The 144,179-nt window shown below is 38.4% G+C and overlaps 4 protein-coding genes, 4 long non-coding RNA genes and 1 other non-coding gene across 13 annotated transcripts; 4 read left to right on the top strand and 5 right to left on the bottom strand.

The window, feature by feature from the left end:
- Positions 1 to 7,474: 7,474 nt before the first annotated feature.
- On the top strand, positions 7,475 to 14,844 carry LOC139188974 (uncharacterized). 2 transcript variants are annotated; one of them, XR_011572425.1, is made up of 4 exons: positions 7,475 to 7,655; positions 7,918 to 8,206; positions 9,047 to 9,124; positions 12,626 to 14,844. It is a non-coding gene; the product is annotated as an uncharacterized lncRNA (long non-coding RNA). The 2 variants fall into 2 exon arrangements; XR_011572424.1 differs by lacking the exon at positions 12,626 to 14,844 and having other exon boundaries at positions 9,047 to 9,443.
- Positions 14,845 to 16,030: 1,186 nt separating this feature from the next.
- Positions 16,031 to 17,069, bottom strand: LOC139189023 (uncharacterized). Its single transcript, XR_011572488.1, has 2 exons — positions 16,671 to 17,069; positions 16,031 to 16,476 (listed from the first exon to the last, which is right to left on the bottom strand). It is a non-coding gene; the product is annotated as an uncharacterized lncRNA (long non-coding RNA).
- Positions 17,070 to 20,164: 3,095 nt separating this feature from the next.
- Positions 20,165 to 26,363, top strand: LOC103440389 (uncharacterized). Its single transcript, XM_008379067.4, has 11 exons — positions 20,165 to 20,725; positions 21,109 to 21,156; positions 21,291 to 21,446; positions 21,563 to 21,609; positions 22,008 to 22,164; positions 22,318 to 22,379; positions 22,984 to 23,173; positions 23,735 to 23,824; positions 24,394 to 24,536; positions 24,626 to 24,752; positions 24,979 to 26,363. Exons 1-11 carry the CDS (start codon positions 20,252 to 20,254, stop codon positions 26,068 to 26,070), a joined length of 2,586 nt encoding a protein of 861 aa, XP_008377289.1. The 5' UTR covers positions 20,165 to 20,251; the 3' UTR covers positions 26,071 to 26,363.
- A 1,992-nt stretch (positions 26,364 to 28,355) lies between these two features.
- LOC114819378 (small nucleolar RNA U3) lies at positions 28,356 to 28,568 on the top strand. Its single transcript, XR_003766434.1, has one exon. It is a non-coding gene; the product is annotated as a small nucleolar RNA U3 (small nucleolar RNA).
- A 4,783-nt stretch (positions 28,569 to 33,351) lies between these two features.
- On the top strand, positions 33,352 to 36,060 carry LOC103440390 (phenylcoumaran benzylic ether reductase Pyrc5). The gene is made up of 5 exons (XM_008379068.4): positions 33,352 to 33,976; positions 34,069 to 34,203; positions 34,322 to 34,559; positions 35,371 to 35,574; positions 35,689 to 36,060. The coding sequence occupies exons 1-5, from the start codon at positions 33,689 to 33,691 to the stop codon at positions 35,853 to 35,855; spliced, it is 1,032 nt and encodes a 343-aa protein (XP_008377290.1). The 5' UTR covers positions 33,352 to 33,688; the 3' UTR covers positions 35,856 to 36,060.
- Positions 36,061 to 59,643: 23,583 nt separating this feature from the next.
- On the bottom strand, positions 59,644 to 60,961 carry LOC139189051 (uncharacterized). 2 transcript variants are annotated; one of them, XR_011572532.1, is made up of 4 exons: positions 60,586 to 60,961; positions 60,405 to 60,502; positions 60,224 to 60,297; positions 59,644 to 60,048 (listed from the first exon to the last, which is right to left on the bottom strand). It is a non-coding gene; the product is annotated as an uncharacterized lncRNA (long non-coding RNA). The 2 variants fall into 2 exon arrangements; XR_011572531.1 differs by lacking the exon at positions 60,224 to 60,297.
- Positions 60,962 to 71,829: 10,868 nt separating this feature from the next.
- LOC103440392 (phenylcoumaran benzylic ether reductase Pyrc5-like) lies at positions 71,830 to 75,421 on the bottom strand. The gene is made up of 6 exons (XM_070806145.1): positions 75,204 to 75,421; positions 74,946 to 75,080; positions 73,652 to 73,888; positions 73,247 to 73,277; positions 73,073 to 73,189; positions 71,830 to 71,996 (listed from the first exon to the last, which is right to left on the bottom strand). Exons 1-6 carry the CDS (start codon positions 75,384 to 75,386, stop codon positions 71,830 to 71,832), a joined length of 870 nt encoding a protein of 289 aa, XP_070662246.1. The 5' UTR covers positions 75,387 to 75,421.
- An 11,374-nt stretch (positions 75,422 to 86,795) lies between these two features.
- Positions 86,796 to 93,272, bottom strand: LOC103440393 (uncharacterized). 3 transcript variants are annotated; one of them, XR_011572013.1, is made up of 11 exons: positions 92,930 to 93,265; positions 92,451 to 92,633; positions 91,882 to 91,960; positions 90,726 to 90,811; positions 89,991 to 90,111; positions 88,075 to 88,203; positions 87,775 to 87,838; positions 87,563 to 87,615; positions 87,438 to 87,488; positions 87,266 to 87,342; positions 86,796 to 87,058 (listed from the first exon to the last, which is right to left on the bottom strand). It is a non-coding gene; the product is annotated as an uncharacterized lncRNA (long non-coding RNA). The 3 variants fall into 3 exon arrangements; XR_003776648.2 differs by lacking the exon at positions 90,726 to 90,811 and having other exon boundaries at positions 87,266 to 87,332; positions 92,930 to 93,272; XR_011572012.1 differs by lacking the exon at positions 90,726 to 90,811 and having other exon boundaries at positions 92,930 to 93,272.
- Positions 93,273 to 119,296: 26,024 nt separating this feature from the next.
- Positions 119,297 to 121,528, bottom strand: LOC103440394 (phenylcoumaran benzylic ether reductase Pyrc5). Its single transcript, XM_008379070.4, has 5 exons — positions 121,149 to 121,528; positions 120,920 to 121,054; positions 120,431 to 120,668; positions 119,793 to 119,996; positions 119,297 to 119,678 (listed from the first exon to the last, which is right to left on the bottom strand). The coding sequence occupies exons 1-5, from the start codon at positions 121,434 to 121,436 to the stop codon at positions 119,512 to 119,514; spliced, it is 1,032 nt and encodes a 343-aa protein (XP_008377292.1). The 5' UTR covers positions 121,437 to 121,528; the 3' UTR covers positions 119,297 to 119,511.
- Between the last annotated feature and the right edge of the window lie 22,651 nt (positions 121,529 to 144,179).

Here is a 144,179-nt window from a genome sequence, read left to right on the forward strand (position 1 = left end):
GCCAATGCCGATGCCAATACTATTGCCGATGCCGATGCCAATACAGATGATGATGCCAATACCAATGCCGATGCCAACTTCCGAACAAACAAACAAAAAATCCAACAAAATTTTTTTTTCTTTTGCCCGTATGGGCTTCAAACAAGCAACCAATTTTTTCTTGTTTCTTCCTTTTTTTTTTTGCTCCCCTTTTTTTCCTTTGTAGCAATACAGACTTGTGGATACTCCTGCAGGCTGCAGCGTTCAAAGGTGCAGAAGCAGAGTCACGGGACAAAAAACGAACAAACAATTTTTTTCTTCTTGCAAACAATCAATACCAACTAACAATCTGAACATGAACGATAACGTAAACGAGCAAACATATACCAACCCGAAGCAGATTAAATCCTGAAGCATCAAACCTGCTCTGATACCAAGTTGAATATCAGAGCACGCAACGAATAAGACTAACAAAATAAGAATATTATTAAACAAACCGAGAATGCCAAAACGACTACAAAACCCTAAGAGACTACATTATGGCTAACTTATTTATAATGAATAACAAAACACCCTATTTATAATAAACTAACCCTAATCTCTAACAAAACCTAATTCTAACGCGCTAAGCCCATAAAACCAAACATTCAAATAAACCAAAATACTAATATTTTCCAACATAACTTGCCCTTGAATTTGACGGAATTGATTCCACAATCTTGCGGCAAAGGGTAAATTGACTGATTTTAAATAGTTATGGGTTAATTTACCAAAAAAAATAGTTTAGGGGTCAATTTCAACTGGGATGGTAGTTTAGATGGTCAAACTGCAATTTACCCTATAAATAACACATCATCTCTCGATCTCTTTATTGTTTGCTTTTGGGACTAAATTAGACCTAGCAATTTCTTACACGATCCGTTAATATAACACGTAAACGACACAAAAATAACGAGTTTCGGGTCAATACAAAAGCTAATCTGGTCGTTATCAGGTCACACGATAACAACCGTTAATAACGGGTCCTTAAAAGTAGGGATGGGTTTAGTTCAAAATGGTTTGGTTTTTTGCCAAAACCGAAACCGAACCGAAATTTTGGTTTGGTTCATTTTTTTTCGATTCGATTTTTTTTCAGTTTGGTTTTTTCCGGTTCGATTTCGATTTGGTTTCGGTTTTTTTTTTTTTCAAAAAATTTAAAAAATTTGAAATCTGAAATTTTAACATCTCCAACATAATCATAACATAAGCATTCCAACTGGAACCAAAGACAATGAAAATAAACTTTTAAAGTTCAACTAGAATCATCAATCAAGTATTCCAAAGTCCAAACTTAATATAAACATCAAAGTTTAAGTATTCAAAAAATCCAAATTTAAAATAAACATCGCAATTCAAGTCTTCCACACCTAAAATAAACATAACAAAGTCCAAACTTTAAAGAAATATTCCACTTAGCTAAAATCATAAAGTCAAATAAACCTTCAAGGTTTCATGTCTTGCACACACTTCTTCTCTTCAAGTCCTCAAGCTCAACCCTGAGGGTGCCTAAGAGGCAACACAACACCTTTCCTTAAACTTCCACTTGCCATTTCTACATACATATAATAATAAAAAAAAAGAACATGATGCAATGCAAGTATGCAACATAGCACCTAATTAAAATAGTCTAACAAAACCAAATGCAATAAGTAAGATTACCTTTCTCAAAGCCGATTACAACATTAACAATGTGGAATTCCACTTAGTGGGGACATCCAAAATCACAAGTCTTTTGCTATCTATTCTCACTTTCTCAGAACATCTTTTAAAGCTTTCCAACCTTTGAGGGGAAGATCTTACATACCTAACTGCATTACGAATGCTTTGTATAGCGTATTTAACATCTTTATTCCATCATTCACAACCAAATTAAGGATATGAGCTAAACACCTCATGTGCAAATATTTTCCATCACGCAAAAGTGCATTAGGAATCTCCCACCCACTTATTCGGTGCACCAAATCCCTTAAGTCGGAATCATTTGCGGAAGCATTGTCAACCGTAATAGTTAACACATTCTCTATGCCCCACTCCACCAAACACTCCTCCAAAAGTTGAGCAATGGATTCTCCTTTATGATTTGGAATGACACAAAAATTCAAAATCTTTTTATGTAACATCCAATCATCATCAATAAAATGAGCGGTGAAAACCATATAATTTGTTTGTTTAATAGAAGTCCTTGTATCCGTTGTTAGACACACCCTAAATGTCTTCAATTGACTTTTCAATTTCTCATTTTCAGAGTAAAATAAGCTAAGTATATCTTTAACTATTGTCTTACAACTAGGTACTTTCCACAAAGGACATGCATGCATGCATGCAAAAATGATGAAAACCATCTCCCTCGACGAAAGAAAAAGGTAACTCGTCTATAATTATCATCTCAGCACAAGCCTTAGTAACTTCCACTTGAGAAAAACCTTTAGCTTCCAACTTATCTTTCGTGCCGGCAAAGGTTAAGATCTTTTGCCTATTTGCTGCAAATATTTCCTTATTAGGACCATAGCTTCTACATCTTGCTAAGTGATTTCTTATACTAGTTGTACCATTTTTATTTGTGTCGGCCATATACGGTTTGTTGCAATACTTGCACACACCCTTAACTCGACCTCCCTCAATTATCCTATCAAAGTGCTCCCAAATTGTAGACCTTTCATGATTTTGTTGGAAAATTTAATATTAAATTTATTATATTAAATTTATTATATTAAATTTTTTTAATTGAATAGAAATTAGAAGTGGAGCATTTTGGTAGAAAGATGTGTCTACTCAAATGAAGAGTTGCAAGCTTTTGACTCTTCACGAATAGTCACATGTTTTCCAAAGAGGTATCTCACATTTTATAAATCGGGAAGCCTCCTATAATCACAAAATAACTTTTCATCATACATACATATAGTGCATTAAATATTAGAGTCTCATTGAGATCATATGAGAGAGTTTTCAACACAATTGTGGTTCATGGAGCCTTGTGATTTGGAGTGCTACTATTACAATGACGTAGTCATTGTATCTTGAGAGAAATGCGCCGATCAACCATGAGCACCGTAGTGGGGTGTAAATTGCTAATACATCCTAGAACCATCGTGACACTTAACTTCAGAACCAAATATGCCTACACTCCCTAAGATATTCCAACTCTTTCGATAGCCAAGAATCACTCATTTTCCAACCATAACTACCCACAGTAAGCTCTCACCGACCAAAGGGCAAATGCAAACAATTCCAAATAATAATAGGGAACTATCCGCTTTATTAGGTAGAATGCCCTCCGTTGTGGGTTATCAACCCACTCTTTATACAAGTAGACCATAAGACCATCATTTAGAATTTTAGACCTAATCAAAGAAAATAGATCACGAAAAATAACAAAAGGGAAAAAGTAGTCATACACCCCAAAAGCAACTAAAGAGTAAGATGATCAAACTGAAAGTTGAATCTCACAAATTAATCAAACATCAACTAATAGTGTTCAGAAATGAAGCTACCCAATCAAATCCAGCATACCCACAAATTATCACCTCCTAACAAGCATCAACCTTTTCATTAACTGCTCTTCTGCTACTGAAGTTAGGGAAATCAACTTCTCTTTCAACTAGTCAAATTAGGGAAAAATACTACAAATGACCCTACCCACTCAAAGTTCAATTTGAAAAACTCTACAGTTTCTCCTGAAAGCATACAACTGTACAATTTCTATGCTATATTTTTACTCTTCCAAATCCCCTTCCCATCTCTATATTCTACCATTCAACTTCACATTATGAAAAATATCTGTTCTTACCATTGCAATTAGATTCTTCTAATTGACAATAATAGTAAGCACTACTATCATAGGAACAACAAAAACCAATAAAATAAAAGAAAATAGCAAAACCCTTGAAATTGAAAAACTGCAGAACCCATGAAATTGAAAAGAAAATATGTAGAACATGAGAGAAATTACCATGAGACTAACCTTGCAAAGGAAGTTGTGGGTCGAGACTCCAAACGGCGAGAAGAAGTCACGGGTCGTAGGTTATGGGGGTGAGAGACTGAGAATGAGACGGTGACACTTGCAAATCGGCGAGATCTAAGAGACTGACTGACTGAGAGTGAGACGGGTCGCAGTCGCTGGGAAGAAATAAGACAAAGACTTATTGTGTTGAGAGAGGGTGCGCGGAGCGGCAGAGCCGGAGGTTGGGAACTAGGAAGGAGGGTCCAGAGTACAGAGGGATAAGGGATTGATGTTTAAGGTTTTTCGAACCCACCCCTACTTAAAAGGTTTACACAATGGTGACATGCGGGTAACCCGTTTTAACGCGTTAAAGAAAAAAAGTTATTTTGATGATTTTAATTTTTTAAACTAGTAAAAAAACTTATCATAAAATACAATAGCCATAGCGTATATGTATATATTGTATATTAAATATGTATTTTGTATTATTATTCTATATAATTTAAAATATATAAGTTTTATTTATTTTTATAGTATAGGCAAAGAGTGAGATTAAAAAATTATAAAACACATTGAAGTCCCGCTTGTTATTGATGAAATCAATAGTACTGTCTTCGAAGCCTAAAAATGCAGTAACTTATCATCTTCTAAGAATTTAATTGCCTTGAAAACAAAACAAAAGTACTACTTTGGATACGTTATGATTCGCATCTCTCATTAAACTTTTATAATACAATCTAGCGGAGTTCGTGCTTTATCTTTTGTAGGATCTTAGTAGGAAGAACCATGGTATGAGATGCACCATCTAAGTGAATGAAAAAAGAACCAATCTACTTTGATCACCTGGAAGTTCTGTTATTTAATATTTGCCTTCGAGTTGACTTCCATTTGTTCAAAGGTGTTGGTTTCACCTCCCTCTTCTACTTCGCTTCAAAACTCTATTCTCAAGACTTTGTCTTTAGCACAGCTTCTTTTTTCCATAGTCAATAGTAGTCTTTCTGTTGCTATACTATTCCAATTTGCCTATTTTCTCTAGTGATTTAAGTTATAGTACTTCTTAAAAAAATATCAAGTAATTTAAAAATACCATGTCACATCTCGACCCGGGGTCCACCACATCTCGAGCCCGCTCCACCGCAGCAGCACGATATTGTCTGCTTTGGGCCCCGACCACGCCCTCACGGTTTTGTTTCTGGGAACTCACGCGAGCAGAACTTCCCAATGGGTCACCTAACCTCGGAATGCTCTAGCCCCTTTCTTGCTTAACTTTAGAGTTCTTACGGAACCTGAAGCTAGTGAGCTCTCAAAAGGCCTCGTGAAAGGTAGAGATGAGAATATACATATAAGGCTTACATGATTCACTTCACTGGGTGATTTGGAATAGGTGTAACATCCCACAAACAAAACCGTGAAGTTCCCAAGATAGGTGACCTACTAGGAAGTTCTGCTCCCGTGAGTTCCCAGAAACAAAACTGTGAGGGCGTGATCAGGGCCCAAAGCAGACAATATTGTGCTACGGTGGAGTCAAGTCTGGGATATGGTGGAGCCCAGGCCGGGATGTGACATACCAAAACAATAAAAAATTATAATAATTAATTTACAAGTGCAAAAAAATGTGAAAAAATTATGCAAACGCTTGTGATGGTATCCCTCTACGCTTTGAGGATGGATACATCATCGTTTAAATTTTTAAAACCACACAAACCCTCAAGAATAGTATTTTTAAGGGAGTTCAAAATAAATAAGATTCATAATCATTAATGTACAAGTTTGAAAAATGTGCAAGCACATATAAACGCTCATGATTGCATCATCTACGCTTAGACGTTGCTTACATGGTCGTTTAGATTTTAAAACCCTCCAAATGTCATGAATAGTGTTTTTTTAGTACAAAATTAATAATAATTATTGTAGGAGAGTGAAAAATGTAAAAATAATATACAATCACTCGTAATGATAAGCTTTACAATTTTCGTGAAGAAGTCAACTCTGAAATCCAACACGATAATCCATAAATCTTAAATTTAAATTTAATCGTTGATTATCGTTTATGCTTTATTTTAGTCACCGAATTTCATTTTTTAGATTTTCATTATTTATTGATTTAAAATATATTTTCTTTAATGGGTAACAGGTCGGGTCATATTACTTGATAATATTGAAGGGTCAATTTCGCGTCAGGTCATATTACTCGTTGACTTTAACGGGTGTTACACGACATGACCCGTTAAGACATCGGGTATGTCACGAAAACAACACGAACACGGAAAGCACGACACGAATGCCAAGTCTAGACTAAATCAAGTTACAAAGAAATGGCTCAACTTCACGTGATGTTCTAATTTACTAAAAGGAATTGTTGTTGACAATTCAAAATTTTCATTTTGTATAGTGCATTTTTTTTAAAATATAAAAAATTTGAAATGCAAAATAAGAATTTTGGAATACCAATAAAAAATTTGAAATGTAAAATAAAAATTTTAGAGTGCCAGTAAAAAATTTCAATTTAAATTTGAAAGTCTATGTGGCACCATTCTTTTTCGAAAAGTTGTTCTCCACCCATAAGTCAAACTAAACTATTATAAATTACATTATTTACTTTTCATACTTGTAACAAATACTTTTAGAACAAAAAACAGTAATAAAGTGATAAAAGCATTTGTTAATCAATTAAAAATGGATTTGAAGTTGCTATCAAATTTGATAGCGACCATATTTGTTATTAATTCACGTGATGCCACTAAGAATTGGCAGTTTGGTTGAAAACACTAATATTGTCCTTTTTTTTTTTTTTTACTATTATTGCTGATATGAACTTTTTAACATCTCTTTTGGAGATGCTCTTAGCATCTAATGACAATTCAAATAAAAATATTTTTTTGGTGGTATTTGAATTTACAAAGATTTTAAAGTGATTCAATAAAGGCTTCTAGGTGCTATGTTGACTAATGGTCCATTTGGAGGTGCTTCTTTATAAAGTATTTCTAGTAACAAACACTGCTATTAGAAGCAGTACAAATGTTTAATAAAAATACTAGTGCTTCTTGAAAAATCATTGAAGTATTTTCTAAAGAGAAATGCTACCTACCTGATGGGTGCATATTTTCATATATTATTATCATATATTTCCTTTGAATTTTATCTATATGAATGGGTTAAATGCACTAATTATATTGTTTTAATTTATAGGCATTCAATACTGGAGTTATGCAAAAAAGGAGTGGAAAACAAGCTTTTCGGGTGTTGAGTAATTTCAATGGAGTAAGATGTCACAGCCCGTCCCAAATATTTAATTTTCGATGATGTGAAATGACAATTTTACCCTCGAACATTTCATGGTGTTGTGTGTTTTGGTTCCAATTTGAATGCTAGGGTTATAGTAAGAACTAGCCTTAGCTTAAATTTGGAAATTGGATTAAAGGTTAGTGTATAAGTGGTTTGGTTGACTTTGTAAGAACCACACACACATACCCTTTTCTCTCTCTTCTCTCCCATGCCCTCTCCCACTCTCTCTCTCTCTCTCTTTCTCTTTCTTCTTGTACGGACAAACATCAAGGGCCTCTCAAACCTCACAGATCGAGGAAGAAAATAGTACCCAGACATGATTTCGGGATCGCGAGAAACGACGAGTTGCAGGTTTGGTCGGAATTTTGAAGCTTCCCCGACATGATTTCATGAGATATAAAGCTTCAAATAGGTATAACGCCATTCTTCTCACTCTAAGCTTTCATTTGGTTCAAATTTCGAAGAAAATGGTTGAAAATTGAGTGAGAATAGATGGTTAAAAGTTTTACACAGAAACTGGCGAATTCGCCGGCGATCGATGACTCACCGGAGAAGAAAAGGGAATATTCCGTCAGTTTGACGGAATATGTAACGCCGTCAGTTAGTTTGGACGGTTACCTTTGGGTTTTAACAGAATATTCCTAACGTCGTTGCTGTTCTGTTACATGTGCCAGGCATATGGTTGCGCGTGGTCGGCGCGTTTTACCGTGCACTCGCCGATGCGTGGCGAAGCGTGGGGCACTGAAAAATTAATCTAGAAATTTGGGAATGATCCTGAGGTTGTGTAGGTCACTGTGGTATATTCATATACCCAATTTGAGCTATGAATGAGAAGTTATTAGCTAGTTTTGTCTATGTGCTTTAAAATAACATCTTTATAGTTAATTCGCATATAGGTGAGACTTATCCCGAGGACGAGCGTATCCAAGGGTGACTCGGAGGCTACGACCCTTCGACTTACCAGTGAGTGGGCTTTTGGCTTTCAATATATATTATATACTTGATATTTTCCCAGAAATATGTGTTTAAATAATAGTATGCCATAAATGCCATGCATATAAATTTATAATTCATACATGATTTAGTATGTGATGCTTTATATATATAAATGTGGTACTGTGGACGCTCAGGTAAGCTCAGGTAAGTTGTGTTTGGTTATGTGAATCATCGATGATGCGATATGTGATTGAATAATGTGAGCTCATAAAACTGCACTTAGGGTGATTGTGATTTAGCCATAGATATGGCATGTCACCTCCCGCATCATATGCTCATATTGGATCCAATTTAGGTGCATAGTCTTGTCGTACAGACCTTATTTATGGTTCCGAATCGTAGGTGACTAGCGATTTATCGCCTAGCTATTATGTGAGAGTAGTATTGAGCATGATTGTATTACACCCATTATTGTCGTATAGACCTTTTTGTTTGGTTCCGACTCTTGTGCAGTATGTTGCCGTATAGGTCATTGTAGTGACTCCGGCTAGAGTGATTTTTGAGCTATAAATTCAGCCGTACAGACTACCATAGGGGTTCCAGCTCACATGTTATATTTCTATGAAATTATTCTTACCTGAATTGCTTACTCTATCTTGGCATGGCATACATATGATTATGATTATGTGAAGCATGATTTGAATTGATATATTTACATATCTATATAATTATGTATATGCTTATATCTTGATTATGGGAAAAATTATACATGTTTTACAGCGAGGGGTTAGATATGTTGATAAATGAAATGGTTTTGTAAAATATTTGTTTTTGCCCACTCACGTTTTCTGTTTTGCGCCCCTCCAGGTTTTAAGTAAGTTTGTTGGTGGTGGCTTGAGGACGTTGGCAGTTCTGACCTATCTAAATAATAGTAGGACATTCCTGGTACTGTATAACTAGTACTTGTCCTACTGGACTGCATCTAGACTTATTATGCTCTGATTAGGAATGTTTACTTTTGTAATTAACTCCTATCACTTCCTGTTTAGTAGTGCACTCTAGTAATTCGGTTTTTAATTATTCGTATATTTATTATCTGTATTGCTTCCGCACTGTGCACATGGCTACGTCACTCACGTGACGGTCAGCATGCCTTGATCTCGGTCGGGGTGTGTCAAAGAGGCTAATTTATTGTATCAAGACAAATGCATGAAACTGAAACAGTTTTTGAGATCAAATGGACATGGAAATGCTATTCAATGAACTTTAGGAGATAACTTAATTATTAGTTTTTATTATTTCCGTTATTTTTCATTTTCTTTAATAAAGACTTGAAAGTTCATTAGAACTAGGATTAGTGGTCATTTGTTTGGCAGTTTCTATTAACCTTTCCAATTCTTGTCGTGAGGTTATATTAAGGAGATCAATTCTCCTTGTGGAGAGTTAGAAAGCCACCAAACACAATTCATATCAAACCATAGAAGGGATGTGGCATAGAAGGGAAGAGGAAGAGAAGTTTATAGTTTTCTTTTCTTTGCTAGGGTTATGATGCAGCCTGATCATGAATACTTAATTTCCTTGTTATCATGTTTTTCATCTTTCTTGAGTATCATTTGCTAATCGTAATGCGCTTAATTTTTATTTAGATGCTTGATCACCATCTAAGTTTTAGTTAAGTTGATTTGATGCAAGTTTGAGTAGATGCCATACTTAACTTGGGTTTAGCTTCTTGCAACTGATACATAAACACCTATTTGTAGATGCCATGCAATTAGTGTGATTTTCCAACGATTTCTATGAAGCTTAATGGGTTCTTAATTGTTTAAATTCGTCTAGATGCCATCGAGGGTTGACATGTAAGGATACTTTTGATGCAACCAGATGCCATGACCGTTGAATAATTTAGGGAATTAAGTAGGATTGATTACGGTGAAAACGGATGCCCTAGGTCTACTTTTCTTATGTTTTCAATTTATAATTTACATGCATTTTATTTCCAAGCTTTATTTTATTTCAGTTTAATTCAAAATATCAAATCTTTTCCATTAAAACTTCTCAATTATAATTTGTTTCAATTTAGAAGATAGACTTTAGAATAAATTCGATCTATGTAAGACGATGTCCGTGCTTATATGCTATATTGTCATTTGATTCGTATACTTGCTAGCACAAAAATTCGAGACTTAATGAGCCTAATTTCGGTTATCTAATTTTCGCAACAAGTTTCTGGCGCCATTGTCGGGGATCGAATTTGATTCTATTACTTACTTAATTGGATTGTTACATCTTTTAATTGATTTAGCTTTAATTTTACTTGTTAGTTTTTTTTTTTCAATAATAAATTATTTCCTAAGTCTCTTGTTAGCTTACCCATTGTTTTCTATTTTTGCCGAAAAATGGAGCCACTTTACCTTGTTGCCAATACAAAATTCAAATTTGGGGGTAGATTGCCATCTACATCTTCGTTTGCCTGTCTCCTTTAAACCCGAAAGTTTCTCTGTCCAAGAGCTTTGTTTATTTATTTATATTTTTTTGTACCTTTGTTGTCTATTTTCATTATTCTTATCTTCATTATTTTTAGTCTTGTCACATCCCGGCCCGGGCCAGGATGTGATAATTTGGTATCAGAGCCAATCCCTAGCCGGAAGTATGCCGACAAGGACGTTGGGCCCCTAAAGGGGGTGGATTGTAACATCCCACATCGCCCAGAGGAATGGATCCTCTAAGCTTTATATGTATATTCCCATCTCTACCTAGCACGAGGCCTTTTAGGAGCTCACTTGTTTCGGGTTCCGTCGGAACTCCGAAGTTAAGCGAGTTCGCGCGAGAGCAATCTCATGATGGGTGACCCACTGGGAAGTTCTCGTGTGAATTCCCAAAAACAAAGCCATGAGGGTGTGGTCGGGACCCAAAGCGGACAATATCGTGCTACGGTGGAGTCGAACCCGGGATGTGGTGGGGTTCCTGGGGAGGGATGTGACAAGTCTTCTTCGTTTTAGTTCTTAAAAAAAATACATAAAAAATATAAAATTTTGAAAAAATCAAAAATATTTTATTTTTCTTTGAGCCTTGTTTTTATTGGCTACTTTCCAATTCACTTATGAGATTCGGTCTTAATTTTTTCAAAACTTTCAAGAAATTTAAGCTTGACATTAGTTCTTTACATTATTATTGTTTTAACCATATTTTTTTATGATCATGACTTGGAAAAACAAATGCACATAGCCTTGTTGATGTGAAACTAGAGCATGATTTAATGCTTCAGATGTGAATCTAGTGAGCTCATGTAATCCTTGTGAGCTTTTGAGCCAAAAATAGATTGAACCACTATGCATCAATCTCATTTATTCTTGTGCATATGATTTCAATTTTACATGTATCTCTAGAACTTGCTTTATACCATTCATTGCATTCATCAATTCATGTAAAATATTGGAAACGACATAGGCATTTTTTTCTTCTTTCTTTTGAGCCTTTCTAGCCAACCACTTATGATTATTTTCCCTAGTTAGCCCCGTTGAGCCTTATATAAGCCTTTTTGTTCTTAAACCTAAATATTCCCTACCCAGCCTCATGTAAATTTTCATACCCTTTTCTAAGGATTTTGTAGAGCAATTTTATAAAGAAAGAGAGTTCAACATTGTTCATTGTTATTGGTTAATGAAGCAAAAATAGTGAAGTGAAAAGTTAAAAATTGAAAAAGAAAGTAGTGCCGTAAAAATAACAATAAAATGTTTGAGAAAAAAAAAAGTTATATGCGGCAAGAAGAAAAGAAGAAAAAAAAAGTGTAAAGTTGTGCTTAAGTAATTGCTTTCAAGTTATTTGAATTTCTCTCTAAAAGGAAAATTTGGAGTGCTCTACAAGTTTCTTAGACCCTTGTTTTTCTATTCCATTTCTTGTTTAGGCCACTTAACCCTTAGCCTCATTACAACCTTGTGAAAGACCTTTTGATCCAAGAAATTACTTGATATTGATAGTGAGCTAGGAGGACAAGCAAGCATATGGTGAGATGTACAATGAGATCATTTGAGTGACACATTAACCTACAAATATGAGTGAGTGTGTGTATGCCTTGTGAGAAGTTCACTTGTTTGCATATGATGATTTGAAGAAGCTTGAAATTGTATTGACATGGCTATTACACACACTATACTCCAAGTTGGTTCGATTCAAATTTGGTTAACTCTTGGATAATGTCTTGAACTACTGTTGCTTATTTCTTGAAAGTTATCTCATGGTTGGTGTTTTCTCTAAGATTAAAATTTGAGAATTTAGCTAAAAAATTGTTGTGTTTTATTTTCTTTTGTTTTGCTCGAGGACAAGCAAAATCTAAGCTTGGGAGTATTTGATGGGTGCATATTTTCATATATTATTATCATAGATTTCCTTTGGATTTTGTCTATATGAATGGGTTAAATGCACTAATTATATTGTTTTAATTTATAGGCATTCAATACCGGAGTTATGCAAAAAAAAGAGTGGAAAACAAGCTTTTCGGGTTTCTAGAGTAATTTCAGTGTAGCAAGAGGCTAATTAATTGCACCAAGAAGTTTTGGAGATCAAATGGACGTGGAAATGCTATTCAATGGACTTTAGGAGAGAACTTAATTATTAGTTTTTATTATTTCCATTATTTTTCATTTTCTTTAATAATGACGTGAAAGTCCATTAGAACTAGGATTAGTGGTCATTTATTTGGTATTTTCTATTAACCTTTCCAATTCTTGTTGTGAGGTTATATGAAGGAGATCAATATGTTGTGAGGTTATATTAAGGAGATCAAATCTCCTTGTGGAGAGTTAGAAAGCCACCAAACACAATTCGTATCAAACCATAGAAGGGTTGTGGCAAAGAAGAGAAGAGGAAGAGAAGTTTATAGTTTTCTTTTCTTTGCTAGGGCTACGATGTAGCTTGATCATGAATACTTAATTTCCTTGTGGCATTGTTGTTATCATGTTTTTCATCTTTCTTGAGTATCATTTGCTAATCGTAGTGCGCTTAATTTTTATTTAGATGCTTAATCACCATCTAAGTTTTAGTTAAGTTGATTTGATGCAAGTTAGAGTAGATGCCATACTTAACTTGGGTTTAGCTTCTTGCAACTGATACCATAAACACCTATTTGTAGATGCCATGCAATTAGGGTTTGTATGATTTTTCAACGATTTTCATGAAGCTTAATGGGTTCTCAATTGTTTAAATTCGTCTAGATGCCATAGAAGGTTGACATGTAAGGATACTTTTGATGCAACCAGATGCCATGGCCGTTGAATAATTTAGGGAAAATCGATCATCAATATTGGGGAACTACTTGAGCATAACATATTAAGGAAATTAAGTAGGATTGGTTACGGTGAATTCGGATGCCCTAGGTCTACCTTTCTTATGTTTTCAATTTATGATTTACATGCATTTTATTTCCAAGCTTTATTTTATTTCAGTTTAATTCAAAATATCAAATATTTTCCATTAAAGCTTCTCAATTATAATTTGTTTCAATTTAGTAAGATAGACTTTAGAATCAATTCGATCTCTATGGGACGATATTCGTGCTTATATGCTATACTGTCATTTGATTCATATACTTGCGAGCACAAAAATTTGAGACTTAATTAGCCTAATTCGGTTATCTAATTTTTGCAATACTACCTTCCCCTGTTGAAAGCATTTTTGCTCACTAGGATTAGCTCTAGGTATGCAAAGTATGCTTACCACCCATCTTATATCTTGTTATGTGTCTTTTAAAACCAATCACCTCACCTTACTTACCTCAGTGGGTTGGCGACAGTAACCAAGGGCGAAGTCATAAAAGGACCAGAATGGCCCTAGGCTTGCCTTGGCATTTTCTTCACCTAGAATAAAAATTAGAGTTAACCTTCTTATTTCCAAAGATTTTCAGGGATTAGGCCCTCAACCAAAGAGAGAGGAAGTAGGCGAGAGAGTTGGTTTTCTTAGCGTTTTAATCTTTTCTATTTGGTGCTGGTTGTTGTTGACAAACTTGAATTATGCTCCCATCCACGTTGGATTTTCATGTTCTCTGATTAGTAGATTTTATATTATATATTTTACCCTAATCTTAGTATATTTTGGTTAATATATTAGAAGAATTTTGATACTTTGAATTGTATTTTCAATATAGGACTTTCGACTTCCTCTGGAGCAAAACAGGACCAAATGGACGAATTTTGGAGTAATTCCAGTTGGAGGATGTTCGCTAGTCACTTAGCGTGATCGTAACAAAATTTGGGATTTTTCCACCAAGCGGTTATTTTCTGGCGATAAAATAAAGAAGCAGTGTGCAGTGCTGGAAAATGACGTTTTTGGGCTTAAATTGCGTTTTTGGAGCCCAAGATAACCTCGGATGAGTTCGTGGCCTTCTGGAAAAGTTTTCAGAATATCCCAAACATTAAATCCAGCTATATTGGGCCAGTTTTGGAGCAGTTTATGGGTCAAAACGTGGTTGTTCAGATTTTAGACGAATTTTATCATTTAATTTAGGGTTATGTTTCCTAAGTTTTTGGGGGGATTTGGATTAATTTTAGTTTCCTAGGGTTTGTGTGGGAGGCTTGGCAGATAGATTGCTTGGCCGTCTACCATATTTCTTTACGCTTTCTTTTATGCAATTTTGGAGACAGAGAATTGTTAGGGTTTTGAAGACTTTTTACTTGAAGGTGCTTTCAATCATTTTCTTGAATATATTTTCTATGATTTCAATTATGAATATGCGGAACTAATTTCTCTTGCTAGGGCGAAACCTTGAGCCTTAGCATGAATATGTGATTTTTATTTAATTGCTTATGATTGATTGCATGCATACTTTGAATTGTTAATCACCGGGATAAAAACTATCTAATTGTCTTAATGCCTGATCACCATTAGGATCTTTAGAAAAGTAATTTGATGCAATTTTGGTCGGAAAGTTCCCTGAAATTGACGCTGGCTTCTTGTGATTAATAATTGTAATTTAACTTAGGATGAATATCACGTCTTAAGGATTGTACGGTTTTTCAAAGGATTTTCATAAAGCATAATGAGTCTTTCATGTTCAGATTTGATCCGAACGTCCGGACGGGTTGCATGTTAGATATACGTTTTATATTGGAGGTTCCAAGTAGAATATGAATTAGGAAAATTTAACCTTCAAAGTGGCATATATAGATCATAAGTAATGGGTAAAAATTCATAGGATTGCTAGGTGATGGTGGAACCCTAGTGCTTTCTTAATTTTATTCTCCCAAAACTGTTTTCTTTTCTATCTAGCTCTAATATTGCAGATTGTTTATTTTAATTCATTAATTTTGTTTTTATTTTAATTAGGTTATAAAATCAATCACCTCAATTTCTACTTTACAATAATTAAATGGAATCTGATTAGTTTCGAATTATTTAATAGTCTCTATGGAGACGACCTTGCGAGATCCGTTTATACTACAATAACCTTGTGATTCTTGCAAGTTAAATAGGAGATTTAAGCCCGTTCACATGAGTAGTAAAAATCCTATCATTCTCTTCAGCCCGTTTCTATTAGGCTGTTTTCTTCGCCAATCAACACGGCCCTCGATTGGTCGAGACGAAATGATGAAATGGAGTGGAATTGAAAAATCAACACCACCGTCATCGAGCAAACAAACATTAGAATCAGACCAAAAATCTAGAGTAGCAAAGTAGTGGCAAAAATAGATAGTGTTGGAACCAAATCTGCACGCTATCGTGGATGGTGGAAGGACAAATTCAAGCAATATGTAAAATAGAGAACAACCGTGAGCAAGCCTAAGACTGGGGGACGTGCCGGCCAAAGACTCTTTGACATTCAAGTTAGTAACCAATTTTAGACTCAAGTAGTCGGCAAGAGAATTAAAGTATTAAGATTGCATTACTAAAGACAAACCCTAGATGGGGGGTTTATACTGTATAGAGATAGACCATTTTAGGATAGATTATTTACAAGTAGATATTGCACCTTCTTAGGAGTTGTGATTACTTGCGGCGCATGCAAATTCTTAGATTGTAGGAACTCCAAGACTTATGAGGAATCTAATTATATCCTTATCTGGATTAGATCTCATGCCTTGCAGAACAAGCATGGCCATACCAGCGGAGTCGCTCAGACTTCGCCTAGTACCGCAGAACAGGATGATGGTGGCACCGCTGCTTTGTTTAACCCAACTCCGCCTGGAGCTGTTGAGTCCATACCGGACTTTTGAGGCAACAGTATTCGGATCAACTTTACTCCGACCTTGAAAAATCATGGTTCCATAAATAGCTCTTAACCCTAATGTCTAGAACAATCCTCCAATCTGAAACATGCAATCAAGGCCATTATGTTAGAAAACTAAGGCAATTTAGAACTTTGGTTCCAATTGCGTGAATTTAATTTAAATTTGCAAGAAAATTTGAGAGGGAAATAACGATAAAGAGGGAGGGCACAGATGAGAAAGAGACAAAAAGAGAAAAGAAGAAGGATCACAAAGAGAATGAGCGCATAGTAAACCTCCAACAACTTTCCGTTAGGTATGCTTGGGAAATGTCAATGCTTCAGGTTGAGCACAAGTAGTCGTTTAACGAGGTGAATGAGGAAGCATATGATTTTGGATACCTCATTGGTTATGCCCGGATAAATCATGCTAAAGGTTGGGACGTTTACAAGATTTCGAAGAGATCGCCACACGAACTTTTCTCCTCCGCAACACATACTGGACGAGATCTCACATTTAGAGGCAAAGTGGGAAGAGCTTATCTCCAAAAAAGATTTGGACCCCGATGTACCCAAATAATCCTCTGCTACGTCCAAGGGGAAAGGAATTGTGAAGGATTCTTGAGATTTTCCTAGCTAATAGGGGGTATGTCCCGTCTGCGCCTTCAAATCATTTTCTTTTGCAATGTGGACTATTTTTTCCCATTTCCTTATTTCATGAGTGAATCTAAACCAGATAAATTTATTTAAAGAAGACGAACTTTATATGGGAAATAAGTGGTAGACCGGAATGCAGATAAGTTTGTGGGTCCGAGACAAAGCTAGAAAGGCCTCCCTATGGCAACATTGATTTGGGGAACCTTGCTTCCCAAAGTTAGTATTCATAAAGTATTCTCATTGCGATATCCAGAATACCACCTTACTTTGGTACTAGGAATTAAACATTAAACTCATGAGAAAACTTTTGCTTCTACACTAAATGAGATGCATTTATCAGAGTAAAGACCTTTAAATTGTACCTAAAGATAATTTGCAAATAAATGTTGAGTGTTTTGTGCCTTGCTCGAGTTATTGGGCCAAGGGTCTTAATATTTCGCAACATGATGCTAGGGGAAAGTGATTAACCTGAATTTTGTATCCGTTTACGAAAGTTCGTTGGAAACATGATCGTCAACATGTGGGTTGGAAACACATTTCAAATCATTTTGTTAGACCCTAGCTTTGGACCTGAGCATATCCGATCAGACTACCTCAGTTAGTTTGACCAACGCATTTCCGCGTATCAAAGCTTCGTTGGTCAAACAAACCAAGGTAACACACGGTGTTGCAGAACATACTTGGCTTAGTATGCTGGTTCTAGATAGAAGTAGTCGTACTTGGTGTCAGAGTTCAGAGCCATCTTCAGATGATTTCCAAATTGCCATTTAGACTATTCCCTCGAATGACGTGGAGCCCGGTTTGAATGTTATAACCCACAACTTTGCTGGTTGTATAAACTTTTCAGGGACTGGATGGTGCATTGGACTTCTAGGTCAATGTGCCATGTGCCAGTGCCCGTAGCTTGTCAATCATTACCGCTCTTATAACGGTTCGAGTCTCCCAAGCTGCTAACTGTTCAAGACAGATTGGGCTAAATAAGGCTTCGTTAGCAGTGTAACTTTGAACTTTTTTAGACTTGCGTTCATGCAAAGTTTTCAAAGTTTGGAACGAGTAGGGTACTCCCTGCATCATAAAAAAAAAACAAAAACAAAAACATTCAAAGTAGATAAACTTTCTTTTATTCATAACCAAGAGTAAAGTTGGTTGACAAAGGGGTGTGATTGAATCTGAAAAAGATTGCCTACATATTTCCGAGATGAAGAATCAAATCATTGGTGCATTTCTAAACAAATATATGATATAATGTAAAAAATTACCCCAGGGATCACTTTTGACGATTAGCTTATGGTAGGGCGTGAAGAAATGAGTTCTCCATGGACTTGTCTTTGCTTAGATGGTGACATTGCGATTTGTTCTAGAGATGACTGCCTACATATCATGTGGAGGGAATCAAACCGCTTGTAGTCCGTAATGTGATGTGATTGTTTAAGTTACCTGGAATAGTTAGCAAAAGGTTCGATTTTTCCCAGCTGGGGCCCTGTCTCTCAGCGCCGGTTCTTTTACTTCTTTGGTTCAATCTTCTATTCATTATTATTCCTGGATAGCGAGGCAGGGTACTACCTATTGGGGGAATAGTGCCCATTGTGTGCAACCATTCTCGACCGAGGATAACTTTGTAGGGAGATAGGTAGCCAAATCACATGGAAAACCTTCAGGTATTCAGACGATTTTGCTTACACCTTGTGTCGTATCATTCCCACAGTATTGTGTGGAATTCCATCAAGAGCTTAGATGGTGGATCTTCTGAAGTTGACTTTATCGAGGACACCCATCATTCTAGCTACACCCATGAAAAGGAAATTGTCTTTCGACCCATTATCTATCAGAACCCTGTCTACCATGGCATCAGAGATTTGTAACTTGACTATATGGGTGCCATTGGGAAGAACATATGTTTACTGGTTTGGTGATGAGGTTTCTTAGGTGATGTGTTCCTTGCATCATCTTTTTTCCTTTCTGTGCCCTTTTGAAGTAATCTCGTTTTCCTCATGCGCAATTGATGGTCGGGAATGATTTATTCCTCGAATGGCGAGGCAATAATAAACCAGGGATTTTTGAAAAACTTTCGGTGCATGCCTTTGGGACAAGCTTCGAGGTCAGGTGGCATTGATTTAGATTTGCTGTCTCTAGAAATGCCTGAGTGGTAGAGATTTCGAGGCGTGCAACGGTGTTTTCGATAACGTTCATCATTTCGTCTAATCTGAAGAGTTTGGTTCGTTCCTTGGTTTGCAGGTTCTTCTTAAGATCTTTCACTGATGTATGTATCTATAGGGTGTCTTCCCAGACCTGATCCATAAAGGAGGCATCTTTGCTCCTTGGGTCTGTGTCTTGCCATGGGATGATATTCTAGACGTAGCTTCCATAAGGTGGAGTGATATGGTCGAGAAGAATATGAGTTCACTCTCAATGAAAACACCAATTGTTGGAACCAAATTTGTGCACCTCCGTGTAAGCACAAATTTGAATAACCTACAATACAATGAAACAACCGTGAGCAAGCCCAAGGCCGATGGGGTGTGTCGGCCAAAGGCTTTCGATGGTCAAGTTAATGAATGATTTTAGACTCAAGCAATGGGCAAGAGAATTCAAGTGTTTAGATTGAGTTATCATATATGAACCCTAGATGGGTGTAGTTATACCATGGGAGAGATATCTTTTTAAGATAAAATCCTCGTTCAAATCTAGGAGAATCCTAGAGGATATCTAGAAGTATATATTGCATCCTTTTAGGAGTTCTGAGTAATTGTGACGGACACCAACTCTAGATTGTAGGAACTCTAAGACTTATAGTATTTGATTGTGTCCATATCTAGATCAGATCGCGTGTATTGCAGAACAAGCATGGTCATCCCGTGGACTCGTGATAGTGGCACTGCTACTCCGTCTGATACAGTTTCACTTGAAGCTGGCGAGTCCAAGACCGGACTTCTGAGGTAACTGTATTCGGATCAGACTTACTCTAACTCTGAAATTATGATCTCATATTAATCTATCCGACTGAAATAATTAGTATAATTCAACGTGCCAAACGAGTTCTAATAAACTCAAAGTCATACAGACCCTGGCTTAAAAAAAAAAAAAAAAAAGTAAAAAAGGCTTAAGACCCCGACGCTGCGTTTTGCTTTTAATTTGGAGGGGTCCAATGTATAAAAGCCCTACCAAAACCCTAATCCAATTTCCACCACCTCTATCTCTGTGTATTGGACTCTTGAGCAGCCATGGGAAAGGTGAAGGGCAAGCACCGTTTGGACAAGTACTACAAACTAGCCAAAGAGCATGGCTACCGCTCCCGAGCTTCATGGAAGCTTGCCCAGCTCGACACCAAGCACCAATTCCTTCACTCTTCTCACGCCGTCCTCGACCTCTGCGCCGCGCCCGGCGGTTGGATGCAAGTCGCCGTGCAGCGCGTTCCCGTCGGCAGCCTCGTGGTCGGCGTCGACTTGGTCCCTATCGCCCCTGTCCGCGGCGCCTTCTCGATCCAACAGGACATCACCAAGCCAGAGTGCACGGCCAGGCTCAGAAAGCTGATGAAGGAGAATGGCTGTTCGGCTTTTGATTTGGTGCTTCATGATGGGTCGCCCAATGTCGGCGGCGCGTGGTCTTCGGAGGCCACTGCTCAGAATGCTTTGGTCGTTGATGCGGTGAAGTTGGCTACTCAGCTTTTGGCTCCCAAAGGAACATTTATTACTAAAGTATGTGTTGAATTTCATATTGGCAATTGGGTTTTTGTTGGTTTGTGTTGGATTTTTGGTATTCTGTGAGAAATGGGTTAATTCAAGTGAAAAGTTTAAACTTTGAGTTGTTAAGTTTCAAGTATTTTTCTACATTTAATATTTTGGTTTCATAATTGAAGTTCGTTTTTCGGTTCAGTTTATATTCTGAATGGGGCCGCAGTTGGAATTAATTTTACTTCAGTGTGAATGAAATTCCTGTTTTCAATTTGTTTTTGGAACTCAAGCATGTTAATATATCAAGAATTGAATTGTGGACGTCCTTAACCATATAAGTATTTTGTTTATGTGTTTCGATTAGTTTTGTTTAAGAAAGATGGGCGCTTATTATTGTTTTGTCGCAGATCTTCAGGTCGCAAGATTATAATGCTGTCTACTATTGTATGAAGGAGGTGATTTTCTAGTTCTTATTTATTGTAATCTTTAGATTGACGGACTAGTTGATCCTAGTATATAGATCACAAAACATATTTATTCCAAACCTCTGGATTGATTAACACGTCTGATCCTGGTATATAACCTGCAGTTATTTGAGAAGGTTGAACAGGATAAACCAGCAGCTAGTCGTAGCTCATCTGCGGAGACATATCTTTTGGGTTTTAAGTACAAGGCTCCTGCAAAGATTGATCCGCGTCTACTTGATGTGAAACATCTATTTAAGTCTGTAGAACCTCAGAAGAAGGTAACTCATATTAGATGAAACAGAATACCAGCTTTACATAAGTACAAAATTCTTTCCTTTCTTAAAAAAATTATTGTTTTAATGTATTTGTTTCTCCTTGTGACTCCTTGATATAGGTGGTAGATGTACTAAGAGGGACAAAGCAAAAAAGACACCGTGATGGGTAAACGTTCTTTCTAATTTTTTTTTTCTTTTATATCTTTACCTTGATTACCATAGTATGAGCTTCAGCATTGTAATTATCAAAAACTGGGTGATTGCATGTGTTTTTTTGCAGGATTTTATAGTCTTTTAAGTGGTAATTGTTTTTCCATATAAATTTCCAACAAGGGTAGGCAGTTTTTAACTGCAGAGTAACACAGATGGGTTAATGATTTTGTTCTATCCATCATTGACCTTGTTTGTTCAAACTTTTTTGAGTTCTTATGATTGCTATCTCGACCCGGTTCTCTTTATATTTTTGAGTTCCTGTGATTGCTATCTCAACCTGGTTCTCTTTATATTTTTGAGTTCCTGTGATTGCTATCTCATAAGTGTTGCCTGATTGTGTTCTAAATACAGGTATGAAGATGGAGACACAATTTTGAGAAAAGTGTCTTCTGCTGCTGCTTTCATTTGGTCTGATGTTCCTCTCGATATCCTTGGTTCTACTACTTCCATAAGCTTTGACGATGAGGCATCTTTGCCCATCAAGGGTCATGCTTTAACAACAGAAGAGGTAGTCATTTCTTGGTTTTTTTTTTTGTGTGCATGTTCTCTTCATATAGATTTTACTTTCCTCTACTAACTGAAAAAATGAGTTTTATCTGCCCCTTAAATACTTTGGAACCCTTGTAGTGTTCCAACCACTTTAACTATTATGGTTTGACAGGTTAAAACTCTGTGTGATGATCTGCGTGTTTTGGGGAAGCAAGATTTCAAGTACCTTTTGAAGTAAGAAATGCTGTTTCTTTTTTCTATAAAATGCTCTTTTAGATTTAAAGATTGTATTTTGTAGCTAGACCGTTAGATTCTTTCTGCCCTTTTTAATCTGTAAATCACGTCTCTCTGCTGTAACAGAATTTTTTTAGGAAAACTAACGAAAAGTCCTCAAAATTTTTATTTTTAATGAAAAATGACAAATAAAGGTGCAAGTGAATAGTACCTGGAAAGGTAAAAATGTCCTTTTTCGTTAAAAGTGAACAGTACCGGGAGTATTTCATTAAAACTCCCAATTTTTTTTCTCACGTTAGCTTTACAATTATTGAGGGAAGGTGGCTCTGCATTCTCTCTGCATTTTTTTTCTCTCGTTATCATTACAGTTATTGAGGGAAGTGTCACCAATTAATTGTTAACTGTAAGAGTTGGAATCACTGTGTCTGTTCTTTTATGGTCTATGATTCCTGATTAAAGTTTGGGTATCTTCATACTGTTTGAAGCAATTAATACCAATACCTTTATGAATTTGGAATGCATCTACTAGACATGCAGTACATTTCAGTCTAGGTTACTTGTTTCTTAATGCATACTAAGTTGTTATGACTGTATTGTCATTTAGGTGGCGGATGCAGATAAAAAAGGCCTTATCTCCGTCCCAGAAGGCTGATGCTTCTACTACAGATGTTGAAAAGGAGGAAAATGAGGAGGATGATGAAGACAAAATACTCAATGAAATGGAGGAGCTGACGTATGCTATGGAGCGCAAGAAGAAACGAACAAAGAAGCTTCTAGCAAAGAGACGAGCTCAAGTTTGTAGCTTATTGCTTTCTTTTTGCGATTATTTATGCATGATTACCTACTGTTATTGTTGAGTCATGAAACTGGTAGATGGTTAATGTACTGGGGGAATATACACCATATTTTGGAGATACGATGATAATTAATTAAATGAAGCCTGAGATTGTAAAGTTAAGACTTTCTAATAGGTTTTAAATCCATTAAGCAGTGCGATGGACTTGGAATCGCCACCTCTATTGTATGTTTGTATTCGCATTTTAGTTGGATTTGGTGCCTAAATAGGATTGCAAGGCTTGCCCCAGTTTGACCATACAGTGTTTACAAAGTTACTTATTGGAGAAGATAGTCTAACCTTTTCTATCAAATAAAAAGCTGAAAGTTTGACAGCTTCTCTTTTTATGTTCACAAATAGTTCGCCTTCTCTTTACCCTTTTTTGTAGTTCAACAAACTTATCCATGTAGAGTTAGATGTAAAGTTGTGATCTTTCCGGATAAGAACTATTGGTTATTTCTTTATTATGAATATCAATGTATGGCACATTGATCCTTTTCATTAAATCTGTATATTGCAGGACAAGGTACGGAAGGCAACAGGGATGCAAATAGATGCGCTACAAGATGGTTATACTGACAATGAGTTGTTTTCTCTCACTTCCATCAAGGTTTGCTTTCATTTCACAATCTACCTTGGCATGTTGATTTTTTTTTGTCTCGGGAATCAGATTTCTGATTGAGGAGCTTTTTTTCGAGCCTTGAAAGTTCATTTTGATGGGCCTGTGGGGAAGTTAGATTATATTTTTCAAGTCCTTGGTACAATATAAAGGCTTCTATTTCATAATTTTTCTTCTTTTCATGAGCCATTGGGACTTTAATATACTTGATTTATTTATTTGTTCTGAAACAGAAGAGCATGAAGCTATTATTTAAATATTTAAAAATGGTATTACTGTTCTCTATAATTTGGAAATACCCATATTTTTTATGTTTATAATTTTGCAATAGATGTTTCAAGCAGAACTAGTATGCTACTAGCTTACTATTAGTTGGCTTTTCTTTCTCCCATTGTCTGTTGACATTTGAAAGGATTTCATTTTTTTCTCATCAAAGATCAAAATCTTTCTTTTTGTTTTTATGTTCCTTAATTTTTTCTTGATGGAGATAGCAGGTTCTGACTTTACCAACTCTATGTATAAATATGAATGCATATCTTGACTGCATTCTCGTCCTTCAGGGTAAGAATGATCTGGTAGTGGTTGATTCCACTGAATATGATGGTGAGAATGGTGACCTTGGAGATACTGAAAATGAGGAAACCCATGAGAATACCCAAGAAACATCATCCAGTGATATGGACTCTGATGATGAGCGCAGAAGGTTATTCTTCTTGTACCTTATATTAGCATTAGATAAAAAAATAATTCTATCATCTGTATTAAATCACGTATTACCATTTATGATGGTAGATATGATGCACAAATGGAAGATCTTTTCGATAAGGCCTATGAACAGTACACCTCCAAAAAGGAGGGAAGTGCAAAGCAGCGGAAACGTTTAAAACAAGCACATTCTGAGGACGCTCAACTTTTGGAGGTATGAAGTTTTCATTATGCGTGGTGATATAAACAAAAACACTTTAGGTATGGTCTCATGCTGTGGGTCTGTAGGGGAGTAGTATTACATAAATCTCAATATCTTTCTGCAGAATTTTTTCTTTTTTTTTATAGGCATGAGCGCATGGATGATAAAAGTATTTATATCTACAGCACAATACTGCTTGTGCTCATAAATTTATTTATTTATTTATTTGGCCACTCAGGATGTTGATGGCAGTGATATAGTTCAGTCTGATTATGATTCAGACAAAGACCAGGGTATTCAGGAATCAAATCCTCTCTTGGAATCACTTGATGAGGGGGACGGACCTACCCAAGAGGAAATTACAAATAACTGGTTTAGTCAGGATATCTTTGCCGAAGCTGTAGAGCAGGGGGATTTGGATAACTCTGGTAGTGAAAATGAAATGCAGGTTGAAAAGCGGGAGAAACTTCCCGTGCTAGAAAAGACCAATGAAAAGACTGCAATTCAGAATGGTAAGGAAAAGACTGCAATTCAGAATGCTAAGAAAAATACTGGAGATGATGCTGCAGGGACCAAAGGCCATAAACTTCAAGCTTCAAAGGCTGACGATGATTTTGAGATTGTCCCTGCTCCGGGTACAGATTCAAGTGATGACTCATCATCGGATGAATCCGAGGATATGGATATAGATAAAAAAGCCGAGATACTGGCGTGTGCTAAGAAAATGCTGAGGAAAAAACCAAGGCAACAGATGCTTGATGATGCCTATAACAAGTACATGTTTGATGATGATGGCTTGCCCAGATGGTTTTTAGATGAGGAGAAGAGGCACCGTCAACCAATTAAACCTGTGACCAAAGAAGAGATTAATGCCATGAAAGCACAATTTAAAGAAATTGATGCCCGTCCTGCAAAGAAGGTGGCAGAGGCTAAAGCTCGAAAGAAGCGAGTTGCCTTTAGGAAGCTCGAGAAGGTTCGGAAGAAGGCAAACACAATATCTGACCAGCCAGACATCTCTGATCGTTCAAAGAGGAAGCAAATTGAACAAATGTATAAGAAGGCTGCGCCTAAAAGGCCTCAAAAGGAGTATGTGGTTGCAAAGAAGGGAGTTCAAGTCAGGGTTGGCAAGGGTAAAGTCCGTGTGGATAGACGGATGAAAAAGGATGCAAGGGGTAGTGGGCCGGGTAAAAGGCCTGGAAAAGGCAATTCGAAGAAAGGAAAAACTGCTGCCAAGGGTGAGAGAGGAGGCAAGGGTGCCGGAAAGGGTGACAGAGGCAAGGGCCCCGGAAAGGCTTCAGGAAAGCCAACAGGCAGGAAGGGTAGGAAGTGAGAAAATATGGGCAAGCACGACTGAGCTTCCGCGTAATAGCATGTTCGTTAGCTTGCACGATTGATTTTGTTTTTCTTCTGCTATCTCATTTTTGTTTATTGGAATAAGTTATAATTGTGAGTTATTTGTTGTAGCCATCGTGGTTAAAACCTTAATCCTTCAGCAACGGAACAGTCTTTTTGTAAAGTTATGAGGGTTTTTACTTGGGTTTCTGTAGTTTAAACATAAACAGTTGTCGGTTAGTTCCCTTGGTGACAAAGAAGTTGAAATTTTGCTACCGTTAGTTTGAACAATTTCACTTGTCCCTTAACTTGAACTTTGGAATTTTAGTGCCTGTTTGATATTCATCAGTTTTTAGTTTTCATAACTAGACTGCCGTTGGTCTTGGGTTCCAAGATCGGCCAATATGGCTGCGGATCTTCTGGCGTTGCGGCAAAGTAGGGAGGTATGTGATAATATTTGGGTCAACAGACCCCCATCCTCCCTTGTTCATGTTCTGTGTAATGATGGTCTCCCTTGTCCCCATTAATTTCTTCCTGGCAGTATGAGGAGTGATATTTTTAGCATTTGGTGCGATGTCGTCTTTACCTCTTTGTACTGCTTTTCCTTAGTTGTTGCTGCTTGCTTTTGCCTCGGGGTAGGCTTCTTTGTATCTTTAGCATCTTTGCCCGGTCGTTAGTTATTCCAGTTCGCCAAAATAAAAACCTAGACTCTAGTGTTAATGGTTTAGGCCTTCTTATCCAGTAATAGGCCTACCGCACCTTCACTCGCCGGAAATCAAGCCCAGGAGCAGACTCATTAGAATAAACGGAAGTTAGCTAGTAATTAGATCCATTGGAGTTTCCCGGAGCGGCGCGATATTCAATCCGAACATGGCACAAGACCGATCTGGATCTGTTAATGTTTGGGTCGATAGTTGCTGGCTCCTTGGTAGTACGCTTCAACCCCACCATCCATCCTCAATTTCTTTCCAGCTACTTTCTTTCTCAGAGCTCCCTAATATCAAGTAGCTAGCTCACACTGTAATGTCATATTTTTGTGGGTTTCAACATCAATCAATGGCGACTACAGCCCTCGACTGTTTATTTATTGGACTGTACGTTAGTAGTTGATTTTATTTTTTAACTTTTTATTTAACGATATATTTACACTAATGAGTGAGGTTATAAATTTAAATTTAATTGTAAGTAGTTGAGTTTTTATTTTATTTTTTCACTTTTTCTTTGTTTGATGCCATGTTTCGCCTTTTCTTGTGTGGGAGTACCCAGGGCACTTAAAATGTAATGGCTTACAAAATGATAAAGATACTAAGGATGACTTTTGGGTTATAGATTTGGTTTTGAAGGGCATGGTGGTTGTGGTTGAGGAAATAATTAATAGGATTTAGAAATAAAAATAACAAATAAAATTGGAGTATGATTCTGTCCTCTGTTTTTTTTTCCTTCCCTTCCCTCCCCTCATATTTGAACAATCACGGTTAAACCACGTCAACATCTTATATTAATTTTTTATAAAACGAGAAATATAAAATAGAGAATGTGAGAGAAGGGGAAGGAAGGGGATGGAAAAAGGAAGGGAGAGAATCCTAGTCCAATAAAATTTCCCTATATTCTCTAGTTAAAAGTTCAATAGGAGATGCTAGCAATCTTCTGAGTCGAACTTTCTTATTTTACTTTTTAGGTTATCGTTTTAATCTTCCAATTTCGTTTGATGATTAATTTTTTTTAATTGCTAGGTTATATTTTATAGATCAACTTTGAAAAAGTTCAATCAAATAAGAAATTCTTCAAGCATTCAATTAACATTTTAAAATTTCAGTTTTGAGTGAGAAATTTGATTAAATCTATTTTATTGAAAAATTGTTATACAACTAAACAATTTCAGGTTTAGTAATTTTTTGCACAAATGATCTTTAAGGGCGGCCTAAAAATCAAATGAGAATGTCCAAATAAGATGAGAACTAGAGCTGAAAAGTAGAACTAGAATGTTTAAATAAAAAGGTTGCTAGTATTCTCTTAACATTAATTAAGCATACGTCCAACTTGTTTATCTTTTAACCCAAAAACGTATCCCCAATTAACTCACACAGGTTTTTCTGTATAAATTTTAGAGATAGTAGTTTCGGCTCCCAAATCTATTGAAAACTAAAGGAACAAAAAACAGAAGAGAGAAGAGGAGCGAGAGCGCTCTTAGCTGTTAAAACGAAACATCTCATTTCTTGTCCCACATCGACCGTTTCCAGATTACTAAAGCTGCTTATATGCCTAAACAATGACCAACTGTTCACGACCTTACTTGAACAGGATCTGTTCTATAGGATCGTACCTCTGTATCCTTGATTTCTAAGGAGACAGGAACTCAAACCTGGTTGATGAATCAGGACCGTGTGATCAGAGCGTGATTAACAATCGGATTGTCTCTGGATCATCTTGACTGTAGAGGATCGTTCTCAGCCAGTCTTCTCTGGCTGGGGTGGTCACTCGGTTGTCTGACAGGCTATAAATCTCTCCCCTTTTTTCATATTTTTGCGTCTTTTATTTTAGGGTTTGGATGAGCTCCCATCTTTTTATTGGTAGGGAATGAAACACTGAAGTTTATGATAAAATTAGTAAAGAAAAAATAAATCTATCGTTTATCAAAAAAATGATAAACACTAACTCTTTTTATTGGTAGGGAATGAAACACTAACTCTATCGTTTATAAAAAAAAAAAAAAAAAATGATTAAAATGAATCTATAAGAATACCTTCATTTAAAATTTCTTATTACATTTCTAGAATCAAAATCATCAATCACATTTTCAAAATCAAGCTTTGCAACATATCATTCTTAGTGCACAAGATTTGCCAATTCATTTGGCGTGTCATATATGCCATATTTAACCTAAAATAATTTTTCAATAACTTCAGTCGAATTATCTTTTATTTCAGTTTCTTGTTTTCTGAAAGAAATGAAACTAGGTTAAGAACTTAAAGATACTTGAAGTGAGATTGAGAGAGGTGTAATATATAATTAAATGTTTTTTGTTCGATCAAACATATATTCCATTTGGACCCGTATTGACACGCCCTGATCCCGATGTCCGGGGGACATTGGGATGGCCACGTGCTGGCTGACACTTGAGGGTAACGCAAGCCATTTTATGAATGCATATGCTGAGAACATGTAAAACATGCATATAATTCCATTGGAATTACTAATATAATAAAATAATATTCAACTGCCAACAATGAATCTAATGATAATGCATGACATGTTTAGAGCATACAACTAATCTAGAGTACAAGCGAAAGATAAAATAGAGAAGAACTATTACAATGACGTCAAAGCAGAAGAGATGACACGATATCACTAGTAAGGGAAAGCCTTGTAGTTCGGGTCATAATCCTCGTTCCTATATTCTGAGGGGGCGCAAAACAAACATGAGTAGACCAAGTTGATATACATAACAATAAAACAGTTATTCAACATACTAACCCAAAAAGTTTTATGAAAACTCATAGCATAATAAGTAATAGGTTTTTTCGGAAACCCTAGCATGCCATAAAACCTTTCATGAAACATATCTCGTATATAGTGTGCTAACTAGTGGTATCGGTATTAGTATTTCTCGGCCCGAAGCCATCACCATATATCTCTTGCCAGTCATATATCTCCCTCAACTATATATTTCCCTCAGCCATATATCTCCCTTGCCCGTAGGCAAAATAGTGACCACTAGATACACACAAAATCATTGAATATAGTCTTTCCAAACATAGGTACATATATCTCAAAACATCTTCATAGCATATTGTCATCCATCATATATACTACAAAGAACATCATTTCGATAAAATATGGTATTCCAAAATATTCTCAGTAAGCATAATATCTCATAAAATGTTTCATAAAACGTAGTCATTAAAACATGCTTTTCATGTATGCATTTCTACTAATAAAACATGCATTTTGGAAGGAGTCCACTAAAAAATACTCTGTCGTCGAAGAGCCGTATGAAATAGGAATGACGGAATCGCCGCTAATAATTGCACCTAAGCACATAAAGGGTACAATTAACAAAACTATACTCAAACGATTGAATTTCCGAAAACGGACGTCATAAATGGATTTAGGATGTTGAAAAACATAAAAAAGGACCTCGGGTACGGTCACATGCCACCCTACGCGCCAACACTTGAGGGTGACGCAAGCCTTTTTATGAATGCAAATGCTGAGAACATGTAAAACATGCGTATAATTCTGTTGGAAATACTAATATAATAAAATAATATTCAACTGCCAACAATGAATCTAATGATAATACATGACATGTTCAGAGCATACAACTAATCTATTTTACAAGCGGAAGATAAAATAGAGAAGAGCTATTACAATGATGTCAAAGCAGAAGAGATGACACGATATCATTGGTAGGGGAAAGCCTCGTAGTTCGTGTCGTAATCCTCATTCCTATGTCTTGAGGGGGCGCAAAACAAACATGAGTGGACCAAGTTGATATACATAATAATAAAATAGTTATTCAACATACTAACCCTCAAAGTTTAGCATACTAAGTAATAGGTTTTCCAAAAACCCTAGCATGCCATAAAACCTTTCATGAAACATATCTCGTATATAGTGTGCTAACTAGTGGTATTGGTATCAGTATTTCTCGCCCCAAAGCTATCAACATATATCCCCCTCAACCAATATCTCCCTCAACCATATATCTCCCTCGCCCATAGGCAAAACAGTGACCACTAGATATGCACAAAATCATTGAACATAGTCTTTCCAAACATAGGTACATATATCTCGAAACATCGTCATAGCATATAGTCATCCATCATATATACTACAAAGAAGTGTGTAAAAGCATGTTCATAAATAGTATATAGTCTCCATCATATATACTACAAGGACCATCATTTTGATAAAATATGGTATTCCAAAATATTCTTAGTAAACATAATATCTCATAAAACATAGTCATTAAAACATGCTTTTCATGTATGCATTCTACTAATAAAACAAGCATTTTGGAAGGGGTCAACACACAAATACTTCGTCGTCGAAGAGCCGTATGAAATAGGAATGACGGAATCGCTGCTAATAATTGCACCTAAGCACATAAAGGGTACAATAAACAAAACTATACTCAAACAATTGAATTTCGAAAAACGAACATCATAAATGGATTCAGGATGTCGAAAAGCATAAAAAGGGACCTTGGTTACGGTCATATGCCGCCTTACGCACCCTCACACCCGGCCACACGTGTCACCAGAAAATTCAACGACACCATTGTGGACGCAGCATGTGTGCTCCATGTGCCAACAACGGTGACCCTTCACGCGCAAGTCCACGCGCCTTCATGCACGACCTGATGTTCCTAGGTTCTCTTGGTTGGGTCGGATTGGGCTTAGGCTTATGTTCAGCAACCTCGGCTTTTCCATTGCGCTTGGGCTTAAAGGCCTGGCCCAAGTTCTATACGGCCCTAAAGGCCTTGGTTTGAAAGGGTTTGGGTTTTCAAATTGGCTGGGCTTGAAGGGTTGGCCCAAACTGAAAGTGTTTTGGGTTTTTATAAAAAATAAAAATAAACTAAAAGGATTTTGGGTTGGGTTTAAATGGCTAACGGGCCAAAGGTATGGGTCCTAAACAGGCCCAAAGGGCCTAGTTTATTGAGCTTGGGTCATTCGACCCATTTCTCATCAAGAACGAAGGCTAGAGCCGCCCGAGCTCCGATCGATGACGATCTACTCCTTAACCTACAATCTACCAAATAAAAAGACGATAGAGATGAGAGGGAGTAAATTGTTACCTTTAATATATCGTAGAAAGGCCGGAGGTGGCCAGATTTTGTTTGAAGGTCTCGGGGGTCGCCGTGGTTTCTCTGTGCTTCGCCGTGCTTCACAGAGATGAAGGAAGAAGAGATAATCCAGTCGACGAAGTTGGGGGTGTTGTCGTCGTCGGGGTGGTGGGTTCGATGGTGGAGTGGGTAGCTCAGGGAGGGAGAGTGTGAGAAAGATTCAAGAGAGAGAGAGAGAGAGCTGAGAGAGTGAGAGATTTGAGAGAGAGAGACAGAGAGAGATCGAGGAGAAGAGAGAGGGTAAGGGTGAGTGCTTGTCACGTGGCAAGCAGAGAGAGGAGGAGAAGTTTAGAAAATCTAAAAAGAGGATTTTGATTTGGTAGAGGATAAGGGACCAAATTGCATCTCCAATAAAACTTTAGGGGAAAAAAATGAAATTACAATAATTTTGGGGTGGGGTTTAACACGTACACCATACAAGATTTGGATCCTTAAAGAAAAACAACACAATGTTGAGCTCTAAAATATTTCTTTTATAGTTCCTAATAATATTATTTAAATTTCTTGGAAATTTGGAAAAATAATAATAATAATTTTTGGGAAATTTGGAAAAATAACCAAAATGTGGACCCCATATAGAATTATAGCCATCCTTTTAATTTTATTATAATTAGAACAAAAAATTGGTATAAAAATACAATTATACCCTTTTAACAATGAGGGAAGCAATTACGCCCACCATTGCAAAGATTAGAGCTGTAACCACAAAACTCGTTTTGGTGTTATTTGATTCCAACACATTTTCTTCTGGAAATCAACTCCGCAAATAGTTGATCTACAAAATGCACAATCTTGTTGCTATAAATCTTGTTACAGATTAGTTCCCAATTTGATTTTAACGTGTACTTAAATCTAATTTGATCTTCAACAAAGAGAAATGCAAGAGGGAAAGAAAGGGGGAGAGCTTACTACTTAGTGGTTACCTTGAATAAATGATATGATTGTCTTCGAAATACAAATTGTAACGTTGTGTGAGGCTCCAACGTTTGGGTTTTGCTGGGATGGGAAGAAGATGACAAAGATTGGGATTTTTGAAAAATTTAGAAAAGTAACTGTTAATATTAGATGGAAAAATAAACAAGAGCTTAATAAAACTTCTCATCAGAAATTGGCTGAGCTTTTGAGCTTTTTGAGAGGGTTGGAATTGTCTAGGTTGCTGAAGTGAGGCTTTGAATTTTTTTGGATTTGTTTTGTAAAAAGTTTTAATCATAAGGGTGTATTAGTACTTTTATATTAGATTTTGGTTATTTTTCCAAATTTCCCAAAAATTTTAGGCCCTTGTGATTCGAGGCCCTAGGCGGTCCCACCCTTCCTCAGAGACGGTCCGTAAATGTGTTGTCAACTCAACTCCCTAGAAAAGGACTCTTAACCAAGATGGGAAAACTTCAAAAGTAAATCCTTCCAAGAAAGAAAGGGATAATCAAAGAAAAGAGTAAGGTATGAAAGAAATAGTAAAGTCTATGAACAAAAGATTACTTTCTTGTCTTGTGACTTTCCTGTTTTGAGTACAATTACGATTCGTTTCTTGAACTTATAATATGCAGAGAAACGTTGAATCCCAGAGAAAACTAGATTCCAAGGCATTTCGACCGGAGTAGTGGCAATGCCTATCGATCCGGTTGAAGGAAGATGCATGCATCGTGGTGTTATTTATTTCCCATGCTTTATATCTATATATACGTACACAGGACCTTTATTTTTGGATAAGAAGTTGTAAAAGTTGATTTCTCACTCACACTGAAAAGCAAAGACACTTTGATCATTGTCAATGGACTTCTCAGCTATCCACTTATTCCTCATCTCCCTAGGAACCCTCTCACTCGCCTTCTTTCTCAAACTCATCCCATTCCGATTCCCCCCAATCCCATTCCGGATGGCATCCAAGTCCAAAATCCTCTTCATTGGTGGCACCGGCTACATTGGAAAGTTCATTGTCGAGGCTAGCGCCAAGGCCGGCCACTCCACCTACGTTCTGGTCCGAGAAACTACCCTCTCCAACCCGGCAAAGTCCAAAGTCATCGAGAACTTCAAGGCTCTGGGCGTCAACTTCGTCCTGGTTTGTATTAATATCATTTTCTAGCCTTTTAACCCGATTAGCCAATTGGGTTTTGCTTGATTTGTTCTTTTTTTTTTTAATATAATTTGCAGGGTGATCTGTACAATCACGAGAGCTTGGTGAAGGCGATCAAGCAAGTCGACGTGGTGATCTCGACGGTGGGGCACGCGCAGTTGGCTGATCAGGGCAAGATCATTGCTGCCATTAAAAAAGCAGGCAATGTTAAGGTGAAACTTCTGAATTTTTTTGGGTTACTCTGTTTTTTGTAATTTTTTTTTGTTTTTGTTTTTGTTTTTTTTGTTTTTTTCTGTAAATTGCGATTGTGATGTATGAATTGGATTGCAGAGATTTTTCCCCTCGGAGTTTGGAAATGACGTCGACCGAGTTCACGCTGTTGAGCCTGCCAAATCGGCGTTTGAGACCAAGGCCAAGATTCGCAGAGCTGTGGAGGCTGAGGGGATTCCTTACACCTATGTGTCCTCCAACTTCTTTGCTGGTTACTTCTTACCTACTTTGAACCAGCCCGGAGCTTCTTCCCCTCCTAGGGACAAAGTCGTCATTTTGGGCGATGGAAACCCCAAAGGTAAAAACCTATCTTGCACAACACGGACACAAATATGAGGACATGCGACACGGTGACATAACCATACGAAAAATCTCAATAAAAAAAGTGATTAAAATATAATAAATATTACATATATTAAAAATAATTCTTCGAATTCATAATATAACAAAATGCTCATGCTAAATGCTAAATGCTTCACATAGGATGCAGAACAAAGATATGACTGAAGTTAGGTTGAGGTTGGAGACTCTTTTAGATTTTAATTTCCATATTTCCAAAGTTGCCCCAAAATGTTTTTTAAATTTTCAAAAAGGCCCAAGCCATGTCTGATCTTGTTCAAGCTGTGTCTTGACCGTGTCCAAGTCGTTGACTGCATCCGAGTCATGTCTGGGGCGTGTCGGGTTGTCGGAGTGTACACTTCAGGGTTTTGGTGTCTATGCAACCTAAGGTAAAACCTAAAACTAAACCTTGGGTTTTGAACAGATGTATTTTCTGGGGTTTCATTTTATTTCAATTTACTGCACAAAACCCACTTTGGCTTTTGGTAACTTGTTCAGCAATGAGTAATTGCTATACATATGTTGGTTAGGCTAGTAGGTCAGGACTCTATGCACGCCATTCTTGCACATAAATTTGATGTGTGCATGCCTTTTTTGGAACAAAATTTGATTTCTCCTCTGCGTAGAGTAGTATTTAAAGGATTACTTTGTCAAAAGAAAAAAAAATTTGAGTAGTAGTTATGGGGTTGAATTTCTTTGGGTTGCTGCATAAAGCCCACATTTGCGTTTTCGAAAATGTAATGGGGGGTTTCGTTTTATTTGATTTGAAGCAATTTTCAACAAGGAAGACGACATTGGGACGTACACAATTAGGGCAGTGGATGACCCAAGAACCTTGAACAAAGTCCTCTACATCAGGCCCCCTGCCAACACCATCTCATTCAATGAGCTTGTCTCTCTGTGGGAGAAGAAGATTGGCAAAACCCTCGAGAGAATCTATGTCCCGGAGGAGCAGCTGCTCAAGAACATCCAAGGTTAGTGGCAATCAATGTCATTCTGGGAACAACTGATTTGAATTTTCTTGCTTGTTTCAAACATTTTGAGATAAATTTAAAATTGTTTGGTTTATTTTTGTGTTCTTTTTGCAGAGGCAGTTGTGCCGCTCAATGTGATACTATCAATTGGCCACTCAGTTTTTGTGAAGGGAGACCACACTAACTTTGAGATCGAGCCCTCATTTGGCGTGGAAGCCACAGCCCTTTACCCTGATGTCAAATACACCACCGTCGAGGAGTACCTCAACCAGTTTGTCTGAGATTTGAAAGGGTGTTGGTGGTTTTATACGAGTGAAACTGACTACCCTTGCAAATAATTAGTAGGTAGTTTGGTGATTAATGTATCTCAGGTTGTGTGGAAATAACTGGCATATTGGGACAGTTGATTTCCCTTTGTGTCATCTTGTTTGTTGATGAACTCTCTGTGCTACCTTTTGTTAAATGATGGAAAAGACGGGTTGTATATTTCTTCCCTCCTGATTCTGGTTTTAGAGTTAGCTAGGGTTCCAACTTCTTGTACCTTATTTAGCTACCGACATTGAATATGGTCGTACGTGGAGACACATAACACATCTATCTCTTTTCCGTTGGAAAGCTCTTCAATACACAATATTAAGGCATGTTAGATCATCCATAATGGGGGATACATAATGCCTTGAAATGGGCATTTCATAAATCAGAATGAAAATTATCCAGTTTTGACGGAAGATGTAAATAATAATGTGATCTCAAAGGATGTAAATAATAGAGAGCCTTGCGTAGAGCAGGAGGCTCTCTCTTTTTTTAGTTTCTTGTATTCCGAAAGAATTGAAACTAGGTTAAGAACTTAAAGATACTTGAAGGGTGATTGAGAATGAGAGAATGTTGTTTGCACGCTAGGTTTGGGAAAGAGAGAGGTGTAATGTATAATTAAATGTTTTTTGTTCGATCAAATGTATATTCCGTTTGGACCCGTACACTATACTAGAATTGAATCCTTATAAATAAAAAGAACACAATATTGAGCTCTAAAATGTTTCTTTTATAGTTCCTAATAATATTATTTACATTTCTTATCTTTTCCGTAATAAAAAAAATTTAGCTAGTGCCCCCTTTCATTCGAGGCCCTAGGTGGTCGAACTTCCCACCATTGCTTAGAAACGGCCCTGCAAATGTGTTGTCAACTCTCAAGAAAAGGACTCGTCCAAGCTGGGAAACCTTTAAAAGTAAAGCCTTCCAAGAGAGAAAGGGATAATCAAAGAAAACAACGGATGAAAGAAATGGTAAAGTCTATGAACAAAATATTATTATTTTGTCTTATGACTTTCCTGCTTTTAGTACAATTACGATTTGTTTCTTGAACTCATAATATACAAAGAAAAGTTGAATCCTAAAGAAAAAAAAAGGGAGAAAACCAGATTCCAAGGCATTTCGACCGGAGTAGCAGTAATGCCTATCGATCCGGTTTAAGGAAGATACATGCATTGTGGTATTTTTGTGAATCTTAATCCTCTCTCTATCAGCTTCTTGTTATTTCCCGTGCTTTATAGCTTTATATACATACATATGACATTTATTTTTGGATAAGAAGTTGCAAAAAAAGTTGATTTCAGGCAACTTTTCTACTACTACTCTTTGAAATTGAACTAATGGATTTGTATGAGGTTTGACGAAGATTGTTCTTGAAAGAAACAAAATAAATCAATTGAGGAAGATTGTTCTTAAAAGAACAAAATAAATCAAAGCACAGTGTAAATTTTGATGATTCCTCCTTATAGAGCTAATGCAGATTTTCTTATGAAGGTGAGATAGCAACTCCGTCTACTTAGTACTCTTATTTGTCAGGTTTTTTGGTATGACTGACCACCCCTAGATTCAAATCATATACTCGTGTTGAAAGAAGTACAGGGTTCAAGTTGCATCTGCAACTCTCCACTTTGCATCCTTCTCTTTAATTCTAGGTTTTATGTTTTCCTAGTAACTTGTAACTAGGATCAATCAATCAATCTATCTTGTAACTTGCAACTAGGGCTAGCTGTTTTATCTGTTGTTTCCTTCAGTGGCATGTTACCTTAGTTTGTCCAATGGCTTTTAGCTTTGCTCAGTCTCTCTATAAGAGCCCTCACTTGTAAATCAAACATACGATGAAATACACAAAACAAAGTTTAATCCAGAATTCAATATGGTATCAGAGCAGGAACCTTAATTGGCCTGCTTCTGATTGATCCACCTTTGTTGTTCTTTCTTCTGATTATTTAAAATCATGGCAGAAGAAAATCCTTTTAGTTTAGAGGCTACTAGTTCCTCTACTTCATCTCCCAACTTAATTCATGGTAAGATCAATCCAAACCAAAGGTTGTGCTTAGTTCTATTGAATGAATTCAACTACCTTCCTTGGTCTCAAGCTGTGACTTTTGCCCTAGGAGAAGGTCAAAGTTAGGATACATCAATGGTAAGATTGAACCTCCTACATCTACCTCTCCCATGTATGATGCATGGCTGTGTGATGATCAGCTAATTATGTCTTAGGTTCTCAACTCCATGGAGCCCAAGTTATATGAGCTTTTTAGTTGCTCAGAATTTTCACATCTTCTTTGTGAAGCTATCAAAGAGATGTATGGAAGCCAAAACAACGTTGCTTGCGTTTTCCAGCTCAAAAAGAGCCTTGTTAGTCTGAAGCAAGGTGATCAAACCTTTGTTCAACACCTTGGAAGCTTGAAGACCATGTGGAATGAACTCGATTTGTATCGTCCACATACTAGTGATTCTGTTGTGCTCTTGAGGAGAGTTAATGAAGACAAGGTTTTTCAACTCCTAGCTAGTTTGGGATCTGAATATGAAGACCTTTGCAGCCATTTCCTAATGACTCCTGAGCTTTCTTCTTTTGTGAGTGTGTGCCATGCTGTCCAATGAGAAGAAACTCCCAGGAAAGTGATGAGTGTTGATATCAAGCCTAACTCAGAGGCTAAAGTTTTCTCTGTCAACCACAAGCCAACTGGAGACAAACAACAGTTAAAGGGAAAAAAAATCAGAATGGTGAGAATGAAAGTGCACCTATTGCAATGGAGGTGGTCATGTGAGGGAGAAGTGCTAGATCTTGCACCCATAACTGAGACCGAAGTTTGAAAAAGCAAACAAGTTCTTGAGAGATGCCAAGGGTCATTTCAATAGTCACTCACAAGCTCACACACCCAAAGCATATCATGCAGCCATCACATCAATTGATGGACTGGTAAACTTCACCTCAAATCCAGTTACCTTAATTAATGAGTTTGTTTCTTATATCCAAAGGAAGAAAGGGAGCACTAAGAGTGAAGACAAAGCAACTGAGAATCCCACAGCTTTACTTGGCAAGTTTGCTAGTTTCTACCGCAAGGACATATCCCAGGTATAATAAGTGTTCTCTCAACAGTTCTTAATGTAAAAACTTTCCATGATTTTTGGATTATAGACGCATGTGCCACTGACTATATGACCAACAAGTCATCTAGCTTGCATGTGTCTATAGCCAATGGTAAGGGGGAGCGTGTCTTAGGCAAAGGGAAAATCAGTTTAATGGGTGATAAGGTGAAGTCAACTGCATTTTTTGTTCCTTCCTTCCTTTTTTAACTTCTATCTATTGGAAGAATCACAAATACCCTAGATTGCCTTGAAATTTTCTCCCCTCATAATGTTGTCTTTTAGGATGGAATCACTAAGAGGAAGATTGGTGAAGGGATCTACTTGAATGGTTTGTACTATCAGTCAAAGGATTTTAGTGTTGTCAAAGAGTCCTTTGCCAGTTTAAGCATCCCACAAGAACACCAACTTTCGCATCAATGTCTAGCTCACCCTTCATAACCAGTGTTGTCTTTTTTGTTTCCAAATATTTGTAAGGATTCACATGATTGTAAAACATGTCAACTCTCAAAATCTACTAGGCTTCCTTTTGTAACATCCAAGTCTAGAACTAGCAAATTATTTGAAATAGTTCATTCTGATGTATGGGGTCCTTCTAGGATTGAATCATTTGAGGGATATAGGTACTATGTTACCTTTTGATGATTACTCTAGGTTTACATGGTTGTACCTTTTGAAGTTTAAGAGTGAAGTGTTTGATGCAATTAACAATTTTCACAAGCTAGTTACAAATCATTTCTCTACTAAAATACATACATTACAATCAGACAATGGCATTGAGTATACATCCAATATCATGTTAAATTATGTAAGCACACATGGCATTATGCACCAAACTAGTTGTGCAGGTACACCAAAACAAAATGGTGTAGCCGAGATGAAGAATCGGGATTTATTGGAGAAAACTAGGTCTCTAATGTTCCAAATGAATGTGCCTAAAAGGTTTTGATCTCAAGGAATTCTTGCAGCCACCTACATTATTAACAAATTGCCAAGTAGTGTGTTGAATTCTAGGTCTTCATATGAAGTCACAAAAGAAAGAACTGTTGATCTCTCCCATCTTAAGATATTTGGATGCACTTGTTTTGTTCATATTCGAGTTGCACACCGAGACAAATTGAAACCTTGAGCAACCAAGTGTGTACTCATGGGTTATTCTAGCTCTCAGAAGGGTTACAAGTGTTATAATCCAAGCACTCGCAAGATAATTGTATCCAAAGATGTGAGATTTGATGAGTTCACTCCTTATTTCTGCAAAAATCCAGAGGCTATTTCTCAAAGGGAGACCTTATCGGAACTGTTCCCTTTACCTACTTTAGCTGAAGTGCATGAGTGCAGTACTTCATTGCTATCCAATGATCCCACTAATGAAAGTGAAATCAGTAATGATGCTTCTGAATCTGTTCCAACTCAAGATCAAAGTCAAGAAGTTATGCAACCTAGTCCAAGGAGAAATCCTACCAGAGATCGACATCATCTTTCTAGATTCCAATAGCATGTGACTTACATTTCAAGACACCCTATTTCCAAAGCTGTCACTTATCAAAACTTGTCTCAATCTCATGCCTCATTTCTCAGTCAGTTGTCAACTGAAAGTGAGCCAAAAAGTTCCCAAGAAACAAGAGACAAACATTTGTGGCAGCAAGCTATAAGTGAAGAACTCAAGGCTTTAGATGACAACCAAACTTGGAGTGTTGTCAAGCTTCCAAAAGGAAAACAAGTTGTGGGAAACCGATGGATATACAAGACCAAATTTCACTCTAATGGTTCGATTGAGAGGCACAAAGCTAGACTAGTAGCTAAGGGATTCACTCAAACTTATGGCATTGAATACAAGGAGACCTTTACTCTAGTTGCTAAGATGAACACTGTGAGAGTTCTTATTTCTATGACAGTTAACCATGAGTGGCTATTGTTCCAAATGGATGTGAATAATGCATTTCTTCAAGGTGAACTTGAAAAAGAGGTGTATATGAAATTAACACCTGGTCACTTCCAAAAAAATGAACCTAATGTGGTTTGCAAGTTCCATAAAGCCACATAGGGACTCAAACAATCCGCTTAAGCATGGTACTCCAAATTGAGCTCAGTATTTGAAGTAGGGGTGGGCAAACAGGTATAGGAACCGCGGGTCGGGCCGGGTAATGCTGGTACGGGCTGGGTACGGGCAGGGTCCTAATTTTTAAAAAGTAAAACGGGGTGGGCCGGGCCAGGTCTTTGAAGTTTTAGGTTCAGGCCAGTTCCATAAGTGTAGAAAAACGGGTACCCGGACCGGCCCGTTTGTAACATTTTTCCATTCCTCTCCTATTTTTTGGCACCTTCTCGAAGACTCTCCTCTCTTCCTCAGTTCTCCCTTTCGGATCTGTGATTCTCAGTCTCCTCCCTTTCAATCTCTCTCTCTCTCTCTATCCGCGAACCTCCTTCTTCTGCTTCTTCAAGTTCTTAATCCCAGCTAGGTTTTCCACAGCTTTAAGACCACAATCTCTCTCTCTCTCTCTCTCTCCCTGAGCTTATCCTCACCAACTTGTTCACAAATAAAGGGATCTCCACTCTCAAAAGCTTATAGCTTAAAAAAAAAGCCTCCGCTGCAACCTGCCAGAACCATAAAGCTGCAATGCATAATCCTGATTCTTGATAAATATGTTTCCGGTTCCACTCTTTATAATATTAAGGTCCAGGTGCTAATACATTATCCTGATTGATTTGTTATTCATTGGAGTGAAGTTCAGAACTTCCAGTGCCCTCGCAACATCCTGAGGACCACTATGGTTGACGTAACCATAGCCAGAGATCGGAGAGTGCTAAAGTCCCTGCAGACCATCACCGACACAACTTGACTGACCTGGTTGAACAGATCGTACAACTGCGAGTCGGTAACATTCTGGTCAAGATCCCCAACTGTGTGGCAGTTGACGACGTTAGGGTTATCGACATCGCGGAAGATTTCGATCTCGCGGCAAATTTGGCTACGCACGGCTCAGGCTCGAAGAAGTTGATGAGCTGCGGCGGAATAGGACCGGGTAATTGGTTGGAGGAAAGGCTGAGGACAACGATGTTGACGAGGTACTGGAGGTCGGAGGGGATGGACCGATGAGGAAGTTGGAGGAAAGCTTGCTCAATCTGTGCCCCAAAAGGAAAAGAAAAAAAAGGAGGACCCATGTACCCAGCGCAAACCGGCCCGTTTCAAACAGGTCAGGTTAGGTCCGGTTCCAAATTATGAAATTTCATTACCCGGCCTGGCTCGGCCCATTTCTTTTAAACCCGGGTCCAGTCCGGTCCCTTCAAAATTAGGCCCAGCCCGGCCCTTGCCCAGCCCTAATTTGAAGCGGTAGGTTTCAAAAGAAGTCATGTTGACTCATCTTTGTTTGTTCGAATTGGTATAGTTGGCAAGCTTGTAGTGCTCATATATGTTGATGATTTGATCATTACAAGAGACAATATTGATGAACTAAATGCCCTCAAGGAATCTCTTCATAAAAATTTTCCATAATAGATTTGGGAGTCCTCAAATACTTCATTGGGATTGAAATGGCAACCTCTAGTAAAGGCTTGTTCTTAAACCAAAGAAAATATGTTCTTGATCTTTTTGAAAAAGCCAACAAGGATGATTCAAAACCTGCTCACACTCCTCTTATCAGCAAGCTCAAGTTGGAGATTGAAGGTGAACCTCTCATTGATCTAAGCACATATCAAATATTGGTGGGAAAATTAATCTATCTAACTATAACAAGGCCAAACATAGCCTATGCTGTGAACCTCATTAGTCAGTTCATGCACTCTCCAACCTCATTTCACTAGGAAATTGTCAAAAGAATACTATGGTATCTCAAGGGCTTAATGGAAAGGGGCATTCTTATGAGAAAAACTAGTACATGTCACATTATGGGCTACACTGATGCTAACCGGGTAGGTAACTCCCTTGATAAAAAATCCACCACTAGTTTTTGTACCTTTGCTGGAGGAAACTTAGTCACTTGGAAAAGCAAGAAACAATCTGCGGTCACTAGGTCAAGTGCCGAAGCTGAGTATCGCTCTATGGCATCCGCTGCTTGTGAACTAATTCAGTTAAAAGGACTCATATCATATCTTGGCTTCCCTAGCACACAACCCATGTTCATGCACTGTGACAACCAACCTGCCATGCACATAGCATCAAATCCCATGTTTCATGAAAGAACGAAGCACATTGAAGTTGATTGCCATTATATTCGTGCCCAAGTTCAATCCAAAGTCATTGAAACTATGTTCATTCGCAACCATGACCAACTTGCAGATATTTTTACCAAAACGCTAGATTTTACTCAGTTTCAGAGGTTATTATGCTAACTAGGATCAATCAATCCCCTCGATCCAGCTTGAGGGGGAGTGTTAAAAGAAGTACAGGGTTCAAGTTGCATACGCAACTCTCTAGCCACACTTACATGTTGAGTTGCAGCCACCACTTTGCACCCTTCTCCTTAATTCTAGGTTTTATGTTTTCCTAGTAACTTGTAACTAGGATCAATCAATCAATCTATCTTGTAACTTGCAACTAGGGTTACCTGTTTTATCTGTTTGTTCATTCAGTGGCATGTTGCCCTAGTTTGTCCAATGGCTTTCAGCCATGCTCGGTCTCTTTATAAGAGCCCTCACTTGTAAATCAAATATACGATAAAATACACAAAACAAAGTTTAATCCAAAATTCGATAACTCAAATAGGAGAATTTGAACATACAACTATGTTCTTAACCACTTGAGCTATAAGCCATTTCCAATTAAAATATAATAGTGGAACAAGTTTGCCTTGTTTGAATTTCACACATACCTATTTATACACATATGATGTATTTTAGATGGAATATATGTACACATATATATTTGTGTGTGTATTATTCATTCATCACAATAAAGTTACATCATCAAAGTAACACAATAATACGATAACCAAATAGAGAAACCACAACAAATTAAACTCCTAAACCCTTATTAATCTCAACTCTTTAACTCCATCATTTTCTTAGTAACATTCAATTACTTCTTAACTCCCTCATTGAAATCTTTATTCAAATCACACTTTGGTAAGTATTTAGAGAAATTAAAGGGGTATTGTTGGTGGCAAAGATTTCTCGGGAGAAGGATCCTCGGACCTCAGCACAGTACCCTAAGGGATTGGCACTTTGGATGTGTAGTCGGGCTCTTACTTGTTGATGTGCTACAAGAAGAGGATAAAGTTAGCTATGAATTGTTCCTTTGTAGGGCCTTAGGTGTAGGCCTTGAGGCTTGCAATCAAAACTAAGTGCTAGGTGTGCCACTGCTATCTCAGTATGGCAGATGTAGAACAAGTGTGTTTAAGGTCGATTACTAGCTTCCCAAGTTACTCAGACTTCTTTTAATCAAATGATTGTTGTGGATGGGTTAAGTACACATTAAGTTCTTTTCTTGCCTTGTGAACAAGGACTTTTAGTTTATAGTCTTGTATGTTCGAATGATAGGAGTCTAGATCCCCTTAAGTCATTTGTTTGGTCCTAGATTGCTTTTAATGAAAACATACCCATTAAACTAACAGGATCTAGATGCAAATGAAACTCTTAATAGGAAAATAGATGGAAATAACTTGAATACATGCTGGATAATGCATTAAGCAATAGATCTACTAATTTAGCAAACAAACAAAGAGCTTCGGGCAAGATTTCACCTTGTCTGTCAAGGTTGAACTTTCTTGCAGTCACTTCTCTTTGAATTTACAAGGTTTATATGCTAAAAATGGATGGATGGTAAACAAGTTTTACACAAGGGAATCGATACTACACCACTAAGGGAAATAATAGAGTTTTTAAACTAGACAAAAGATAGCTTTTATAAGGAATTATCCTGAAAATGACTGGGATCGGGGCTGATTACAGCTTTTGCTAAAAGATTTGAGATCTGGGCTGATTACAGCTTTTTGGTTGCAAATTTGGCTTGAGAGCAGAGTTTGTACATTTGTTTGTTTGATTAGTTGAGTGTCCTTGTCTCTGAGGCCTCTTCTTCCTTTTATAGGCTAATTAGCTTAACTGCTGTGACTTTGCTCTTGCCCGAAAGCATTTGAAGGGTAGTGAGTCATCAACTTTTTACTTAGAATGCCACTAGAAAGTGATATTTGGCTGGTAGTAGGTTAGTCTTCATCACTTGTCACTTCAATGGTAAGCACGTGGCTTGTATCTTGGCTGAGAAGGCTTCACTTTGCCTTTGGGCTTGGTGCTAGGCTTCGAGCAAGTCCCCTTTTAGTTGGTATCCTTGGGCTTTCCTTTATCTAGGTTCAATGTTCATATATTAACCCAAACAATGCCCCCCTTAATCATTGTTGAGTCTGCAACCCAAGACGTTAATAATGATTAAATAGTCATCACATTCACTTACTCGGGACTTGCACCATTTAAAGCAGCTGTTGGTTAACTACCACCTTTGCACTAACCCACGAATTCCATCATTAATTAACCACTTACTATATAATCCTCACTTAAACTCCTCGGCAAAGTACCTTAGCCATTTCGAGCTTTCAAATTCCCAGAACTTCCCAGAACTTTCAGAAACGTCTCTTGTTCTTTAGTTCTTGCCCCCTAATTCCAACTTTCTTCCCATCTTCTCCTTAAAATCATCCAATGGCACCCAAAGTTGCTCGAACTCAATCTCCCTGCTAGATTGGTAAGGGAATTACTACCATGCGCCGCTTGCTTAATGACCTTTATCGCCTTCGGGCAGGCCTGCATGCTGAACTTTTCTTTAAGGAGGGATGAGTGCATTTCTTGGGGCATGCATAGACTTCTCAGGTCCCTGTAGCTGTAGAAAGCAACATACCCAAAAAGAAATGGTTCACTCCCAACCCATTTCAGGCTAAGTCGAGCATTTCATCTTCTAAATGGTCAAACGAGCGTCGTGGCTTCCCACTCATGAAGGATGAGACATGGACACAATGGGTCAACGAGCTCGAGCCTACCTTCAAGCAGAAGTGGATGAACAACGAAATTTATGAGCTGATTATGCTCTCCAAGACCACGGTTATTACTAAGCCCAAACTACTAACAACTGCACTCCTCTTCTGGAACTCGGGCACCAACACTTTTAACTTCAGGATGGCCCCCATGTCCCTTACCATCCTTGATATGGCTCAAGTCTTTAGGCTAAGGCCCTCGGGTAGGGTCGTAGATGTTACCCATAACTGGACTCCTTCTTCTTGCTCGACCGCTGAGAGCTCTGGCAGCTCTGGTCCCATGATTCAATTGGAATATAACTCTGCGGTTTTCAAGAGTTATGGAACTTCCTTCATGGGTTTTATCCCATTTGCCAAGAAGGAATTTGGCCCTTCTTCCTCCAAGCCAACAGAGACCAAGATCATATATACTTTCTACTGTACTGGCTTAATAAACACGTCTTCCTAAACAAGTCCAAGGGAGTAAAAGTTGAATGGACCCCTCTAGTAAAAGCACTGCACAACTTCGACGATGTGGCCACGGGCTCTTATCTCTCATCTCTACCATTTCCTGTATGAGATTACTAAAGGTGAACCATTCGAAACCAACCTTCATGGTCCAACTTGGATGATTCAGCTTTGGCTTCAATGGTATTTCCCCGAGCTTCGGGCTCCCAACCTTAAAATAACCGTTAAATCGTGAGTTTTCGTTTATAACCATTGAAAGGTTTCGTCCCATTACCCAATATCTGAATGTAAGTTTTTTGTGATTTTTGGCATATGCGATCTCGAGGTATATAAAAACAAATTTGACAGTCGGATCATTCAAATTAATTTTCCAGACTGAAAATATGAATTTCTAATAATGTTTAGAGTTTTGGCTCTTTTCCTCAAAAGAAACAATATTATTTTTTATTTAAAAAAAAATGTTTGTAGAATTTAGCGTTTCGTCGTTTCCCCCAAATAAATAAGGGTTTGGCTTCCCTTCTCTTTTTTCCCACAGTTCCCAAACTCTTGTTTTTATAAATGGCTTTTTCTCCAAATTAATTAGGGTTTTGGCGTGTCCCTCCCTTTTCTCCCACAATTTCCAAAAATGTTTTGTAGAATTTGTTCCACCCACATCCAAAAAAAAAGGGAGGGAAAATAAAAAGGATATCATGCGCTTGATTAGATTAGGGCTACATCTATGTTGTTCTCTATATTAACACCTCTAACCTTGATTAGATTAGGGCTACATCAATTCCTCAACGTTGTTTACCTATGATTACATATTAACACCTCTAACCTTGATTACAATTTCAATCTTTTTTTTACATGATATTGTGTGTATTACCTATGCTTACATTTTACAATTTTATTGAAGGAAAAAATGGACAACAAAAAGAATATTGCTATGGAAGAACAAAATGAAGTAAATGATTGGGTCATATACAAGGAGGTGATTGGTGGCCCAAGTCATGGTCGTCTTCTTGGTGTAGGTGCTGCCTTTAGTACTAAAGATGCATATCCCTCAAATAGCCAAAGTTGTAATAAACGTATGTGCTTAGAACGTGAAGAAAGCAATGAGAAATTGAAGGACCAAGTCAACACTTTAACAGATAAGTTCAATTCTTTGCAAGAATTAGTTGAAAGATTGATACCAAACAGCTCAAATAATTATGCCGCTCAGAACCATCTGCTTATCTGGTAAATTGTTTTATTTCATTTTTATTGTTTGTCTTACAGTTGAATAATATATTATTTCTTTACTTAAGTACTCTATTGTTTGTTTGACAAGAGAATGTTGAAAGTTGGTCAGATGCTCAACATGAAGATTAGTAGTGCATCATACTTTCATTTTGATATTACCAAATAACCAAACTTGTTAAGTTTTATTCGTGGGGTATTGCTTTTTTTTCTTTTTCCAATTTAAGTATTGTCTATTTTCTTTTTTAAATAATTTTATGAATAATTTCGTTTGGATGTTGAGAAATTTAATACAATGGTTTGGTTAATTTATTAGTAACGATTACATACCTATTTTTATCATATTTTAATTTCAATATATAATTTGATTATAAATATAATAATAAATTTTTAGATTGTAAATTCCTCTCGTTAATGTGCACATTTCTAACAAAAACGTTCCTATAGGAAATACCCATTTTCAACCAAATATTGATTACGAAAAAATTTGCGACGACTAAATATGGCCAATAATATATATTTCCAATGAAATTTCATTGTAAGAAATATATATCACCGACGGAACTTCACCATTGCAAATATATATATTCGACGAGGCTTCTTTGTCGAAAATATATATATTCTTGAAGAAGCTTGCCATTACAAATATGTATTACCGACAAGGCTTCACCATTGGAAGTACATATTTTCGACGACGCTTGATAAATATGTTTTTGTGCCTATTTTTGTCAAGCCGTTACGTATTTTCAACAACCTCGTATGGTCGGTAATTGTAATTGCGATGATTGTGCACTCTCGTAAATAAAGATTATTTTGTTGGAAAAAAAATTTCTGACACAATTGTTTGGTTGGAAAAAAAGTCATCATAAAAATATTTGTCGTCGTTTGAAAAGTAATTTCAACAACTCTATAATTATTTACGACCACATTTCCATGTTGAAAATAAAAGTTTGCCATTTTGAAAATTCATTTCTGATAAAAAACTAACTACTAACGACAAGTCTTGTGCGTCGAAGATGAATTAATTCCAATGGCTAGTTGGGAAAAAAGTATTTTCAATGGGACAATTTCCGACGTCCTGCAAGGAATTTTTCTCGTCAGAAATAAGTATTTGTGATGGCAAAATACCCTTTTCAACGACATGTGACCCTCGCTAATGACACTTAGTTTTGTAGTGGAAATTCACCATGCTAGTAACTAATTAGTTACATAAACTAAATGTAAGGCTTGATTTAGTTTTTTTTATCACTAAAATACATATCACTCACTTGAATTTAGATGGTGATGAGAAAAGAATTCGGATGAAGAGGGATTGGGATGTCTACAGCTCCTTAAGACATGAGTAAAACCTTATTCATAGAAAGACGCAACGGCAGTGCATCCTAGATGAACCAAAGTCCCATTTTACTCAAAGAGCTTACTCCAGTCTTGCCAGGAATCATGCAATTCAACACCATTAAATTAACCATCCCATCAGGTAAAGTTTCTGACTTCGCAACAAAACCTTACAAACACAAAAATCATAACCCAATTTACACAATAAAATTTACGAAGGTATATAAATAGAGAAACATTGTTGGAAGCTTATATTACATGCAATGACTGGAGAAATAATTCGCTATAAAAATTTTTATTTGTGTTATCAAATAATTTGTAGCAACACTAGTACAAAAACATGTTTGGACGGCGGAGCAAATTTCGTCTTGCAAAGTATGTTTGCCCAACGCTAAACACAAAACGTCGCGCAAACGGCCTTTGCACAACGAAACTTTGCACGACGCCAATCTTCGTCATCCAAAGGCCGTTAGGACGCGTCGCGCAAGATTTTGGCGCCAAACCAAGAATGCTTTATCGCTTTTTTCCCAACATTGCGCGACGTGGGTGCACCTCTGTCGCACAAAATAACTTTGAACATGTTGGTGTACTTCCGTCGTGCAAAACTGTTTTGCGTGATGCCAATCTTCATCGCACAAAGTCAATGACTTTTTTCCCACCACTTAATCAGTTTGGGAGGCAGAAACTGCAAACCAGTTGCAGCTCCTCCCTTGACGTATAATGTAATTGTGCTAAGTTTTAATTGTATTCTTCTGTGGTATCCACTAGTGTAAATATTTTAAATTGAAGATCAAATTAGTTCATTGCATTCATATAGGGTCAAGGAGTGTAGCTATAAAAATTCATCAAAATCGAAATTAAAATAACCGTTAAATCATGATTTTTTGTTTATAATCGTAAAAAAGGTTTGTCCCATTACTTGATCTCTGAATGTTTATAACCGTCGAAATGGTTTGTCCCATTACTTGATATTATAGTGGGTTTTATGTAAAAAAAAAATGAATTTGAAGGGAGTAAAGTCACATTTTTAGTAAATTTTATAATATATATTTTTTTAAATATAACTTGCGCGACGCCACGATGTGGTCGTTGTGCTAAACCACTTTGTGCGACAAAGGTGTGCATTCATTGATCAAAATAGCTTTACGCGATGTAGGTGCACCTTCGTTGCGCAAAACAGTTTTGCGTGATGAAGACTGCGGTCATGCAAAACTGCTTTGCAAGACGAAGGTGCACCTACGTCGTGCAAAGCTATTTTGCGCGACGAATGCACACCTTCGTCGCACAAAGTCAACACCTTTGTGGTATAACATAAGATTTTGTGGTATCTACTTGTGTAAGTATTTTAAATTGATGATCGAATTCATTCATTGTATTTATATAGGGTCAAGGAGTGTAGCTGTAAAACATAATCAAAATTGGAGTTAAAATAACCATTAAATCATGATTTTTCGTTGACAACCGTCGAAAAGTTTTATCCAGTTACTTGATCTCTGAATGTTTGTTTTTTGCGATTTTTTGTGTATACAATCTCGAAGCATATACAAATAAGTTTGCAGGGTGGATCATTGAAATTAGCTTCGTAGAATGCGTATCCCATCAAAACGATAGATTCACTAACACTTACATTTTATTTATACTTTCATTAAGTATAACATAAAGATTTTGTGTTATCCACTAGTGTAAATATTTTAAATTAAAGATAGAATTCATTCATTGTATTCATATAGGGTCAAGGAGTGTAGCTGTAAAAAATCATCAAAATCGGAGTTAAAACTACCATTAAATCGTGATTTTTCGTTTATAACCGTCGAAAAGTTTTGTCCCGTTACTTGATCTTTGAATGTTTATTTTTTGCGATTTTTGGCGTATACGATCTCAAAGTATATACAAACATGTTTGACGGTTGGATCATTGAAACTAGTTTGTAGAATGTGTAACCCTTCAAGTTCAATGGTATATATATTTATTAAGTAGCTTTATATTTATTTATTTTGTAGGTATAACACTTAAGAAATTGAATGGTATGTATATTTATTAAGTACCTTTAAATTTATTATTGTAGTTCGGATTGGATTTTTGTTAGAAAAATATATTATTGTGGGTTTTATGTAAAAAAAAATTGAATTTGAAGGGAGTAAAGTCACATTTTCAGTAAACTTTATAATTTGTTTTTTTAAAAAAAATATAACTTGTGCGATGCCACGATGGGGTCGTTGCGCAAAACCACTTTGCGCGATGAAGATGTGCATTCGTAGCGCAAAATAACACCTAAGTCGTGCAAAACAATTTTGCGCGACGAAGATTGTTGTCATGCAAAACTACTTTGAGTGACGAAAGTGCAACTACGTCACGCAAAGTTATTTTGCATGACGAATGCACACCCTCGTTGCACAAAGTCACCAACTTTGTGGTATAATATAAGATTTTATGGTATCCACTTGTGTAAATATTTTAAATTGACGATCAAATTAGTTCATTGTATTCATATAGGATCAACGAGTATAGCTATAAAAAATCATCAAAATCAAAGGTAAAATAACCGTTAAATCGTGATTTTTCGTTTATAACCGTCGAAAAGTTTTGTCTCATTACTTGATCTTTGAATGTTTATTTTTTACGATTTTTGACGTATGTGATCTCGAAGTATCTACATACATGTTTGACGGTTTGATCGTTGAAACTAGTTTCGTAGAATGTGTATTCCATCAAAACAATAGATTCACTAACACTTAAGAGTTTATTTATACTTTCATTAACTATAACATAAGAGTGAGGAGGTTTTTAACACGTGCCAACGTTTAACTCATAAAGAATAGAATGCAAGATAAAAGTTGTTACAGTTCCAGTTTATAGTTTGTAACTCCTCGCATGAGTTTTCTGCCCTGATATTGTTAAGTTTCAGTATCTTCGGGCTCTTTACCCGTTGGTTCTGCTATTGTTTTAACTTTTACATATTATTTACAGCCTTGCAAGAATTATGCACAGCTTTGGTAGGCTTATTGTTGAGATTGTCAAAAATTTCGTTGCACTATGATGTGATTAAAAATTAAAACAATATCATGTTCCTTTGTGTTGATGGCACATCTGTATATGTAGGTTTAATGAATTTGGTGTTGATGGTGGCCCTGCTGCAAAGGACTTGGCTCCTAAGTTTAATGTGTTCAAGAAAAATTTGTCTACTAAGCTAGGGGTTACAATACCGGAGATAGACGTAAGTCTTTTTATTTCTTTCTCTACAGTTTCTCCCTTGGATTCTATGGTCATGTTGCACATTTGTAGTTTGACTTTTGATGTTGGAATTCAAATTTCAATTAGATTGCTCAGTTAGTGGGTCGTTTCCCAAAAGCGAAAATGGACATGGTCATGGAGTTAAACCCAATTCTTTTGAATTGGGTGGTAATTCAGGTTGATATATAAGTAGTTGATCTTTTTTTGATTTCTTATTTTGATGTTTCTCTTAGCAAATAGTCTTGTTAGTGTTCATGACAGCAATTTGTTCTAAGCATGAGTTGAAATTTTAAAACAGGTTGCATTATTTTCGATGATTAGATTGTGGTAAATATTCCCTTCCAAGTATATTTCTCTTCATTTTTCTTGTGCATTAACCTTAGGTTCCTCAATATGACCATACCTGGTCTTCTAATTAGATTCAGGATAACCTGTTTGTATCTTGGCATTCGTTGGATTTTGCTGAATGTTGGCTTATCTCAGAGAATTATTGGTACAAATATTCCTCTGTTGCTGCTTCTGTGTTTTCGCATTATCTTTTTACATGGGTTGTTTTGTTGGTTAATTTTTTTTAATCGGGTTGTCTTTAAATATATGCATTGGTAATTGGTTTGGATATATATGGTTTGTTGCTTATGAGGGCATTTCTTGGATTTTATTTTTTGTGTTTGGTGAAATATTAGGACTTGGGTTCAATGCAGTTTTCAGAAATTGGATATTTTTGTTGTGACTAGGGAATCATATTTGCAAGTGGATTTCTAGTGGTATATAGCATTCCTAGTTTGGTGACTCGTTGTTGCTGCTCAGAAGCTCGATAGTCATGGCAAGGTTGTTCAGTGTCAGGGGAAGGCATGGGTTAGTGAGACGGGTATCTCCTCTTCCAGATTAACCACAGGATAGGTCATCGCTTTGACGAAGGAAGTGGCAACCCTAAAAGGTCAGCTTACGACCCAACAAGCAGCACGAGAGGCCAAAACAGCAGTTTGGGAAGCCCGGGAAGCCGAGATTACAGCCTAGTTTTTGGCCCAGGACGAGAAGATGAGTATGATCTTGTGAGCCTTACAGATGTTCGGCCTCCAAATCCTAATGCCAGCACCTGACCTTACTCCATCTTCGACCTCCAACCACTTCACCCAGCCGATACCTAGTAGCCTGATGCATCAAGCCTAGAAGACTACTTGTTGTAGTTTTTTCCTTTATATTCAAACATCTTGTATGTACATTTTCATATTTTATAATTAAATACTTTTTTTTGGTTTATTAATTATTGTTTAGAATTTAATTACAATATTTATTAAAAATTAAATAAAAAATATTTTTACAAAAAAAAAAAAACAAGGGTTTGCGCGGTGAAGAAGTGACTTACGTCGCGCAAAACTACATTGCGCGACGCAGGTCCCTACATCGCGCAAACCCTGCTTTCACTACCTTGGCATGACGGTTGGTGAGCGACAAAGGTTCGTTAGGCTAATTTTTACACAACATTTTTTGACTTTGCGCAACGAAGGACCTGCGTTGCGCAAAATGTTTTTTGTACTAGTGCAAACATCATTGAGAAGATATTGGGAATTTCGTAAGATGAAGACTCCATGCATGTTTCTATTTTTTGATTCCTAGATTGAAATGAGATTTGTGAAAGGATATATTGGCATATCAGTTTTATTTGAGGGGTTCAACACATCCTTACTTATTTTTATTTTTCAATTTTTTCCAATAAAATGAATTTTTACGATCATCGTATGTAGTGGCAGAGCCACATAGAGGCTAGAAGAGGCCTATCCTGGAATTTCCGATTTATATGTGTTATCTGCCAACCATTTGCCTTACAATAATGATAATATGGCTCGTTGGTCTTTGGGTTTTGCAGTTGCTAGTGGTCCTGGTGTCGAGACTTGCCCTATACCAAGTGCCAACATGATTTAGATTTCTTAAAATAAGAGTAAAATTTTCTAAAAAAACTAAAATAAGAGTAAAATTTTACAAAGAGTAAAAAACCTTATAATTTGCTTTTTGTTCCAGTTCTATTGGATTAAGAATGCGATTGTGTAAACCCTAGTGTATTCAAGAATATCTTTATATATTCCCTTTAGTAGTTAAATTCCTATTAAAGTTGTAATCCTAACAGGTTAAGGATCTAACCTTCCCTACTACTATAAATAAAGGCACAATGGGGTGATACAACACACACCTCATAATTACATCTCTCTCTTCTCTCTCTGTTGCCGCTGGTCCCTCTCTCGCTTTGTCCTAAATACAGTTCAGTCAAATAGACCTACAACACGTTATCAGCATGCGAAGCTAAGGAACTAAAGGATTGGGGAGGAGGCTTTTACAACATCAAGGGCTTTCAATTATTTTCTGTCAATCAGGTTCTTTTAAAATAAATTAAGATATTTGAAAAAACCTTGAAGTATAAAAACATTCCCCATTAACATTCAATTATATATGCACATATATTTTGCCAATATATATACTTGTTCATGCAATACACGATTATGCTATGTGAAATTTGTGAGTCAAAGTATCAAAATTAATTTAGAAGAACTTAGGGGTTTTAACCCTAGATTCGAAATTTTTTTTTGGGATTTGCTGTGGCTGCACGCGGCTCTGCCGAGTCAATATGGTTGGCCCACAGCCACGCCATAACCAAGACGATGTTGTTTCAACGCCATAGACCATTGTACAACAGCTCCATGGGCTTGCTGTCCCTATATTGTCCAATCTATTGAATTAATTAAAGTGACTAGCAGTCCATTAATCTGACAATTAATCTAAAATTATTGGCATGAAACTAACTTTTTGGCAATTAACGATTCAATAAATTATTTTGTTTCTTTGAACCATTGACTATCTTTCGTGTCCCGAATCACTCATACTTGAGTTCCTGAAGCAATCCACAAATCCATTACACTTTGTTGTATATTGTCTTATGTGCTCTTGTAGGTACCCCTATATATGAACTGAGATAACTAAATTGAACTTGTAGTTTTGAATTTAGTGCCTTTGAAACTGGAAGTTTTCATTCAAAACTTACCACATGAAACCCGTAGCTTTCATGCTTAAATTAAACCAATACATGTCTATAGAACCCAAATGTTCTATGATATATATCTATGGATTTCCATACGACTAACCACGTTTTGTTGTACCTTCTTGTTTGTACCATACTTGACCAATCCCGAAACTACCGAGCACCGGCCAACGCTATACTGTCAAGGACCCAGAAGAGTTCCCCTCCGACCAGGAGGCCAATCACTACTCGACACGTGTCAAGATTAGAAGCCAATCAGAGCGCAGCACGTGTCAACATCAAGAACCAATCATAACATGACACATGTCAATGTGACAAAGCTACAAGTTTTTCTATAAATAGGGGTCATTCCCCCACAATATGGCCTAATGCCATTTTGTGTTAAATCATTCACAAGAACTCACTAAATTGAGAGCTTGATCCTTTGTACTTGTGTAAGCCCTTCACTACTAATAAGAACTCCTCTACTCCGTGGACGTAGCCAATCTGGGTGAACCACGTACATCCTGTGTTTGCTTCTCTGTCTCTATTCATTTACGTACTTATCCTCACTAGTGACTGAAGCAACCAAGCAACCAAGCGAAGGTCACAAAACCTGAGACTTTCTGTTGTACCAAAGTCTTCGCTGATTTTGTGCATCAACATTTGGCGCCGTCTGTGGGAAACGACACTTATTCCTACTCTCTTCAGCTGTGTCAAGCTGGTTTCTATCATTCGTACACTTTCTTTTGATCAGGCATCCCTCTCCAGCATGGGAAGCGAAGGAAGCCACAGCACACAGAATGACACCCCCCTTGCACATAGTGCGAAACAACGAAAGAAGGAAGGAAAACGAGTTCTTCTTCAAGCTAAAGTCGATGAGTTGGAAGCTCAGAACAACAAGATAGCAATGAGGAATGAGGTCCTCCAGGAGCAATATGAGAAGCTCTTCGAGACACTCCACGAAGCTAGGCAAGCTCAGACACGCGAGCTTGTTGCCCCCGTGGAAGTCAACCATCAACTGGGTGCCCTCCAACATGGAGGGTCACATGCATTCGACATAGATATCCCTGATAGGGAACAGATTACCCCTCGACTTGATAATCAACATGAGGCTTCTCTTAACCCAGTTGCTTCGACCCGAACCATGAGAAGTGGAGGGAGACACCTCTTTGCTGAAGGGGCAGAAGGATCGAAAGCCGTCTTTCGCGATTGTCGGGATTTCCTGAAGCAACGTCGAGAGAATTCCATCCATATAAGCTCAAAGATCAATGACCCAAGGATTTCTGAGAGACTCGGTCCCCTGCCACGGCCCGAGCCGGCCACCAATTTGGGGAAGGGGCAACAAGTCCTAGAGAGACATGAGGGTACAGGGGACTCAGAGGTGTTCCGACAGACATACCCTGGAAGCCAGTACAGCGAGTCCAGGGAAAAATCACATGCCCTTGATCAAACCTTCCTAATTCCAAGAGGAGATGGAGATTTACGAAGGAAAGCTCCAGTGGCACATAACTCCGCTCAGGACCCCCTTGTCCTACAACTTCTTGAGGAAGTAAACAAGTTGAAGGCTGAACGTCAGGCTGAAATACCTGACTGGAACCAACCCAGGCCTGGCCCTCTTACAAGGAGGATCCTCAACACCCCCCTTCAAGCAAAGACAAAGCAAAAGCTTGGCTTGCAACTTTATACTGGAAAAGAGGACCCGATTGAGCACCTTAACCTCTTTGAGTCCACCATGGCATACCGGATGCATACCGACGAAGAGCGATGTCTTCTCTTCCCCTCCACCCTCTCTAGTGGAGCTCTAAATTGGTATTGTCGTCTTACACCTGAGACGGTAGACTCATTTGAGGAATTGAGGAAACTATTTGTTTCCCAACACATTTTCCAAACCGATCGCTTGCACTCTGCAGATGACTTGTACACTATCCGCCAGAAGCCAGACGAGTCATTACGTATGTATGTTGGCCGCTTCAGCCATGAATACTCCCGGTGTGCCGAGGCAGACGACAAGACTGCCCTCAAAGCCTTCACGGCAGGCCTACGTGATTGTTTCTTTAAATACATGATCAATGCCAATACTTGGAAGACTTACTCTGAGGTGATGGCGCAGGCTTATAACCATGCCTCCGCCGAGGCAAAGACATATCAGGAGAAACCCCCTACAACCATCCTTTATCAACAAGTGGGAGGTGGAAGCCAGACTCACCTAAATGAGAAGACCTCGCCTTTCCAAACAGCAGTGGCACCTCCCCATGCCTTGCATAATGCTTCACCGAATCAACAGACATATCAATTTCAAGGCAAGAGGAAGGATTTCCATCCTCACCACTCTCCTTTCAGTAAAAAGAGTAAGGGACACTATCCCGATAACCAAGGGTATCGCCACAATAGCGCTCGTCCCCAGGCAGTCAATGCAGTGGGTCAAACCCGCGTCAAGGGTATCGCCACAATAGCGAGGTTTTAGCCTGCCATACTTAAGGTGTCTTACGCCTGCCGAGGCGGAAATCGTCCTTCGGGAAATACATGAGGGAGTCTGTGGAGATCATGCTGGATCTCGGTCCCTAGCACACAAGACTTTTCGCCAAGGATATTACTGGCCAACACTCCACCAGGATGCCATCAAAGTATCCCGCTCATGTGACAAATGTCAACGATATGCAACTATTCCTCATTCCCCTCCAGAGCCTCTTACTCCTATGATCAGCCCTTGGCCCTTCGCCCAGTGGGGACTTGATTTGATCGGCCCAATGCCGGCAGGGAAGGGCAAAGTCTGTTACGCAGTCGTTGCAGTGGACTACTTCACAAAGTGGGCCGAAGTAGAACCCTTGGCAACCATTACTGAGGCAAAGATAGAAGACTTCGTGTGGAAGAACATCCTTTGTAGATTCGGCATTCCCAATGCGATAGTCACTGACAATGGGCGACAGTTTGACAACAAGAAGTTCAGGTTGTTCTGCTCTAAGTTCAACATCAACTTATGCTTTGCCTCTCCAGCTCATCCCCAGTCTAATGGACAAGTTGAGGCCATCAACAAAATAATCAAGCGCACTTTGAAAACCAGCTTGGACAAAGCTAAAGGCTGTTGGCCAGAATTTGTACCCCAAGTTCTTTGGTCATATCGCACTTCATATCGGACTTCAACAGGAGAAACTCAATTCTCACTTGCCTTTGGCACAGAGGCGGTTGTCCCTGTTGAGCTCGAGCAAGCAACATTCCGAGTCCAAAACTACATTCAAAGTGAAAATGACAAACAACTCACCCTCAACTTGGATTTAGTCGAGGAACACAGAAACCAAGCTCACTTGAGGAATGTCGCCTACAAGCAGCGCATCTCCAACTATTATGACTCTAGGGTCAAGCCTCGTTCTTTCAAAATAGGAGACTGGGTCTTAAAGAAAAGATTACTCTGCGACAGAGTCCCGAGTGAAGGCACACTTAGTCCAAACTGGGATGGACCGTATGAAGTCATTGGCATCAGTCGCCCTGGCTCTTACACACTTAGAAGCTCTGATGGCAAGACCCTTGGCCATCCATGGAACGCTGATCACTTGAAGTACTACTACAAATAGACTCACGATGTACAAGTGTTGAGCTATAGCCGTTCGGCATCCTATGTAATGAAGGCCATTTGGCAATGAATTCAATAAAGAGGTAATTTAGCCAACTCAGCCCTCACTCTTTTACATTCATAGCAAGCGATGCCAGAACCCTTCTCAATCAGAAAGCAATCTGTCTTCCACAGTCACTACAAAACAAGCAAATGAAGACCATGTCAAGCGCCAAAAAAAAAAAAAAAAAAAAAAAAAAAAAAAAAACAGCTTCATCCAAAAAGCTTCACCTAAAAAGCTTCACCCAAAAAGCTTCACCCGAAAAGCTTCACCTCCAAAGCTTCACCTAAAAAGCTTCACCTAAAAAGCTTCACCCACAAAGCTTCACCTAAAAAGCTTCACCCAACAAGCTTCACCCGAAAAGCTTCACCTCTAAAGCTTCACCCACAAAGCTTCACCTAAAAAGCTTCACCCACAAAGCTTCACCCAAAAAAAAAAAACTTCACCCGAAAAGCTTCACTTAAAAAAGCTTCACCTACAAAGCTTCACCTAAAAAATCTTCACCTAGAAAGCTCCCTCTACATACTTTCACCATCAAAGCTTCACCATCAAAGCTTCACCTAGAAAGCTTCATCTACAAAGCTTCACCATCAAAGCTTCACCTAGAAAGCTTCATCTACAAAGCTTCATCTACAAAGCTTCACCATCAAAGCTTCACCTAGAAAGCTTCATCTACAAAGCTTCATCTACAAAGCTTCACCATCAAAGCTTCACCTAGAAAGCTTCAACACCAAAGCTTCACCTACAAAGCTTCAACACAAAACCTTGCTCCAAATAAACAAATTTTGTTCACAAAACCCAAGATGCCCTTGAACTTGTACAAAAACACTTGGGTAAACATAAACATTTTTTGTTTTACACCCACAAGGGCCCAAAATTTTCCTTCTTATTTATTCACTTATATATGTTCCCAAACATATTATAATAGATCCAACAACAAGCCAAAGTCCCAAGTTTCATAATGGACAAAAGTACAAGCAATTCATCAATAATGAAGGTGCTACAAAAATTGGAATCTGCCCCAAAATAGAAATCCAACCCAAGAGACTTTTTCTCTCTCTCCCTCTTCCGCCTCCTTTCATCTATCAAATTTCTGCAACCTCTGCTCTTCTCCAATGGAGCTGAATTTTGGACACCCTATAGTTCTTGAGCATATGAACAACTTTCAAGAAGGAACCATTTCTGTTTGAGCGACGGAAATTAAAGTGTTGAAGCTCCAAACATGATAGTCGGCTTCTTGCAGATTTCGAAGCTGTTGTGATGTTTCGAAGATCTGGAAATATTTAACCGTTAGTTCATCCTGAATTTTTGATATGTTATGAAAGAGTCGATGAGGAACAACTTCAATGAAGAAAGCATACCGATCTGAACAAGAGAAAATGGAGTTTCGAAGCTCACAACAAATCTGACGGGTTGACAGAAAAATAATAACCAATCATTCATCATACCTGGATTTCTGGAGTTATACTACTCCGAGGGATCTCAAATTTGGATATGTTGTAGTTCACGAGCTGAGGAACAACTTCAATGAAGAAAGCATACCGATATGAACAAGAGAAAATGGAGTTTCGAAGCTCACAACAAATCTGACGGGTTGACAGAAAAATAATAACCAGTCATTCATCATACCTGGATTTCTGGAGTTATACTGCTCCGAGGGATCTCAAATTTGGATATGTTGTAGTTCACAAGCTGAGGAACAACTTCAATGAAGAAAGCATGCTGATCTGAGCAAGAGAAAATAGAGTTTCAAAGCTCACAACAAATCTGACGGGTTGACAGACAAATGATAAACAGTCACTCATCATACCTGGATTTCTGGAGTTATACTGCTCCGAGGGACCTCAAATTTGGATATGTTGTAGTTCACAAGTTAGGGAACAACTTTGATGAAGAAAGTATGTTGATCTGAACAAGAGAAAATGGAGTTTCGAAGCTCACAACAAGTCTGACGGATTAACAGAACATTGATGAACAGTTACTCATCATACTTGAATTTCTGAAGTTGTACTACTCCGATGGATCTCAAATTTGGATATGTTGTAGTTCACAAGATAAGGAAAAACTTTCATGAAGACGACTTTGCAATCTGAGCTATAGAGAAAGGTGTTATCTTGCATCCACTCAGGCTGATTAGTGGAAACGAAAAGCAATTCCACCAAAGAAAAGATGAAAAAGAGAGAAAAGCTACTAATTGCACTTGATCTTGTCTAGTCAATAGCATGCAGCATCAAACACACAAAAGTTGGAAATATTTTTAGATAAAGCATATACGAATGTGTGACATCGAAACAAGAATTCGTTACTTTGACAAATTAGTAACACGCGAGACACCTCATTCGGCAACTCTCTTCGCCTGAAGACTTGGGGGACTCCCACCATATGCTACTGCACCTTGATACTCGGCAGTCTCACAACCACTCAGTGACTTGGATTTTTCAAGTCTCCAACCGAGAAGTTTCCTCACTCGGGAAATTAAGGGAACACTACCTCAAACTACATGCTTCACTCACAAAGCTTCAACAATACAGGTTTCAACAAAAGCAAAAATTCAAAGAACTTTATGAAGAAGGCTTTGGTGTATTTAACACAATATGTTGAAATGAAGCAAAGCTTATTTATTAATATTTTCGATAAGCCACAAATATGTACATATACATGAGTCAAAATAAACAAACAAAAGGGAGCCTTCACAAAGGTTGCTTAGGGGAAGTCTCAGCAGTCGGTAGAGCCCCAGAAAGAGAAAGCACCGGAGGGTGGTTATCCGGAGCCTCAGTACTTGACAAAACCCCAGAAGGAGGAGGCATTGGAGGTTCATCATTTGAAGCTTCATTACCAGGTACAACCCTAGAGGACGAAGGCAATAAATGCCTTTGGAACAAACCCACAAACCGCTGATGATCAAGTAAAACCTTACCATCAGATTCCTTCATCTGGTCAAGCTTCCTCTTCATGTTTGTAGCATAGTCATGGGCGAGCCGGTGCAACTGCTTATTCTCATGCTTGAGCCCTCTAATCTCCTGTTTGAGACTCATCACTTCAGCAGCCAATGATTCAACTTGGCGGGTTCTAGCAAATAGGCGTTGGGCCATATTAGACACAGAACCTGCACACTGAACACTAAGAGCCAGAGAGTCCTTAACAGCCAACTCATCAGACCGTTTGGAAAGCAGTCTATTATCTTTGGGAGTGAGAAGGTTCATGGCCACCACTGCAGCGGTCATATCATTCTTCATCACAGAATCCCCAACGGTAAGAGGACCAGTAGGGGATATGAAGGATGGGCGCCATATGTTGTCTGGAGAAGGCGTGGCTGTCTCTTCTCCAAGGTTCAAGTCAAAACGACGGTCGGAGGGTCCAGACATTTTCAAATGTGTTGAAGAAGGAAGAGGTCAGACAAATCAAGATCTTAGAAGTGCAAGAAATGAGCTTCTACTGGTAGAGATTCAAGTGTGCTGTGGAACTTAATGCCAGCCTCTATAAAAATCTGCACTCGACGGAGCTTCAGAAATCGAAGAGGCGTTTGCTTTCTCAAAAGCTGGGCTGCTCAGAAACCACGAGGGCCGATCTCAGAAATCGAAGAGGCGTTTGCTTTCTCAAAAGCTGGGCTGCTCAGAGACCACGAGGGCCGATCTCAGAAATCGAAGAGGCGTTTGCTTTCTCAAAAGCTGGGCTGCTCAGAGACCACGAGGGCCGATCTCAGAAATCGAAGAAGCACCTGCTTTTTCAGCCTCGTCAGCACCTGTCACATGCACACTCAGCTTTGCGGAAATTACGGGCAATCTGTCGAAGATTTCTGGTGAAGTAGAAAGCACGTGAATCTTACTGTTCAATCACCGCTCTCCATATGCACCATCAACTCCTCGGGTACCACATATAACTTTGTCAAAGATCTCTGACAAAGTTTAGGCACGAGAATTTCGAAGTTCCAGCTACCCTACTATTACCCATAAGGGTAAAGGAACAGCACCACTGCTTGACAACTGGAAAGTCCCTATGTATGTCGACCTCCGGGTTTTGCGGCAAGACAGGTTGGCAAGAACGTCCAACCTTTACTCACATTCGAGAAAAGACTCCCAACATAATTACTTTCTAAAAAACCGGAGTAGCACCGCTTTCCGAATCTCGAGAGTCAGATCCTCGACGGGATTGCTTGTTCGAAAACCGAAGAGGCACAACTCTCAGAACTTCGAGAGCCAGATTTCCTTAGATAAAGCTTGTCTGTAATCTTCACACGTAACATCAGCTTTCCAGATACCACATACCACTTTTTCAAAGTGCTCTGACAAAATTAAAACACGTGAAGCTGGCAGCTCCCACTACATTGCTGTGACCAAGAAGGGTAAAGGAATAGCATTACTACTTGTTATTGGGAAATCCCTATATACATTGACCTCCCTCCTCAACGGACAGGCAAACCTGCAAAAATGCTCAACCCTTTCTCGCATTCGAAAAGGCACCCTCAACATAACCTCTCGAAATACTCAGCTTTATTTCCCCCCGATAATACCTCAGCAAATAAGCCACACCAAGAACAAGAGTATCTCATATCATCAGGGTCGAAAGCAAGAGTATCCCATATCATGCTTTCTCCCTATCTTTGTCTTTGTCCTTGTCCACACCTGCAGGACAAGGAGAAAGAGAGCAGTCAGTCGGAACCTGAAATCAAACCTCCAATTTGGAACTGACTGCCTGGAGCCTTTGCCTGGTTGCTTACTTAGCATTGCTCTCGAGTACTCATCCTCAACTGCTGTCAAGGTCACGAATTCCACCGGCAAATACCTCATGACAGTTGATCAGATATTGGCTCTTTACACTGAAGCTGCCAAGCGTGGATGAGTCACTATGAAGGAATGTTCTGAAGGACCATTTAAATGCAAAGGTTGCACACCACTTCTGCCATGCAAAAGATTGAAGCAGAAGGTTCAACGGTGAGCTGAAACAGATCACTACAGCATGACACCTTTCCATACCACATTCATTATTCCGTCAACAGCAAAAGTATCCCATATCATCAAGGTCGAACGTACTCTAGATTTGATGGACTTGTTTTGACCCTCAAATTTTTGAGTCGGCCTTATACTCTGAAGGGCACCAGAAAACCCTCCAGCACAGTTCAAGAATAAGCCTGTGGAAAGTTACTTCTTCAAAAGCAAAAGTATCTCATATCATCTCTTATCCATTTGCTTCTCCTTATCCTGGCAGTTGAATGAGAGACAAGGAGAATGAGAACAATCAACCGGAAGCCGAAGTCAAACTTCTGATCCTGGGTTGCTTACTTGGAAGTTTGACTGCTTACCTTGTCTGTCACCTCTTTCGGCAGATCTCCTAGCTCGGCGACTTGGGGGACTCCTACTATAGGGTTTGTATCACACTTGACTAAGCCCGAAACTACAACTAAGCTTCAAGTGAAATTGATACATTACCTTGTGCGTCAACATCAGCTAAATACACCATTCCCGGATGGAGGAAAAGTACTTCCAGAGAAGGGCAGATGAAGATCAGACCACACTTCGGTACTTAGAAGTTTCGTGATTACTCAAGGGATTGGATCTTGCAAGTCCCCAACCGAGGAGTTTCCCTCACTCGGGAACTTAGGGGAGCACTGTTTGTACCATACTTGACCAATCCCGAAACTACCGAGCACCGGCCAACGCTATACTGTCAAGGACCCAGAAGAGTTCCCCTCCGACCAGGAGGCCAATCACTACTCGACACGTGTCAAGATTAGAAGCCAATCAGAGCGCAACACGTGTCAACATCAAGAACCAATCATAACATGACACATGTCAATGTGACAAAGCTACAAGTTTTTCTATAAATAGGGGTCATTCCCCCACAATATGGCCTAATGCCATTTTGTGTTAAATCATTCACAATAACTCACTAAATTGAGAGCTTGATCCTTTGTACTTGTGTAAGCCCTTCACTACTAATAAGAACTCCTCTACTCCGTGGACGTAGCCAATCTGGGTGAACCACGTACATCCTGTGTTTGCTTCTCTGTCTCTATTCATTTACGTACTTATCCTCACTAGTGACTGAAGCAACCAAGCAACCAAGCGAAGGTCACAAAACCTGACACTTTCTGTTGTACCAAAGTCTTCGCTGATTTTGTGCATCAACACTTCTATTTTAGGGACATGTCAAACTTGAACAAGCTCGATTTCACCACTCTGGAAGTCTCTGGAAGAAGCTAACTAAAGTGGGTTCAAGACATGAAGATCTTACTGCAAAGAGTCTTAAAGCTACTATCGAGGAACCAACTGACGATGAACCCATCAATGAAGCTCAGAAAGCTACTGCTATGATCTTCATCCGCAGACACATTCATGATGCACTGCAGACTAAGTACCTCACAGAGCAAAGACATTTACTTACCTGAAGCAAGACACGGCTAGCAGTATTTACACTTCCAAGACTTTAAGTCTGTGAATGAATACAACTCTGAAGTTTGTAGAATCCAATCACTACTTAAGTTCTGTAAAAAGGACTTAATCGAACAAGATCTTCTGGAGAATACATATTCGACCTTTAATGCCATCAATATTGTCCTGCATCAATAATATAGGGCAGAAAAGTTCACCAAATTTTTGGATTTGATATTGGTTTTACTTATCGCTAAAAAGTAGAATCAGCTTTTGATGAAGAATCATCAAGGTCAACCCACTGGCTCGAACGCTTCGTCTGAATCACATGCGACCAATTCTAGCAGCCACAACCGACGGAGATCCCGTTGTGGCCATGGAAATGGGCGGCAAGCCCCACTATGGGTCCAAGGTCAACAAAATAAAGGCCCACCCAAGGGAGGAAATTTGACCCAAAAACATCAACTATTTGCCCCTAAGGCCCCAAACTTCCAGAACAAGGGAAAAATCTATTATTCACTCAGCTTCCACTAAACTGGACATGTGTTATCGTTGTGGGTCAAATGATCATTGATCACGCATATGCCGAGCTATCCCTAAGGCTATTACCCAGTATCATTCCTGTCGTGAGTCTAACTTTGCGCTTGTAGAACATCCCGAAGATACTACTACAACTCTGTAGGTTTTAGATTTTCAGGAGGCATCCGCTCTTATGGAAGAATAAATTTTTAGTTTCTAAGAAATGTTATGGCATTTTTACACCCTTAGTGACCGAAGCCACTAGTGTGGCTGAACCCCCCCCCCCTAAATTTTAGGTTTATGGTTTTATTTTCAGACAATTTTTCTAAGTATTTTGAATTATTTGTTTGGTTTTGGTTTGTTTTGAACTATGGATAATTATTTTATGGATGTTATTTCTCGAATTGATAAATTGAATGAATGGAATTACATTTATGCATGTGACCGATTCAATTAATTTATTTCTAGGTATGACTAGTGGGGAAGTTAGTTGTCTAGCTGATAAAACCACCACGCACACCATATTGCATGAGAAACACTATTTTACTAACTTATTACATAAAAAAGCACCTCTAACAACCCTCTCAGGCCCACCCAACCTGATAGAATGATACGGAAAAGCCCGTATAATGTTGTCCAATGGTATTGAATTAACCATTAACGAAACACTTTATTCTTCACGTTCCGGAAGAACGTTGCTGGGTTCTACAAATATTCAAGATAATGAATATCGTGTTGAAACCACTGAAGAAAATAATTCTGAATTTCTTTGTATCACTTCTTACAAATATGGCCAGAAACGCATTCACGAGAAGCTGGAACATCTCCCAAATGGGTTGTACATAACAACCATTCGCGCCATTGAGACCCATCACGTGGTCGGCCTTATGGTCAAGTTCCAGACCACTTTGCTGCTTTGGCATGATCAAATGGGACACCCCAGACGAGATATGATGCGCCGTATCCTCAAAGCATCCTATAGGCAGCACTTGAAATCTTATCCCGACCATCCCCTTTGCAAAGCATGCTCCCAGGAGAAGTTGAAAATTCAACCCTCACTTACAAAGATTATTCACGACCCCCCTAAGTTTCTTCAAAGGATTCAAGGGGATATTTGTGGACCTAGCCAACCAACATCCAAACCATTTAGATACTTTATGGTGTTGGTTGATGCATCGATGTGATGGTCACATATCTATTTATTGTCCATATGCAATGCTACATTTACGAAATTACTAGCACAAATTATTAAGCTTAGGGCTCACCACCCAGATTATCTGATCAAGTCAACTCGATTGGATAATGCTAGGGAGTTTACATCAAAGACTTTTGACGATTATTGCATGTCTGTTGGGATTGAAGTTGAACATCTTGTACCCCACGTTCACACCCAAAACAACCTAGCAAAAGTTTTCATAAAGCGCCTTCAAACTAGAGCTCGAACTTTGGTTATGCGAACCAATTTGTTGGTATCTACTTGGGGCCATGCAATATTGCACAAAGCTATGACCGCCTGAGGCCCACCGCTACCCAACCTTATTCACCGTTGTAGTTGGTTACTGGATATGAGCATGACGTCTCGCATTTACGTGTGTTTAGGTGCGTAGTCCATGTGCCAATAACACCGCCATTACATACCAAAATGGGTTCTCAGAGAAAAATGAGAATCTATGTCGGTTATGATTCGTCATCCATTGTTCGTAACTTAAAGCCCTTGATAGGAGATCTTTTTACAACATGTTTTGTGGATTGTCACTTTGATGAGACAATCTTCCCATTGTTAAGGGGAGATAAGATCACTCACATCCTTGTAGAACGTCACGAATTGTCGTGGATTACTTCCACTATGTCTCATTTAGATCATCGTAACCCTCAGTCTGAAACTGAAGTGCGACATATTCTAGATCTTCAGAGCATCGCTCAAAGCATGCTAGATGCTTTTCTAGCAAAGGTGACAAGATCACATATACCCGATGCAAACACCTGCAAGGATGGACATACTGAACGTACACCGTAACACCGCCGTGGAAGGCCGAATCGTCCTCGAGGGTAGTGCGGCTGCACCTTCCACATGGCCCAGTACATTGGCGGCTAGCCGTTCACATGCTCCTACCCTAAAGCATGGCAGGCCCCCTAGTTCAAATGATTCACAACCCTGGAAAAGGAAAACAACACAAATTAGTCACCCTAGTCTAAATCCGACCATTGCTTACTCCTCTGTTTTAACACATGAGGTTTTTCTAGATTACAGTAATGTCTTAGATAAGACATACCAACCTCCCAAGAATCGTGAGATTTCGGTCCATTACGCAGCATTAGATAAGGTTTGGAATCGGAATGAGATCATTATCGATGATGCATTCGCATATACCATTGTTTTTGACATCATGCTTAGCAATGACATTAAACCACGTTCCGTTGATGAATGTCGACGTAGAACAAATTTGTTAAACTGGAAACAAGCAATCCAAATCGAACTCGATTCGCTTGCAAAGCGTAAGGTGTTTAGGCATGTAGTTTCTACTCCACCACATGTGAAGCCCGTGGGCTACAAGTGGGTTTTCGTGAGGAAGCGTAGTGAGATGAATGAAATAGTGCGATACAAAGCACACCTCGTAGCAAAAGGCTTCTCTCAACCCCTATAATGGACGTCATAACGTTCCGCTACCTTATCAGTTTGGTAGTTTCTGAAAAACTGAATATGCGGCTTATGGATGTGGTAACCGCATATCTCTATGGGGATCTAGATACGAAAATGTACATGAAAGTTCCAGAAAGACTTCCATTGACTGGTTCAGATAGAGGAGGTCACTCTACAAATTGAAACAATCTGAGCGAATGTGGTATAACCGTCTGAGTGAATATTTGACAAGTTAGGGTTATGTGAACAACAAATTATGCCCATGCGTGTTCATAAAGAAGTCACAATCCGATTTTGAAATCGTTGCAGTTTATGTTAACGACATTAACCTTATCGGAACTCCTGCAGAGCTTGAGGAAATTGCCGTTCACTTAAAATCGAAATTTAAGATGAATGATCTTGGGAATACTCTATATTGTCTCGGCTTGAAGATCAAGCATTTTTTGGATGGAATCCTAGTACATCAATCAAACTACACCCAAAAGGTGTTGTGACATTTTAATGAGGATAAAACGAAGCCTTCAAGTACTCCTATGGTCGTTTGGACTCTATATGCTAAACAAGATCCCTTCCATCCCAAAGAGGATGTGGAAGAGATTTCGAAGCATGAAGTTCCATACCTAAGTGCAATTGGTGCTTTATTGTACTTTGCTCAATGCACTAGACAAACATCTCATCCGTTGTTAATTTTTTGGCTAGATACAGCAATGCGTCTACACTCAGACACTAGATTGGTGTTAAAGACATTTTCCGCTACCTCAAGGGTATGACGGATTTGAGCTTCTTCTATACCCATAAATCCTCGAGAGGAGTTGCCGCCCTTTTTAATCCTCAGGTTGATTCTCGCCTCATTGGTTATGCAGATGCTAGTTATTTGTACCTACATATGGCACGTTCTCAAGTAGGTTATGTCCTTACCATTGGAGGCACCGTTATTTCTCAAATGTCTACCAAGCAAACGCTAGTTACGACTTCTTTGAACCATGCTGAGATTTTTGCCCTACATGAAGCATCGCGTGAGTGCTTTTGGTTGAGAGCAGTCATGGAACATATTCGAAGCACTAGTGTTCTTTCTTCCATCGTTGACCTTCCTACGATGATCTTTGAAGACAATGCAGCATGTATCGAGTAGTTAAAGAAGGGATACGTCAGGGGAAATAACACCAAGCACATAACGCCGAAGTTCTTTTATCCTCACCGGCAACAACAGCTTCAGCACATTGAAGTCAAGCACATCCGCTCCTAAGACAACCTGGCCGATCTCTTCAACAAGTCATTGTTCCAAGTCTACTTTTCAGAAGCTCGTCCAAGGAATCGGTATGCATAAATTGTCTAAGTTGAATTGCTTGTAGTTCTCTTATTTGGAAGTTATGTCTAACTCAGGGGGAGTATCCTGAAGCATACTCACTTGATCTTAATGTATTTTTTTTCTACGATTAGGAGCATTTTTCGCACTGGGTTTTTGCTACCTAACGAGGTTTTAATGAGGCACCCATCCTAAGTTGATCATACTCCGTTGAGTTCATTACTTTCATCCTGTTTGACGTTTGTTTTAGACATTATGCATACTTCTCACTTTTCTCCTTAGTCTATGGGTTTTCACCTACCTCTGGTTTTACCATAGTGAGGTTTTGTGAGTTTTAATACCAATGCATATTTTTTTTTAAATTTGAAACTCGCATTCACCAGTTGTGCCGACGACTTCATCAACTGTTCTACCTTATTTGCTGAAGATCTGATGCGATGTTTTGTTTGGGCGCTTACACACTCAAAGGGGAATGTTGCAATCCTTTTGGATTAGGAATGTGATTGTGTAAATCCTAGTGTATCTAGGAGTATCTTTGTATATTCCTTTTAGTAGTTAAATTCCTAATAGAGTTGTAATCCTATTAGGGGTAAGGATTTAACCTTCCCTACTACTTATATAAAGGCACAATGGGGTGAAACAACACACCTTAGAATTACATCTCTCTCTTCTCTCTCTATTGCCGCCGGCCCCTCTCCCTCTCTGTCCTAAATATAGTTCAGTTAAATAGGCCTACAACACCTTTTTTAACCATATAAGAACCACCCCCATTTTCTTGTTGTTATAATTTGCCTTATGTGTTACCACATAAAAACAAAGGCAACTTTTTATTGTAATATTAGCCTTATGTTTAACCATATAAAAATCATATTCTCTTTTTTTATCATTTGATATAAAAGAATCTATACAGTTTCAAACAAGATCGTAATTTTAAGACTTAACTTAAAAAAATTTGTTTGTATCTAACTTATTAATCTTTATTTATCAAAGCTCATAAACAAGTTTTGATCTTATTATATAATCATTTCAGTAATAAAAATTTAATCTCTACCACTTTTGTTAGATTAAAATTTTCCTTGCCAATACAAAACACAAAACCTTCATTTTTTTTTTCTCCCATTCAATAAGATTGCATTTATTTTGTTTAGTTTCTATTGTATGGCTTAAAGGCCCCTCCTAGCCTGGATTTCTAGCTCCGCCACTAATCGTGCATTTTTATTGTATTTTCTTATTTTATACATTTTTATAGGATATTAATCACTCTCCTAAAACAGAGTGGGGTTAACCTCTCCTTAATCAGCACGTCTTCTCTTTTTTTTTTTTTCCCTCTTTTCTTCTAATAAAACGAATTTTAAAATTTTGATATCTTTACACAATTGACCTTGCTTTTTTTCATGTATCAATGAGTCAAAAAAATGTTGATATGTGTATTTTTACTAAACTACATGGAGGGAAAATTTGACCACTCAATGAGTCAAAAAAGTGTTTGTGCCACGCAATGTGATGGAATGGTCAATTTATTGATTTTTGTCCCCCTTAGCTAAGGATTGAAAAATCATGGTCTTCTAAGTTAAGACTATTGCTGTCATGATATGTAAAGGCTCTCTGTTAGTTATATATTCTGAGATCTCATTTATTTTATTTGTCTTAACTAACAAAGCCCACCTCCAAAAATGCAACATACATTACTTTTTACATCTTCCGTCAAAACTGAATAACTTTCATTTCGATTTGTGAAATGCCCATTTCAAGGAATTCTTTATCTCCTTTATAGATGTTCTAACATTCCTTTAAATTGTCTATTGAAAAACTTTCCTACGGAAAAGGGATGGATGTGTTAACGTCGATAGCTAAATAAGGCACAAAAGGTTGGAACCAAAACTCAAAAGAAAAACCAGAATAGCAGGGAAGAAATCTAACCCACATCTTTTCATCATTTTAACAAGGAGTTTGACATTCACACACTATTTTTTACTTTAAACACAATTCCTTGTTAATTTATGTTTTTTTATCTTCTTCAATTCATCGATCCTATGGCCGAAAATTAAAAATGTGTGTGAGAAGTAAAAAAAAATGTATGAATATCACACCCCTTTAACAAAAGGTAACACATAGAGAGTTCAACACAACCTGAGATACATTTATCATCATACTACGTCCTAATTATTTGTAAAGATAGCCAGTTTCACTCATATAATACCACCAACACCCTTCCAAATCTCAGACAAACTGGTTGAGGTAGTCGTCGACGGTGGTGTATTTGACATCGGGGTAAAGAGCTGTGGTTTCCACGCCAAATGACGGCTCGATCTCAAAGTTAGTGTGGTCTCCCTTCACAAAAGCTGAGTGACGAACTCCTAGCATCACATTGAGCGGCACCGCCGCCTCTGCAAAAATGACACAGAAATAAACCAACCAATTTTAAATTTAAAAAACTTCATTTTAATCTTTTTTGAGATTTAGACTACAATAAGATTAAAATCTTATTTTAGTCCATGATACATTTAATCTTTTCATTTATTAACTATACTTTGATGTTTTATTTCTTTTTTTTCTTTCTATTTTTAATGTATTAATTACATTTATTTTTTATTTTTCATTTCATTCATTATACTATATTTTAATGTCTACATTTAGGGGGGGTGTATTCAATTAGGATTCTGAAAGAGTTTCAGGGAATTAATAATTCCAGAGGTATTCAATTAGGAATTTAAAAGATTTTATAAAAATCTTGGCGTATTCAATTGAGATTCTTAGAGACTTCTTACAATTCCCTATAAATTTAGATGTATTCTATAGATTTAAATTCCCTGAAACTGTCTAAAAATCCTAATTGAATACATCCCCCCTTAGGTAAACTAATTTTTTTATATAATATATTCTGATACAAATTGTATAATCTTCATATAGGTACAATAATTCATTTGGTATATTTCATTATATCCAACGATATAAATATATAGGTACATTGCTTTAATATAATACATTTCGGTACATACATTTCAGTACATATATTTCCATACATTAACTCAATTTAATACATTTCGATACATATATATACATTTCTTACGTACATTTCGGTATTCACATTTAGGTACATTAATTCAATATAATACATTTTGATAAATAAATTTATATCCATTATAATATATGTCGGTACAAACATTTTAGTATAGTCATTTATGTACACTTATGTGCTTACCTATTTATGTGTCACTAATTTCTTTTAAAATTTTCTCATTTATGTTCATTTCTAATTTAAAGAACTAACATGTGTGAAGACATTAAATAAAATTTGTACACTTTACAAGATTAAATTGAATATGTAATCTAGCACTAGGTTTTTTTTCTTTTTTTTAAGAACTAATATTCATAAAACCCTTTTAAATTTATCTCCAAATGTTTTAAAATATCAAGAAAATTCAAATCAGTTATTCTCAGAATGACATTATTTGCCGCTAACCTTGGATGTTCTTGAGCAGTTGCTCCTCCGGGACATAGATTCTCTCGAGGGTTTTGCCAATCTTCTTCTCCCAGAGAGAGATAAGCTCATTGAATGAGATGGTGTTGGCAGGGGGACCTGATGTAGAGGATATTGTTTAAGGTTCTTGGGTCATCCACAGCCCTAATTGTGTACGTCCCAATGTCATCTTCCTTGTTGAAAATTGCTGCAATCCAAACAAAACAAAAACCTCATTACATTTTCGAAAACCCCATTACTATGCAGCAACTCAAAGAAATTCAACCCCATAACGAATACTCTTTTTTTTTCTTTTGACAAAGTAAAAGCTTCAAATTACTACTCAACGCAGAGGAGAAATCAAATTTAGATGCAAAAAAGGCATGCACACATCAAATTTACATGCAAGAAGGGCATAGTCTTGATCAACTGGCCTAACCCACGTATCAATTACTCATAGGTTGCTAAATAATTTACCAAAAGCCAAAGTGGATTCTGTGCAGTAACTGTAAATTGAAATAAAATCAAACCCTAGAAAATACATCTATTCAAAACCCATGGTTAAGTAGTTTGAGTTTTTACCTTTGGGATTTCCATCGCCCAAATGACGACTTTCTCCCTAAGAGGAGAAGAAGCTCCGAGCTGGTTCAAAGTAGTCAAGAAGTAACCAGCAAAGAAGTTGGAGGACACATAGGTGTAAGGAATCCCCTCAGCCTCCACAGCTCTGCGAATCTTGGCCTTGGTCTCAAACGCCAATTTGGCAGGCTCAACAGCGTGAACTCGATCAACGTCGTTTCCAAACTCTGACGGGAAAAATCTCTGCAACCCAATTCATACATTTGCAATCCCAATTTACAGAATTAAACTTTACAAAAAACAGAGTGTTGATACACAAAACCGGAGGGGTCTTGGAACAATGTAAATTCGACCGTGAATCTGCAAGAAAGTAAATAACACAAGATGTATCGTTGTTCACCCCAATGTTTGGGCTGCATCCACACTGATATTGTATTTCTCTGTTTGTGGGAGGATGAGAGGATGAGAGGATGAGAGCTTCTGAGGGTGAGAGAGCTCCTCCTTGATTGTGAGGGTGAGGAGTCCCTTTTATAGAATAAGGACTCCTCACTTATTACATATTTGCCCCTTCCTTTATTACATAATTACATTTGAGTCCCCCGAGTATTTATACGAGATCTAAATACGGAGGCCCTGTGTATGGTATAAACAGTAGTCCTCCAAGTCTTCAGTCAATAAAGTCTTTTGGCTGGAGACTTGAAATTCAGTCCATGTGTGGGCCGAAGTAACTAGATGTCGTCTAGAACTGAATACTCGATATGAGGCGGTGCTTAATGTGAAATGATGCTCAACTAGATGTAGCACATGTTGCGAGGCTGCTCGGCTTGTGGCTTATGTTGCCTTGCTTGGCTCGGCTTGCGGCGAGGCGGTTGCTCAGTAGGCGGCGATGTTCTCTAATGATGGTGAGGGAGTCCCTTTTATAGAATAAGGGCTCGCTCCTCAATACATAAATAATGGGCTAAGTCCCTCAAGTATTTTTCATGAGGCCCAGTTGAGGCCCAATATATGGTACATAATGTAAATATGTAATAAGTGAGGAGCCCTTATTCTGTAAAAGAGACTCATCACCCTCACAATCAGGGAGAAGCTCTCTCACCCTCAGAAGCTCTCACCCTCTCATCCTCCCACAAACAGAGAAATACATTATTAGTGTGGACGTAGCCCAAACATTGGGGTGAACCACGATACATCTTGTGTTATTTACTTTCTTGCAGATTCACGGTCGGATTTACGTTGTTCCAAGACCCTTCCGATTTTGTGCATCAACACAGAGTAACCCAAAAAAATTCAAAACTTTCACCTGAACATTGCCTGCTTCTTTGATGGCAGCGATAATCTTTCCCTGATCAGCCAACTGAGCATGCCCCACAGTCGAGATCACCACGTGGACTTGCTTGATAGCCTTCACCAAGCTCTTGTGATCGTACAGATCACCCTGCAAATTATATATATATATATAATATAAAAAAATAAAACACACACACACACACACAAATCAAGCAAAACTCAATTGGCTAATCGGATTAAAAAGCTAGAAAATGCTGGGGATTTTACAAACCAGGACGAAATTTACGCCCAAAGCCTTGAAGTTCTCAATGACTTTGGACTTTGCCGGGTTGGAGAGGGTAGCTTCTCGAACCAGAATGTAGGTGGGGTGCCCGACCTTGGCGCTGGCCTCGAAGATGAATTTTCCAATGTAGCCGATGCCGCCGATGAAGAGGATTTTGGACTTGGAAGCCATCGGGAATGGGAATCGAGGTAATCAGAATGGGATGAGTTGGAGAGAGAGAGTGCGAGTGAGAGTGTTGAGGGAGAGGAGGAATAATTGGGTGGCTGAGAAGTCCATTGACCATGATCAAATTGGCTTTTTTTTTGTCAAGTCAGATAAATTTTTCATTGTGACGGGAACACAGATAGTACATCACGTATTTTTATGTAAGTGGTGGGAAATATATTTTTTAAGTTATTAACTTTTTAACACACATATCTCACCATTTGTATAATGACACGTGATGTACCATCTCGCCTGCCGGTCACATTGAAAAATCTCTCCAAATGTTCAAATTGGCTTTGGTGGAATTGGATCCTCTCCTGAGCTTGGGCTCAAGAGCCTCCTAACCAATACACAAGGGCCATTAGATTTTGATCAAACGGCTACAATTATTATAATTTTTAGAGGACTTCCTGTTTGGAGCCGTTGGATTTTGATCCAACGGCCCTTGTGTGTTGATCAGGAGGCTCCTGAGCCCAAGCTCAGGAGAGGATCCAATTCTAGCTTTGGTTTATAGTGTCAGTATAATGCGTGAAATGATGAAAATGCCCTTGGATTGTGAATAGCCTTTCTAGTGAGGACGATTTATAGCATGACGTTGGTGTTTGCATCTGCATGATGCTGGGTTATTAGGTGGATGGGTGTCCGTCCGGTTTCCGAGATGTTTTTTTTATTTTTTATTTTTTGTTAGACGATGAATTTTGTTAATTTAGTTAATAATGGAGTTTGAATCAACGCCGTCATGCAAGAATTCAACATTTTTCCACTACTATAGTAAAAGACCATTTGCGTTCCGAGAAATATTTCGAGATTTAATTATATTATTTTACATGAGTGTTTACATTTATATTTGATTGTTAGAATACTTTGGTTCATATGAACCAACAAATGTACCACATTACATTGCATGGCCGTTTGTGGGTTTTCGATACTGCACAATTATATATGGGAAACAAAATGGCTGTTAAAAGATCCCTAAAAAATTTCTACTCCTTTTCAAACAGTTTTTCTAGAGCTAAACAGAAACCAACAATGAAGGCACATTCTAAGAAAGTATTGATGAAAACACATAATACACATACCTCCTTAAATCTTTCCTCCTTTTGCTCAGCCTGTATTTGGAATAGATTATGACTTAGGCATAAACTCATAAATCAGTGAAGAATGAAACCCAAAATTAAATTGCAGTTTCTTATATCCTTTTTCTAAGAATAGACAAACAAAATTGTTTCTTAAATGAACAATATGTATATAAGCAGGATTGTGCTTAATTTTCTCTAATTAAAGAAATGGTTTGCACAATTTTAGAACCTGATAACAAAACCATAACAAAAAAAAATTCCAGAGCCTGAAATGCCTTTTGAAAGCTCTGTCCTACTTCGAAAATCTACAAATGGAAAAATTGTGAGCCCAAATTAAAGCTTCTTTTCTCACTCATAAGAAAAATAGAGACTCTATATGGAAAATAATTGAAATTATGCATAATCAAAAGTGGATCAAAACTCTAAATAGATTCTCTTAACACGTAGGAGATCGTTGTTAGAATTCGGAAACAATTGAAACTTCATTTTAAACGCAAACTTAATCAATTGATTTATATTTAAATGGAACAAAATATCAGTCAGTTTTACCTATCTTTTGTTTAGTGTCGCTCAAATTCTCTCCTTGATTAAAAGCTCCAATTTTTACTTTCCTTCCATTCCCCTTCTGCATAACAGTTTAGTAGCTCTTGTTTACCTACAACAAATTGAAAACCATTTTGGGAAAATACTAAGCCTTTGGTTATTAGATTCTTTATAGGCAAAGAAAGAAAATTACACACAACAAAACTATTAAAACTTTAAAATCCAACTCCAAAATTAGGTTCTCTAACTGGCTAATGATCATATTGGATATAAATTATCATCCCTAATAGTACAATGCCTAAATTTTTTTTTTTTTGGACATTCTAGTGAACTTTGCCAATAGAAGTTCAAATGAGAAACAAAAAAGTGAGTGGCTAACCCAGAAAAGGTTAAATGAACTTTGCTAATAAAAGTTTTGAAGCAATTCATTTTCAGGAACAAAAATTTGAAAGAGAACACATGAAGGGGAAACCAACTTTAAATTTCATACTATTTGGCCAACTCCTTACCCATTTAAAATGCACCTAAGAAACAAAAGTCAGGACTACATAACACGACATAAACTTTTTCAAGTATATATGATCTTAATATGAGTCATACAACATACTATTAGTACCACCCTGTGTAACAACCCGTCCCTAATTTTATGGTTTTATTAATTTTAAAAGTGTAAAATTACGAAAATTCCTTTTGAGGAGAGATTGTTGACTTTTGTTGACCGTCTTTTCAGGACATGTGTGAGCTGTTATTTTACCATATTCTTGAAATACTCGACAGTATGAATGCATAGGCGTAAATAGAATTGAATTTCGAGTTACGATGAAGATTTTATGAAACTACGAAGTAGAAGGGCATTTTAGTAAATTCATTATTTCAGATATTGACCCTTACTATTTTATTATTTCCTTGTCCCCTTGTCCTCTCCTTCCCACTCTCCTGGACCCCCTCTCATTTGTCGCCACCTCATCACACTCTTTCTCTAATTCTCCCTGTCTCTCCCTCAGCTCTCTCGCTTATCTCTCTCTCTCTGCAAGTGCAGAGATATCCAACCACCGACACACTCCCCTCCGACGAGTTCTATCGACACCAATACACACCCATCAATTTTCTGGACGAGCCACTACTTGGAGGATATCACTAAACTCAGAAACATGTATGTAATTGAACCACCGTTAACGCCATTTTCTTCGGCGATTTATCGTCAATTTCCGATAAGGTGAATCTCGGAACACCTTTGATTTTTTTTTCCCATCTCACTATCCTAAGAATCATTCTTAGGTTAGATCTGTGTGTTGGTGATGATTTGGATGTAGAAAACACCCCTGGAAATTAACCAAGTTTTCCGGCGAGAGATCGGCGGCTTTGAGCCATTTTCCGGCCAACTCCGACCACAACCAAGGAAACCAAAGGTATATTTCGATTCCTTGTTCCTTGAACTTGAAATTGGTATATTAGATTGCTAGTTTTAGTTAAGTTTCAAAGCTAGGTGGAGTTGGAAAAGTTTCTCTGTCAAGATTCCCAAATTCCTACCCAAGCCCAAACTCGGATTCAAGCCTGGATTCGAACCAATCGACCCAAACCCATTTAGGAATTTGGAGGGAATATTCCGTTAACTTTCTAGTTAACTTTAACAAAATATTCCGTCTGAGGATGAAATTTTCCGTTAAAGTTAACTATTGACTTTTTCAAAATTTTCTCGGAAATCCTCCTAGGCCAATTTCAACACCCCAAGCTCGTTTTTGACATCCATTTAGTGTAATTCCAAAGTTTTAATGTAGTTGACCGCCGTGGCTGCTTGGTTGACCTTTTAGGATTGACCGTTGACATTTTCGTGGATTTTTTGCAAAATTTGATGGGGACCCTCCTTAGCATATTTCGACGCCCTGATTCCAAATCCACACTCTGTTTTTCCAAATTTAATATTCTTAGTGGAGTTTTACTAATGGGTCCCAATATTATGCTTAGATGCGATTACTATCGGAGACTCCGGCTATCCTAATTCGAATGGCTGCTATCCCGCAAGTATCTGTGAATGGGTCTTTACTTTTAAGTATTATATATTTATTTAGTTTCCATTTATACATTTGAAAAAGAATTCCTATGTATGCCTAGATTAGACTAATGTTTATAAGAATTAGCGAAATGACGGAATTTACGAAATTATTCCAAATCCTGTGAGATGCACAGATATGCATACTATTATGGGATGCTTTAATTATATTTGCAACCATGAATAGTGTTATGGTTGATTAGAATTATCGATTTACCATTATATGATCATAATTGTATTATCTGCTCATCGTGAGCTACACTGGTATTGTACTCGCCCGGACCAGGGCCAAATTTTCACGTATATGTTCACATTGCACTGTATGATCACTTCAGATCCATTGTAGGTGTCAGTCCTGTCTTAGATTGCTATAGGCAATTAGGACTCGTATGTGATGCGCATAGCGTCAGTCTTCACGTGATTGTAGTACTGAGCATAAATTGTCATTACACCCAGTCTCGTTCATGTCTGGATATCTCTACATGGACTTGTGTGTCAGCATGTGTCGATGAGCACTCGATATGACATGTTGTTTATGCGAGATTATGTGATATCGATCGTTATATGTTATTTACACATTTTGTGACATATTGAATTCTTGAGATATTGCAGGCTACGGTAAGTATTCTTATACAATATGTAGTATGTATATTTTGGAAACTATACTTGTTTTATGGCGAGGGGTTATTACGTTTTCAAAAAGGTTTTACAAAGTTTTATATTTAGGCCCACTCACTTTTTTTTTCGCCCCTCTAGGTTTTAGTGCTGAGCTTTCGTGTCGACGAGGATTCTTTGCAAATCTTGGTATAGGTGGTTACCTTTGATAGTATGATTCTCACCCTACTTTACTGTAATTTACTTCTGCTCTGACATCACGTGTGAAATGGGTTCATTCCCACTCACAAGTGCACTCTTCCATTTAGGCACTTTTAGGTTTAAATTTACTCACATGTTCCACACCTTTACAGTTTATGGCTTCGTCACCCTCTAGGTGTCAGCCAGCACCCCTCGATTCGGAGTCTAAGCGAACATTCCAGGTCGGGGTGTGCCAATTTGGTATCAGAGCATCAGTTTGGGCAATATTGCGTTCATCACATGCGTGATGCAAGCATTCTCAGTTCTTGAGCCTAATTTTTGAATCTTGCCACCTCGTCGAATACGAAAAATGTATTGGCTTTTTCTAAGTTTTGGGCATCTCAAACTACTTATCGATCTTCTAGAAGAACATTTTTGGCGACCGCCTCTAGACTTAAACAAACAACCTCGCTGCCAAGGAAAATCCCGATTTGGTATGAGTTAAACGCCCTGAAGCAGGGCTAATATATCAATAGTTGTGCACTACCGGAGAATTTCTCATCAATTCCACTACTATCCAATCATCTTTACCAACCCTTTCGAGATAGGAAACTAGAAATAATCTTGACTCCTTGACAGTACCCGTTAGAATACCACCTACTAGAATTCCTACAAAGTTTTACTTTTGTCAAAATTCAAAAAATATTTCGAGTGGCAATATGGTGCTATAGTGGTACATTCGATCGAAGAACATCTGGGGGACAATCACTTTTGGTCCCCGATAACACTAATCTTCTCAAACACACTAGTTATCATTCCTCATCTTCAAGAGGAAAATCGATTTCCGTTTAAGTCCATTCTAAGGTAAGTTATTAGCATATTTCTTTTTTGGGCCTTAGGACATTCCAATCGACACTAGTTCCCAGATTTTCTTTCGATGTTGTACTCATCATTTCGATAAGTATATGCTTGTGAGTATGAGATGTTATACCTTCAGGTTGCAAAAATCCCAAAAGCAGTAATCAATTTCTCCTAGAACTAATGAAACCATCTCATAGAACCAATTGCTTACTAGTTATCGGACACCATCCACCCGAACAGGATCTAACCTGTAATCAGCATACGGTGGCGCTACTAATTGACGATACTATTCGATATCCATAAATTATCAACCAGTATTCCGGTGGTATGATTTCTGATACCGGCCACATGCTAATATCTAGGAGTGATTGTGCTAGAATGCCGGTTCACAGTTTCAAGATAACGAACAATACCAAAATACCTTATATGCGTTAATTAGCAGCACAACTGATAGACTGATTTATGGTGACAACCTAAGCCAAAGAAATTAAAATCGTGGAAACTTAAGGGCAAGCCTTGTAGGAGGATAGTAAACTCGTTGTTGTTTTAACCACATTACCCATTTAGGTAATCCGAACATTATCGACCAGTCATCCCTGAGGTCACTTTCACAAACAAACATTAGAATTGGAGCACGAGTTAAGTTCCCGTTGTAAAAGAAAAATGAGTATTGAGAAAGTTACGAAAACCTGGTAGCACATGTCATAGAGAAAGGAAATAGTACTGTATGTTTCGAGGATGCATATCTTTGGCATCATTTCTCAAAATTTTACATAGGATACCACTGAAGCAGGAAGTAGAATGCACCATCAATCCACCTTGTTAACACTACACTTATTCTCCCTACCTCATACCGAACAACTCATTTGACATTGAGAAAACTTGGTTACAAAAGCTTACCGATTAGGAATTTAACCAAACACTTTATCTAGGGAACCTCAAACCTATTCGTGAAGGTGAAAGACTAAACCTTAGGATTGTACCTAAATTTTAGCAACTTAATTGGATGACGATTAAAACCGTTAACCCATACTTTGAATTGATGGTCTACCCGACAAACTTTTGGAACTCGAGTTTTCTTTCATAGCTTGTCGAATTCATAGTGGTCTTACCGATGACTTTCTCACTTACCCTAGCTTATCGAATTCATAGTGGTCTTACCGATGACTTTCTCACTTACCCTAGCAACAAGAGAAAATTTTCTAAACACCGACAATCCGCTTTATACCAAATTCCTCAAATATTACCTTTGTTTAGATTGGTACTTTTCTTAGGAGATGTGATCTCAGCAGATGACATTCTTGTCAATTTCCAAAAAGGTTGCAAATGTAGAAAAATTCGTATTCCACAAATTGTTGTGAAATATGCAATGTCCTTGGCCTTGTTGATTTTATTGGCAATTTGTTAGTGACTTTTCAGCAGTGGTATTTTTCCTTTCATGTTGGCCGAGGAAAATCAGTTTTGCTGAGACGTGGAATATTATTTAAGTTGTGACAACTGAGGTGTCGTCTATTTCCTACCCTTGTTCATACACCTTTTGATAACATCGAGAATTTTGAAATCCACAATTACGTTTCTTTGAATAATTTGGTTGTATGTAGTATGACGATGTATTGCTTATGTTTCCCACCGGTTGAAACCATATAAAGTGAACCAACTTACTCTTGACCTAGTGTCAACAATTACCATCTTTACTTGAAACCGAATGACACTTCTCTATGGCGAAGCATGTCCAAAATCTTTACCAATGTTAGACTTCTCAAATACATTTTCATTTGTAATGAGCTAAATTTCTGACAGCAGCGATGGAAGAACTAAATCAATGTCTACGATTGCACTATCGTGTATTACCCCGGTTGTGCAAACGTAATTATTGTTCACCGTAGTAAAAGATGAATCTACCTTTGAACACCTTCAGCCTGTCTTATCCTAATTCAGTTGGAATTCATGAGTATTGATATGACGTTACTTACGAATCCTTAAGAAATTGTTCGAGTGGTTATAATCACTTACTGTATTTGAATAGAGATGGGAAATATCACCATAAGCTCCCAGTACGAGGTATCTTGGACATGTGGAGATTATGATGATGTTTCAATGATTATAGATCGACTTGACAAATCAACTCACTTTCCGCTGGTCCAAATGGACTGTATTGTAGATCTCTTGGAAAAATTGCTCATTCTTGAATTTATCGGGTTTTCTGGCATTTCGATCAGCATCTACTCTGACCATGATTCCATATTCACTTTCTGTGCTAGAAAGCATTCTAGTTAACCTTAGGAACGTGCCTACCCTATTGCGCTTCGTATTATTCTTGAAACAGACAAACCGTCTAAGTGAAATGCTCGGACGTTGAAATTTAGTTGCGATCATTAATTCTTCAATCACCCAAAAAATAATCTATTGATCGAACCTTTACCGTTCCTGATATTCCAAAAGCTACAGCTGTAATGAGATATATGTATTTAATGCAGTTACGTTATACTCTAGATTTGATGGACTTGTTCTGACTCTCAAATTCTTGACTGTTCTTTTAGCTTCTCGACATAGTTTTTCGCAAAATCCAAGAGAAATTCAATATGAATATGCTCACTATGGCGTTGCGAACTGCATTGTTAGGCTACATGGTGTATGTGTCACTACTGTATCTCACTGTGATACGTGCTTCACTTCCAAGCCTTGAGAAGTCTTCTTGAAGGCTATGAGTACAAAGTTATTGTCGGATACCACACTTCACCCTTAGACTAATAGCCAATCTGAACGAACTATCCAAACCTTCATGGCATGTTGCGTTTATCCGTTCTATAGTTTTAGGATGATTGTAGTAAACACTTATATTTGTTAGAGTAGCGTGTAACGATGCTTATTATTCCAGTTTGGGTGTGATATCGTTTAAAGCGTTGTATAGAGATTTTATGCACAATACATAATTGACGGAAGAGTATTGCAAACAGGTATTTGAAGAATTGAATTTACAACGTAGCAAATTTGTGTGCTATTGACGTTATCACCCGATGGGGTAGTACGTGTACGCAATTGAGGCATTAACCGGACGATTTATGTGTATTTTCCAGTGAGGGGCATGATTATAATATTGCACCCTCGGGAATTATTTGCTTGCTTATCGTGACAAAAGTGAGTTGTCAGTATTGCGGGTTGCAAATTGTAATATCGATAACTTATTCGTTGGATTTGTTAAGCAAGCGGATAAGTAGGCCCGTCTACGTTAGTATTTTGATTTATTTATTTATCTATTGTTGGGCTTGACCCAAAAGATACTACACTTATTCTCAGAGTATGTGATGCTACGAATGCATAGGTGAAAATTTTTCAATTTTTAATTTTAATTTTGATACAATTATTTTAACTTTACCTTATTACATATGTATTTTGACGATATGTTACTATATATCTATTTTTAACTTTATGTTTTAATAAAGGATTTCATATTTAAGTATTTTACTAAAGGAGAACGAAAGTATGAGTTTGGAGTCACAAAAGAGGAATCATTGCAATCCTATCGCGACGGAATGACATTCTCTTTTATGCAATTGCCCTAACTTGATTTCTTCCTTATATATACATATATTTTTCTCCCTATCTTCTTTGAGTATTTTATGTATAACAAGTGATTTCAAATTTCGGGGATGAATTTTTTTTTAAGGTGGGTAGATTGTAACAACCCGTCCCTAATTTTACGGCTTTATTAATCTTAAAAGTATAAAATTACGAAAATACGCTTTGACGAGAGATTGTTGACTTTCGTTGACCGTCTTTTCGTGACGTGTGTGAGCTGTTATTTTACCATATTCTCGAAATACTCGACGGTACGAACGCGTAGGCTCGAGCGGAATCGAATTTGGAGTTACGATGAAGATTTTATGACCTCCTCTCAGGTCCTCCTTGTCTCCATGTCCTCTCCTTCCCACTCTCCCGAACCCTCTCTCATTTGTCGCCACCTCATTACACTCTCTCTTTCTCTAACTTTCCCCGTCTCTCCCTCAGCTCTCTCGCTTGCCTCTCTCTACAAGTATAGAGATATCCAACCACCGACACACTCCCACTTCGACGAGCTTCGTCGACACCAACACACACCTACCAATTTTCTGGACGAGCCACTACTTAGAGGATATCACTAAACTAAAAAACGTGTGTGGAATTGAACCACCATCGATGCCATTTTCTCCAGCGATTTATCGTCAATTTCCGGTAAGGTGAATCTTGGAAAACCCTTGATTTTTTTCCCATCTCGCTATCCTAAGTCTGATTCTTAGGTTATATCTGTGTGTTGGTGATGATTTGGACGCAGAAAACACCCCTGGAAATTAACCCAGTTTTCTGGTGAGAGATCCAGCGACTTTGAGCCATTTTTCGGCCAACTCTAGCCACGACCGAGGAAACCAAAAGTATATTTCGATTCCTTTTTCCTTGAGCTTCAAATTGGTATATTAGATTGCTAGTTTTAGTTGAGTTTCAAAGCTAGGTGGAGCTGGAAAAGTTTCCCGACCAAGATTCCCAAATTCTGACGGATGTAGCGGCAACCGGCATGAGAAGAAGAATAAGAGAAAAAAAAAAAAAAAAGGCCCAAGCCCTAACCCGAATTCAAGCATGGATCCAAATCAGATTCAAGCCAAGATATGAGTTGGATCCAATCTCGAATCCGAACCAACCGACCCAGACCCATTTAGAAATTTGAAGGGAATATTCTAGGAATATTCTGTTAACAATATTTCATCTGAGGATGAAATATTCCGTTAAAGTTAACTGTTGACTTTGGTTGACTTTTTCAAAATTTTCTTAGAAACCCTCCTTCAAAATTTTGTTAGAAACCCTCCTAGGCCAATTTCGACACCCCGAGTCCGTTTTTTACATCCATTTAGTGTAATTCCAAAGTTTTAACGTAGCTAAATGCCAGGACGGCTCGGCTGACCTTTTAAGGTTGACCATTGAGTTTTTGTAAAATATGTCGGGAACCCTCCTTAGCGTATTTCGACACCCTAATTCCAAATCCACTCTTCGTTTTTCCAAATTTAATGTTCTTAGTGGAGTTTTACTAATGGGTCTCAATATTATGCTTAGATGCGATTACTATTGGAGACTCTGACTATCCTAGTTCGAACGGCTGCTACCTCACAAGTATCTATGAATGGGTCTTTACTTATAAGTATTATATATTTATTTAGTTTCCATTTATACATTTGAAAAAAAATTTCATACGTATGCCTAGATTAGACTAATGTTTATAAGAATTAGCAAAATGACAGAATTTACGAAATTATTCCAAATCCAACGGGATGCACAGGTATGCATACTATTATGGGATGCTTTAATTATATTTGCGGCCATGAATAGTGTTAGGATTGATTAGAATTATCAATTTACCATTATATGATCATAATTGTATTATCTGCTCATCGCGTGCTGCACTAGTATTGTACTCGCGCGAATCAGGACCAATCTTTCACTGTGTATGTTCACATCGCACCGTACGTTCACTTTGAATCCATTGTAGGTACTAGTCCTATCCTAGCTTGCTATAGGTAATTAGGACTCGCATGTGATTCGTATAACGCCAATCTTCACGTGGTTATAGCACTTGAGCGTAAATCATCATTACACCCAATCTCAGTCATGTCAAAATATCTCTGCATGAACTTATGTGTCAACATGTATCAATGAGCACTCGATATGACATGTTTATGCGAGATTACACGATCTCAGTCATATGTTATTTACGCATTTTGTGACGTATTGAATTCTTGAGATATTGTAGACTACGGTAAGTATTCTTAGACTATACGTACTATATATATTTTGAAAAATATACTTGTTTTACAGCGAGAGTTTATTAGGTTTTGAAAAGATTATACAAAGTTTTGCCTTTAGGCCCGCTCACCTTTGTTTTTCACCCCTCCAGATTTTAGTGCTGAGCTTTCGTGTCGATGATAATTCTTAGCAAATCTTGGTATAGGTGATTACCTTTGATGGTATGATTCTCACCCTATTTTACGGTATTTTACTTATGCTTTGACATCACATGTGAAATGGGTTGAAGTGTGTCACCCTGTATAGAATTTTCAATACATGTCTACTCAAGAGAACATGGAAGTCAGATTTATTGATACATAATAAAAGAAATTCCTTATGCATTAGAAACAATTTCAAATGAGAAGCTCACTCTGGAGACTGAAAGTAACATGCTCAGGTTCACCACCATATTCACTTTTTCCTTCTCCATGCACTTAAATTCTTCCTCAACCTTTAAGAAGTCATTGTGCAGTTTGCTATTGCACTGTTGCAACCTTGCCCTGCTCAGGAAAACACAAAAGTAAGATTTATAGATACATAATAAGAGAAATTCCTTATGTAATTAGCAACAATTCCAAATAAGAAGCTCGCTCTAGAGACTGAAAGTTGACTCCTTAACATGCTCAGATTCTCCACCGTATTAACTTTTTCCTCCTCCACGAACTTAAATTTTTCGTCAACTGTTAAAAAGTCGTCGTGATGCTTACTACTGTACTGTTGCAAGCTTGCAATGTATTCTTGTGATCGTTTGCACATATCATTCAGTGAAGTTATCTGCAGAGCTCTGAAAAAAATAATTTTCAGATTAAAGCATTTGTAAAGAAACTCCGTACCTGCCATGGAAGCAAAAGAAGGAAAAGAATGCATATTCTACTTTACCTTCTGAATAACACTTGAAAGCTCATTTTGAACTCTCCTGTGCTCTGTAGCCTGGTACACATATTAAATCATTTAATAATCTAGAGAAATTAACCAAACTCACCCACATTGAATGTCAAACCCACCTACAACCAAAATGCTTATGGATCTCTTCAGCTGTTCTAGGGTTTCTTCACTCCTGTAACATAATGCAAAAATACCCACATCAATACTACCTAAGCTCTGTAATTCGTATGGAAAACTTGTATATAACCAACCTACTCTTTTCAAAAGGAATTCGGTGTAATAAAAAAGAAAAATAAAAAAAATAAAAAGAAAAACAACAACAACAACTTACTATTTCTTATGACTAATTCCAATTGCCCTTTAGGCTCCCTAGCTTTTGAACCTCCATGGTCACACTCACGAATCCACAACCATGAAACCAAAGTCATTACTTTGGCAAATAAACATAACCAAAAACAAAAACAACTAAATTTTTCAAATGGGTTTATCCCCAAAATTACCAGCCGAGTTGCTGAAAACTGTGATATGGGGTCCGAAAACCAATTTGCACTGCTCCAACGAAGACCCAAGAGGAACCACAATTTGATTCCAATTAACAAAGAAGCAAAAACAATAAATAATGGGTATATACCTGTAAAAGAGTGACCTGTGCTGAGAGGGTGGTTGCCTCAGTCTGAAGCTTCAGCAGCATTCTCTCCAGCTCATTCGTATACCTCACTTTTCTCTCCTACCTCACAGCTGATTGCCTATTAGCTAAATCCTACAAAACCAAAAAATTGAAAAACCACAATTGCTCATTCAATATAATAATAATATCAGTGTTTTAAAGAACTCGCCTCGGGGCGCGCCTAGGGCGCCCTTGAGGCTGGGCGCCATGACAAACGCCTCAGTTTTGCTGGAGTGGGCGAAAGGCTTCGCCGGAGCCGCCTAGGCACCGCCTCAGCCGCCTAGGCGCCGCCTCAGCCGCCTAGGCGGCGCCCAGTGGGTTTTTTTTTTTTTTTTTTTTTTTTTTTTTTTTTTTTTTACTCCCAAACCCAAATTTTGGGCAGGATTTTATATAATTGATGTGTGTGCTGTCTACGTGCATTGTTATATGTGTGCTCATTATGCTTTTCATCCTCTATTTTATACATACATAATATAATATATGTATATATATGTGTGTATATATATATTTATAATATATGTGTGTGCTCAGGTGATTATTGATTAATAATCTCTCTTTTTAATATAATATATGTGTATGCTCAGTGTATATATTAAAAAATTTAGGTCCCGTGAGGCTTCGCCTCACGCCTCACGCCTCACGCCTTACGCCTAGGCCAGGCTTCCCCTCGGACGCCTCGCCCACGCCTCACGCTTTTAATACATTGAATAATATCCACAAAAATAACCCAAAAATTCAAGACAAACACACACAAGTACAAATAAAAATTAGAAAGTGTTACCCTTCCCAACACAAACTTCAACCACAAAAATTTGCTAGATAGACCAAAAGAAATTCCCAAAATTTAAGCAAATGCAATTTCTAAAGATTTTGCAGAACAGAAGGCCAATTTCCCCCAGTTTAATTTTCATAATTACAAAATAATTGCAAGCAATTTAATCAACAGTAGTAGAGCAGAAAAACCTAAAAACAACAGAAAGAAAACCTCAAAATCTTAGTAAAATGAAGAACAAAAATCACTAATCACAACCAAAATTAATAAAAATAATAAACTAGTATGCATGAAAGACAGAAATAATCAGTGAGAGGGAGGAAATCGATTTCTGAAGGAGCTCTTTCGTTCGAATCCAAGTCGAGCATGAAGGAAAAGGTGGAGGAGGAAACTCCAAACCTTGAGAACTTGGTCTTCTGGGAAGCGAGTCGAGGAGCACAACCAAGCTTGAGAGAACTAAGAGCGAGACAGGGTGAGTTTGAGAGCAACAGAAGAGAGATTTGTGAGAGAAGTGGAAACAAAATGAAAAATCGAGAAGATATGTTCAAAATATAGGGTCGGTCGATGATCGACGCGTGGATCAAATGGGCAAAACAGCCATTTGACTGTACAAATGAGGAAACAGCAAAGGAAAACGGAGGAAAAACAGAGGGGCAAAACAGTCCACCCACTGGTCATCAACAGTACCCCTGAAACTGAGTTTTAGTATATAGGACTAGAATTTGTACCTGAGCGTTGTTGCGGGATTCAAAACTATATGAAAGATTATGCAATTTCAATCTTCATAAACAATGTTTGAGTCAAAAACTGAGTTACATTGCCAATGCAAATTATACACAACCTCATCATGAATGAAACAAATTTAAATTTCAAAAGAGAAACCTATTTCGTCTATTAAAAATATTACAAAGTTCTTTGGATACGAAAAAACACAAATTGCTTCCTATCTAAAAACATTAATGAGAAATGTTGTTTCCTGCAACACTAAAAGTTGTCCTCTGCTATGTTGGTCATTAAGAAAGCATCCTAGGCAAGGGGAAAAAAATTGAAATAAATTTATAAACAGTAGAATTATATCATGAACAAAATAAGGATAAAGCGTGTTTACCTAGTGTTTTTGTGTGCAGAAAAAAGTCTGATTTGCATGAAATGGAGATGACCTTCTCTGGCAATTCTATAGGACGCGATCAAACTTTTGTGCGTTTTCAACTTGCCTTGCAACCAAGTTTCTACAAAAACAGATCGAATTCGAGAAAGTAATTAGACCAAGGCATAATATAAGAAAAAGTATAGAAAATATAAACCACATATACCACTTATTATACTACTTTGTATTCCGAATACACCTGAAAATATATCGATTTCTAGTGAATAGTTCGGTTCCAATTAATTCCACTTTAGTTTCTTTCAAACCCTTCAACTTATCCTTGACTTTTTTTAACGGCATTATAATTAAGAGTTAGTTTCCATCAAATCCTTCAACCAATCCCACCAATACCTGTCTAACCCTTCATAATCCCAATTTTACTCTCTTAAACCCTCTAACCTAACCTTGACTTTGTTTTTACAGCTCTTTCATTTAAAAGCTTATTTTCTCTACAAAATCATAATAGTTTCTGTCTTACATCACATTTTAAACTCTTGATAACATTAATTTCCATCTCAAATCAGAATGAACCTCCAACGTTAGAAATATGAGTAAAAAAATTGTTTACTAAAAGAATTTGCCAATTCTAATTAACAACTGTTAATCAAACTGTAAAAGCAACATATGAGTTTTTCCAACTTCAACCATAGAACCAACAGCGAGAATCCAATTGGAAATGGAATAGACCAAACAGACCATGAAGATTACACAATCAGAAGATGATATATTTGAAGGAGAAGAGTTCATTGCATAGTATGATGACAGCCGATCAACAGCAGAAACTGAGAAGAGCGAAGAACTTGGCCTCAGATTTTCTCCAGAATAATTGAAAAAATAAATAAACTTAACATGTAGGAATGATGCTGTTATTTTCTCCAAACAATAAGCATCATCTCTTAAAATATTAAAAATAATTTATGTGCATTTCATTCATATTTCTATTCACATCATAAACGTAAATCTCAAAACACAACTCATGAAACAACTTTTCTTACTAAACCCTAGAACACATTTTAAAATTTTTAAAATAGTTCTCATTTTTTGTTTTTTATATACTTATCCACACTAATGACCGAGCAATCTAGCGAAGATCACAAAAAGTGACCGTTTTCACTACCTAGGATCTATCTTGCAAGAGAACGGAGAATTAGATGGAGATCTCAACCATAGAATACAAGCTGGATGGATGAAGTGTAAGAGTGCATCCGGCGTGTTGTGTGACCGTCGTAGGCCACTGAAGCTCAAGGGAAAATTTTATAGGACGGCAATAAGGCCAGCGATGTTGTATGGCACAGAATGTTGGGCGGTGAAGCATCAACGTACACAAAATGGGTGTAGCGGAGATGAGGATGCTTCGTGGGATGTATGGGCACACGAGAAAGGATAAGATTGGGAATTAGGATATCCGAGGTAAAGTAGGAGTAGCCAAAATTGAAGGAAATATGAGAGAAAATCGGTTCCGGTGGTTTGGACATGTGCAAAGAAGGCCTACTGACGCTCCGGTTCGAAAATGTGACTACGGGACAGAGGTTCGGGGCCGAAGGAGTAGAGGAAGACCTAGGAAAACTTTGGAAGAGACCCTAAGAAAAGACTTGAGTACTTGGATCTAACGGAGGACATGACACAAATGAGCGCAATGGCGTTCTAGGATTCATATAGCCGACCCCACTTAGTGGGAAAAGGCTTTGTTGTTGTTGTTGTTGTTGTTATAAATTTTCACATCAATCTTTAGAAAGTAATTTTTTATATAATTATTTAAAATATGCTGTATAAAACATACTTATTGCTTCCACTTAAGAAAACTGAAAACACAAAATGAATTAAACTCGGAGATTAAAGTAAGTTCCCTTACCAAATAACTGAAGCCAAATTGACACAGAAGCATATCAACGTTGCATCGTCACAGGTACACCATTAGCAACGTTGCTTTACTGATTCAAACATAAACATGAATGAATTAAAAGCGTTAAAAAATGAAATAACACTTCAATTCTTTGCTAAATTCATTCATGCGTTTCTTAAATTTAATTCAGCTTATAAATTTTCACATCAATCTTTAGAAAGTAATTTTTTATGTAATTATTTAAAATATGCCGTATAAAACATACTTATTGCTTCCACTTAAGAAAACTGATAACATAAAATGAATTAAACCTCGAAGTAGTTCTCCTAATGAATTTTCAAAACAACGATACAGTACAGAAGAGAAGATTGACCAAATGAAAGTACAAAACCGTATGTCTGCTGAACTGGTTCCCAACTTAATGCTTAGTTTTATGTTGCATGTAGACTTCTCTACATTGGGATATACATATGTACATAATAATTATATATACACACACACACACATATGTAAATACTTATAGCAGGGAAGAAACTAACACAATAATATAGCAATTGCTAGGAAAATGACAGATGTACATATTTTACTGAGAGAATATGATGAAAGAGGATTCTTTTATCGATCAGCGACATTCTGCTTATTCCGTAGAATTAGAACGTCGGAAATGAATCCGAGGTAAGGAAATATAGTAGTGGCGAATCCAAGATCAGCGGCCTCGGAGAGTTAGTTCGAGCGCATATTCGGATATCCAAGAATGGGACCTGCAGGGGGGGTGTTTGTGAAAAAAAAAACACATTTGTGAAAAAAATACAGGGAAGAAGAAATCAAAACTAAAACCAGAAAATACAGAACAATCAAAACAAAAACCCACACAAAAATGAAGAAAGTCAGAGAATCCAGAGCAAGATTAGAATTTGGAAGAAACCCCATTTGAGAAAAACCCGCAAAGATGAACAAAAGTAGCATCAAGATTAAAAGCAGAGCAATCAGAACAAAACCCATATGAGAAATAGCCACAAAGATGAAGAAAAAAAGAATCTTGGGGTTTGGGATATACCTGAATGAAGCAGTCATGGAAGAAGAGGCGCAGTACCTGAGCAGAGACATTCTTCTGGTGGGTGTAATCTGCGTCATCGTCGACCTCACAATGGTCTCAGTTTCTGGGCAAGTCTCGTTGTAGAAATCGTATTCAAGATCCAATTGACCTCCATCATTCATCTCCTCAATGACGAAATCTTGGCCGCCATCGGAAGAAGCCAGAGAAACCAGATTGACCAGTGGCTCTTGGGCGGAGGAGGAGGCGAAGAGAAGCAGGGAAACACGAAGGATTGATGCAGGGAGAAAAGCACAGAAATAGAGAGGAAGAGAAGGGGAAAAGCGACGGAAGAAAATGGAAGAGCACCTTCCCACAAAAATGTTACTTATTTGACAGCAATGCAATAGGGCAAAGTTGAAATAACAAAAAAGAAGCAGGGGTGAAAATGGAAGAACACTTGGATTTTAGTATGTATAAATAGAAAGCCTTTAAGGGAAAGGATTCTATTTTTAAAACAAAAAATATAGAGACCCCTCTTAATCGTTAGATTTGATTTTAATGAAATTTTTGTAGTTGAGATTCTATGGCCTATGATTTAATCTCAACCACAGAATTTCATTAAAGCCAGATCTAATGGTCAAAAAGATGTCCCTTTTTTTTTTAAATGAGAATCTCTTCTCTTAGAGGGCCTGTATATAAATACATGTACACATATCTATCTGTGCATTTATATATAAACACACATATAACACATAATTAAACTAATAGAATTTTATTCGTTCATCACAATAAAGTTACATCATCAAAATAACACAATAATACAATAATCAAATAGAGTCACTTAGTACTACGGTCTGATGACATTTCTCTTCACTTGGAAGTGAGAGATCTTAGGTTCGAATCTCGTGGATGGCGAATTCGATACCAAATTAGGTTGCTCATTGCATGGCTTAACCGAACTCCCCTTCCCCTACTCAAAAAAACAAAAATAAAAAAAAATAAAAAACCAAATAGAGAAAACAAAACAAATTAAACTCCTAAACCCAAATTAATTTCAACTCTTTAACACCTTTTTCTTAGTATTAGAATCATGCTATGGGGCATCAAACCAACTCCATTTTTATAAGGCTTGGATTTTTTCAGAGCCGTTGGGCATCACGCTTCTTTGGTTCCTTTAGGTACCATTTGGTACTTGGGACGGGACGGAACGGAGTGAGACGAAGCGTTCCGTCCCACGTTTGGTGCGTTCACAGGACAAATTTTGAGTGAATTTTCGTTCCGCCTTACCCCTTGGAATGACTTGTTCCACATCCGTGGAACACAAAATTATAACCTCTTCGTCTCCTTCTTCTTCCTCCTTGTTTCCATCCGAAGACATCTTTGCTCCCTCTTCGTTCCATCCCGTCATGTCCTGTCTCATCCCGTCTGCATACCAAATGATACCTTAGCTTTTGGGGTTGTAGAACCATATCCGCTCATCTTGATCACTAAAATCTGTTGTAACATACACTACTACATAATAGGGGTGGGCACGAGTAGGTTTGGGTCGGTTTTGGGCCAAAATTGAAACCAAATCGACCTAGTTGGTTAGGCCAAAATTACAAACCAAAACCAACCAAGCTGGGTCTAAAACCGATCAACCCAACAGTGATGGGTTGGTTTGGGTCGATTCTTGGTTTGTGTGTGTTGAACAAAAAAAAAAACATATGAAAAAATAGAGTCCATACAAATTGGGTCAAACTATATGGTAAAACAAAAATGTAATCTAGCCCAAAAAATGAGGATAGGCTTTACATACAAATACATCCAGGAATAATAAAATAAAATAAATAATTTATATTTTTTCCTACAAAAGGGGGGAAGTAACGTGCAAAAAACAGGTGCTCCCCCATTTTCTGCAACAAAAAGAAACGTGGAGTCAAAAAGGGGGGTTAACAGAAAGTGGCAGGAGGTCATGGCTTCCATCTCCCCCCATGTAACAAATTCTAGAGCCTTATTAGGATGCCTATAAATAGGCATCAGCTACAGCAAGAGAGAAGGACAAAAAAAAAGGAGGGTACTCTGCAGAAATTGAGAGACAGAAGAGTGCAGTGAAGACGATAGAGAAGGAGAGGCAAAGCAAGAGAGCAAAGGCAAAAGAGAAATAGAAGAAGAAAAAAAATAAAAAAGAAGATATCAAGTGTTACCCACAAGAACAAAGAGCAAGAAAAGCTACAAAGCATTTAAAGGTATAAATCTATCCTTCTAAATCTTTCTTTGTATGGTTTATCTCGGCTTTGCAGGAAAAAAAAAGCAATTTGTTTCTTCAACGTCTCCCATCCCCAGTCCCATGAATTTCTTCGGGGTGATCTAAACCACCCCGTGAAGTTCCAATCAATATAAGTGGTCCGTTTCCCGCCGCTGCTGTCAATCCTATGAATTTCTTCGAGGTGGTCTAAACCATCTCGTGAAGTTCCAACCAGGTCTAGGTGATCACTGCACTACGGCAACACCACCGCTCTTCAACCGTTGTCTCCATTAGTCATCTGGAAGAAGCCCAAGGGAAGTGCAGTTCATGATCCGAAGGTGATGAAACCAAAGGATATAGTTGGGCACGCCAGTCCAGACCATCAATAAATTTGATGAAGGCTTGAGTAAGAAGATGGTAGCGGTGTGAAATAGCTAAAGAAGGCAACATTGCAATAAACCGCCAATGTCAGACGGAAGCCCAAATAGAGACAGCAGCTGCGCCATGTCTTCACCATCATCGACACCCTGCAACTTGTGATATCCAACGGAGATTTCATCAAAACACAGTACCAAACCGTTTTCCCACAACCTCCTGCAGCCTCTTGGGTGTCTAAAGAAGTTTTCGACATCTCTCTTTCTCTTTTCAGAGATGCAACGAAGAAGAAGCCGTCGCTCTGCATGTTTGAACAAGTGGAGAACAAGAACCCAACATGCCCAGCTATGGTCCTGAAGCTTCTTTCGGTCGACGGGCCATGGTCGTCTTCAAAAGCTTTTAGCGTTCTTCATTAAGACTGTTTGTACCATACCTGACCAATCCCGAAACTACTGAGCATCGGTCAACGTTATACTGTCAAGGACCTAGAAGAGTTTCCCTCCAACCAGGAGGCCAATTAAAGTGCGACACGTGTCGACATCAGAAGCCAATCATAGCGCGACACATCTCAACATCAGAAGTCAATCACAACACGATACGTGTCAATGTCAGAATGAAACTAGAAACTCTCTTCTATAAATAAAGATCATTCTCTCACAATATTTCCTAATGTCATTTATACTAAATCATTCACTTGTACTCATTAAAGGAGAGCTTGAACCTATGTACTTGTGTAAACCTTTCACAATTAATGAGAACTCCTCTACTCCGTGGACGTAGCCAATCTGGGTGAACCACGTACATCTTGTGTTTGCTTCCCTGTCTCTATCCATTTACATACTTATCCACACTAATGACCGGAGCAATCTAGCGAAGGTCACAAAGTTAACACTTTCTGTTGTACCAAAGTCCTCACTAATTTTGTGCATCAACATTTGGCGCCGTATGTGGGAACGACACTTATTCCCATTCTCTTCAGCTTTGTCAAGCTGGTTTCCACCATTCGTACACTCTCTTTTGACCAGGCATCCCTCTCCAACATGGGGAGCGAAGGAAGCCACAGCACACAAAATGACACCCCTATTGCACCAAGTGCAAAGCAACGAAAGAATGAAGGAAAGAGGGTTACTCTTCAAGCTAAAGTCGATGAGCTAGAAGCTCAGAACAACAAGATAGCAATGAAGAATGAGGTCCTCCAGGAGCAGTATGAGAAGCTCTTTGAAACACTCCATGAAATTAGGCGTACTCAAACACACGAGCTCATTGCCCCTGTGGACATCAACCATCATCTAGGTGTTTTCCAACACGGAGGGTCACATTCCTTCAACATGGGTATCCCTGATGAAGAGCGAGCTAATCATCAAAACATTGATCAACATGAGACATCTCTCAACCCAGCTGCTTCAACCTGAAGCAAGAGAAGTGGAGGAAGACACCTCCTTGCAGAAGGGTTGGAAGGATCAAAAGCCGTTTATCGTGACTGCCGAGACTTCCTAAAGTAACGTTGAAAGAATCCCCTCCACATATGCTCGAAGATCAATGACCCAAGGGTTCCTAAAAGACTCGATCCCTTCCCACGACCTAGGTTAGCTGCCAATCTAGGGAAGGAACAACAGGTCCCAGAGGAACATGAAAGTACAGGGGACTTTGAAGTATTCCGACAGACTCGCCCTAGAAGTCAGTACGGCGAGTCCAAGGAAAAATTGCACGCCTTTGCTCAAACTTTCCTACTTCCAAGAGGCAATTGAGACTTACGAAAGAAAATACCAGTGGTACATGAGTCCACTCAGGATCCCCTTGTCCTACAGCTCCTTGAGGAAGTAAACAAGTTGAAGGCCGAACGTCAGGCTGAGATACCTGACTGGAACCAACCCAGGCCTGGCCCTCTCACAAGGAGGATCCTTGACACCCTCTTCAAGCGAAGACAAAACAAAAGCTTGGTTTACAACTATATACTCGAAGGGAGGACCCAATTGAAAACCTTAACCTCTTTGAGTCCACCATGGCATATCAGATGCACACCGACGAAGAGCGATGTCTTCTCTTCCCCTCCACCCTCTGGCGGAGCTCTAAACTGGTATTGCCGTCTTCCACCTAAGACAGTAGACTCATTTGAGGAATTGAGGAAACTGTTTGTCTCTCAACACATCTTCCAGACCGATCGCTTGCATTCTGCAGATGACTTGTACACTATTTGCCAGAAGCCGAACAAGTCACTACGAGAGTATGCTGGTCGTTTCAACCATGAGTATTCTCACTACGCTGAGGCAGATGACAAGACCACCTTCAAGGCCTTCACGGCAGGGCTACGTGATTGTTTCTTTAAGTACATGATCAATGCCAACACTTGGAAGACTTACTCTGAGGTGATGGCACAAACTTACAACCATGCCTCTGCCGAGGCAAGGACATATCAAGGGAAACCCCCCACAACCACCCCTTATCAGCAAGTAGGGAGTGGAAGCCAGATCAAACCAAATGAGAAGACCTCGACCTTCCAAACGGCAGCGGTGCCTCCCCCTGCCTTACTTAATACTTCGTCAAGTCAACAGACATATCAATCTCAAGGCAAAAGGAAAGATTTCTATCCTCACCAGTCTCATTTTAGTAAAAAGAGTAAAGGACACTACCGCGATAACCAATGGTATCGCCATGATAATCCCCAACCCTAGGCAGTCAACACAGTGGGTCAAGCACGTGTCAGGATAACCCCTACCCCAAGGTATGAGGCATACACACCTTTGAACGCCACATGCGTGGCCATTTACCCCAGCATAACACACTTGATACCGAAGCCAAAGCCGAGGCACCCGGATTACAAGCCCATGAAAAACATGGGCACGTTTTACTGCTACCACGAGCATAACGGCCATGACGGTGAATAGTGTATCACCCTTCGTGATCATATTGAAACTTTAGCACGTGAAGGAAAAATTGACCAATTTCTCCTTCACCTTCCAAGGGGTAACCGTAACCAACACCAGGTAAATGTGATATATTCCATAAGTGGTGGCACACCCATATCTAAATCTTCAAACAGGGCCATGAAAAATAGTGAACAAGCTTTAAGGTCTGGCCACCAAATGTTTCATGTGGAAGACATCAGGGGAGGTAAGTATCAAAAGCCTAACTGGGATCCAATATGTTTTTACCCTGAGGAAGAAAGAAGTATCATCTACCCTCACAACGACCCACTGATCGTGGAAGCTCACATAGCCAACTTTGAAGTACGACGAATCCTAGTAGACACGGGGGCTTCGGTCAATATCATGTTTGCTGAAGCTTTCAGGGCACTTAATGTAGCTGAACACTTGCTCGATCGCTCGATTTCCCCTCTGATAAGCTTCTCCGGTGATATCGTGCAACCTTTGGGAAGCATACACTTACCTTTCACCATTGGTACATGCCCTTACACAATTACCATTACCACTAACTTCCTGGTGGTTGATTGCCCAGCGGCATACAATGTCATCTTCGGACGTACAGCCATCAATGATCTTAAGGCCATGGTATCCACACATATGTTGTTGATGAAATTTCCAACCCCCTTATGGCAATGGTTACATCAGAGGAGATCAACTTAGTGCACGATCATGTTACAACACTTCGGTCAAGTAACAGCACCTGTATGTGCCCAAAGAAACCCTTTCTATACATGACCAAGTCATAAAGAATAGCCCAGACGAAGCTAACTTGGATCTTCACGATGGCAACAGTCAACCTGACGATCCTCGAGATGACTCTTTCATCCAGCAAGCACAACCCGCTGAAGAGTTGGAGAAGTTCTCTATCTCAAAAGATTATCTGGATCGCATGGTGAAGATTGGTACCATACTAAGGTATTTGCTTGGTCATACGAGGATATGCCAGGCATCTTTCCTGATATAATCTATCATCGCTTAAGTATTGACCCCAAGACTAAGCCAGTGAGACAGAAGAAAAGATCTTATGATTCTGAATGGTACGAGGCAATGAAGGCAGAAGTTGAAAACCTCAAAGGCATAGGCTTCGTCCGTGAAGTTAATTATCCAACGTGGGTAGCAAATGTTGTCCTTGTTAAGAAGAATCCGACCAAGGAAAGTCTCCTGCTCCAAAAGGTTTTGTGGAGAATGTGTGTCGATTACACCGACCTAAACAAATGATGCCTGAAGGATAGATTTCCTCTTCCTCTCATAGACAGACTTATAGACTCTACGGCAGGGTGTGAACTCCTAAGCTTCATGGATGCTTACTCAGGATACAACCAAATCCTCATGAACCCTCCGGACCAAGAACACACAGCCTTTACTACTGACAGGGGATTATATTGCTATAAAGTCATGCCCTTCGGCCTAAAGAATGCAGGAGCGACTTATCAAAGACTGGTCAATTCAATGTTTGCCGAACAGATTGGAAAGAGCATGGAAGTTTACATTGATGATATGCTAGTCAAGAGCAAACATGTTGACCAACACATCACCAACCTATCTGAAACTTTCACCATTCTGAAGAGGTATCGAATGAGGTTGAACCCCAACAAATGTGCCTTCGGCGTAGGCTCTGGCAAATTCTTAAGCTTCATGATAAACCAACGAGGCATTGAGGCTAATCCCGAGAAGATCAAAGCAATCCTCAACATGAAGGAACCGGTAACTTCAAAAGACATCCAAAGCCTTACTGGCAAGGTGGCAGCCTTAACTAGGTTCATCTCTAAGGCCACAGACAGATGTGCTCCTTTCTTCAAAGCACTTAAGGGAAGTAAGAAGTACATTACATAGACTGATGAATGTGTTGAGGCGTTCAAAAACCTCAAAGACTACATGAGTAAAGCCCTTCTGCTCTCCAAACCTGAGGTTAGTGACACTTTCATTATCTATCTGTCGGTATCGGCTTTAGCAGTAAGTTTCGTTCTCATTAGAAATGATAATAATGTGGAACGGCCTATCTACTACGCTAGCAAGGCCTTACAAGATGCAGAGACACGATACTCCAACATTGAGAAATTGGCTCTAGCATTGGTCATGTCTGCTCGAAAACTTCGCCCTTACTTCTAAGCACACTCCATCATCGTGCTTATCAATCATCCTCTTCGATAGATACTCCAAAGTCCTGACACTTCCGGGCGAATGATCAAATTGGCGATAGCATTGGGTGAGTTTGACATCTCATACCAACCAAAACCAGCTGATAAGGGCCAAGCAATGGCAGACTTCATTGCCGACTTCACATATCCTGTTGACATTGTTTCTACGCCTAAAGAAGTGGTTTCATTACATTCGGAAGCTCAGAAAATATAACCAACAGCCCCAACATGGAGTCTATATGTTGATGGCTCGTCCAACCAACAGGGTTGTAGAGCAGGACTAGTCCTTACGACCCCTGACAAAGTGGCGATGGAGTATGCTCTTCGTTTCAAATTTAAGGCGTCAAAAATTAAGGTCGAATATGAAGCCCTCCTAGCAGGCTTACGTTTGGCCAAACACCTTGGGGTTAAACGAATTGATATCTTCAGTAACTCCCAATTGGTGGTTAACTAGGTCACCAACAACTTTGACGTTAAGGATAGCTCCATGGCAGCCTATCTAGCACAAACACAATTGTTGCTTAAGCACTTCCACTACCAGATCACCCAAATTCCTCGAGCGGTAAATAGTCATGCAGATGCTTTGGCTCGCCTCACCTCAGCAGTGGAAGACAAGATTGGGAGAAAAATTCAGGTCGAATTGTTGGCAGCACCAAGCACCATAGCTGCGGAAGTGTGCAACTTACAACAGGGGGATAGTTGGATAACCCTAATTTATAGATTCCTTGCTCATGGCACCCTTCCAAATGACAAAGTCCAAGCTAAGCAGATTCGATACAAGGCTACCCGTTACTTGATCATTAATGACCAACTCTACAAGCGGGGTTTTAACCTACCATACCTAAGATGCCTTACACCCGCAGAGGCGGAAACTGTCATTCGGGAAATACATGAAGGAGTCTGCGGAGATCATGTTGGATCTCGATCCCTAGCACACAAGGCTTTTCGCCAAGGATATTACTGGCCAACACTCTACCAAGATGCCATCAGAATATCCCGCTCATGTGATAAGTGTCAACGCTACGTAACTATTCCTCACTCCCCTCCTAAGCCACTCACTCCTATGATCAGCCCTTGGCCCTTCGCTTAATGGGGACTTGATTTAATTGGCCCAATGTTTGCAGGGAAGGGCAAGGTTCGCTATGCAATTGTTGAAGTTGACTATTTCACAAAGTGGGCCGAAGTAGAACCCTTGGCAACCATTACTGAGGCAAAAATAGAAGACTTCGGATGGAAGAACATCCTTTGCAGATTCGGCATTCTCAATGCAATAGTCACTGACAACGGGCGACAGTTCGACAACAATAAGTTTATGATGTTCTGCTCTAAGTTCAACATCAACTTATGTTTTGCCTCCCCAGCTCATCCCCAGTCTAATGGACAAGTTGAAGCCATCAACAAAATAATCAAGCGAACTTTGAAAACCAGCTTGGACAAGGCTAAAGGTTGTTGGCCAGAATTTGAACCCCAAGTTCTTTGGTCATACCGCACTTCGTATCGGACATCAACAGGAGAAACCCCATTCTCACTTACCTTTGGTACAGAGGCAGTTGTCCCAGTTGAGCTTGAGCAAGCAACGTTCCGAGTCCAGAACTACGTGCAAAGCGGAAATGACAAACAACTTACCCTCAACTTAGATCTAGTCGAGGAACACAGAAACTAGGCTCACTTGAGGAATGTCGCCTATAAGCCGCGCATCTCCAACTACTATGACTCAAGGGTTAAACCTTGTTCTTTCAAAGTGGGGGACTGGGTATTGAAGAAAAGATTACTCTGCGACAAAGTCCCGAGTGAAGGAACACTTAGCCCAAACTAGGATGGACCGTTTGAAGTTGTTGGCATCAGTTGCCCTAGCTCCTACAAGCTTAGAAGCTCTGATGGCAAAACCCTTGGCCATCCATGGAACGCTGATCACTTGAAGTACTATTACAAGTAAACTCACATTGTACAAGTGTTAAGCTTCAGCCGTTCGACATTTTATGTAACGAAGACTATTTGGGATGAATTCAATAAAGAGGTGATTTAGACAACTCGATCTTAATCCTCTTACATTCCTAGCAATGAAACACTCGGGTTCAAAGCTTCAACATGAATGCTTCCAACATGAAACAAAGTCTAAGTATATGTCAACAAGACTATACAAATAAATGAACAGCTTCACAGTATATTCGTTCAATCATACATTCCAACACATTCATACATAAGCAAACTGTGCTTTGAAAGGGTTCAACATATTTTATGTCATTCAACACTTGCTAGAATGTGCCTAGACACCTTGCCTTTATTCTCACCAACCAGGTGATGACATGTGAAGAAGGAACTTATCTTCATGCCACCAACCAGGTGATGAAATGTACAAACCGTACTCTTCTTCATGCCACCATGCCACAAACCAGGTGATGAAATGTACAAACCGTACTCTTCTTCATGCCACCAACCAGGTGATGACATGTACAACCCGTACTCTAATATCATTTGGTAACTTGCCACTCGTGCCACCAACCAGGTGAAGAAAGAACTCATCTTCATGCCACCAACCAGGTGATGAAATGTACAACCCGTACTCTTCTTTATGCCACTAACCAGGTGATGAAATGTACAACCCGTACTCTAATATCATTTGGCAACTTGCCATTCATGCCACCAACCAGGGGAAGAAAGAACTCACATTCGTACCACCAACCAAGTGATGAAAGCAACTCACCATTCATTCCACCTACCAGAAGACGAGTCGTACAACTTGTACATGTGAACTCCTAGCATTCACAAATAATAAAAACCCTCAAGCTTGACAACTCAAATAGGGGAGCACTTATGCCCAACAAGAGTTATAGTCACCAACAAAGCCTTATTGAAAGCCAACAACAACTTCAGTGCATGACATACGAAGATCAAGCTAATCAGCCCTCTTGCATTTGCTTCAAACATTTCCCCATTGTAACAATGCAAACACTACAATTCTCAAAAGCTTCACACACTCTTGATCAATATAGTGTGAAGCAAAATCAATTTATGGTGCTAACAAAAGCTTCATCAATGGAGGGCAACCATAATTCTTAAAAGCTTCACACACTCTTGATCAAGACAGTGTGAAGTAAAACCAATTTATGGTGCCAACAAGAACTTCATCAATGGAGGGCAACCACAATCTCAAAAGCTTCACACACTATTGATCAAGACAGTGTGAAGCAAAACCAATTTATGGTGCTAACAAAAGCTTCATCAATGGAGGGCAACCACAATTCTCAAAAGCTTCACACACTCTTGATCAAGACAGTGTGAAGCAAAACCAATTTATGGTGCCAACAAGACCTTCATCAATAGAGGGCAACCACAATTCTCAAAAGTTTCACACACTCTTGATCAAGACAGTGTGAAGCAAAACCAATTTATGGTGCCAACAAGAGCTTCATCAATGGAGGGCAACCACAATTCTCAAAAGATTCACACACTCTTGATCAAGACAGTGTGAAGCAAAACCAATTTATGGTGCCAACAAAAGCTTCATCAATGGAGGGCAACCACAATTCATAAAAGCTTCACACACTCTTGATCAAGACAATGTGAAGCAAAACCAATTTATGGTGCCAACAAGACCTTCATCAATAGAGGGCAACCACAATTCTCAAAAGCTTCACATACTCTTGATCAAGACAGTGTGAAGCAAAACCAATTCCACAATTCTCAAAAGCTTCACACACTCTTGGTCAAGACAGTGTGAAGCAAAACCAATTTATGGTGCCAACAACAAGAGCTTCATCAATGGAGGGTAACCACAATTCTTAAAAGTTTCACACACTCTTGATCAAGACAGTATGAAGCAAAACCAATTTATTGTGCCAACAAGAGCTTCATCAAATAAGTTCAACCACAATTCTCAAAAGCTTCACACACTTTTGATCAAAACAGTGTGAAGCAAAACCAATTTATGGTGCCAACAAGAGCTTCATCAATGGAAGGCAACCACAATTCTCAAAAGCTTCACACACTCTTGATCAATACAGTGTGAGGCAAAACCAATTTATGGTGTCAACAAAAGCTTCATCAATGGAGGGCAACTACAATTCTCAAATCTTCGAAGCAAATTCAAGACTGTTTGAAGCAAATTCAATTTAGATGGTTCATCCAAAACTTCGACTACTACAAGGTGTGGCTTGCATCACAATCTCTTGCTCAACAATGTGGAAGCAAAATTTGTATATGTTGTCTCTCCCACATTTTCAAATTTCTAGTTTCCAAAAAAAAAAAAAAAAAGGGAAATTCAACAAAGCTTCATCAATGGAGGACAACTACAAATTCTCAAAAGCTTCACACTAACTTGATCAAGATAGTGTGAAGCAAAATCAATTCATGGTATCCAACGAAGGCTTCAACTCCAAAGCTTCACATACAAAGCTTCAACTCTAAAGCTTCACCTACAAAAGCTTTAACACAAAAGCTTCACCCACAAAAGCTTCAACACAAAAGCTTCACCAATAAAAGCTTCATCAATGGAGGACAACTACAAATTCTCAAAAGCTTCACACTATCTTGATCAAGATAGTGTGAAGCAAAATCAGTTCATGGTACCCAACAAAAGCTTCAACTCCAAAGCTTCACTTACAAAGCTTCAACTCCAAAGCTTCACCTACAAAAGCTTCACCCACAAAAGCTTCACCCACAAAAGTTTCACCTACAAAAGCTTGACCCACCAAAGCTTGACCCACAAAACTTCACCTATAAAAGCTTCACCTACAAAACTTCAACACAAAAGCTTCACCTACAAAAACTTCACACTATCTTGATCAAGATAGTGTGAAGCAAAATCAATTCATGGTGCCTAACAAAGCTTGACCCACAAAAGCTTCACCCATAAAAGCTTGACCCATAAAAGCTTGACCCACAAAAGCTTGACCGACAAAAGCTTGACCCACAAAAGCTTGACCTACAAAACTTCAACACAAAAGCTTCACCTACAAAAACTTCACACTATCTTGATCAAGATAGTGTGAAGCAAAATCTTTTCATGGTGCCCAACAAAGCTTCAACCTCAAAGATTTACCTACAAAGCTTTAAAATATATATATATATATATATATAAATTTTTTTTTCGGAAATTCGAAAATTCAAAAATTCAGAAATTTAAAAATTCGAAAAAATTCGAAAGAAAAAAAAATCGAAAAAAAAAAATTGTCTAGGCCTCCTCTTCTTTGGGCCTAACAACTTTCATAACAAATATATATGAAGAAGGAGTTTTGGGCTACCACTTAGAAAGGAAATGCCTCATTCGTCAACTCCCTCGACTGGAGACTTGGGGGACTCCTACCATATGCTACTGCACCTTGATACTCGAAAATCTCACAACCACTCAGTGACTTGGATTTTTCAAGTCTCCAAACGAGAAGTTTTCCTCACTTGGAAAATTAAGGGAGCACTACCTCAACCTACATGCTTCACTCACAAAGCTTCAACATACAAGCTTCAACAAAAGGAAAAATTCAAAAAACTTAGTGAAGAAGGCCTTGGTGTATTTAACACAATACGTTGAAATGAAGCAAAGCTTGTTTATTGATATCTCCGATAAGTTACAAATATGTACATATACATGAAACAAAATAAACAAACAAGAGGGAGCATTCACAAAGGTTGCTCAGGAGAAGTCTCAGCAGTTGGTAGAGCCCCAGAAAAAGGAGGCACTATAGGGTGATTATTCGGAGCCTCAGTACTAGGCAGAACCCTAGAAGGAGGAGGCACCGAAGGTTAATCATTTGGAGTTTCATTACGTGGTACAGCCCCAGAAAACGAAGGCAATAAATGCCTTTGGAACAAACCCACAAACCTCTGATGATCAAGTATAATCGGACCATCAGATTCCTGCAGCTGGTCGAGCTTCCTCTTCATGTTTGTAGCATAGTCATGTGCGAGCCTGTGCAACTGTTTATTCTCATGCTTGAGCTCTTTGATCTCCTGTTTGAGACTTATCACTTTAGCCGCCAATGATTCAACTTGGCGGGTTCGAGCAAATAGGTGTTGGGCCATATTAGACATAGAACCTGCACACTGAACACTGAGAGCCAGAGAATCCTTAATAGCCAACTCATCAGACCGTTTGGAAAGTAGTCTGTTATCTTTGGGAGTGAGAAAGTTCATGGCCACCACTGCAACAGTCATATCATTCTTCATCACAGAGTCCCCAACGGTAAGAGGACCAGTAGGGGATAAGAAGGATGGGCGCCATATGTTGTCTTGAGAAGGCATGGTTGCCTCTTCACCAACGTTCAAGTCAAAATGACGGTCGGATGGGCCAGACATTCTCAGAAATGATAAAGGAGAAATGAGGTGCAATAAGGGGAAAATTCCTACAAGCAATAACTCTCTGAATGAACTCCTTGCACACAATTGGTGCCCTTATAAAAGATAAGGCAACAAGGCCGTTGGTTCAAAAATCGAAGAGGCACCACTCTCCGGATTCCGAAGAGGCACCACTCTCCGGATTCCGAAGAGGCACCACTTTTCACACGCAACATCAGCTCCTCGAGTACCACAGATAACTTTGCCAAAGATCTCTGACAAAGTTTAGACACATAAATTTTGAAGGTCCAGCTACCCTACTATTACCCACAAGGGTAAAGGAACAGCACCACAACTTGATAACTAGAAAGTCCCAATGTGTGTCAACCTCCGTGCTCTGTGGCAAGGCAGACTGGCAAAAATGCTCAACATTTACTCACATTCGAGAAAACACTCCCAACGAGATTTCTTTCTCAAAAATCGAAGAGGTGCCGTTCTCCGAATCTCAAAAGCCACTCCCAACAGGATTGCTTTCTCAAAAATTGAAAAGGTACTGTTCTTTGAATCTTGAGAGCCAGATCCCCGACATGATTGCTTGTTCGAAAACCGAAGAGGCACCGTTCTCCGAACTTCGAGAGCCAGATTTCCTTGGATAAAGCTTGTCTGCAATCTTCACACGCAACATCAGCTTTCCAGATACCACAGACCACTTTTTCAAAGCGCTCTAACAAAGTTAAAACATGTGAAGCTTGCAGCTCCCACTACATTGCTATAACCAAGAAGGGTAAAGGAATAGCATTATTACTTTCTCAAAAATCGAAAAGGCACCGCCCTCCGAATCTCGAAAGCCAGACTCCTAACAGGATTACTTTCTCAAAAATCGAAGAGGCACCGCTCTCCGAATCTCGAGAGCCAGATCCCCAACATGATTGCTTGTTCGAAAACCAAAGAGGCATCGCTCTCCGAACTTCGAGAGCCAAATTTCCGTGATAAAGCTTATCTGCAATCTTCACACGCAACATAAGCTTTCCAGATACCACATACCACTTTTTCAAAGTGCTCTGACAAAGTTAAATGACGTGAAGCTTGCGACTCCCATTACATTGCTACGACCAAGAAGGGTAAAGGAATAGCATTACTACTTGTTGTTAGGGAGACTCCTATATATGTCGACCTCCATCCTCAACGGACAGGCAGACCTGCAAAAATGCTCAACCCTTCCTCATATCTGATAGGGCACTCCTAATGAAGCCTCTCGAAATACTCAGCTTTCTTCATCCCCAATAATACCTATGCAAACCAGCCACACCAGAGCAAGAGTATCTCATATCATCAGGGTTAAAAGCAAGAGTATCACATATCATGTTTTTTCCCTGTCTTTTCCTTTGCCCTTGTTCTTACCTGCAAGACAAGGAGAAAGAGAGCAATCAGTCAGCACTTGGAATCAAGCATCCAGTCAGAAACTGACTGCCTGGAACCCCTTGCCTGATTACTTACCTGGCATTGCTCTCGAGTACTCGTCTTCAACATCTTATGCTTCCAGAAAAGATACCACATCTGCCTGAGGAACAGATAGGGCAAGTGAGAAGGATACAAGGAAGCATGTGGAGACAAACGCAACAGAACACATGCCGATTCATCTATTACTTTGTCAACAGCAAAAGTATCCCATATTATCAAGGTCGAACGCACTCTTGATTTGATGGACTTGTTTTGACCCTCAAATTCTTGAGTCGGCCTTATACTCTGGAGGAAACCAGAAAACCTTCCAGCCCAGTTCAAGAATAAGCCTGTGGAAAGTTACTTCTTCAAAAGCAAAAGTATCTCATATCATCTCTTCTCCATTTGCTTCTCCTTATCCTTGTTGCTGTTTACGACACAAGGAGTGGGAGAACAATCAACAGGAAGCCGAAGCCGAACCTCTGATCTAGGTTGCTTGCTTGGAAGTCTGATTACTTACCTTGTCTGTTACCTCTTTCGGCAAATCTCTTAGCTCTTCGACTTGGGGGACTCCTACTATAGGGTTTTGTATCGCAGTTGACCAAGCTCGAAACTACAAGTAAGCTTCAAGTGAAATTGATACATTACCTTGTGCATCTTCATTGGTTAAAGATACCACCCCTGGATGGAGGAAAAATACTTCTAGAGAAGATGCCACAGCTACGTATGAGACAGATAAGGCAAGTGAAAATGATACCACACTTCGGTACTTAGAAGTTTCATGATTACTCAATGGCTTGGATCTTGCAAGTCCCCAACTGAGAAGCTTTCCTCACTAGGGAACTTAGGAGAGCACTGTCTGTACCATACTTGACCAATCCCGAAACCACTGAGCACCGGTCAACGTTATACCGTCAATGACCCAGAAGAGTTTCCCTCAAACTAGGAGGCCAATTATAGCGCGACATGTGTCGATATCAGAAGCCAATCATAACGCGACACGTGTCAACATCAGAAGCTAATCACAACACGACACGTGTCAATGTCAGAATTAAACTAGAAACTTTCTTCTATAAATAGAGATCATTCTCTCACAATATTTTCTAATGTCATTTGTACTAAATCATTCACTTGTACTCACTAAAGGAGAGCTTGAACCTATGTACTTGTGTAAACCTTTCACAATTAATGAGAACTCATCTACTCCATGGATGTAGCCAATCTGGGTGAACCACGTACATCTTGTGTTTGCTTCCCTGTCTCTATCCATTTACATACTTATCCACACTAATGACCGGAGCAATCTAGCGAAGGTCACAAACTTAACACTTTCTGTTGTACCAAAGTCCTCACTAATTTTGTACATCAACAAAGACAGAAACCCGAAGAAAGCCCAGCCAAAGAGGAATAGGCGCTAGTTGTCGCTGACCAAGTTTCATTCGAATTCCAGTTTAAATTAGGAATTGGAGGAAAAAAATCTCCAACAAGCAAAGATGATTCGTGATTTTAGTCGAAGACTAGTTTTACCCATGTGAAGACAAATCCATGCAGGAAGTGGAAAACTCAAAAGAAAGTCCTTGTTTTTTTTTTTAAAAGGCTTAGCACGTGGCACCTCAAAGATGAAGCAAGCTATTGTCAAATGTTGGGCCAAAGCTAAATTCAAGGTTGAAGACAAATGACAAAAAAAAATGTTTAAAACTCATAAGGAGGAGAAGAAGAGTTCCAGCCAAAAGCTTTTGTCACATCAAAAGTAAAGTTAAAAAATGTTGATGTGGTCTTCTTTTCCTTGATAGCAAGAAAACCACTCACGTGGAGGACAAAAGAAAGTCATGGTTCCCCTATTTAAATTATGAGACAAATTGACAGGTTACCAAGACAAAGGAAAGCTAAGGAAGGAAAATGGGCACCAAACATAAAAAAGAAAAAAGAAAAGATGTGCAGCAAGGCAAGTCAAAAGCACCACCAAATTCCTTTAAAAAAAATCAAGTGAATGTGACATGGCTTGAAAACTTTAGTCATGATTATGACTAGTCATTCTTTTCACTTGTTGCAATGCAATTCCTTCAAATTAAATGAGAATACTATCCGCGTGGAACTTAGAGAAAAAGGAAGTAGCTTCTCCATTAGTTACAACTTTGAACTACCGATTACAAACCATTTCAATTGCAGTGGACACAAGCCATCTCAAAGTACAAAATTCGATGGACATATCATCTCAAATTAGTGGGTTTGCACTACGTCAAAATGGATCAAGCTCCTTTTAAATTCTTGAAATAATCAAATGGCACGAAGCCATATTAAATCTCAAACGGCACGAAGCTGAAGAAAAGTATCAATGGCACGAAGTCATGACAAATGTCAAATAGCACAAAGCCACGTCAAGTTCCAAATGGCACAAAGCCGAAGAAAAAGTCAAATATCAAATGGCACAAAGCCGTGATGAGTCTCAAAAATTTATGAACTACGCTGGTTTGATTATGTTAAGGATACGTAGGCAATCTGATATCTAGTGTTAAACGCAACCGTGAAACCGAAACGAATCCCTGGTTTATATAAACTAAATTCACTCCTGCTACTTCGATCAAGTAATTACAAACTCTACAAAGAGTAAAAGAGAAGTCTTCAAGCACAAGTTCCTAGATTTCCCATTAATGGATGTTGCCCATGCAACTAAGTTCCTAGTTTTTGATGTGAAAATTATGTTGACACACAAATTAACCCTCTTTTTATCAATTGTAGTAAAGTATGTAAGTAGGGATCGTTCTAAACCGGGGATTAGGAGAGATTGCAAAATCACTTGAAAACTGACTCGAATACGTAAAAACAAGTTTAAAACACTAAACTAGACTCAAAGAATGCAAAACTAAACTTTAAAACACCAAAACAAACCAAAAGACTCAAAACAGCCCAAAAACACTCAAAACTGCTTTAAAACCACAATCTGGGCAGTTTTGAACACTAGACTCAATCTTGGACGAAAATTGGTTTTATCTTGACCTAAGACACTTAAAAACACAAACTAAAGTGATTTCTAACTACTATGACTCAACTAAGTAAATGGGGATTGATTTTGGACGAATTTAACTTTTAAAACAAAAACTTTAAAAACAAACTTTAATGAAAACGATTTTGATGAAATAGAATGGGGAAAGGCTAGTTAGAAGGTTCCTTCTCCACACATGAAACATATGCATACGACTCGATCTCCAATTACTCTTTCAACAAACCATGAATGACAATGCCCCAAATTAACTAGATTGACCAATTAACTCTCAGATTTCCCTAGATTCATTGAATTGAATGGGATACGCATTACAACCAAATTATTCTTATCAAGGACCCTAACTATGGAATACGCATGATAGAGACACATATCAAAGATCATTAAGTTCAATGGAAATCATAAGCATTGACGAGGCATTCATAACTATGGGATACGCATGTTACTCTTGCCTAGGATTTACTTAACACAATCGTGACTAGCGACTTTTACTACTTATGAATATAAGTTAATAACGATTAGGTGAAATTCCCTTATACTCTAGCATCAAATTCATGCATGCAAACTAAGTGTCGACCCTCAATCAACATACATAAACATGTTATCAATCAAATAGATAAGTAAACCACATTCACGATTCATGAAATCATAATTGGAAGAAATCAAGTCATATAAAACATATGATCATGGCTTTGAATTCCCCTCTAACTATAAAGAAATTAGTTCCTCATGTTCGCAAATACACAAAGACAAATAAATTTAAACATTGAAACAAAGATAGAAAACACCTAGAAACGCTCCGACAATCCAACGTCTTGAATGGCATGCACGGCTCCAAGTTGTCTTCCTTCTTCTCCTTGCAAACTCACGGCACAATGAGGGATGATTGGTGAATGGTGTAGTGAAAATCTGGTAGAGGATGGTGTGTGATATGTGCGGCAATGGGTTGTATATATAGGCTGAAAATCCCATCTCCTAGGTAGCAAAGGACAAGGTTTTAAAGACCTAAATTGCATAGGATAATAACATCCAATCCTATAAGGAAAACAAGTCAAAAACCCAAAGGGATTGGGTGATAATGTGCAGCAGAAAGAGTGTGAAAAGATAAGACTTCTAGAAACCAAAAATCCCAAGGGAAATAGGTATTAGGTGCGGCAAGGATCTAGGGTTCTAGAAGATAATGCAAGGCAGATTTTTAGGCTTCTAGAAAGGTTCCTAGGTGTCATCTTGGTATCATAAGATAAGGTCTTCTAGAAATCCCATTTTAAGCATCCTAATCTAATTAGAAACCCTCCTAAGTGGCTGGAATGTGGATAGTTTAGGATAAGGATAAGATAGGATAGGATAAGGTTTGATTGGATAAGATAAGCTAAGATAAGGTTATGGATGAGGTCTTGGATAATACTCCTTATCTTGAGCTGATTCTTTGGCTTTAATTCTTCTTCTTCATGTAGGAAACCTTGCTTGAGTAGGAAACTTCATATATCTAGGAATCCATCTTCAATTAGGACTCCTTTAGTGATTAGGAATCCTAATTCATTTAGGAATCCTTCTTTCAAGTCATTTCCTTCTTCAACTAGGAAACTTTGTATCTTCAATTCTTCAACTTTGAAACGCCTTCCAAGCTTCATCAATTCCTCAAATTCGTCCATCCCTTGTGCTTCATGTGCATGAACTCCATTTTAGCCCAATTTTGCTCCAAAATGCTCCAAATTGCATCCTATTGCTCACTTTGTCTCTAAAACCTGAAAACACATGAAAATAGCTTAAAAGACTAACTTAACTAAGAAAACACAACATAAATGCATAAGAACTAACTAACTAAGGCGCATAAATATGCTCCTATCAGTTTTTCTAGGGAATGTTGCTTCATATGAGATTGAAGTAAAACAACAAACACGTGAGCTTTATTTTTTATTTTTGACTCCGTGAATAAAAAAATAGAGTCGCTCAAAAGGCACGAAGCCACATCCAACTTCAAATGACGTAAAGCCAATTCAAATTACAAAAGACACAAAGAAGCCTCGAATGGCACAAAAACGAAGAAAATCTCAAATGGCATGAGGTCGTATAAATATATGCAAGTCGGTTTGGTTAACCGCATCCTAAGAATTTCAAGAACCGATTGTCAACCTGATTAAAGTCGGTGCGATTTGATTTAACCACAAAAAATTAAAAATTAAAAAAAACTAAAAAAAAAATTAAAAAGAAAAAGAAACAAACAAACCGCGGTGCGGTTTGGGCGATTCACTCGGTTTTTTTTTTTTTAATGCCCAACCCTACTACACAACAAACAAACACAAGGAAGCAACTGAAGCCGTCGAAAGCACTCGAGAGGAAATTGAAGGTGAGCATATTGGGAATACTATCTTTATACAAGTGTGTTGTAGGCTCCCAATAAATGGATTCCAAACCAACTTAGGTAAAACTTAGAATTACTGTTTTCCAAGATAGAAAGGGAGAAGGGTAAAAAAGAGTAACGTATGGAAAAAAAGATTAGTTTCATGTTCTTATTACTCTCCTACTTTTAGTAGGATTGGGATTAGTTTCTAGGCATCAGAAAACAAGTGTTTAAAACATATTTGTTCATGCTTAATAGTTAATACAACATTCATTTTCTCTAAGAGCAGCTCCAGCCATGCATGTAGGCCGGGGGACAGGGGAGAGGAAAGGGCCCGAGGCCCTGTGAATCAACTCCAGCCTTGAAGAGCCCGAGCTGGTGGAGAAGGCCCGAGCAGGAGGCCTATCAATTTTTGACAGCCCGTGAGCCCGAGCTCCAAACCCTTTTTATATTTTTTTCTGTCAGGCGAGTTCACCCCACTCGCGCGTGGGGGCGCGTCGCCCGACACCTTTTCAGAAAATCAGTAACTTTTGCAGATGGTCTCAGTTACCGTTGGGAAGCCACGTGGCTTCCCACGGTCCGTTCGATCTCAACGGCTCCTTAATTTGGATCGTTGGATCTCAACGGTAAAAAAAATAAAAAAATCTTATTTAATATTAACCGTTCGATCTGAGATCAACGGTCGATATTAATATGCTTTATAAATAAAGAAAAAATAGTTTTAAAATTAAGAAAAGTTACCGTTATAACACGTGGCACAATCTGGAATGTTGGAATTCAAATTTTTTAAAATCCAACGGCAAAGATTAATTATTTGAATAAAAAAATTTAAAAAATTGTAAAAAATTGTTTTTACTTTTCTCTAAATACCACTTCTTCTCCATCTACCTTACACCACAATTTCATATTTTCTCAACTATTTTCAATCAAATTCCTATCTTTCTCTCAAAGTTTCAATCCAATTTTTTTCCACAAAATGAGTATTGATGCAGGTATGAATTGGTCGCTTCTTGAAGATGTTGCGTTGTGCACTAGCTGGGTTGAAGTTACTCATAATTCCCTTACGGGTAATGAGATGCAGTTGCGAGAAATGTGGAGTTTAATTCATACCAAATTTCTTGAGCAAATAGGTGGGAAAAGAACTAAAGAATCGATGTCCAGTCGTTGGAAAATACTTTGTCATTCCTTTAGTACGTGGAGAGATGCCTTGACACAAGTTAGTAGTAATGTTCGAAGTGGGGCAAATTATGCGGATGAGGTAAGAATATATTATAATTATTTGTTTGTATTATTATTTTGTTACCTAATTTTATTATAATTATTCGTTTCTATTATTTATTTGTTACCTAATTTCATTATTATTATTTGTTTGTATTATTTATTTGTGACCTAATTTCATTATTATTATTTGTTTGTATTATTTATTTGTTACCTAATAATTTCATTAGTATTTTTTGTTTGTATTATTTATTTGTTACCTAATAATTTCATTATTATTATTTGTTTGTATTATTTATTTGTTACCTAATAATAATTTCATTATTATTATTTGTTTGTATTATTTATTTGTTACCTAATAATTTCATTATTATTCATTTGTTTGTATTATTTATTTGTTACCTAATAATTTCATTATTATTATTTGTTTGTATTATTTATTTGTTATCTAATAATTTCATTATTATTCATTTGTAGCAACTTCAAGCACAAGCATGGTATGCTGCCAAAATCAAATCAAGAAACAAATCATTCCACCGGTGGGAATGTTGGAATATTGTTAAAGATTGTTCTAAATTTAAAGTTGTGTCTGTTGGTCCAGAAGTATGCATGAACAGCACCCCTCTACACAGCACCTTTGTACACAGCACCCATCCACACTCTACACCTAATCATGGCTCCCATGTTGACGAAGAAGATGGAGAAGAAGTGCCTGAAACGCCAAATCCTGAACAAGCGTCGGGGTCGACCCATTATCCAATTAGGCCTCTAGGTAAGAAGGCTTCAAAGAGAAAAGGGAGTGCTTCCAAGAATGATTATGGAAAGTACATGCAAGAACTTGCTCGTCAAGGTGAATTGACGTTGGCACGGGAATTGGCGAAATATGAGGCTGAAAAGGCTAGAGATGAGGCAAAAGCTGCAACTATTCAACAAGCATTTCAAGCTGAACAGAGGGAAAGAGAACTACTTAGGCAAGAAAGGGAGTTGCTTAGAGAAGAAAGAATTGCACAACGAGATCGTGACATTATGAACACGCATTTAGAAAGGATGTCTCCAAATTCTAAATATTTTTTGCAATCGGAGAAAGCGGATGTGGTGTAAAGGAGGCGTGCAAGAGAAGCGAGATCAAGACAAGATGGTCCTAGCACAACAAGACAAGATGATCCTAGCACCACAGATTGGCTAAGTGATGATGAATAGGGTACTTTTTGTAATCGGAGCCCATAGTTTTCCAATCACTTTGGGTTGTAATTTATTATTTATGTTGTTTCCAATTTATTGAAGTTAGTACTTTATTTAAAGTGAGAGTACATTTATTTAATTTCGTAATATATTTATCCTAATAATAGAATATTTATTCATCAAATTGTTCACGTATAATGAAATTATAAAACACACCAAATAAAACTAAAAAACTCACCAATTGGAATTACATAAACACACCAAATAAAATTATATAAACATATGAAATAAAAAAAAACTCACTACAAAAAACACACCAAATAAAATTACATAATCATACGAAATAATAAAAAACTCACTACAAAAAACACACCAAATAAAATTACATAAACACACCAAATACAAACAAACATACTAAATAAACTTAAGTATCTTCAGCTTGTTTCAATGCCCATTGGTGCTCTATCAAGTCAATTTACCGATCATTGTGCATAGATGACCTTTGAAGTGCAGTATATCGTTGAATGACCCTTTCATTGTAACGTCCATCCCTTTCTAATGGCTCATGTTGCACAGGTTCTTCAGTGGCATCATGCGCACAATATATTCGTGTTCTTGAATTGTTCATCGTGTCTGGCTTTGGCTCATATTCATCAACCGCATCATAATCGAACTCATCTTCGACAATCATGTTGTGAAGAATGACGCACGTCATCATGATGGATCGAAGTGACTCTACATCGAACATTCTGGCAGCACCCCTGACGATCGCCCAACGAGCTTGAAGGATACCAAAACAACGCTCCACATCCTTCCTGCACCCCTCTTGACAGCTTGCAAAGTGTTTTTCCTTTACACTTCGCGGACATGGCATTGTTTTGACAAATGTTTCCCACCGTGGGTAAAGGTCGTCAGCTAGGTAGTATGGCCTGTCGTACCTATGTCCGTTGACGACGTACGTGACTTTTGGTGCCTTTCCTTGCAGGACGTCGTTGAACACTGGGGATTGGGCAAGGACGTTGAGATCATTTTGAGCCCCCGGAACCCCGAAAAAGGCATGCCATATCCATGTATCAAAAGATGCCACTACCTCCAAAATGATAGATTTTGCTCCTTTTCTGTCTCTCTATGCGCCTTGCCATGCACTTGGACAGTTTTTCCACGTCCAGTGCATACAATCGATGCTTCCTATCATCCCAGGAAAACCTCTCATCTCGCCCTTCTTCAGAAGCCTTTGTAAGTCCATGCGAGTAGGTTTTCGGAGGTACTCTGCGGTGTACAAAGATTCAACTGCTCCGCAAAGCCTCATCAGGGCCTCAAGAATGGTTGATTTCCCCATCCTCGTTATCTCATCCATTTGGTCTGCAGATGCTTCATACACAAGCATCCGCAACGCAGCAGTGATTTTTTGCTGAGGCAGGAAACCCATAACACCACAAGCATCCTTCTTTTGCACAAAGTAAGAATCATGGTTGCAAACATCAGTCATGATTCTATTGAACAAATATCGTTCCATTCTAAAACGGCGTCTGAAGTACGTATCAGGAAATGCACTGTTATGGACAAAGTAATCGTCCAACAGCTCTTCTCCCCGTCGTTGCCTGCTTTTATCAAGGTTTCTTGAACGGTTGGGCCTGCATATCTGAGCAATAGTCTGGATGACTCGACGGGAATGTGAGGCTCTGGCCATTCTTGTTTCGTCATCTCTCTTTCTACTCTCCTCATCCTCTTCCATCTCATTTTCGGCTATCTGAAGGTTGAACATTCCTTTAAATTGGTTAAACAATTCTTCCTCTTGTTGATCGATTTCCCACATCATCCTTGATGAAGAAGAAGACATTGTAAGGATGGATGGTGAAGAAGAAGCAAAAACTATGAATAATGAGATAGAGATGTTGAGAAAATTGGTGTGAGATTTGTGAGGATGGATGGTGGATTATATGGACGATTCAGAAAGGATCGGATTGTAGATGAGGCCACGTGGCATGCCGTCATTAGTTAAAAATCTGATTGAAATCTATCGTCAAAGATTCTGAAAAGATAATGACACTTGGCACGATTGTATTAGATAAAAATCTTATCGAAATCGATCTCCAATAATTATCTTTTCGAATAATGACACGTGGGGCAATTTTGAACGAGTTAAAATCTGATCGAAATTTATCGTCAAAGATTCTCAAAAGATAATGACACGTGGCACGATGACATTGGATAAAAATCTTATCGAACTCCATCGCTAAATAATTGTTTTTTTTATAAAATGACACGTGGCGCAACGAGAATGATTTAAAAAATCTTATCCGAAATTACAAATAATTTTATTTTGTATTATTTAAACAAACAAAAAAACTAATATTTTATTGTCTATTGCCAGGGGGAGGGCTCCAAGGGTGGAGATGCAAAAGGCAATTACTGTTCATTAATGGCAGTTACTATTCATTAAAGGTAGTTACTGTTCAATAGGGTGGATTCAATAGTGGATTGCCAGGGAGGAGGGCTCCATGGGTGGAGTTGCTCTAAGCTATATGAAAGTATGTTAGAGCATCTCCAAGGAAGATGTTAAATCCTAAGTGAAGATATTATTGTGCATATTTGACAACTACAATTCAAATGAGTTGTTAAATCCTAAGTGGAGATACTAATGTACATATTTGACATAAAAAATCATTTCAAACAAAGTATTATTTATTGACTGAATTTGAAGCCTTTGAGCCAAATTCAACATCAACTTCATATTTATTTTTATTAGTTTAATAGTGGCTCCCTTATTCCTTTAACATTTCAACCAAGAAAAATTTTGTTTTAACTAATTTTTAATAAAAGTAATGTTAAGGAGATTAAATTTGTAAACAAAATTTGAAAATTAAAAGACATGAAAGTTAATGATTGGTTTATTACTTAAATGTTGATAAACGTATTCATTCATACTGGTGACATATGATTTAGTTTGCAAATTTAGTCTTCCTAGCATTATATAACCATTTAAATTTCTACATTAATAAGAAAATAATATTTGACAATTTGTTTGAAAAACACACAATTTGACATAAAACTTCAGATTGCCATATTAACCATGAATTAGAATTTGACCGTTATAATTTCACATTTCCATTGAAGATATCTTAGTGCCACACATTTAAGTTTAACAATGTAAGAGCAGTACATGCCACCTAGTATTACGGTCTAGTAGTATTCATCTTCACTTGTGAGAGATCTGAGGTTGTTTTCTTGTCAAAGACGAATATCCAAAACTCAAAAGAAAAACCAGAATCTGAAGGGAAGAAATCTACAACGCATGTCTTTTCCATCATTTTAACAGAAGGTGGTACAGAGAGTCGAACAAAGATGAGACAAAGGGGAAGTAGCTGTCCCCATATGCTCGTTATTTCCACACAACCTGAGATACATTAATCATCAAACTACCTACTAATTATTTGTAAAGATAGCCAGTTTCACTCATATAAAACCATCAACACGCTTCCAAATCTCAGACAAACTGGTTGAGGTACTCGTCGACTGTGGTGTATTTGACATCAGGGTAAAGAGCTGTGGCTTCCACGCCAAATGAAGGCTCGATCTCAAAGTTAGTGTGGTCTCCCTTCACAAAAACTGAGTGACCAATTGCTAATATCACATTGAGCGGCACAGATGCCTCTGCAAAAACGACACAAAAATAAACCAACCAATTTTAAATTTATCTCGAAATGTTTGAAATAAGCAAGAAAATTCAAATCAGTTGTTCTCGGAATAACATTATTTGCCACTAACCTTGGATGTTCTTGAGCAGTTGCTCCTCCGGGACATAGATTCTCTCGAGGGATTTGCCAATCTTCTTCTCCCAAAGAGAGACAAGCTCATTGAATGAAATGGTGTTGGCAGGGGGCCTGATGTAGAGGACTTTGTTCAAGGTTCTTGGATCATCCACTGCCCTAATTGTGTACGTCCCAATGTCGTCTTCCTTGATGAAAATTGCTGCAAATCAAACAAATTGAAAACCCCTTTACATTTTCGAAAACGCAAAAGTGGGCTTTATGCAGCAACTCGTATGCATAACAATTACTCATCGGTTGCTGCAAATCAAACAAATTGAAAACCACTTTACATTTTCCAAAATGCAAATGTGGCCTTTATGCAGCAACTCATTTTTTTTTTCCTTGGACAAAGTAATACTTTAAATACTACTCTACGCAGAGGAAAAATCAGATTTGGATGCAAAAAAAGGCATGCACAGGTCAAATTTATGTGCAACAAGGCCGTGGCCTAACACACATGCATAACGATTACTCATCGGTTGTTGAATAATTTACCAAAAGCCAAAGTGGGTTTTGTGCAGTAAATTGAAATAGAATGAAACCCCAGAAAATACATCTATTCAGAACCCATGGTTAAGTAGTTTTAGGTTTTACCTTTAGGGTTTCCATCGCCCAAAATGACGACTTTGTCCCTAGGAGGAGAAGAAGCTCCGGGCTGGTTCAAAGTAGGCAAGAAGTAACCAGCAAAGAAGTTGGAGGACACATAGGTGTAAGGAATTCCCTCAGCCTCCACAGCTCTGCGAATCTTGGCCTTGGTCTCAAACGCCGATTTGGCAGGCTCAACAGCGTGAACTCGATCGACGTCATTTCCAAACTCCGACGGGAAAAATCTCTGCAACCCAATTCATACATTCACAATCGCAATTTTACAGAATAAAAATAGGTGTGTGCTATCACACACCCCTTTTTATTTCTCACGTATCTTTGTTAATTTACGTGATATTCTTCGATTTATCTGATCTGACGGTTGAGATCGGCTGAAAACTAAAAGGACGTGGAAGAAGTAAAAGGGATGAGTGGATATCACACCCCTAAAAAAAATACAAAAACCAGAGTAACCCCACAAAAATTCAAAACTTTCACCTTAACATTGCCTGCTTCTTTGATGGCAGCAATGATCTTTCCCTGATCAGCCAACTGACCATGCCCCACCGTCGAGATCACCACGTCGACTTGCTTGATCGCCTTCACCAAGCTCTCGTGATCGTACAGATCACCCTGCAAATTTATGAAATGAAAAAAACACAAATCAAGCAAAACCCAATTGGCTAATCGGATTAAAAAGCTGGAAAATGCTGGGAATTTTACGAACCAGGACGAAATTGACGCCCAGGGCCTTGAAGTTCTCGATGACTTTGGATTTCGCCGGGTTGGAGAGGGTAGCTTCTCGAACCAGAACGTAGGTGGGGTGCCCGGCCTTGGCGCTGGCCTCGACGATGAACTTTCCAATGTAGCCGGTGCCGCCGATGAAGAGGATTTTGGACTTGGAAGCCATCGGGAATGGGAATCTGGGAAATCGGAATGGGATGAGTTGGAGAGAGAGAGCGAGTGAGAGCGTTGCGAGGGAAAGGAGGAATAAGTGGGTAACTGAGAAGTCCATTGACGGTGATCGAAGTGGATGTAGTTTATAGTGTGAGTGGGATGCGTGGGATGCGTGGAATGACGCAAATACCCTTGTAAAGTGGATGGGCCTGTCTGGTGAGGACGTTGGTGTTTGCGTCTGCATGATGCTGGGTTTGTAGGTGGATGGAAGTCCATCCAGGTTCAGCTGGATGATGAGAGGTGTTTCGAGATTTGGCCTAATTATGTTGCTTTACATAAGTATTTACATTGTATTATTTGGAACCAGGATCCTCTCCTGAGCAGTTTTCTAAGGATCCCGCAATCATGTCCGTTCATCGTATATCTGCGGTAAAAAATTATTTAAAATTTAAATTTTAAAATTCAAATATGAATAGTACCTAACGAAAACTGACCGCACGATATAAAATGAACAGACAAGATTGCGGGATCCCTAGGGAACTGCTCAGGAGAGGATCCTGGTAAGTATTATTTGTCCTACAATGTGATGCATCTTAAAAAACAGCTGTTAAAATTCTAGATGTATTGTCATTGTGCATATTTGACATCAAAACGAGAAATTTTGTAAGATCTCTTAAAATATGTTTTTTTTTTTAAATGCATTGTACTCAAAACGCTTTCAATAAAAGTAATTTTATTTGGAGTCCACTGATTTTTTAAGAAAAATATAACTGTTTCTTAGAAAAAACACTTAAAGTGCTTCTTGAAAGAATAATATAACAATTACTTCTTTTAACAAGTACTTCAAGTATTATCTTCGACCCATAAACGCTTTTGACTTTTTCTACTAAGCACTATAAAAAATGATGTTAATTATTTTAAGACATTTTCAAATAGGCCAATGATATGAAATTGTAGGCATTAAAAGTATTTAATCTAACAATACATTTACACTAAAAAAATAAAAAATTAACCAATTAACCTATTGATTTAATTTTAAACTCGCTATCTACAAAATTGAACTCAGAGCCTCCCAATTACAAATAAAGTGAAACACCATACCTCAGCAACAATCAATAAGTGGAGTTGTTAACGTTATTCAAACTTGAATGGTTAGTGTTTCATTTTCTTTATGTTGACCGTCCATCTCGTCTTGCAAAGCCACAACTTAAACTAAATCATGTTATTATGTACCACACCTTAAGACCCGTCTAGGTTCCACAACGTTTAATTAATCAAACCATAATAACAACTTTCAAGGAATAAAAACAGTGGGATTTTAATATAGTTACAGTCTTAATTTTTTGTGGAAGCGAAATACACATGGCATGAGTAGAAGCTCGAAGGTTGAAATGAAACAGGAAGTGAGGAGGTTGTTAATTAACAAATTCACATATATATTTGAAGAGAAATGCTTAAATAGACTCTTAAAAGTGTGACTCTTTATAGACTCTCTTACCTCGTGTTTTTGGCACAATACCAATAATGGCCCAGAGTTGTTTAATCTTGCTTAAATTTACAACAAGCAGGAAATATATGTATACAGATAATAAAACTATGAATAACAATTGCAGCAAGCAAATATAAATAAAAGGGAAGTTAAAAACTGAAATTAAAAAGGATAAAAGAAGCATAAAGAAAATAAAGAGATAAGAGCAGTTCCACCCCTAACACAAATGCACCAGCACCCAACGCATTTATCCACTCAGTGAACTAGACCCCAATGAGCAGTAATAGACAAAATGCATCTCCACCCGTAAAAAAATGCGCTGGCACAAATGATCTTCACTCCTACAAAATGCGTTGGCACCCAGCCCATTTAAAATTTTTTAAATTTTTTTATAAAAGAATAAATAAATAAAATAGTTTTAATTTTGGATAGGATTTTTAACCAATCTCGTCACGTCACGTGTCATTATCTGAACATACTATTTGTGAATAGATTGCCACTAAGATTTGCAACCAATCCCAACGCGTCACGTGTCACTATCTGTTTACAATAATTTAGCCAAGATTACGATAAGATTATCAACCAATCTTATTATGTCACGTGTCATTATCCGAACGTACTATTTTGCAGATAGATTTCCGATAAGATTTTCAACCAATCCCAACACGCCACGTGTCACTTCCTGTTTGTAATAATTTAGCCAAGATTTGGATAAGATTTTCAACCAATCACGTAGTGCCACATTGCATTGTCTAGAACCTCATCCTTTCTTTTTTTGTCCATATAAACCCTACATTTCTACATTCATCCTCACACCAAACTCAATCCTTCTTTTTAGCTCAAAATCCTTCTTCATCGTTTTCAAATCTTGAGATTTTTTTACAATGTCTTCTTCAAGGAGAGTGTATAAACAATTTGAGGAGCAACATAAAAGATTGTTGGCATAACAGGAAGAATTTGTCAATCTCGAGGAAGGTGGAGGTGGAGATGAGGCTTTCGCAATGGAGGAGGATGAGGATGATGACCATAGAAGGCAGAAGGCCTCACATTCCCCCCATGCCATGGAAGCTATAGGTCAGATAGCCAAACTCAGACGTGCCGCAAACTTCGATAGAAAAAGGGAAAGACGAGGTAAACATCTCTTGGAAGATTATTTTATTCCCAGCAATGTATTCCCTGATCATGTTTTTAGATGTCGTTTTAGAATGCAATGAAGTTTGTTCAACAAAATCATGGTGCTATTTGCAACCATGATCCATACTTTGTGCACAAAGAGGATGCTTTTCGTGTTCTGGGTTTTCTTCCTGAGCAAAACATTACGATTGCCTTGTGAATGCTTGCATATGGAGCATCTGCAAATTAAGTGGATGAGATGGCGGATGGGAAAAACAACTATTATGGAGTACCTGATGTGGTTTTGCTTTACAATTGAAGCCCTATACACCAATGAGTACCTTCGGACACCCATGCCAAGGGACATGCGAAGGCTTCTGAGGAAGGGTGAGATGTGAGGCTTCCCTAACATGATTGGAAGCATCGACTATATGCATTGGACTTGGAAAAACTATCCAAGTGCGTGGCAAGGAGCTTATGGCAATAGAAAAAAAGCTAAAAGTATCATTTTGGAAGCAGTGGCTTCATTTGATACATGGATTTAGCATGCTTTTTTTGGTGTTCTAGGAGCTCAGAATGACCTAAATGTCCTTGCCCAATCTCTAGTGTTCGATTAACTGCTGCAAAGAAAATCGCCGAGATGCACATATTGGGTTAATGACCATAAATACGACGGACCATACTACCTTGCAGACGGCATTTACTCAAGGTGGTCAACGTTTGTTAAAACAATGCCACATCCACAGAGTGAAAAAGAAACACACTTTGCAAAATGTCAAGATGGGTGTAGGAAGGATGTGGAGCATTGTTTTGGTATCATGCAAGCTCGTTGAGCGATTGTTAAGTCTGTTGCTAGAATGTTTGATGTCGAGGCTCTTCGATCCATCATGATGATGTGTATTATTCCCCACAACATGATTGTGGAAGATGCGTATGATTATGATGCTGTCGATGAATACAAGTCGGATCCGATGAACAACTCCAGAACACGTATCTACTGTGCTCATGACCGGATCGAAGATCTCGTGCAACACGAGCCGTTGGAATGAGATGGACGTTACAATGAATTGATCATTGAGCGGTATACTTCAGTGCAAGAGCCATACTGGCATGTAACCCGCTAGAATGACTTGATTGAGCACTAGTGGGGATTGCAAAAAGGTGAAGATAATTAAAATGAGCTTGTGGTTGAATAATAAAGTGTATTTTTTTAAGTTTATGTAATTTTATTTAGTGTGTTTTTTTTTTAAGTTCATTTGGTGAGGTGATGTAAATTTAATTGGTGTTTTTTATTTTTAAGTTTATTTGGTGAGTTTATGTAATCTTATTTAGTGTGTTTTTTTTAAGATTATATGGTGAGTTTATGTAATTTTATTTGGTGTTTGTTTTTTAAGTTTATTTGGTGAGTTTAATTAATCTTAAAAATAAATTTGAAATTGCATAAAATTTCTAAAAATAAATAAGAAATTACATAGTACTAATAATAAATAAGAAATTACACAAAGTACTAATAATAAATAAGAAATTACATCTATTAATAAAAATAAATAAGAAATTACATAAAGTACTAAAAATAAAGACGAAATTACATAAAAATTACATAAGAAATTAAATAAAGTACTACAAATAAATACGAAATTATACAAAGTCTCCGAAACTAGGATATGTGGTGCTAGGATCTTCGTTGCTAGGATTTGTGTAGCTAGAACCCTTTCGACTTGTTTCTGCATCTCTTGCACGCCTCCTTCGCACGACATCTCTTTTTTCCGATGCCCAAAAATATTTTGAATTCGAAGACAGTCCTACTAAGCATCTTATTTTCTCGATTAAGTGCTTCTCTAATCATCTTGTTCTCTTGATTAACTATTTCTTTTTGTCTCTCAGTCGCCACATCACTTCTCTCAAGTAGCTGCTAATATTGCTGCCATAGCAGTAGTTTTTTCCTCATTTCTAGCCGTTTCCCTTGCCATGGTCAATTCACTTTGGCGAGCAAGTTCGTCCATATATTTAGTGTAGTCATTTTTGGAAGAACTACCTTTTTTTCTTTGATGCCTTTTTACCTTGAAGCCTAAGGGATTGACGAGTCGGTTGGGTCTCCAGCATTTCATCAGGCGTTTCTTCCGTGTCTTTAAATGTGTCGCCTTCTTGTTCGGCCGTGTCTGCTTTTTGGCAAATTGTGTAGATCCATGCCGTGCATGGCAACTTCTGGACTGGTTGCCACAATTTTGTATCTAGGGCAATCTTTGACAATTACCCAACATTCCTATTTGTTGAATGATTTGTTGTGGTTCTTCACATTGTAGAATGCTTGTGCTTGTAGTGTCTATAAATGTGGGATAAGACAGTATTATAAAATGTGGGTGTAACAAAAATAAATAAATTAAAATATTGATGCGGGTGGAATACATATAAGTAAATAAAAATGTTGTCACTTGATCCGCTAAACTTGTCCCACTACGCAGATTACTGGAAGCATGGGAGATGGCATTTTTCCAACAAGTAAAGGATGCGTTGAGTTTTTTCCAACGACCTTGAAGACCTTGACTACTTCTGGCATCTTTTCCATGTACATCTCAAAACACTTTCGTAATTTTACTCCACATTTCTCGCTTATCCATCTCATTACCGTAATCGTGTCATGATTTGTGTGAACCCAACATTCACACAACGTAACATCTTCAATGAGCTTCCACAAAGTCATATTTTTCTCTCAAAGTGTAGAAAATATTGAAATGTGGTGTAAGGTGGAAGATGAGGGTTAGGTATTTATAGAAAAAATAAATAAAATTTTTAAAATTTTTCTGTATTTTTTAACAATTTTTATGTATTTTTAATTAATTTTTAATAATTTTTAATTTAGTTAATAAATTTGAACCGTTGGATTTGAAAAATATTCAAATCCAACAGCCTAAAAGGTGCCACTTGGCCAACAGTCATAATTCTGACCGTTGGGCCTTTTTTTAAAAAAAAAAATTTGGGGGAAAAATGTGGACCGTTGATCTGTGATCGGACGGTCTAGATAAAAACACAAATTCAATTTTTTTTCATCGTTGGAAATCCAAGGGTCTAGAAAAACTAGCCGTCGGAAATCCAACAACACAAGCCAGGCCATGTGGCCTCCCAATCTGATGGTTGAGTGCGCCTGCGTAACGGCCCCAGTCTGATTCCTTATTGCCTATTCGCGCCTAGTCGAGCATGCTTGCCACGTGCCTGGCGCAAAAAAATTTGAAATTGCCTTCGACACCACACTGGCATCAACATGGCGTCATACGGGTTGGCCCACACCTCTGTTGATTTTGGGCTGGCCTAGAGACCAACTTGGGCTGGGCGCCAGTCAAAATGCTGGGTTGGAGTGGATAGCCTGGGTGCCGGGCTAGTTTTTTTGCTGGGTGCTGGCTTATCAGTTCCCCTGTGGAAGCTCTAAGAGAAGAATAAATCAAACTCACATTATTATAACATCTTCAACCAAAGAGAAGCACACAGAGCGTAGTTACAACAAAGGCAAAAACACTTTCACACTTTTAGACTAAAATTTTATGATCACAAAGGAAATGTGTGGTTACAAATAAGCCCCAAGGCTCTATTTATAGCAATACAGACACAAAACAATAAAGAAAGAATTATCCAGGTGTTGCTGAAGTAGAGTGTCACCATAAAGCAGCCTTGCATAATGGATGACATCTTCACTTCATGCATTGGTTCTGACTTTGCTTCACATGAGTGAACATTAAAAAGAAAGGGTCCAACAATTCAAGTAGCACACCAACACACATGGCTACAGGAAAAGTAACCAATTATTTAGAGATAGAATAATCCTTTGCTTGATATCAAACAACATCTTAGTTATTTTTATCTTCTTTCTTTAGAAAAGAAAAGCATTATTTTCTCCAACTATCCTTGTAGCTGAAAATAATAATAATAATAATAATAATAATAATAATCTCTCTAGCTTGGTCGTTAAGATGGAAATCCCACCATCCTCTAAGTTGTCTTATAAATCCTGTGACTATAGCTTAAGCAATTCCTCTATCAATTTTGTTATTTAATCTACGGGCTGATGTGAACATCATCAAGTGTCTCATAATATTGACTATTTGGTATTCAATTTTCTTATCAATGCTTTATTCAACAATTGATCTTCCATAAGGAACTTCTATTTTTTGGCACACCACTGATACCAAGAATCATACATTAAATTCTTTTTCTTTCATGAATTGAAGATGTCAAGGTGAGCCTTCTTTAAGAAAGCTTAGGGCCTGTTTGGTATCCTATTTGAAAATTTTATTATTTCTTAAAACATTTTGTTGATGCACAAAATCAGCAAGGACTTTGGTACAACAGAAAATGTTAAGTTTGTGACCTTCGCTAGATTGCTCCGATCACTAGTATGGATAAGTATGTAAATGGATAGAGATAGGGAAGCAAACACAAGATGTACATGGTTCACCCAGATTGGCTACGTCCACGGAGTAGAGGAGTTCTCATTACTTGTGAAAGGTTACACAAGTACATAGGTTCAAGCTCTCCTTTAGTGAGTACTAATGAATGATGTAGTACAAATGACATTAGGAAATATTGTGAGAGAATGATCTTTATTTATAGAAGAGAGTTTCTAATTTCATTCTAACATTGACACATGTCGTGTTGTGATTGGCTTCTGATGTTGACACGTGTCGTGCTATGATTGGCTTCTGATGTCGACACATGTCGTACTGTGATTGGCCTCCTGGTTGGAGGGAAACTCTTCTGGGTCTTTGACAGTATAACGTTGACCAGTGCACAGTAGTTTCGGGATTAGTCAAGTATGGTACAAATAGTGCTCCCCTAAGTTCCCGAGTGAGGGAAGCTTCTCGGTTGGGGACTTGCAATATCCAAGCCATTGAGTAATCACGAAACTTCTAAGTACCGAAGTGTGGTATCATTTTCACTTACCTTATCTGTCTCATATGTAAATGTGGTATCTTCTCTGGAAGTACTTTTCCTCCATCCAGGGGTGGTATCTTTAATCGATGAAGATGCACAAGGTAATGTATCAATTTCACTTGAAGCTTACTTGTAGTTTCGGGCTTGGTCAAGTGCAATACAAAACCCTATAGTAGGAGTCCCCCAAGTCGCTGAGCTAGGAGATTTGCCGAAAGAGGTAACAGATAAGGTAAGCAATCAGACTTCCAAGCAAGCAACCTGGATCAGAGGTTCGACGTCGGCTTCCGGTTTATTGTTCACCTTCTCCTTGTGTTGTAAACAGCAACAAGGATAAGGAGAAGCAAATGGAGAAGATATGATATGAGATACTTTTGCTTTTGAAGAAGTAACTTTCCACAGGCTTATTCTTGAACTGGGCTGGAGGGTTTTCTGGTTTCCTCCAGAGTATAAGGCCGACTCAAGAATTTGAGGGTCAAAACAAGTCCATCAAATCTAGAGTACGTTCGACCCTAATGATATGGGATACTTTTGTTTTTGACAAAGTAGTGGATGTATCGGCACGTTTTCTGTTACGCTTGTTTCCACATGCTTCCTTGTATCCTTCTCACTTGCCCTATCTGTTCCTCAGGCAGATGTGGTATCGTCTTTGGAAGCATAAGATGTTGAAGATGAGTACTCGAGAGCAATGCCAGGTAAGTAATCAGGCAAGGGGTTCCAGGCAGTCAGTTCCTGACTAGAAGCTTGATTCCAAGTGCTGACTGATTGCTCTCTTTCTCTTTATCTTACAGGTAAGAACAAAGCCAAAGGAAAAGACAGGGAAAAAGCATGATATGGGATACTCTTGCTTTTAACCCTGATGATATGAGATACTTTTGCTCTGGTGTGGTTGGTTTGCATAGGTATTATTGGGGGGGGGGGAAGAAAGCTGAGTATTTCGAGAGGCTTCGTTGGGAGTGCCTTCTCAAATATGAGGAAGGGTTGAGCATTTTGGCAAGTCTGCCTGTCCGTGGAGGATGGAGGTCGACATATATAGAAGTCTCCTTAACAACAAGTAGTAATGTTATTCATTTACCCTTCTTGGTCGTAGCAATGTAGTGGGAGCTGCAAGCTTCACGTGTTTTAACTTTGTCAGAGCACTTTGAAAAAATGGTATGTGGTATCTGGAAAGCTGATGTTGCATGTGAAGATTGCAGACAAGCTTTATCTAAGGAAATCTGGCTCTCGAAGTTCGGAGAGCGATGCTTCTTTGGTTTTCGAACAAGCAATCCTGTCAGGGATCTGGCTCTCGAGATTCGAATAACGATGTCTTCGATTTTTGAGAAAGCAATCCTGTTGGGAGTCTGGCTCTTGAGATTCGGAGAGCGGTGCCTCTTCGATTTTTGAGAAAGTAATCCTGTTGGGAGTTTGGCTCTCGAGATTCGGAGGGCGGTGCCTCTTCGATTTTTGAGCAAGTAATAATGCTATTCCTTTACCCTTCTTGGTCATAGCAATATAGTGGGAGCTGCAAGCTTCACATGTTTTAACTTTGTCATAGCTCTTTGAAAAAGTGGTCTGTGGTATCTGAAAAGCTGATGTTGCATGTGAAGATTACAGACAAGCTTTATCCAAGGAAATCTAGCTCTCGAAGTTCGGAGGGTGGTGTCTCTTCGATTTTTGAGCAAGTAATAATGCGATTCCTTTACCCTTCTTGGTCATAGCAATGTAGTAGGAGGTGCAAGCTTCACATGTTTGTCAGAGTGCTTTGAAAAAGTGGTCTATGGTATCTGGAAAGCTGATGTTACGTGTGAAGATTGCAGACAAGCTTTATCCAAGGAAATATGGCTCTCGAAGTTCGGAGAGCGGTGCCTTTTCGATTTTCGAACAAGCAATCCTGTCGGGGATCTGGCTCTCGAGATTCAGAGAACGGTGTCTTTTCAATTTTTGAGAAAGCAATCATGTTGGGAGTCTGACTTTTGAGTTTCAGAGAGCAATGTCTCTTTGATTTTTGAGAAAGTAATCCTGTTGAGAGTCTAGCTCTTGAGATTCGGAGAGTGGCACTTCTTCGATTTTTGAGCAAGCAATCTTGTTGGGAGTGTTTCCTCGAATGTGAGTAAAGGTTAGGCATTTTTTCCAATATGCCTTGCCATGGAGCACGGAGGTTGACACACATTGGGACTTTCTAATTATCAAGCAGTGGTGCTGTTCCTTTACCCTTGTGGGTAATAGTAGGGTAGCTGGATCTTTAAAATTTATGTGTCTAAACTTGGTCAGAGATCTTTGGCAAAGTTATCTATGGTACCCAAGGAGCTGATGTTGCGTGTGGAAAGTGGTGCCTCTTCGAAATCTGGAGAGTGGTACCTCTTCGATTTTTGAACCAACACCCCTGTTGTCCTTTCTTTTATAAGAGCATCAATTGTGTGCAAAGAGTACATTCAGAGAGTTATTGCTTGTAGGAATTTTCCCCTTACTTCAGAGATTTATTGCACCTCATTTCTCCTTCATCATTTCTAAGAATGTCCGGCCGATCCGACCTTCGTTTTGACTTGAACTTTGGTGAAGAGGCAGCCATGCCTTCTCAAGACAACATATGGCGCCCATCCTTCTTATCCCCTGATAGGAGCATATTTATGCGACTTAATTGGCTTGTTCTTGTGCGTTTACGTTGTGTTTCTTTAGTTATTTTAGTGTTTAAAGCCATTTTCATTTGTTTGTAGGTCTTAATAACAACCTTGGCAAGAAAAGTGCATTTTGGAGGCCTTTGGAGCATGTTTCGGGCTTGGAATGGATAGCAAATGCATGGGCCAAAGTGGATGGACGAATTTGAGAACTAAAGAGGCCAAGAATGTGAAGAATTAGTGTCCAAAAGATAAAGAATTCAGCCAAAAAATGTCACTCCAAGTTGCACACTCCTTGCCATGCAAAACACATAGAATTCCCTTTGGATTCCCATGCCATGCTTGATCACTCTTGTCCCCTACATAATTTCTGATTTCATGCTTTAATTCATTTAATTATTTCACTCAATTGCTTGATACCTCTTGTTCCCTTCACCCATTAGATTTTAGACAATCTTTACATCCATTACATGCACCAATTGATGCTCCATCATTCACATTTGGAATCCAATGGCATGCGTCACACATGTTGTTGCACCTTTGATCCATTTGTTGACACATTTCACCTCCCTTTCCATCTCTATGCAATGTACACAATCATTCATGCTCCCTAGCTGCAACACCACTCCATTTTACCCTTCACACTTTGCATCATCACTTCATTTTCACCCTTGGACCATTGCACACCACACACACCAACTTGCCATGCATTTCATCCCTAGCCTAACCTGATTTTCTAAGGTTTTTGGGGCCTATAAATACATGTTTACACCCCTTGGCCAAAGAACAATCCCCCATATTCATCATTTTATCACAGAAATTCGTCCATACACACCCTAGGAAGCAAAACACCCCAAAAGCACCATTCTAGTGCCTAGAAAACATAACAGCCACTCCACCTTCTTCCACCCTCTTTGCCTAGTTCTCCACCACCTTCCAACCATCAAACATTCTTGCACACTCACCCTAAACCCTTCCATATCATTCCCCATCCATTCTACACCATAAATCCACCCAAAAATCTGTCCACAAGCTTCATGCCGCAACAAGGAGGAAGGGAGATCCATTGATGCACTTGCTTTCCAAGTTGGAGCATTTTAGGTGTTTTCTTTCCTTTGATTTTAATGTCTAATTTTATGTATCTTCGTATTGCAAGAATGAGGAACTAAACCCCCTTAGTTAGGGGGTGATTCGAAACCATGTACATGCTTGCAATATGATTTGATTACATTAAGTTGTTATTTCATAAGTTGCGGATTCAATTCGTTCATCTACTTGATTGATAACTTATTTGTGTATGTTGATTGAGAGTGCACGCTTAGTTTTCATGCATGAATATGATGCTAGATTATGAGGGAGTTTCACCTAATAGTTACAATCTTATAATCACAAGTAGTGAAGGTCGCTTGAAAACGATCGCGTTGAATGAATTCTTGGCACTAGTTTCATGCTCATCATAGTAACGAATGCCTCGTCAACACTTATAGTTCTCATTGTGCTTCATGATTCTTGATTGTATCTTTATTGTGCTCATCACGTAAGGAACCTTTGAGGAATGGTTTGAATTGTTGTATGCGCTTTTCCATCTAATTCATTAACTTAAGGAGAACTTGAAGGTTAATTTAAGCGTATCTAATTAACTTGGGGTGTTGAGTTTCATAATTTATTGAAAGAACAACTGAAAATCATTTTGTTTGCAAGTGTGTCATGTGTGGAGAAGAACCTCCTAACTAGCCTTTTATCCATCCTTTTCATCCAAAAACGTTTTACAATCCGTTTTGTTTTAAAGTTTCTGTTTTGTTTTCAATTTTCGTCCAAAACAAATCCCCCTTTATTTTGAAGTCTTAGATTAGTTAGAAAGTGTTTTGATTCAAGTTTTCATCCAACTTCGTCCAAGTTCTTGTTAGGTTCTCAAAACTGCCCAGAAAGTGGTTTTTAGGCAGTTTTGAGTCATTAGGTTGCTGTTTTGAGTTTTATGTTTGTTTAAGTATTTTAAAGTATAGTTTTGCATTCTTTGAGTCTAGTTTAGTGTTTAAAATTTTGTTTTTATGTTTTTAAGTCAGTTTTCAAGTGTTTAGCAATCCCTCCTAATCCCCGGCCTAGAACGATCCCTACTTACATACTTTACTACATTTGATAAAAATAGGGTTTAATTTTGTGTGTTAACTTATTTTACGCATCAAATTTTGGTGCCGTTGCCGGGGATTAGCAACTTTGCTAATCTCTTGGATTGTTTTATTTCGAATTATTGTATTTTGTTTAAGTTTCTGTTTAAGTTGCTGATTTGTTTTGTTTTCTTTGTTTTTAGGTACTAGTTTATGACCCGTAGCTCACAACCTGTTCGTGAGCATATCTACGACTTTGACGGTGATTTTGAGAGGACTTTGAGAAGGAAAAAGAAATTGCAAGAGTCTAATCCTCCTAGTCCCGAGCCTAAATTAGAAGAGCAAGAAGTTGAGGTTGAAGAGAAGGCCACGGCACAAGTGGGTGGAGAAGAGCAAGGTATAGCCATGGACAACCGTACACTCAAGGAGCTTGCCGCCTCGGGTTTGGATAATGCCGCACCATTGTGTATCCAATATCCCATGGCTGCTCAAGGTAAAACCGAAGAGTTCGAGTTAAAGTCAAGTTTGCTCCACCACATTCCAAAGTTCCATGGGCTTTCCATGGAGGATCCGAACAAACATTTGAAGGAATTTGAAGTGGTGTGCTCAAGTATGACTCCGGTTACCGTTGACGGAAGTATTTTAAAGATGAAGGCTTTTCCATTCTCTTTAATGGACAAAGCCAAGGATTGGTTATACGAGTTGGCTCCCGGTACAGTTACATCTTGGGAGAGTATGAAGAGGGCGTTTCTGGAGAAGTTTTTCCCAACTTCTCACATCATTCTTCTTCGTAAAAAAATAAGTGGAATTCAGCAAAGCCAAGGTGAATCTTTTCCATCTTATTATGAACGATTTAAATCACTTGTTGCTTCTTGTCCACAACATCAGATGAAGGAGGAGTTACTTCTTCAATACTTTTACGAAGGTCTTTTACCACTTGAACGGCAAATGTTGGATGCTTCCGCGGGAGGAGCTCTAGTGGATAAGACACCTAGGGATGCCAAAACTCTCATTGCGAATCGAGCACTCAATGCACAACAATATGATGGTGTTGGGCAAAGAGACACCCCACGGCCACATCATGTCAATGAGGTAAGTTCTATTTCTGAGTTACAATCCCAAATGGCTAACCTTACGTCTATGTTATCGCAGTTGGTTGAAGGCCCCAAAACGCAAGGAACTACAATCTGTGGTGTATGCTCCATTCAAGGACACCAATCTGATCAATGCCCTCAATTAATTGAGAATGGAGGATGGGAATCGGCCAATGCTGTGGGTTATGGGAATCAAAACCAACCAAGGAATGATCCTTTCTCCAATACATACAACCCGGGATGGCGTGACCACCCCAATTTTAGATGGAGAGATGCACCACAATATGGCCAACAAAGTGGATTCCGACAACCCCCGGGTTTCTTTCCAAGGCCAATGGAACCACAACCACCTCCTCAGGCACAATCTTCCCAAACTAACCCAGGTACGTCTATGAATGATGATAAAACATATCAGTTACTAACCACTATGGCGCAGGGAATGCAGAACCAAGCAAAGGAGGTTAATGAGCTGAAGAAGCAAATGGGCCAAATGGCCGAATTTTTGGGGCAATTCCGTGAAAATGGTAAGTTACCAAGCACTACGGTGGTCAATCCAAAGGGTGGCTTCGAATCTGCAAAGGCTATCACATTACGAAGTGGAAAAAAGGTGAGAAACAAGGAAGATGAGAAGATACAACTCGAAGAAGATGAGAACACCTACCCCACGGCAAGGGTACCATCACCCATGCCGCAGCCATCTAAGACATCCCATCCGTCCACCTCAGGTAAGAATGTTCCAAATGTTGTGATTTCGAACACTAATCTGCCCAATGTCCCCTTTCCTAGCAGATTTTTGCAATCAAAGAACGAAGAGGAGGAAAAAGATGTTCTAGAGACATTTAGAAAGGTGCATGTCAACATTCCCCTCCTTGATGCCATAAAGCAAATCCCGAAGTATGCCAAGTGTTTAAAGAAGCTTTGTACAACAAAGAAACGTGTCCGGGAGAAAGAGGTGGTACATGTAAGTGAGAATGTCTCCGCCATCTTGCAACATAAACTACCCCCCAAATGCAAAGATCCGGGGAGTTTTACAATTCCGTGTGTCATTGGTAATACCCGTTTCAAATCTGCCATGCTTGATTTAGGTGCTTCTATAAATGTTATGCCATATTCCATTTATGCATCTATGAACTTAGGAGCATTGAAAAATGATGGTGTAATCATACAATTGGCCGATAGATCTAACGCTTATCCAAAGGGAGTTTTGGAAGACGTTTTAGTGCAGGTTGATCATTTAATCTTCCCGGCAGATTTCTATGTCCTCGAAATGGATGAATCGGACCATGCCCCTTCATTGCCCATCCTCCTTGGAAGGCCATTCATGAAAACGGCTCAAACGAAGATTGATGTGGACAAAGGATTGGTCACTATGGCATTTGGTGGTGACATGATTAGTTTCAAAATTTCTGAATCCATTGAGACTCCTAATGTTGTTCATTCTTGTTGTGCCATTGATAAAATTGAAAAGATAAGACTGGACCGTTCAGCACCAGGCACAAAGGATGCATCAAGAACCATGCAAGACGAGGGAATTGGAGTGGCGCACAAGGACCATACGGCCACTGCTCTCAAAATGCTCAAATTGGCCGAACGCACCATGGGGAAGAATGTTCACATTGCTGCCACTTCATCACAACACATAGGTAAGCCACCTAATCCAAATCCAATTTCCATTAAAGTTGATAGGTGGTTCCCTTCTTTGGTGCAGGTACCCAAGCAAATCCCCGATGGTGGGCGTATGAACATGAACCTTAGGCAACACAACGCACCCATCAACAAACATCACTATCCATTTCCGTTCACGGATGTAATCTATGAGAACTTTGTTGAGCATGTTGTGGAGGACATTCCCTTCCATGCCGTGGGCTCCAGTGGGGAGTAATTGTGTTCATCGTCCGTCTGGAAGACGTTAAAGCAAGCGCTTTAAGGGAGGCAACCCATTTATTCTGCTTGATTGTCAATTTTATTACTTGTTTAATTATTTTTGGTTGTGACTTTCTATTTTGAAACATTAACAAATATGCAAAGGATTTTAACATTAAACTTCGTGGAAATGAACAGCAAACTGGGAAATAAAGAAACATAGCATAATACAAGAGAAAGCCTTCACAAAGGCTGCTTGGGAGAGGTCGCAGTAGTCGGCGGAGTTGCAGTAGTCGGCGGAGTCTCAACAGTCGGTGGGGCCACGGAAGGAGGAGGTATCGGAGGTTGATCAGTTGGAGCTTCACTACGCGGTGCCGCCCCAGAAGACGAAGGCAGATGCGGTTGGAACAAACCCACAAACCTCCGGTGATCAAGTAAAATCTGACCATCAGTTTCCTGCAGCTGGTCAATTTTCCTCTTCATATCTGTGGCATAATTGTGTGCAAGCTTGTGCAATTGTTTATTTTCATGCTTGAGTCCTCTAATCTCCTCTTTGAGACTCTGTATTTCAGCCACCAACGATTCAACGTGACGAGTTCGAGCAAATAGGCGTTGGGCCATGTTGGACACAGAACCCGCACACTGCACGCTAAGAGCCAGAGACTCCTTAACCGCTAATTCATCAGACCGTCTAGCGAGCAGTCTGTTATCTCTGGGGGTGATAAGGTTCCGGGCCACCACCGCAGCGGTCATGTCATTTTTCATCACCGAATCCCCAACGGTAAGAGGACCAGTAGGGGATATGAAGGACGGGCGCCATATGTTGTCTGGAGAAGGCGGGGCTGCTCCTTCACTAAGGTTCAAGTCAAAACAACGGTCAGAAGGGCCAGACATTTTTCAGAGGTGTTAAAGAAAGAGAAGATCGGACAAGTCAAGATCGTAGAAGTGCAAAACGGGAGTTTTTACAGGCAGAAATTCAAGAGTGCTTTGAACGTCCTGCATACCTCTATAAAAATCAGCACGCGATGGGATTTCAGAGATCGAAGAGGTGAGCTCAGAAATCGAAGAAGCCATTCGGAGATCGAAGAGGCGCCAGCTTTCTCAAAAGTTGGGCTTGCTCACAAACCACCAATTCCAGATACCGAAGAGTGTCAACTGTCTCAGCCACGTTAGCACCCATCTCACGCAACTCAGCTTTGCGAATATCACGGGCAGTCTGTCGAAGCACCGATTCCAACCATCTGTCTCTCTCAGCCTCGTCAGCACTTGTCATATGCAATCTCTGCCCTTAACGAAGCTCAGAACTCGAAGCGTAAATTCCGGATATTAAAGAGACCTCTGCTTTGTCAAGACGTGTCAGCATCTGTCAATTTGCACATCTGCGTTGCGTAAATCACGCGCAATCTGTCGAAATTTTTTGGAGAAGCGGAATGCACGTGGAAACTACTGTTAAATTATCCCAGGCTTGTCGACACGAGTAATGGAACAATGCCTTCCCAGCCATTAAGAAAATTCTATAAATGTTGAACTTCAAAGTGAAGCAGTCTCACCCAACTTTCAGCCTCACTTAACCCTTCATCCTCTATGAAATGGCTTTCCAACAAACCCTCTCGAGTCACTCTTTATTTTTCATCCCCTGGGATACCCCTGCAAACAACCCATCCAGAGCACAAGTATTTCATATCATAAAGGTTGAGAGCACGAGTATCTCATATCATGCTTTCTCCCTGTCCTTTCTCCAGCCAGCACCTGCTTTCGAGTACTCATCATCTTATGCTTCCGCTTCGTCTCTCACGTATAAGGGAAGTGAAGATGATACCTCGAAGCATGTGGAGACAACATGCTGATTCATCCTCAACTAGGGACAAGGAGAAAGAAAGCAAGAGGTGGGCACTTGGAAAGATTGAAGAAAGAAACAGACCAACACCTCTCCCTCATGCCTGCCCGTCGTGCAGAAGAAACAAGCAGAGAAGAATGCAGCTTGCACAATCATCCCAGCGGAAGGAGTCTGAGATGAAGAACTAGAGAAGCTGCCACATCTGCTTGGAGAACAAATAAGGAATTGCAACATTGCCAAAGAGAAAAGCTTCGCCGTACAATTCCAATCCAGTTCAAGATCAAAGCTGTGGAAAGTCAACAAGATCAACTATCTCCAAAACCAGATTTGCGTTCTTAAACTCTACTCTGTCTGGTTTTTACTTTGCCATATTTGTCATGTTTATTTGTCGTTTATTATTTGCTTGTTTTTGGTGTGAGTATATGCTTGAAACATTGAGGACAATGTTTGATTTAAGTGTGGGGGGGGTAACCATTGTTTTGCATGAAATTCGTAGAAATTTATCACCCATTACTTCTAGTGTTGTTCCTTGTTGTTTTAAGTATTTTTAAGCTGTTTTGGAGTGTTTCAGTGTGTTTTGACATAAAAAAATCCAAAAATTCATAAAAATTTGAAAAATTGTTTTTGAAAATCCAAAAAAGAGTTGTTTTTGTGTGCTTATTTGCGTCTTAGGGTACCTTCCAACACAATGATGAGTTCAGTTTGTAATTGCATGACTGTTAAAGAGAGTTATAAACATGGATGAAAGTTTGATTTACTCTTTATTTATGCGTGATTGTGGTTATAACTTATGAAATCACATGTAATCATAAAAGAAAAAAAAAAATTAGTTTTTGTAACATGCTTGAAGGAAAGAACTCAAACTAACGCTACAACCTTGTGAGACTTGAGCCTAAACGTTATTTGGAGAGTTGATAATCTGTGCATTATTGTTTTCTAAAGTCGTTGCATGATCTCATTTTTCTTTGCTTGGTTACTACTTAGAAGGCGTTTCATCATTTAGTTCCAAATGCTAGAACTCATGCCCATTTCATTCAAAGCATGATATTGATTTGCATAACACATATTCAAGATGAAGTTGTGTAGTTACCACCACCAAAGCCAAACTGCCATGTATCCCATATCGTTATATGTTTAAGTTAACCCTATTAAGCCTTGATAGCCTACATTCTTTGTTAAACCACATTATCCTTACCTAGCCTAGTTTAGGACCATCTATACCCTTGTTCTTGAAGCATAGTAAAGCATGATTCAAATTGAATTTCTTTTGATTAATGTATGGCAGAAAACAAGTGTGGGGGAAGTGTGAGTTATTATGCTTGTTGAAAAGAAAAGAAGAGTTGAAAAAAAAAAAAAAAAAAAAGAGTTGAAAAATATGCGAAAAAGAGTTTGAAAGTGCTGCTTGTTGAAGAAAGGGTCCAAAACATAGAATTCGGCCCTAATTATTGCTTGAATTTTCCCTTCGTGTCTAAAAGCTGATTTCTGCAATCTAAGTGAATTCTAAGTTTCAATTTCATTACTTTACTTGCTATTGCTTTAAGAACGATTGTTATCCTTATCCTTCATTTGTTAGCCATCACCCCAAGCCCCGTTACAACCCTTAACTTCATCTTGAGTGTCATGCGTTTCAATATGTGGAGTTTGAAATTGATATGAGCATATGGTGTCACTGGTTCTCGCATCTAAGTAGTTGCATTCCATTCATGAGATCATATCTAAACATGCTTATTAACTCCAAAAATTGCTTTCTTTGTGATACATATATGTGAGCATTCGTTTTCATATCTACATCAATCTTCTCACATATAACTAGTATAGGGTGTGTAGTTGGAAAATCTGAGTGAAAATTGAGTGCATATCTTGTAAGGAATTGAGTGAATTCTCTAAGGCATGTTACTACATCAAAAACATTGTTTTAATTGATTAATTGTGAACTAGTAAGTGGTGACTATGATTAAGTATGTGCTTAAGTGTAAAGATGACTCAAATCTGTGGGGATAATGATTTTTAACATGTCATGTGCATTGGAAATCCCTGAGGCAAATGTTGGAAGGTTTAGGTTGTGTTTTATTTGTTTTGTTTCGTTTTATTTCTTTGTTTTGCTCGAGGACTAGCAAAAGCTAAGTGTGGGGGAATTTGATAGGAGCATATTTATGCGACTTAATTGGCTTGTTCTTGTGCGTTTACGTTGTGTTTCTTTGGTTATTTTAGTGTTTAAAGCCATTTTCATTTGTTTGTAGGTCTTAATAACAACCTTGGCAAGAAAAGTGCATTTTGGAGGCCTTTGGAGCATTTTCGGGCTTGGAATGGATAGCAAATTGATGCGTAAAATAAGTTAACACACAAAATTAAACCCTCTTTTTATCAAATGTAGTAAAGTATGTAAGTAGGGATCGTTCTAGGCCGGGGATTAGGAGGGATTTCTAAACACTTGAAAACTGACTTAAAAACATAAAAACAAAATTTAAAACACTAAACTAGACTCAAAGAATGCAAAACTATACTTTAAAATACTTAAACAAACATAAAACTCAAAACAGCAACCTAATGACTCAAAACTGCCTAAAAACCACTTTCTGGGCAGTTTTGAGAACCTAACAAGAACTTGGACGAAGTTGGATGAAAACTTGAATCAAAACACTTTCTAACTAATCTAAGACTTCAAAATAAAGGGGGATTTGTTTTGGACGAAAATTGAAAACAAAACAGAAACTTTAAAACAAAACAGATTGTAAAACGTTTTTGGATGAAAAGGATGGATAAAAGGCTAGTTAGGAGGTTCTTCTCCACACATGACACACTTGCAAACAAAATGATTTTCAGTTGTTCTTTCAATAAATTATGAAACTCAACACCCCAAGTTAATTAGATACGCTTAAATTAACCTTCAAGTTCTCCTTAAGTTAATGAATTGGATGGAAAAGCGCATACAACAATTCAAGGCATTCCTCAAAGGTTCCTTACGTGATGAGCACAATAAAGATACAATCAAGAATCATGAAGCACAATGAGAACTATAAGTGTTGACGAGGCATTCGTTACTATGATGAGCATGAAACTAGTGCCAAGAATTCATTCAACGCGATCGTTTTCAAACGACCTTCACTACTTGTGATTATAAGATTGTAACTATTAGGTGAAACTCCCTCATAATCTAGCATCATATTCATGCATGAAAACTAAGCGTGCACTCTCAATCAACATACACAAATAAGTTATCAATCAAGTAGATGAACGAATTGAATCCGCAACTTATGAAATAACAACTTAATGTAATCAAATCATATTGCAAGCATGTACATGGTTTCGAATCACCCCCCAACTAAGGGGGTTTAGTTCCTCATTCTTGCAATACAAAGATACATAAAATTAGACATTAAAATCAAAGGAAAGAAAACACCTAAAATGCTCCAACTTGGAAAGCAAGTGCATCAATGGATCTCCCTTCCTCCTTGTTGCGGCATGAAGCTTGTGGACATATTTTTGGGTGGATTTATGGTGTAGAATGGATGGGGAATGATATGGAGGGGTTTAGGGTGAGTGTGGAAGAGTGTTTGATGGTTGGAAGGTGGTGGAGAACTAGGCAAAGAGGGTGGAAGAAGGTGGAGTGGCTGTTATGTTTTCTAGGCACTAGAATGGTGTTTTTGGGGTGTTTTGCTTCCTAGGGTGTGTATGGACGAATTTCTGTGATAAAATGATGAATATGGGGGATTGTTCTTTGGCCAAGGGGTGTAAACATGTATTTATAGGCCCCAAAAACCTTAGAAAATCAGGTTAGGTTAAGGATGAAATGCATGGCAATTTGTGTGTGTGGTGTGCAATGGTCCAAGGGTGAAAATGAAGTGATGATGCAAAGTGTGAAGGGTAAAATGGAGTGGTCTTGAAGCTAGGGAGCATGAATGATTGTGTACATTGCATAGAGATGGAAAGGGAGGTGAAAATGTGTCAATAAATGGGTCAAAGGTGCAGCAACATGTGGTACACAAGGCATGGGATTCCAAATGTGAATGATGGAGCATCAATTGGTGCATGTAATGGATGTAAATGTTGTCTAAAATCTAATGAGTGAAGGGAACAAGAGGTATCAAGCAATTGAGTGTAATAATTAAATGAATTGAAGCATGAAATTAGAAATTATGTAGGGGACAAGAATGATCAAGCATGGCATGGAATCCAAAGGGAATTCTATGTGGTTTGCATGGCAAGGAATGCAAGTTGGGGTGACAGATTTTTGGGCTGTTTTCTTCATCTTTTGGACCATAATTCTTCATATTCTTGGCCTCTTTAGTTCTCAAATTCGTCCATCCACTTGGCCCATGCATTTGCTATCAATTCCAAGCCCGAAACATGCTCCAAAGGCCTCCAAAATGCATCTTCTTGCATACTTTGTACTTAGAGTCTGAAAACACACGAAAATGACTTTAAACATTAAAATAACTAAGGAAACACGACATAAATGCACAAGAACAAGCCAACTAAGTCGCATAAATATGCTCCTATCAAATTCCCCCACACTTAGCTTTTGCTAGTCCTCGAGCAAAACAAAGAGATAAAACGAAACAAAGTAAATAAAACACAACCTAAACCTTTCAACATTTGCCTCAGGGATTTCCAATGCACATGACATGTTAAAAATTATTATCCCCACAGATTTGAGTCATCTTCACACTTAAGCACGTACTTAATCATAGTCACCACTTACTTGTTCACAATTAATCGATTAAAATAACGTTTTTGATGTAGTAACATGCCTTAGAGAAATCACTCAATTCCTTACAAGATATGCACTCAATTTTCACTCAGATTTTCTAACTACACACCCTATACTAGTTATATGTGAGAAGATTGATGTAGATATGAAAACGAACGCTCACACATATGTATTACAAAGAAAGCAATTTCTGGAGTTAATAAACATGTTTAGATATGATCTCATGAATGGAATGCTACTACTTAGATGCGAGAACCAGTGACACCATATGCTCATACCAAATTCAAACTCCACATATTGAAACGCATGACACTCAAGATGAAGTTAAGGGTTGTAACGGGGCTTGGGGTGATGGCTAACAAATGAAGGATAAGGATAACAATCGTTCTTAAAGCAATAGCAAGTGAAGTAATGAAATTGAAACTTAGAATTCACTTAGATTGCATAAATCAGCTTTTAGACACGAAGGGAAAATTCAAGCAATAATTAGGGCCGAATTCTATGTTTTGGACCCTTTCTTCAACAAGCAGCACTTTAAAACTCTTTTTCGCATATTTTTCAACTTTTTTTTTTTTTTTTTTTTTCAACTCTTCTTTTCTTTTCAACAAGCATAATAACTCACACTTCCCCCACACTTGTTTTCTGCCATACATTAATCAAAAGAAATTCAATTTGAATCATGTTTTACTATGCTTCAAGAACAAGGGTATGGATGGTCCTAAACTAGGCTAGGTAAGGATAATGTGGTTTAACAAAGAATGTAGGCTATCAAGGTTCAATGGGGTTAACTTAAACATATAACGATATGGGATACATGGCAGTTTGGCTTTGGTGGTGGTAACTACACAACTTCATCTTGAATATGTTTTATGCAAATCAATAGCATGCTTTGAATGAAATAGGCATGAGTTCTAGCATTTGGAACTAAATGATGAAACGCCTTCTAAGTAATAACCAAGCAAAGAATAATGAGATCATGCAACGACTTTAGAAAACAAGAATGCACAGATTTTAACTCTCCAAATAAATGTTTAAGCTCAAGTCTCACAAGGTTGTAGCGTTATTTTGAGTTCTTTCCTTCAAGCATGTTACAAAAACTAATTTTTCTTTTCTTTTATGATTACATGTGATT

The sequence above is a fragment of the Malus domestica genome, chromosome 10 (genome assembly GCF_042453785.1).
Source record: "Malus domestica chromosome 10, GDT2T_hap1".
Lineage (NCBI taxonomy): Eukaryota > Viridiplantae > Streptophyta > Magnoliopsida > Rosales > Rosaceae > Malus > Malus domestica.

Excerpts from the sequence above, each read along its gene's own strand:
- LOC103440389 (XM_008379067.4), top strand. The coding sequence starts at position 20,252 with ATGGGAAAGGTGAAGGGCAAGCACCGTTTGGACAAGTACTACAAACTA. Across the intron at positions 21,447-21,562 it reads CTGTAGAACCTCAGAAGAAG|GTGGTAGATGTACTAAGAGG; the intron begins GTAACTCATATT and ends TCCTTGATATAG. Across the intron at positions 22,165-22,317 it reads ATGCTTTAACAACAGAAGAG|GTTAAAACTCTGTGTGATGA; the intron begins GTAGTCATTTCT and ends ATGGTTTGACAG.
- LOC103440390 (XM_008379068.4), top strand. The coding sequence starts at position 33,689 with ATGGACTTCTCAGCTATCCACTTATTCCTCATCTCCCTAGGAACCCTC. Across the intron at positions 34,204-34,321 it reads AAAAAGCAGGCAATGTTAAG|AGATTTTTCCCCTCGGAGTT; the intron begins GTGAAACTTCTG and ends ATTGGATTGCAG. Across the intron at positions 35,575-35,688 it reads GCTGCTCAAGAACATCCAAG|AGGCAGTTGTGCCGCTCAAT; the intron begins GTTAGTGGCAAT and ends TTCTTTTTGCAG.
- LOC103440392 (XM_070806145.1), bottom strand. The coding sequence starts at position 75,386 with ATGGCTTCCAAGTCCAAAATCCTCTTCATCGGCGGCATCGGCTACATT. Across the intron at positions 73,889-74,945 it reads AAGAAGCAGGCAATGTTCAG|AGATTTTTCCCGTCAGAGTT; the intron begins GTGAAAGTTTTG and ends ATTGGGTTGCAG. Across the intron at positions 73,190-73,246 it reads AAGGAAGATGACATTGGGAC|GTCCCCCTGCCAACACCATC; the intron begins GTACACAATTAG and ends CCTCTACATCAG.
- LOC103440394 (XM_008379070.4), bottom strand. The coding sequence starts at position 121,436 with ATGGACTTCTCAGTTACCCACTTATTCCTCCTTTCCCTCGCAACGCTC. Across the intron at positions 120,669-120,919 it reads AAGAAGCAGGCAATGTTAAG|AGATTTTTCCCGTCGGAGTT; the intron begins GTGAAAGTTTTG and ends ATTGGGTTGCAG. Across the intron at positions 119,679-119,792 it reads ACTGCTCAAGAACATCCAAG|AGGCATCTGTGCCGCTCAAT; the intron begins GTTAGTGGCAAA and ends TCGTTTTTGCAG.